The 118,439-nt window shown below is 36.7% G+C and overlaps 6 protein-coding genes and 1 long non-coding RNA gene across 8 annotated transcripts; 2 read left to right on the top strand and 5 right to left on the bottom strand.

Annotated features, from left to right (window-relative positions):
- The first annotated feature begins 2,858 nt into the window (after window positions 1-2,858).
- On the top strand, window positions 2,859-10,165 carry LOC306858382 (bile acid-CoA:amino acid N-acyltransferase-like). The gene is made up of 12 exons (XM_079398895.1): window positions 2,859-2,977; window positions 3,547-3,652; window positions 5,017-5,219; window positions 6,085-6,184; window positions 6,335-6,525; window positions 7,191-7,354; window positions 7,530-7,649; window positions 7,739-7,821; window positions 8,125-8,218; window positions 8,320-8,400; window positions 9,214-9,355; window positions 9,487-10,165. Exons 2-12 carry the CDS (start codon window positions 3,636-3,638, stop codon window positions 9,615-9,617), a joined length of 1,326 nt encoding a protein of 441 aa, XP_079255021.1. The 5' UTR covers window positions 2,859-2,977; window positions 3,547-3,635; the 3' UTR covers window positions 9,618-10,165.
- Window positions 10,166-10,779: 614 nt separating this feature from the next.
- On the top strand, window positions 10,780-36,115 carry lamb1b (laminin, beta 1b). The gene is made up of 33 exons (XM_079399234.1): window positions 10,780-10,873; window positions 11,713-11,885; window positions 13,278-13,413; window positions 15,277-15,350; window positions 15,584-15,772; window positions 15,885-15,948; window positions 16,844-17,043; window positions 17,129-17,249; window positions 17,359-17,547; window positions 18,728-18,904; window positions 19,034-19,146; window positions 19,220-19,299; window positions 19,712-19,847; window positions 20,345-20,503; window positions 20,601-20,722; window positions 20,800-20,920; window positions 21,668-21,857; window positions 22,177-22,320; window positions 22,431-22,662; window positions 23,848-24,011; window positions 24,099-24,323; window positions 25,111-25,325; window positions 25,401-25,497; window positions 28,446-28,815; window positions 29,623-29,807; window positions 29,892-30,133; window positions 31,651-31,851; window positions 32,114-32,258; window positions 32,523-32,727; window positions 34,516-34,657; window positions 34,748-34,924; window positions 35,200-35,359; window positions 35,441-36,115. Exons 1-33 carry the CDS (start codon window positions 10,840-10,842, stop codon window positions 35,575-35,577), a joined length of 5,319 nt encoding a protein of 1,772 aa, XP_079255360.1. The 5' UTR covers window positions 10,780-10,839; the 3' UTR covers window positions 35,578-36,115.
- A 4,108-nt stretch (window positions 36,116-40,223) lies between these two features.
- Window positions 40,224-42,410, bottom strand: LOC306858312. The gene is made up of 3 exons (XR_013783204.1): window positions 42,285-42,410; window positions 41,250-41,335; window positions 40,224-41,098 (listed from the first exon to the last, which is right to left on the bottom strand). It is a non-coding gene; the product is annotated as an uncharacterized lncRNA (long non-coding RNA).
- A 4,112-nt stretch (window positions 42,411-46,522) lies between these two features.
- tmcc3 (transmembrane and coiled-coil domain family 3) lies at window positions 46,523-65,825 on the bottom strand (the record flags this gene model as incomplete). Its single annotated transcript, XM_079398766.1, is given in 5 exon segments — window positions 46,523-48,221; window positions 49,068-49,203; window positions 50,238-51,187; window positions 65,765-65,777; window positions 65,779-65,825. Coding segments are annotated over 5 exon segments (1,449 nt in total). The 3' UTR covers window positions 46,523-47,918.
- An 11,435-nt stretch (window positions 65,826-77,260) lies between these two features.
- ndufa12 (NADH:ubiquinone oxidoreductase subunit A12) lies at window positions 77,261-79,248 on the bottom strand. The gene is made up of 4 exons (XM_079399008.1): window positions 79,104-79,248; window positions 78,545-78,627; window positions 78,360-78,447; window positions 77,261-77,580 (listed from the first exon to the last, which is right to left on the bottom strand). The coding sequence occupies exons 1-4, from the start codon at window positions 79,190-79,192 to the stop codon at window positions 77,400-77,402; spliced, it is 441 nt and encodes a 146-aa protein (XP_079255134.1). The 5' UTR covers window positions 79,193-79,248; the 3' UTR covers window positions 77,261-77,399.
- A 564-nt stretch (window positions 79,249-79,812) lies between these two features.
- Window positions 79,813-89,759, bottom strand: nr2c1 (nuclear receptor subfamily 2, group C, member 1). Its single transcript, XM_079398681.1, has 14 exons — window positions 89,618-89,759; window positions 88,037-88,144; window positions 87,620-87,850; window positions 86,034-86,112; window positions 85,759-85,938; window positions 85,502-85,649; window positions 85,319-85,415; window positions 83,860-84,038; window positions 83,623-83,770; window positions 83,412-83,533; window positions 83,038-83,177; window positions 81,438-81,575; window positions 81,247-81,352; window positions 79,813-80,769 (listed from the first exon to the last, which is right to left on the bottom strand). The coding sequence occupies exons 2-14, from the start codon at window positions 88,088-88,090 to the stop codon at window positions 80,595-80,597; spliced, it is 1,797 nt and encodes a 598-aa protein (XP_079254807.1). The 5' UTR covers window positions 88,091-88,144; window positions 89,618-89,759; the 3' UTR covers window positions 79,813-80,594.
- An 877-nt stretch (window positions 89,760-90,636) lies between these two features.
- fgd6 (FYVE, RhoGEF and PH domain containing 6) lies at window positions 90,637-118,104 on the bottom strand. Of its 2 annotated transcripts, XM_079398679.1 has the most exons (22): window positions 117,873-118,104; window positions 117,291-117,393; window positions 113,818-115,834; window positions 105,378-105,486; window positions 102,981-103,048; window positions 102,839-102,869; window positions 100,608-100,759; window positions 100,212-100,368; window positions 99,135-99,222; window positions 98,794-98,844; window positions 98,255-98,313; window positions 98,099-98,170; window positions 97,938-98,006; window positions 96,887-96,970; window positions 96,717-96,796; window positions 96,435-96,534; window positions 95,801-95,944; window positions 95,614-95,716; window positions 95,233-95,327; window positions 94,960-95,088; window positions 92,848-92,996; window positions 90,637-92,764 (listed from the first exon to the last, which is right to left on the bottom strand). In XM_079398679.1, exons 3-22 carry the CDS (start codon window positions 115,830-115,832, stop codon window positions 92,728-92,730), a joined length of 3,792 nt encoding a protein of 1,263 aa, XP_079254805.1. In that variant the 5' UTR covers window positions 115,833-115,834; window positions 117,291-117,393; window positions 117,873-118,104; the 3' UTR covers window positions 90,637-92,727. The 2 variants fall into 2 exon arrangements, with proteins under 2 accessions (XP_079254805.1, XP_079254806.1); XM_079398680.1 differs by lacking the exons at window positions 117,291-117,393; window positions 117,873-118,104 and having other exon boundaries at window positions 113,818-117,068.
- Window positions 118,105-118,439: the final 335 nt, after the last annotated feature.

The following is a 118,439-nucleotide window of genomic DNA, read 5'->3' as shown; positions in this document are numbered from 1 at the left end:
TTGTTAAAACGTTTCCATTTAAATTTGGTCTTCAATTCCCGTGCTACATGCAAATTTAATGGAGTTCACATCAGCGAAAGAAACAGATAAGCGCTGAATTTGATTAATTATCAGCTCATTTCAAGATCAAAGACCGCAAAAGGAGAGTGCGGCATCAGCACTGGAAAGACAGGTTATTCGCGCTACTTTTAATGAAGAAGGGTATTAAGATATCTTTAAAACTTTGAGTTACAGGCATTAAATTAACAACCAATTAATCGATTAATCGTTAACCTTAATAGACAGGATGGTTTTTAGTCTAAACCAGTGTTCTCAAACTCAATTCCTGGAGGGCCACAGCTCTGCACAGTTTAGCTCCAACTCTAATCAAACACACCTGATCCAGCTTATAAAGGTCTTCAGGATCACTAGGAACTTACAAGCAGGTGTGATTTGGAGCTAAACTCTGCAGAGCTGTTGCCCTCCAGGAATTGAGTTTGAGACCACTGGTCTAAATAAAGCGTGTGGCTTGGGGCTGTGCCATGCGGTCAGTGAACCATTTCCAACCACCGGAAGTGCTATAGCAAAACATTAAATATTTTAATGAGAGTATTATGACAAGTGAGGTACAAAACTTTGTTTATTAGAAAAATAATTGGTTAGCAGGCAAATGTTACATCGTGACCATGCTTTTGGAGTCAAGCCGTTAGAACCCATAAATTTAAAGCCATATGCACCTTTGTGTTCTGTTTTGCCAGTTGGTCACGAATTTCCGCAAACTTAATAATATTTAAAAAAAATTTTCCCAAATCCGCACTGTCTCACCCTCTAATTTCACAGGTTTATTTTCTTGTCATTCACTTTTAATCCCTGTTTTCGCATCTCTTACTGTAAGCATGCTGGTGGGAAAATAAAAGATTTCATGGATATGAATTAAGAATTTGTGGCCACAAATTAAGTCGTAGTAACAAATGAACAAATTGTAAAAATGAATTATAAAAGTCCTACCTGTGTCCCACAGCCCTGTCAAAGCGCAGAGCCCGATATGAAACAATTATCTGGGGAAATTAAAATTCAACATGACTTAGTTACTAAATTTCTATTGCTTTCCATGTCGAATGACTTTGTATTGTTTCTATTTTAATGCACTTTTAAAGTTTCGATCACAATCTTAGTGAATTTTCTCAAAACATCCAGCCCCATCACCGTAATTTACAGCTGCTTGCACATGTTTTGCACATGAGCTGCACACACCCCAAAATGAAACTGCTTAGTCGGCAATTGATAGCTTTTATCGATTACACCTCGTCGATTAATCGTTGACATACCTAATATCAATTATTTTGCCCATCGCTACCAAAAAACATGTGAACGTACACTTATAGGAAGCAGCAGAGGCGGCAGCAGCAACACAACCACAAACCTAGGTGAGACCGAGGGCTCTTGAGACATGCGCCCTGTCCAAATACCCACACCTGCGGCCTTGGCCACTTGAGAGCATGTGCACGCGACAGGAAGCAAGTGCACAAGACTGTCTCAGGTCTTAGGCTTTGTCCAAATACCCACACTTGCAGCCTTTGCACTTGACCACTTGACTACTGACGTATTTCCTGTATTTGGCCCAACTGTTCAAGTGAGGATGAAAACCACAAGTGTGTGTTGAACCATTACCTGATGGGACACACACTTATAGTGTTGTAAAAATGTAAGTGTTTACATAGCTTTATTTTCATTTTAATTTCAAATACTTTGTATTTTAAAACCAGCTTCTAAATATCTGTTCAGTAACATGACAATTCAAATCACCTCTACTCATCTTTGCACCAATAAAAGGAAAAAACCCTGGCTGTGTTCGAAATGCCATACTATCATACTACTCTTACTATTTCTGCAGCATGCAGTATATATGCTGCACATAGTATGCAAATTTTCTGTATGCATGAAATACCCTGATGACCTACTATTTTTGTCAGAATCTGAGATGGTCCTCACTGCAGAACACAAGATCCAGGGGGCGTGGTTGGATCTAGATCCAACTCCTCCCACCTTACATATACCTAAACCTACCCGTCTCCACCCCCTGATCCCTAAACCCTAAACCACCCCTAAACCTACCCACCTCTAGCCCTAAACCTACCATCTCCACCCCCTGAATGTGGATCCAACCCCGCCCCCTGGATCTTTGTTCTGCAGTGGGGGGCTACTGCAGAATCTGCTAAATATAACTCAAGTACACTGAAATCAGTACAGAAGCTGTGTTTTCCGAATGGCATACTATCATACAACTCCTATATTGCAGTATGGTGTGTGAATACTATGTGAATTTTCTGTATGCATGGAATGCCCGGAGTACCTGCTACATTTGCTGAAATTTGATGTATGCATCTGAAGACACTGCGTGGGATACTGTCCCCCCCCCCCCCCCCCCAACACCCACAATAAAAAGCACTTGAAACAAATATGATTCCTAACCTTTTTATTTATACATCATTTAACTTTAAATGCTGTATACTTATACAGTACAAACATTTGGAAAAAATACTATTCTAAATGTTTTTGAAAGTCTCTTAGTCTTATGCTCATCAAGATACAGAAAAAAATAATAATATGGTGAAATATTATTACAATTTAAAATATTGATTTTCTATTTTACTATACTTTAAAATATATTTATGTGATGCTAAACTGATTTTTCATCAACAATTGCTCTCTAAGATGACCCGATCACTTTCATTGTAATGCACAATTTTGCTTTTTCTTAAAGAAAAGAATGGCGAACAAGCTACACTGACCCAGAACTATTCCTTTAAACAATTAACATTTTTCCTATAAATTGCATAAAAAAAAAAAAATCAAAGGCATCACAAATTCGTCCAATTAAGCGGATTTCCAGCCAATCTGGCAACCCTGAATTTATGCATTGAGTCAACACTGGATGGAAATATAGGAAAACAGGACTGGGACATAAAAACACATGGACTGAAATGACATTATTATGGTATGCAACCGATCATTATGTTGTCATTTAATAATGCAATGATATAGACGCGTGTTCTTTAGGCTTTTGCCACATCGTGGTGGTGGAGGAGCTTTTGGGATGTTTCTCCCCTCCAAAATGACATGCTAAAATGCGGTTTTTACACTGTATATAAACATAAAATATTGAAACAGAAAACGTATACTCGAACAGAGTTATAAACGACCTTTGCTGCTGCAAGCACACAAACAAATGTGTCAAAGCTAACATCAGCATTAGCCCATGAGCTGCACTTCAGGCTATTCATTATTACTACGACAATCTGATAGCTAGATGATCTGTCTTCCATCTATATTTCGTATTATTAATCAGAAATGTCTAAAGGCAAGATTTAATATATTTGTAGAGAAGTACAGTTCGTAGTTTTAAAAGCTGGGTCTCAAACACCACCGAGCACAACTTTAGCTTAAGTCTCATGCTAATGTTGTTGTTGGTTTCATCCAGATTTCTTATGTGGTAACATTTTGTTTTTGTAAAATGAAGATAATGCTGCGATTTAAGTCTTTTTCGTTTATGTGGTTGTTTTCCAGACATTTCTGACCCGACGCTGTTTGGATCAGTTTAATATCTGAACCCCATCCCAGAAGAAACACCTGGTCTAATTTTATCGGCCTGTATCATGTTGGCACCTGTTAGGTACAGACATTCACGTCCCTTACAAAAAGTTAACAGAAATACTACCTTTACTACAGTAAATATGTTTCCCTATAGTAGGCTATCATGAGGTACCTGGTATTTAGCCACCACTGTCTGTCTTTTTAAATAAATAAAAAAATAAACTGAACATTTTTACTGTAGTAAAGTGAAAAAATAAACTGAACATTTTTACTCACCTACCATTGTCCCAAAGCCCATTTTTGTCTTTCTTGGAAAATTCTATGACAATGAATGTCAATTTTGACTGAATGTTATAACTTACTTCAAAAAGGACGAGGAGCACCACAGAAGCATCATACATGTGACCCTGGACCACAAAACCAGTCATAAGTGTCAATTTTTCGAAATTAAGATTTATACATCATCTGAAAGCTGAATAAATAACTTTCCATTGATGTATGGTTTGTTATGATCGGACAATATTAGTGAAGTGAAGTGAAGTGAAGTGACATACTGCCAAGTATGGTGACCCATACTCGGAATTCGTGCTCTGCATTTAACCCATCCAACGTGCACACACACAGCAGTGAACACACACACACCGTGAACACACACCCGGAGCAGTGGGCAGCCATTTATGCTGCGGCGCTCGGGGAGCAGTTGGGGGTTCGGTGCCTTGCTCAAGGGCACCTCAGTCGTGGTATTTGGCTGAGATACAACTATTTGAAAATCTGTAATCTGAGGGTGCAACAAAATAAAAATATTGAGAAAATTGCCTTTAAATTTGTCCAAATTAAGTTCTTAGCAATGCATATTACTAATCAAAAATTAAGTTTTGATATATTTACAGGAGGAAATTTACAAAATATCTTCATGGAACATGATCTTTACTTAATGTCCTAATTATTTTTGGCATAAAAGAACGATCAATAATTTTGACCCATACAGTGTATTGTTGGCTATTGCTACAAATATACCCCAGCGACTTAAAATTGGTTTTGTGGTCAGGGTCACAAATGTGGTCAACGTGACTCTTGCCTTGTATTCCAAGTAGTCCGAAGCCATAACAGTTGTGTGAAGGACAATCCCAAATTCTCAAAATAAAAGTCGTTATTGACTGAAAATCCTGACATCCACCTTAGCTCTTCGTGGAGCTCTTCTGAAGAAGATTCATAACCGTTTGTGAGTTGGATCTTTTCAATGAATCAAATCAGAACTGATTCGAATAATTCAGTCAAGTTGGATAATCTTTTGGTTAACTCACCAAAAATACTAACCAAAACTGCTGCCACTACTTTTTTCTTTCAAAAATACTAATTGCTTATATACACAACCATTCTGTTTAATACAAGAATACAAGACATTGGTTATACAGTTTTCAATCTCTCATTTATTTTGTATAGGACTGTGAGCACTGAGAGGGGGACTTGTCCTCTGCTGACTGTTCAGCCCAATCGAGCACTAGTGGATGAGAAATTTCAGATTGTCATAATGAATTTACTGCCAAATCAAAAGGTGACGCTACACTCTCTACATCAATCAGAGGACAAGGACTTCTGGGAGGCATTTGGACACTACATCAGTGATGAATATGGGACAGTGACAGGTGCACAGTCAGTCTAATGCATTGGTCTCAAACTCAATTCCTGGAGGGCCACAGCTCTGCACAGTTTAGCTCCAACCCTAATCAAACACACTTGATCCAGCTAATCAAGCTCTTCAGGATCACTAGGAACTTCCAAGCAGGTGTGATTTGGAGCTAAACTATGCATAGCTGTGGCCTTCCAGGAATTGAGTTTGAGACCAATGGTCTAATGCATGACCCTTAGAGTTATTAAAGTTATTACGGTAATATAGTACCTGCCAAGAACATACAATACCATTCAAAAGTTTGGGATCAGTAAGATTTTTAAAATGTTTTTGAAAGAAGTCTCTTATGCTTACAGGATGCAAAAATAGAGTAAAAAAAGTAATAGCATGAAATATTATTACTATTTTAAAAAACTGTTTACTATTTCAAAATATTTTAAAACGCCAAGGTTTTCAGTGTCACATGATCCTAATATGCTCAAGTAACATTTGTTATTGTTATCAATATTGAAAACATTTGTGCTGCTCAAATTTTTGTGGAAACCATGATACATTTCAGGATTCTTTGAAGAGTAGAAAGTTCAAAAGAGCAACTTTTATTTGAAATATAATTTTTTTGTAATAGTATAAAAGTGTTTATTGTCATCTTGGATCCATTTAGTTCATCCCTATAAAATAAAATCCTCCTGAAGGTGGTGTATAGGCTACAAATATGGCTAATCCCATAACACAGCTATGTTTACTATATGGAGATAGTGAAAGGAAATCCCCAGCGTGGCCAGATGGTAATCCAGTTTATCAACTACCTAAACTAACTTGAATGATGATGAATAACCTACTCCGACCAACATATAAAATTATGTTATTTTTTTTAAATTCAGTGGCCAAAGATGAAAGTTTGGGAGGCACCTATGAAGGCTCAGAGCAGATGGGGTTGCTATGGAGCATGAGGCCCATACCAGGAAGTCGACCTGGACTCAGGTAACTTAGGCTGGCAAAATCAGATGTTTTTTGATCGCTGCCTGTCTCACAAAGTTTAAATTCCCTTTTTTGCCAAATGAATGCAAAATGTGAGATGTAAGTCTGGGAAAAGTCATCAATTTCTTTAGCTTCCTGTCTCTTTTATTCAAGGCTGCGTAAGACAAATATACTCACACCGATGGTAATTCACATCTCAGTATATGGTGGGCATCTATCTCAAGGATTCAGCCAGCAAACACCCCTGGCAACCAGTGTCATAGAGCGCTGGTATGTTGCGCCAGGTGTGCAGAGGGTAAACATCAGAGAGAATGGAGTACGAGGAACTTTATTTCTTCCTCCAGGTAAACACAACCTCACAATGATGTAATGATGCATTAAAATACAATTCATATAAATGTGACATCATGAAACAAAGCCTTAAATAGCATTAAAAAATAATAAAGTTCTTTAAAATATTACTTGAAGTAGTTTCTTTTATTATTATTTCTTAGCATTTGAAATAACTTTTTCAGCATTTGAAAAAAAAAAGTTTTGTCTGCCAAACTTGCCAAATACATGTAGAAACCCTCATAACATGTAAAGGTCTCTATATCTTTTAAAATATATGAGATAATTTAACAATTTTATGACAAGACAAAGTTAGTTCAGGTTGTAAAATGTCAAAATTGTTTATTAGATAAAATTCCAAGATGCTTACAAATACCTTCATATTGAAAAATATATTTGTTCTTTTGTTTTTAAATAATGATTAATGTGTACTCAGATGTAGTCAAGGTGTAAGAAAAAATATCTATTACATTTGATATCTGTTATATCAGTTGCTTGACACATGGTCGGCATGAAATGATTTTTTTGAAATGAGCTTTAAATTAAAACTTCTTGAACAGTTTTTAAAACCACTTTGGCACATTTGGCTGTGATTGTATGCTGACACACAGCGGGTTGTTATTGAGTATATACAGACAATTTTTCTTGTCCTGTAAATAGCTTGCCATGTGTTTTTTAGGTCATGGGCTGTACCCTGGAGTGCTGGACCTGTGGGGAGGAGGTGGTGGTTTGGTTGAGTATCGTTCTGGCTTGCTTGCATCTCATGGCTTTGTATCCATGGCACTTGAGTACCTCGCTCCAGAAGAGCTGAGAACAGCTGATGTTGATGTGTCTTACTTTGAGGTAATGTAATTCAAAACTTTTGACAGTCTCCTAAAGTGTAGCAACTCTGACATGATATCCTTGATGATCTGCAACTGTTACCGACCCGTCATTTCATTTGTTACCCATGCATTTTACATGTTTCCCTCTTCCCATACTTCATATTTGTGTGTATGCATATACATTGTTCTTGTAGAAAGCATACCAGATCCTGCAGAATCATCCAAAGGTACAGAGGGACCGTATGGCAATGCTTGGACTGTGTTTTGGAAGTGCTGTCACACTCAGTATGGCAGCCTACTCCAAAGTCATCAAGGTTTGCTTATCCTACACACACACACACGTACAGTTATCTACAGTTAAATGCAGCTTTTTAGTTTGTAATGTCATATGACTGTTTTGTAGCCCCAGTGCTGTGCATGTATCAGCGGAAGTCATGTGTTTCCTGTTGATAAATCCCTCTTTGAAGTCTTTGAGGAAATGAAAAAGTGAGTGAGCATTAAATATTATTAGTTTACAACCTGATTGGGCCTTGTCTAAAGCTATAGCAATTCATATTTCTTGATAGTGCTTATTATAAAACATAAAACTCTGGAGTTTAAAGAATTTGAAGAAAAGAAAATTTGGCCTTTTATGTACCTTCACATTGAATTGCGAGATTATTTAAATGAGTAGATTTGAGTAGTTTTATCTGCCCAGATATAAACGGTCAATAAATTGTTCCATATGAGACATTTACAGTAAAAGACTGATCCTAATGATAAACAGTAACGAGTCATGTTTTTTTGCAGGTATTTAGATAGGGTACGTGTGAATGAGGAGAACCAGGTAATACACAGAGACATGATCTTACCGATTCCCTCAGACCCAGCACTCAAAGTGGATGCAAGTACAATTTACAGATTATATAGATTTGTTCATACATATTTTTCTTTGTCTGTTGTTGTTTTTAATGTTAGATCTGTTTTTGTTTCACATACACAAAGGTTGGGAGAATAAAGTGTCCTCTTCTGTTGGTGAATGCTGGTGATGATCAGAACTGGGCTTCTGTTGAATCTGCTGAAGATGTGAGTCACATATATTTCAGTTTGGCCAAACTGAACATATTACTAAACGTTTATGATTTCATAAGATACCTGAAAAGGACAGCCCTTGTAAGACTATGGAAGGAATAGTTACCAAAAATGAAAATTCTGTTATCAATTCATTTTTTTTCTCCATGATTTTTTTCCTTTGTATCAATGTTATTGATTACTAAAATTATTAAAAGCTGGAATAAAATATTATTATTAGACAAAAAACTTACACTTAAATGTAAGTTATAAATGTTGCCTTGACTGAAACTGAGCTGAAAGCACTAAAACTAGTAAAAAAATAATTAAAGGAAAAACTTGCTGAAACAAACTGAAATTAAAATAAAAACCTAAAAAACGAATAGACATTCTGAAGAATGTTAGTAACAGTAACAAACAGTTTTGAACAATGAACAATGCATTAAAATGTGCAGTATTACCAAAAATGTGTCATATGAATGATTTGTATGAGGAACCAAGCTAAGCATGTTATTATTTGCTGTTATTCTCCTCCTCCAATGAGCTGTGACTAGGTCATTGACTGGTTTTGTGAAATGGATCAACTGATTCACTTAAAAAAAAAAAAAAAAAAATCTTAAAAGAAAGTTTCTTAAAAAAAAAAAAAGCACTAGTCTACTAATGTCTTTTTCATTTAGAGCCACACAAGGGTGAGTAAATAACTTAATTTTCATTTTTGGGTGAACTGTCCCTTTAAATTATTTACAGCAGTTAATCTTGGTGTAGTGTTATCACCTGCTATGACTGAAATCCTCTGTTGGATCCTTGATATGAGTCTTTTACTCTCAGATGGAGATGATGATGGAGAAAGCAGGAAATCGACACCTGTTGACGGTCTTGACGTATCCTGGCGCGGGCCATCTGATCGAACCTCCATACTCGCCTCACTTTCGAGCATCTAACTTCATCCTGCAGGAGATGAAGGAGAAGAGTAAGCATGCATGAACTACTGTTTCTTTTCCTTTTTTGCCTAGGATCAATATGTTTAGACCTTCTTAAACGTGTGGTTGTATGTGCTTGTACCTGTTTGAATATTCACTGAATGTGTTGTTGTTGCTGCAGTTGTCATGCTGTGGGGTGGACAGACGAAACCGCACGCATACGCACAGGAGGACGCATGGGAGAAGATTTTAGCATTTCTGCGGCAACACCTCTACTTCAGTTCAAACTTTGCAGTAAACGCCAAACTGTAGTTGTGTCATTTACAACAATTAAACTTTATTTAAAAAAAATGTTGATAATGATTGCCAGCACTTGTTAATTTTCACTTTGGAATCTGTAGGAAATAAAAGTGTACAGTAAATTTAACTTTTTCCATGGAATACATTGGTAGTAAAAGTTACACATAAATGCATTATTAAGCTTTGTAATGATGTATATAGGTTATGATGACAATAAGGCATTACAAGCACAGTTTAGGTTGTGTTGGCCAATATTCAAGCAATATTTCTTGATACATTTCATTTTGTACTCACAACCCACCTCTTTATGAGAATGCAAAGTTGGAATGAGATTAATCCATTATCTAATTTAATTATGCTTAAAAAAAAGCGAATATCATGATTATTATATAATTATATTTTGAACGGAAGAATTGATGCAAAAGCACCAGATTCCAGATTTTAACATATTTGGGTATATATATATATATATAGGAATGTAATTCTTTGAATGTAATGTTTGCCATGTTCAATGTTTTTAAATTCACAGATCAGTTGTGGATGAATAAATACACTATTTTAAAAATCCTGTCTTTTTCATTTAAAAGTGAAATTTTTTTTTATTTTATTTTTTTATTATTATTATCGTTTATTGCTTAATGCTTAAGGAATTCCAAATATGCTAATGTTGTTATTTTTTCTTTTTCACCATAAAGTTCAGAAATATCAGTACTGTTGCATTTGGCTTTGGTGTTATGATATCAAATTTAAATGATGTATTGCTGCGGGGGAAAGAGATAAGAAAGAAAGAAATGTTAGTTTTAATGTCTAAAATACAGAACAACTAATTGCGTTAATTGTGTTTTAACGCAGTTCTATCCTGTTAACATTAGGCTTCCAAAGAAGTAGCGGAGAATAATTAAGAAATGTTTGACATTATTCATAATGCCACATAGAATCATAGATTTAAGAAGCTTTTTTTCTTTGTTTTACCCCAGAAAGTGTGTACTGTATGATGCCAAAAAAATGTTGTTCGCGCTTGCGCCATAAAATCACGTTTATTTTAAAATGTGCTGCCCCAAAATACTGTCTTGGTAGGGAACTAACAAGGATTTGAGACTCTGCCAGAGTGTTTGGCGTGATACAGGGTTTGTAGCAGCACTACATGCGTAAATCATGGGCGGGAGCTTCTCTTCTCCCACGCTCCACACAGTTATTCAGCTCTGGAAAACATTACTGGAGAACCAGAGCAACAATGAGGATTCTCCAGATTACAGCTCTTACGATATGTAAGTTTTGTGTTTTTATAGTATTATTCCATTCATAACGTGTATGTAAAAGCCATTGGCTTTCATTTGATACAGTTTATGGTGACCCAGAAATATTATTGTTTTAACACAGATCAGTGTGTTGGGTTTTGTAAGGTAGATTTCGAAAGAAGTAGGGAGTTCCTATCATGATTCAAAACAGTATTAGTTATATTTTGAAACTTTATTTGACTTATGTCTACTTCTTATGTATAAGTAGCCTAGGCTATGGAAAGGTACAGGTATGTAGCGTTTGTGAAATGTTATGTGTAATCCAAAATCAGCATCTAATATAAATGTATTCAATTTTGGTGTTACATAGTGTCTAGAAGTGTGTGTGCATCCCATCTGGTTTCCTGCATGCCACATTCAGCTCTCCATTAAACATTCCCATGTGATATTCATTTCAATAATTAGAAACAGACTCTACTGTAACCAGAAGCCAACATAATTAACCATGTGCATAGTTCACCAATGTTTCAGTGATGTAATATACACATTAAAATGAAATAGAAATCATTTACGAGTTACATAACTAAGGGGTCACAAGAGTGGTATCACAGAAACTATAAGATTTTGAATCAAAATCACAGGTGAGTGTTTGTTTGTTGCATGATGGCTGTGTACAATTGAAAAATTACCTTAAGAAACATTCACTGGAACAATAAGTAGGCCTATAACATCTGGCTCAGGTCTTCCCTATTAATGTACTTTTTTAATGTCTCTGGTTATCTTTTGAGATTCATGACACTTGTTATGCCACTCGTGTTCAAAAATATTAGGATGCTATCTAATCGATACAATCAATGTGATTCCCATAGCTATTGCTTTGCTCACCCTGGCACAATTACCTGATCACAATGACAAGTGTGCAGATGGAAGTTGTTACCCTGCCACAGGTGATTTGCTGATAGGAAGAGCACATCGGCTTACAGCCTCCTCCACCTGCGGAATGGATGGACCAGAGAGATTCAGCATTGTGAGCCATTTGCAGGTAATGCATAGTTAGACATAGTCATGCACTATAAAAGACAGACATGCACTTAAGAATTACTGTCAAATATCCAAAGATGCGTTAAAATTGGTTTAAACACAAAATATTGTATGTATAATGATTTTTATGCACTATATAATATAATGCAAATTGTTGTATACATTTTTTCAGTTATTTTCTCTATCTTTTGTACATGACTTATATACTAAATTTTATTACAAATGACTGTATTGCAATAATGAGAATCTCCATTGAGAATAATTAGAAAAAAACATAAAAGTAAAACACATTGCAGTAATGACAATTTGGGGGTTTTGGCAGATTTGATTGTCATTAAATCAATGTCACAATGCATAAATTTGGCATATACATATATATAATTTTTCAGCAATTTTTTTTCCATCTCTTGTACATTCCATATACAACCTAAAAACATCTGATTTGGTCATAATCTTTCTATGTTGTTGGGTGGGTGGGTTTCTTTCCACACTTGTCTGATAAACAATCAGATCTCTGTGTGGAGAGTATGTGGTGGGAGGATGAAGGTCCCATGTCAGATGTTCCAGACCCCCTTAGGCCACTGTTATGCTCATTATATTATCTGTGTGGCCCAATTTTTGTCTGTATTATATATTGTGAGCCATGAATTGAGCAATGGTGAGAAGCTCAGACTAAAGTCTGACTGTAAATGCCAATGTGTGATATGTGATCTGAACTGTTTTGATATGGAACTTATAGTCCAATGTCTGGATTCACAAATATAAGATGCTATTAAACATTAATGACATTCCAAATCCTTATGACTTTCTTTCTTTGTGGAGATGGAGATGTTTGGTAGATTGCGTTGGTCATTATGGAAATGGCCTGGCTGTGTCTTTGTTCATTAATGTGTGCATTGTCAGTGGATAAACTGCAGAACTCTCCACTCCCATCAGCACTTTTATGGGATTGCGCTCTGACACTAATTTGCCCTGTTTAGTAAATCTGGGCAGATATTGTGCATTATATAGCAAATATAGTCATTTAGACTGCTTTTATAATGCATTTTAGTCCAATTTTGAGCTTTGCAGCACCACCATTTCCTGTTAAATTTAATTGTATGAAAAACATAACCAACCAATCAAATTTTGTACATTTTTCTGACTTGGTCATATATGTAATTTTACTTGACCAAGTCAGTTAGATTTAGTCCATGTGAGTTTTTCTGTGTATACACGTGTTTATGTTAGTGAGTCATGTGTATGAGAGGGTAAGAAAAACAGGTGCACGTCCAGAACATCTGGATTCCTGCTGTCCGCATGAATGTGTTTTTCTTTTCTCTAAACCCCAAAAGACCCTATATGTCTCACATGCTCCACTAACATCTGCATCTCCATCTCTGTCCATCGTCAGAATGCAAAAAACAGTTTTGAATGCGATTCTCGACGGATGTACAATGAGTTCACCAACCCCAACAGCCACACCATTGAGAATGTGGTGACAACCTTCACCCCCAACCGCCTCAAAACCTGGTGGCAGTCCGAGAACGGTAAGTTCTCACACAACAGTAGAACAATCACAAATAATAACAAACAATCTAATGTCTCCTGTAGTGTTTCAGAGGATATCTCAACAAAGCTTCAACCGTAGCTCAGATTTACAAAGATACCAAAGTTGCGATCAAAAGTTGAATCACATATGAACTCAAATATTTAAAATTTGAATTATCTGTGGTTTGCTATGGACATATTTGTAGCTTCGGACTGTATGCCAACAATTGTGTAATTTGTGTGTTTTATTAGTAATATTAATAACACCTGAGACAAAAGTGATATTTAGCCTAATTCACCCCCAAAAAAATTTTTTTGTCATTATTTCCTTTGTGGAACATAAAAGCAGATATTTTGAGATCTGTCTTTTTTTCCATATATGGAAGTCAGTGGTCACCAGAATTACTTTATTACCAACATTCTTCCAAAATATTACCAAAAGCATACCAAAATATATTTCAGTGTGTTCCAAATATGAAAGAAAGTCACGGAGGTTTGGAACGACATAAGGGTGAATAAATCATGGCAGATTTTTATTTTGTGTGAATTATAACTTTAAATGAAACATAAATAAAACTCAGATCACTCAAATATTTTGAAAACTAATGAAAAACATCTTCAAGTCTCACAAAAACACACAATTCTCTTATCATTGGTCCCAAAAGAATATACACTGGAAGAACATACAGTACTATGTATCATTGCAGAAACTTGAGAAAAAGAAAAAGAAATAGTTCAGTTGAGAAGAAGAGCTGACAGGAAGTAGTGGGAATGAGAAAGTAAGAGTTGGGATGAATGCAGCCGCTGGGCGTGGGAAACAGCTGGCCTGGTCTCTCCCTAGCGACTGGCTTCCACAACAGTCACGCTACCGGACTGAATGTAAGGGTGTGTCACGGCATCACTAATTCAGGGAATTTATGACTTTGGATGCTTTTTTTGGCATTGTGCTGCTGTTTTGTTGCACTCTTGTTCTCTTGCAAAAACTTTTCCATTGCTATATTTAAATGCTTTTGCAATCAAACACAAAATTTCTCAGGGGACTGCAATACTTTTGGAAGAGAATGCACGAGTTTTGAGAATGAATGCAACAGCTCTATATCTATGCATGTGAAAATCAGTTATAATATTTACTCATTTGCTGTGGGGTTTCCATCAAGTCTTATATTGTTTAAGCAGCCCAATGCTTCTCTTTGCCAACGTAATTTAAACTGTGGTTCAAAAAACTATCCAATTATGTTGCCATCAACCACTATGTTGACTGTTAAAGTTCAGCATTCCTGAGCATGAGCATGTTTTCCATTTCCCTGTACTTACATTATCCTCTTTTTTGAAATACTGGTATCTATCCTACTTTGTACTTCCTTTGTATTACTTCACTCTGACTGGATGATTATTTATTTATTTGGACACAGGGATCTTTTTAGACTCAAGAGGAAGTTTTGACTTCTGAAACTTACAGTATGTTTACATAAGACAGTGAAGTCTTTTGTTTCAAAAGATCAAGGATTTTTTTTTTTTTCATGAAATAACCCACTGACTTTGATATTTTGAACTGGAAAACTATCCGTACCAGATCCTTTGCAAATATAAACAAATATTTAATATATTACTGTGCTTTTCTAAAACATATAAAATTAAGAGCATTTCAAAATTTAAATGTTTAGAAAATTTGATTGTAATATTAATTTAAAATACATGTAATGTAACAAGTTAAATCACCCAAGGTGCAATATCAACACAAACTTTAATCAAATTAGACGACTGAAACTGTTGCATAAAATATTATTTAGAAAGAGTCCGAGATTATCTCTCTTTCTAACCTCATTTCTTTCGTCACTCATTTATCCATTTCTCTATCTTAGGAGTTGAAAATGTGACCATTCAGCTGGATTTGGAAGCTGAATTCCACTTCACGCACCTCATCATGACCTTTAAGGTGAGAAAGACACTCTCATGCACACATAACCATTGAACTAGAGCAGTCTTGAGGAATGTAGTACATATGTGCAGATATGTTTGAAGTTCTTCTCTTCAAGTCCAGAGCTACGTTTCTGAAAGCATTGCAAGTAGATCATAGAAACTATTGGTTGCTACAGTGCTTTTGAGAAACTTTTGCTTTTTTTAGTATCTGATCCTAAGTAAATTTAAACTTATTGCTTTTTTCCACAGACCTTTCGGCCGGCAGCCATGCTGATTGAGCGTTCCGCAGATTATGGGCGAAGCTGGGAGGTGTACCGTTACTACGCTTTCAACTGTGCTGAATCCTATCCACGCGTCCCTCGGGGGCCAATCAGGAAAGGGGATGATGTAATTTGTGACAGCCGCTATTCAGGCATTGAGCCATCAACAGAAGGAGAAGTGTGTAGTACTCATGCATATAGACAAATATACATATAAGTAGTTATGCATATTATGCAAAAAAAGTAGTATGTAATCTCCTGAGTCACTGTTCTTGTGTACTTGTACACAGGTTATTTTTAGGGCCCTTGATCCTGCATTTAATATTCCTGACCCTTACAGCCCACACATTCAGAGTAAGTAATTAATGGCAGCAACCCTCTTGTTATTTGAAAAGATTTCTACTGAATTTTCACACAGTTGTTTTTTTATTTTGACACCTCAGTCTTAAAGTAAGAGTTAGGGTTAGGATATAAGTACCCTTATAGACATTTAGTGCACCAAAGTATGAAAATAAATATACCAATAAAAATTACTTGCTTAAATACAGAAATACAAAAACAAAAAAAACAAACAAAAAAAAAATCACTTTTATTATGATGTCAGAAAGATTTCTAAAGGTGAAAATGGTGCATTGAACACCAGGTCAGGGACAAAGAAAATCAGCTTTTTTCAGGAAAAATTCTTTAAAGCATATTAAAATGATAAGTATTAAAAAAATAATAATAAATACATAGTAAAAGCATAATATTTGATTTTTAATAAAAGGGACATTTAGATAGAATTTGTTTTTTTATTATTGTAAATCATTAAAATGAGGAAAGGAATGATTAATAAATGAATTTAAGTTAATTAATAAACATATTTATTAATTTTGTTCAATTGATTTAATAATGTGATTATATTTAGCATCCTGATAATATCTTAGGGACACGAATGGGGAACATCATTTTCCAAGAATGACTAAACTACAGTAGGCAACATTTGAAGTGGATCAAAAAAGTTCATCAAAGTTGTCCTAAGACAAGAACGGGTATTAGGACAACTTTGATGAAAGGGTTATTACTGTTTACATTGTTTATACTAAATAAATCAAAAGGGAAATTTAACCTGTACAATGACTAATTTGTGTCAAAAAGCTGAGAAGTGAATTTGAAAAAACAACAAAACTATTTGTTTTCTTTGAGTGTGTGTATATATTATTGGTCTGACTACTGATATTTGTTTTGTATGTGCGTTACCTGCATGTAGACTTGCTGAAGATCACAAACTTGCGCATACGGATGGAAAGGTTGCACACTCTAGGTGATGATCTGTTTGATGACCGAGAGGGGGTGAAAGAGAAATACTATTACGCTCTCTACGATATGGTCGTCCGTGGCAACTGTTTCTGCTACGGCCATGCCTCCAAGTGTGCACCAGTCGGCAATGAGGCAGGGGTCGAGGGCATGGTGAGTAAACACAACAACAACAATCACAATCCAGATTCACTCGCACTACTCACCTGTGCATGTGTGTGCGTGTGTGTGTATGCAGGTTCATGGTCATTGCATGTGTAATCACCACACTACTGGACTGAACTGTGAAGAGTGTAAGGAGTTTTACCAAGATCTGCCCTGGAGACCAGCAGTGGGCCGAGAGACAAATGCATGCAAGAGTATGACAGCCCACAGTTTATTACAAAACATAATAACATTTCTGCATTCTGAATTGAACTTAAATGCTTTAAATGTGCTTAGTTCGCTCATCTTTTTTCTTTCTTTCAGGATGTGAGTGTAACCAACACTCGTATTCCTGTCATTTTGACATGGCGGTGTATCTGTCGTCGGGAAATAGGAGTGGAGGAGTGTGTGATGACTGTCAGCACAACACAGAGGGCCAATGGTGTGAGAACTGCAAACCCTTTTACTACAGGCACCCTAACAGAAACATCAGAGACCCCAGGATCTGCGAGCGTAAGTGTGTTTAACACTTTTAAGTGGATATATTTGGGAAGGGATGCTCTAAAGCTTTTTATGATATGCATTACTTGAAGGCATGTTATGGGTTAAAGGTTTAGTTCACTTCCAGAATAAACATTTCCTGATAATTTACTCACCCCAGTGCCATCTCAAAGATGTATTAATTTTAGTTTTGTTTTTGAATATGGCCAGCGGTTATGAAAACATGAATGATAATTTCTTGTCACGCTCTCTACGTAAAAATCAGCCAAATCATGCAACGTGAATTTCGTACAGTCTCTTGCGCTTACTAAAAAATAAAAATGAGTTGAAAGCGTACCGAGCCGCGGAAGAGATATTGTTTCTCGAGCGCTTTCCTTGAGCGCGATTCGAGACGGAGTGAAACATGGACAAATGCGTTTCAACCATTCTGTCCCCGCAACCCCCCTCAATCTCCCCTCCAATGTTTTGCGTAGGGCCTCCAGAAGTCTAGGTTCGGCACTGCGTGTGATGTAGGCGGAAGTACCGACCCAGTGTTTACGTGCAAAAAAAAGTCAAACGCTCATTACAAAAGAAAATTTAAACAACGATGCCGGATGATTTTGAAGTCGGAGGAGAAAATGAGATGGAGATTTTCGCTCTACCCTACCTTTCTGAACTGAAGTACACAGACTAAAAACTAACCAAGCGTGACCTCTCCAACGTGATTATGTAATGCGTGAAGTTGTGGATGCATATTGCACAGCTAGTGCAAGACGAGAATTTGTGGTTAAAAAGTATACACATTTTTTTATTTTTTTTAGAAAACCACCGATCTTTTCGCTAGATAAGACCTATGATCCTTAGCTAGAGCCCTTCGAAGCTGCACTGAAACTGCAGTTTGGACCTTCAACCCATTGGCCACCATTCAAGTCCACTATATGGAGAAAAATCCTGGAATGTTTTCCTCAAAAAACTTAATTTCTTTGCGACTGAAGAAAGAAAGACATGAACATCTTGGATGACATGGTGACACAATTATCAGGACATTTTTATTCTGGAAGTGAATCAATCCTTTAAATACAATTTAATAACTTAATTCAGTAAAATAATTAAAAAGTAAACTTTCGCTGTGTATTAAACTGAGATGAAGAAATTTAATTCATTTAATTTAATTTTGTTATATTTTCGTATTTAATAATCTGTTTGTGTTTAGCCTGTGATTGTGACCCACGTGGTTCTCTGAACGGAGGCTTATGTGACAGCGCTACAGATGTTCGAAGAGATATGATTGCTGGACAGTGTCGTTGCAAAGCTAATGTGGAAGGACAACGGTGTGACCACTGTAAAAAGGGACATTATGGTCTCAGTGACGACCCATTTGGCTGTCGGTGTGCGTAAACACACATATTCACATACCAGCAGCTTTTTTCATGTTTTTTTCAAGGCGTTGACCCCTGGCTTCCCCTATGACCCTATGTTTGTTTTATTCTTTCTTTTGTGTGTGTTTTTGTAAACCCAGCATGCAGCTGTAATCCTCTAGGCACACTCCCAGCAGGAAGTCCCTGTGATATACAGACAGGAAGCTGTTACTGCAAACGTCTTGTGACTGGACGAAATTGTGACCAATGTCTGGTAAAAGAGCGTTATTACAAGTTTATGTAATCTGTGTATTTGTGCTTGTGCATAACACAGCTTTCCCTTGTAGCCGCAGCACTGGGGTCTAAGTAATTATATGGATGGCTGCAGACCATGTGACTGTGACATAGGAGGGGCTTTGAATAATAAGTAAGTACACACATTAGCTTTGTTAACAATAACTGATTGTCACAACTAGCCTAATTCATTTTTAATTGTTTTATTATAAATAAATTAATGAAAGGGAAGTGACATGTGGCCAAGTATGGTGACCCATACTGGGAATTTGTGCTCTGCATTTAACCCATCCAAGTGCACACACACACCGTGAACACACACCCGGAGCAGTGGGCAGCCTTGCTCAAGGGTCTCACCTCCAAACATGGTGGTACTGAGGGTGGAAAAGAGTGCTGTACATTCACTTCCCCCACCTACAATTCCTGCCGAACCTGAGACTTGAACCTGCGATCTTCGGGTTACAAGTCCGACTCTCTATCCATTAGGCCACGACTGCCCCAGGTCTGCATAAATATTCTTCCTTATGTTTTTGTTCACTCTGTAGTTGTTCTCAGGAGACAGGACAGTGTGCTTGTAAGAAGCATATGTTTGGTAGGCGATGTGACCAAGTGCGTTCTGGGTACTACTTTGCGGCGCTGGACCACTATATTTACGAAGCTGAGGATGCTTCCTTCGGACCGGTAAGTGTAACATCCGCCTTCTTTCATGTAATACAAGCAGAATTTTTTTTCAACATTTAAAAATAAAAAGAATTTAGCATTATAAATCTGTGACACGAATGTATTGAATGTAACAACTAATGTAACAATGATTTTATGAAAAATGCATGTTTCGATCATTTAATTAGATAAATTACATAAGAATGCTTTTATGAACTGAATGTGAAAATGTACAAACTACATGACAATTTACATAAAATTGCCGTCACAAATTAATTGAATGTGATAATTTACATAATGTGACAGTTAAGAATGATTTTATGAATGCAAAACTTTACAAGAAGTTTTAGAAACAAATTAGGTGCAACAATTGACTTAATAGTTTTACGATACAAATAAAATGAAATTCATTTACAATACAAATTAAATGCATTCGTTTTTGTAAGAACGGACAGTAACATGTAACAGAACTAAATTTATTTGTATGAGTAAATTCAGTGTTTATTGATTGCATGCAGGAAGTAAAAGTGCTTCAGAGACCGTTACCTGTGGATCGTAAACCAACCTGGACGGGTAAAGGATTTGTGAATGTACCAGAGGGTGAAACACTGAGGTTCAACATTTACAATTTGCCACGATCAATGGAGTACAACTTAATGATCCGCTATGAACCACTGGTAATAAGCACACATCCCATATTCAATTTAAAACGTACAGTTTTTGCTTCACAGGCAGCATACACAAGTAAACACATGTTTGATGCATTTATTGTAGTTGCCAGATGAATGGGAGCAGGTTGTAATACAGATAGAGCGGCCCAGAGGCACTTACCCAGCAGCACACTGCACTTATACATACAATGATGAGCAGACCGTCTCACTGCACCCTGGATCCAGGTAAGGTTGCATTAGTGTGTGTGCAGAGTTTAGTTCACTGTGTATTTGAGTCCTGAACTTGTGTTTGTGTGTTTCAGATATACAGTTCTGCCTGGTCCAGTGTGTTTGGAGAAGGGTCAGAATTACACAGTGAAAATTAGCTTCCCACAGTACTCATCATACAGCTATCACTCTTCTCCTCACACACTTGTTGATTCAGTAAGTGTATTTAATGTATATATTAATTAAATTCATAGCAGTTTTAGAATAAAACATATTATATACTTTACAAATTATGTACAAATCAAGTGGTCAGATTTAGCTATTTTTTTAAATAAAAAAATACATATTTTTATGTGATGGCGATGGCTTTCCATTTACCTTTAGTGATCACTACACAAACCCTTTTAAAGACAACTTTTAGCATTTTTAAATTTTAATCACATTTTTTATTATGGCTCATCGGGACCATTTATATCCCAATAAAATTTTTTTAAAATAAAATAAAAATCTAAAGTACTTGCTATTATTTTTAGACATTATAGTACCTTTATGAAGCTGTTTAAATGCCTCTACACAGTACATTTGGCAAATTGTACACTGTTTTGAGAACTTTACCATGCTGAAAAAATAATTTGTTTTACTTTACATTTGGTGGATTTAATTTGAAACAATTTCACTTAGAAATTGCTAGTAAATTTAAAAAATAATTACAAAGAAACGACAAGTAGCACTTTAAATTAAATTTTGAAGCAGAAAGACTGATGTAGTATTTTCTTGTAAAGCAAACTTAAATAATCTTTGTTTTATTTGCAATTTTTGAAAAATGTACAGTGCATGAATATAACATAAACCATCTGCAATTACACACATACCCACTAATGCAAATAAATTTTCCAAACTTCACAGTGGTTTATTACAATATTCATGTTTATTGACTTAAACCTTGACCTCTGACTTCTCTAGATAGTGCTTTTGCCAGAGGTGCAAGACCTGGATCTATTTTCTGGTGGACCCCAGCAACAGGAAAACTGGGAGATGTTCCAGAAATACAGATGTAAGGAACGCAGCCAGAGTGTTATTAAAACCCCCCTAACGGATATTTGCAGAGATTACATCTTCAGTGTGTCAGCACTACTGCACAATGGAGCTCTGGGTGAGAAAGACAGCAGAATAACAAATATAGCTTAATGTATTTAATACTACAGATTTTCAAATGAAGTACCTGTTTATGCTTTTTGAGTTTATATCTTTAGCTGCCTTTTGTGGGAAACCTATTTTAAAGCAATCATTATTTTGCTATTTAGTTTGGTGATGTTAATGGTGCAGAAATTGCATACTTTTTTTGCTTTAAAAGTACATTCTTTTTACATTTTCTGCCCTTCAACCAATTTCCAAATTAAAGTAGGCATGGACAGGAAACAATCAGAGTTTTGCTGAATAAAGGCCATTTGTCTCTCTCTTATCACTGGCAGAGTGTAAGTGTGACCCTCAAGGTTCTCTGAGCACGGTGTGTGACAGTGTCAGTGGGCAGTGTCAGTGTCGGCCCAACATTTTAGGAAGGACCTGTGACACCTGTGCCCCGGCTACCTACCTGTTTGGACCCTCGGGATGTAGACGTAAGTGAAAACTACACATATGCACATAAACACAAACCAATGAACACCAACATAATCCATTAGCCTAGAATAACATCAACAATGTTTTTTTCTGATCCCTTCCACATTAGCATGTGACTGTAACCCCCTGGGCTCTCAGAACCTATTCTGCCACCCCACCACGGGCCAGTGTTTATGTGTGCCAGGAGCATATGGGCGGCAATGTGGCAACTGTAAGCCCAACCACTGGGGCTTCCCTCAGTGCCAGCCCTGCTTCTGTAAAGGAAACAGTGAACAGTGCCACCCAGTTACGGGCGAGTGTCTGAACTGCAGGGGTCACACCACAGGCCACAACTGTGAGAGGTAAGAGAGGATAAAATATTGTTTAATAGGTCTGATACTGTACATATGATTTGGTAGTATAAAAATAATTTTCACACTACATTTAAGGAAGAGTTCACCCAAAAATGACTTCATGATTTACTTACCCTCAAGCCATCCTAGGTGTATAACATTTTCTTCTTTCAGGCGAATACAGTCAGAGTTACATTAAAACATGTCCTGGCTTTATAATGGCAATAAATGGGTGTCGACATTTTGAAGCCTAAATAAAATGCATCCATCCATCAAAAAAGTACCCCACAATAATTTTCCTTTACTGTAAACAAAACTTGGATCTTACGCTTATGCTATGTACATCTACGTCATCTGCTGGAATGCCACTCTCTCGTAAATATGGATATTTTTCTTACACAAACGCATCACTTCACTTCAGAAGGCCTTGTGGTGCTATTTGGAACACTTTTTATGATGGATTGATCCACTTTTTGGGGCTTCAAAATCTCGACCCCCATTCACTGCCACTATGAAACTTGGAAGAGCCAGGACAATCAGGAGTAAATCAATAGGGTAATTAAAATTTTTTAGGTGAACTACCCCTTTAACAGAAGTTGAACATCTTTTTTAAACTCTGGGTAAAGACAATTCAGCTCAGTGTCGGGGCTCAATAAACTCTTTTGAGAAGCAAATTATTTAAAATATGCCCCGGTTCTGCATTTAAAGTGGTAAATATTTAATGCTGTTGTACTTGTTTTAAGTTTATAGGTTAGTTGTAATTGTTCATATTGAAAGTTTATTTCAATTAAAAAATATTTCCATTATTAAATGTACATGAAAGGTAAAAAGTCACAATGGTGATTTTTATTTTAAAGATTAATGTTTTGTGTGATGTGTATGTGTGTGTGTGTTTATACTAGAATGTAATTTTTTTGAAGGCATTTATTAATTATAATTATTGTATTTGAAACTTTTAATTAATGAGTAGCTTTACTTGGAAACGCATTACATTATATTAAGTAACATTTGGTTGTGAATGTTGACTTTAATTACATTTATGCATTTTTTAATTCAAATTGCATTTTTATTGGTTAATGCATGCCTTTGGAAATGAATCTGTTACATTGGGGTTGTTAGTGTGATGCTCTACTGTCTGAGCTACACTGAATATTTAATAAAGAAGCCTGTGTTTCTTGAAACCCTCTGTTCCAGGTGTGAAAGTGGTTATCACCGTAACACACTGCTGGGCTCCAGTGAGGCGTGTCGCCCTTGTATGTGTCCTAACGGACCTGGAAGCGGAATGCAGTTCGCTGAGAGCTGTTACCAAAATCCCAGCTCTCTCCAAATGGTGTGTGTCTGCGGCTTAGGCTACAAAGGTGAATGCAGCAGTCTGAGAAATGAACAGAACAATCTATTATTTAAAACTCACATAAAACAAATCTCACTCCCGTTCCATCCTATAGGACCTAAGTGTGAGGACTGTGCCTCTGGTTATTATGGTAACCCTCAGGTACCAGGAGGGCGGTGCCATCCGTGTCAGTGTAACGGAAATATTAACATGCAGAACCCTGAATCATGTGACACCCGCACTGGTGCCTGTCTCAAATGCCTGTTTCACACCGATGGCAATGCGTGCCAGTACTGCAGTCGTGGTTATTATGGAGATGCCCGTACTCAGAACTGCAGGAGTGAGTATACAGTCTAAAAAAAGTGTTTTTGTTTAAAAATCCATCCATTTTTCAGTGCTCTTTTAGTATGTCGTATATGCTAGTTGTTCTATGTTAGATGTCCTATGATAGAGAAAAGAAGTTCTGTCATGACAACTCTCGGAGTGGTTTTCATGGTAATATACATGACAATGTTAATGTATTTGGTCTTGGCGGAATAGATCTGAGAGAAGAAGTACTGAGACTTGCTACTGCCAATATATCCACAACATGCTGCTGTGAGCATGTAAGAAATATTGCTGATGCACATATAACATATATGAATAACCCCCATAGCATACACGATCACTCCGTAGCAGATTTATACAGGTGGTGCTGGGGAAGGTGAGGGGTTTTTAAGTGCGCTTCTAGTGCTACAGCAAACACTAGCCGAGTATTTGAATGTTTAGCAGCGAGCTCATTGGCTACCAATGCAGGAGAGAACCAGTCAGCTGTGCCATGTGATAATAATGTCATTATGTCATATTGAGTTCGATCTATCAGACTGCGCCATCTAGAGTTTCATGCCAAAACTTTGCATATATTTTGAAGAATGTTTCAACTGTCTTTGTCCATGCAATGAAAGTCAATGTGGTCCAAAAGAACAACTGACGTTTCAAAATATTTTAGTTTTTGTTCCACCAAAGAAACATTGGCAGAATCTTTATTTTTGCATGGGCTATGAAAGAGCAACCTCTGAACAACATAGTTTTATCCTTCAAAGCATCTTTTAGCTATTGTAAGGCCTTTTGTTTAATTTTGTCTTTAGGATGCATGTGCCATCTCGTGGGAAGTTCCAGGCAAAGATGTGTTGACGGTTTGTGTGAGTGTGACAGGGTTAGCGGCCAGTGCCCATGTCTGCCCGGTGTGATGGGTCAGCACTGTGACCGCTGTGCCCCCAACACATGGAACATCAACAGTGGCAAAGGATGCCAACCTTGCCAGTGCCACCCCGACCATTCTTACACATCCTCATGTGATCTGGTATGAACACACATACATCTTAATTTAAATCATAAATCAACTGAATCACAAACTGAACACTTATGCTCATCTCAGCTGACCGGTCAGTGTTCCTGCAAGCCTGGTTTTGGAGGCAGGACATGTGAGGAGTGCAGGGAACTGTTCTGGGGGAACCCTGAGGCCCAGTGCCATGGTGAGTCTGCACTGCTTCATTAAACCTGCTCCATTCTGTGCTATCAGTGCAGTTGAGTAGCACATTTACACCCTCAATTTAGTGCTGCACATGTACTTCCCTAATAGCAGAGTTTTCATGAACACATTGGTGTGCAAATTTTGAGACCAAGTTGCAAATAAATATTCCAAAATTCAGAAAAATATAATCCCTTTCATTTTCATTTCTATTTTGAATCAGTTTTTTTTCTTGACACTCCTTTTTTCACAAATATGTTTTTAAAAAAATTATTATTATTCATTTTTTTATTTGATTTATTTTACTTAAATGTCTAATGATTCAGGTATTTCTCATGTTTTTTAGTTTTTTTTAACATAGCTTGGATGCCAAGTGAAGATTTCAGACATACAACATAACCAATTTTGCATGTAACAATGAGAAAGAATCGTGCATTAATATTTTTTGGCACTATTTCATTAGTTTCTTGACAATATAACACGTTCTACACCCAAATTCTCATTACTGTAATGCATTTGAAGGTTTTACTTTTGAGGTATTGTAGTTATCTAGATTTTCATTAAATTATCTCTATTTAAAGATTATTTTTCAACGTAACTACACTGTAAGAAAAAAATTATGAAAAACCAGTTCATAAATAAAGCAGTGTTTTCGTGTTCAAGAAAACTTTTTCAGAGAAACTGATGCAAAATAGAAATGAAAATGAAAGAGATTATATTTTTGGATTTTATTTCGGAATATTTATTCACATCTTTGTGTTTCCATCCATTCATTTTTATGCACTATCCTAAAATTACACATACATACATACATATACAAACTAACACACTCTCACAGAGAAACAACTTTACCATCTCCAGTTAGTTAATACTTTTATCTTATATTGTAGAATTTCAGAAAGTCTTAATCATGCTTGCACCTTATTTCAGAGAAGACAAAACTTTTTCCAGCAGTTGATTTTAATGTGATCTGGTTCTGTTTATGTGAGAATTTCTGAGTAGTCCTTATTCTTGTGTTACTCAAATGCAACATAGCATCCAAAGTCATAATGGATTTCTCTATACACAGTTAAAAAGTTACCAGACAATGTTTCCGTGGTACGCTGACAAAGTTTCCCTTGTGAGGCTTGGCTGCAACAAACAAATCCATCCAGAATGTTTAAACTGGTTGCAAAGTATATGCATATGTGTTTATTTGTGTCAGTGTGATTTATTCTCTTCTCTCTACTATTCTGCAGATAGAGTTCAAGAGACCCAGAGTTTATTTGAATAAGGGTCTGCTGTTACTTTAAGCTTAAGTGTGTATTAGTATTCTTGTTGAACTATAACCAAACAAACAATATCTCTTTTCCTGCTTCTTATCTTTCTGGTACACTTAAGTAAGCACTAATGCAAAACATCTCATGATTTAAGTGGATCATAATGGTTTGGGGCTAATGACTGCGTTTACATGGATAATCTATGATTTGATTGAATGAACCCCTTTAGCAGTTTTCTTTTGTCAGAGACAGATCATGAACCTGATATACAGCTAAAATGTTGTGTTTCAAAGTCAATAGCAAATAAAAAGAGGAGGAATTTCCAGTGGAGATACACAAGCTTAATACCAAAAAAAAGTTTAAATTCATAACAAAAAAAAACGAATATGTTATCATTAAAATCAGATGTCTGTGTTCATACTAGTGCTATTTCAGTATGATTGATCTACTGTGTTAAAATTTTTTAATAAAATTGTATTTTTATATTTTCGGTTTCATTTTGAATTTAGGAAATTGTGTGTTTTTTTTGTTTTTTTTTATTATATATATATAATTTATTAATAAATTTGAGTTAGACTTGTTGGTCTTGGCAGCTAATTTAAATAAAATAAATTAATTTTTTTAAATATTTTAATTGAGTTCATTTTTATTTTAAGTACTGCAAATATTTTTTTTTTAGTTACTAATAACCCTGATCCATACTGTACAATTTATTTATTAGTTGTGTACTTACAGAAGAGGATTCGGGCCAAGCAACATCTCAAGATTAAAGTCATTATAAAGCGAGATTAAACTTGTTAAATTTCGAGAAAAATTCGAAAATAAAATGAAAATTTACTTTTTAATTAAGTTAAATTTTAAAAAAAAAAGTTTATTCTCAACATTTGTTTCATCTTTTTTTCTCGAAACACAATGACTTCGTTCTTTAAATTTAGAGTTTATTCTCAACATTTTATTTTGACATTTTTCTCGAAATTTAACGAGTTTAATCTCGCATTTTATTTTGACACTTTTCTTAAAATTTAACAAGTTTTTTCTTGAAACAATTACTTTATTCTCGAAAATTTTATGAGTTTATTCTCAACATTTTATTTCGACATTTTTCTCGAAATTTAACGAGTGAAATCGCGCATTTTATTTTGACACTTTTCTCGAAATTTAGTGATTTTTTTTCCCGAAACACAGTTACTTTAGTCTCGAAAATTGAGTTTATTCTCAACATTTTATTTTGACATTTTTATTGAAATTTAACGAGTTTAATCTCGCATTATAATGACTTTAATCTCAAAATGTTTTTTATTTTTTTATTATTGCTTGAGCCTAATCCTCTTCCATAGTTTCCCAAATGCCATAATGAGAATATTTTTTTGCATAACAATATTAAATTGTATAAAATTTTGTACTAATAATAAAAAATAATGGCACTAATAATAGGCTTAATTGTTTCATATGTTTGTTTTAGTTTTGGGGTTAAATATGATCCAGACTTCAGATTCACCCAAACACATTTTTCCCAGTTTCTTCACATAGTATATCATGCATGGTAATAAGCAGATGTGTTCTCACACATTCCAGAGCACACACGCATACAAGAATTCACTGTTCCTTCCAGCACTCACATCCAAGATTTTAAATCCTAAGAATTTTGGCATCATTTCATTTTTTTAATTATTTGTGCATGTTTGTGTTCCAGCATGCAACTGTGACCCACGAGGCATTGCTACTCAGCAGTGTAATAAGATGACCGGCGAGTGTGTGTGCATAGAGGGTGTAGCCGGGCGGAGGTGTGACTCATGTGGACGTGGCTACGTTGGGACCTTTCCTGACTGCGAGGCCTGTCATCTGTGTTTCCGCGAATGGGATGTTAATGTGGGAGAGGTGACCAATCACACGCAGAGACTGGTGGATACAGTGGAGGAAATTAAAGAGACTGGCGTGGCTACACCCTATAAAGATATCATATCAAGTCTGGATGATGAAACCAGACAGCTCAGACAGATTCTGGAAGATGACAAGTTTCAGCAAACGCTCACACACATGCAGAGGACGCTGCAGCAAGCCAAGTGTGTATTGCACATTCACACGTATCACTCCATTGTTTTCTTTTTATATACTCTCCTCTCACCTTTAAAACAGAAAAATAATTAATAAAAAAATTAAATTTTAATATATTTACATTTATTTATATAGGGGAATATATTTTTAACTATAACTTACAAACTGTTAAAGCAACAAGCTTCTTGTTTTTCATAAAAGCGGCATAAATGTAGGTCATACAATTTGTGCATTAGTAAAAAAATATCAAATACAAACGTTTATGATGGAAGTCAGATTGGGGTCACGTAAACTCAAAAATAATAAAATTAGGCAACACACCAACTAGTTGATTCTGAAAATACCTTGGCTGCTTGTTTGAGCTGCCTTAAGCTGGTCATGAGCTGGTTTAAACTGGTCATGTGCTGGTACCAAGCTGGTCCTGAGTAGGAGCTAATTGCTTAGGACCAGCACATGACCAGCTAAGAACCAGTTTAAACAAGCTCATGATCAGCAAAGGACCAGTTTAAACCAGCTCATGACCAGCTAAGGACTAGCTTATATCAGCTCAAACCAGCAGCCATGCTTCAAAACATACCTAACCAGCATATGCTGGTTTTTCAACAGGGACATAGTTTTGCTCATGCCTAAAATGAGCATACCATTCATATTTAGTTAATCTGGATGTGTGAAAACAGCAGTGTAAAATCACAGTGACAGAGTCTCAATCACAACAAATATGGACCAAAGAGGTCTGAGTCTGCTTTCAAGATCTGGGTTAGTGTTTTTCACACTGTTCACTCTCTGATATTTCAGTTTCTTTCTTCTGATCTTAGTGAGACAGCATCACACCTGAGAAAGTCTATGGACCGATCTGAAACAGATCTGGAGAAGGTATCTGCTGACCATCAGCAGGCCGTGGAGAACCTAAAAAAACTGACCGAGGAGGCCCAAAACCTACAAGAGATCTCCTCTGACAAACAGCAGCAGGTTCTGAATATTAAACATTCAGACCCCAGAGGTGAGCAGAGCACACAAACATACAAGGTATAAATTTATGACACACGTGGTGTTATCTGAAGTGTGTGCTGATCATCTCCTGTAGGTGCGGGGGACAGCATCAGAGAGTATTACAGGGAATCTGGCGAGGCAGAGTTTCGTGTCAATCAAGCCGTCTCTGTCCCCAGAAGTACAGTTAAAGAGTCTGCCCAGATACGGAGAGCTGCAGAGGACAAATTAGACAGCACGGAGAAAGACTTTAACCTGAAACATCAGCTGCATACACAGAGGCTGGACAAAATTGGATCTGAACTGGACTCCGCAGACCTTTCACGGCTAAGCCATCAGGTAATTAAAAAGAAAATCAGCTAGTTAGTGGATTATATAAATTTGGTAAGTTGGTCTTAAAGGGATAGTTCCCCCAAAAATTAAAATTTTAAATTACCCTCATGTTGTTCCAAATCTCTAAGACCTTTGTTAATTTTTGGAACACAAATTAGGATATTTTTGATGAAATCTGAGAGCTTTCTGTGGTACTGTCATGAACGTGTGTTGAAGGCTGACACAGAAGAGAAGAAATTATTGAATTAGGCCTAAGTCCTTGCTTTCTTTGCCCATAAAAAGTAGCTTCATAAAAATGGTTGAACCACTGATGGACTATTTTAATGATGTCCTTACTACCTTTCTGGGTCTTGAACGTGTCAGTTGTGTTGCTGTTTATGCAGGGTCAGAAAGCTCTCGGAGTTCATCAAAAATATCTTAATTTGTGTTCCAAAGATGAACGAAGGTCTTATGGATTTGGAACGAAATGAGGAGAAGTAATTAATGACAGAATCTTCATTTTTGGGTGAACTATCCCTTTAATCCCTAATTAATAGGGAGGTGTTCACATTGCACACATCATGTTCATCGTGTTTTAAACTTGGCACAAGACACTGAAAAAAAAAGATAGAAATGACACAATGACCAAACACGACCTCTCATAAAGGGAACTTTTAGTATTATTTATAAACTACTATGGTGTTAAAAGTTGCCACTTCAAAAACCGTGCAAAACAAATATGACGATAATCTATATGGCCTCTGTTGATGTATTAATGTCTTCTGAAGTGATACGATTGTCACGGTGCACACAGCAGGGAGGAACACGGAGACGAGGATGTAACTCAAAATAACAGTCTTTAATGAAGACATCACGGCAGGGCAAGGCTGACATGGACAGAAACACCGGGGAGTAACGAGTAGACCAGACAAAATCAAACTGAACAGACAGGACTATAAATACACAGGATAATCATAGATAATGAGACGAACACGGCTGGACAAGAATTAACTAATGATCACATTAAACAAGGACAGGATACAAACCAAATATGGACACAAGAGGCGGGAACACATGACACACACGACAGAGGACTGACAGCTATAGGTGTACGAAAAATACAAATATTTTTAACTTTTAAACTATTAATGGTCATATGAGTTCACACTTGACGTAAACATCAGCACATTTTGAAGATTGATATTTACGTTTCTTGTAAGTTTAAATTTAAGTTTTAGTCATTTTAGTGCTTATTTCAGTTAGTTGCAAATTTGACTTATTCTGAAGTTTTTCATCCTAAATTTTTATAATAATTCGAGTTTTAGTTGTAAGAAAAGACAGTGATCTAGACTCATTATTGGACAACTTTAAAGGAATCAGCATATGTTACTATTTTGGTGCTTGCGCTAATCAGTTCTCAAACATATCCTGAGTACTTCTGAGAAATATTAGTCAAAATCCAAACAATGTGCTGCTCATTACATTAATGTATCAAACCTATGTTTTGATGAGTTATAATATCAGATGTGCAAATGTGTGTGCAGGTGTGCGGAGGGGCGTCAGGTCTAGATGGTTGCAGTAGCTGTGGTGGTCTGGGATGTGTGAGTGAGGATGGCACGTCCCAGTGTGGTGGGGAAGGATGTGAGACTATTGTGACACGATCCCAAAAGGCCTTGAATGAAGCCAAAAACTCAGACCAAGAGGTCCTGCATGCTTTAAGAGAAGTAGACAAGCTAAACAAGATGGTAGGTATTCACAACAATATTCATTATTATAACTTAATTTATTTAAATTAATGTATGTATACACATTACTATTTAAAAGTTTTTGGTTCTTTTCTTTTTCTTTTTTGCAAGAAATTAATACTTTTATTTAGCAGTCACATATTAAATTGATCAAAAGTTTCCACAAAAATGTTAAGCAACACAACTGTTTTCAACATCAAAGTTTTAACAAAACTTCGATAAGTGTGGGCATGCATAAGGACGTGTGTGTGTGTTTTTTTAGGTATCAGATGCTCGAGGACGTGCGGATGAGGCCAAGCTCAATGCTCAGGATGTGTTACTTAGAGCCAATCAGAGCAAAGCACGAGTGGAACAGACCAATGAGGAGCTCAGAGACCTCATTCAGCAAATACGAGACTTCCTCACGAGTATGTATTGTCAAATATAGTAAACACTCACACTTTGGCTGTACTGAGAATAGCATACTAGCAAACTTCAAACACATAGTATGTACAGCGTGCAAGGTATTCAGATCTGCATGAAATGTCACTACATTTGTAAAAAAGTATAAAAGCTTTATATTATACCCATTATGTCTATCAAACTAGACAAACATGATAATAAGATATGTCACAAATGTAGTCAAAATCTAGATATTGATGTTAGAAACTTGAATCTGTTTGTTTGTGTAGATGAAACTGACCCAAAGCGTATAGAGGAAGTAGCTGATGAGGTGATGAAACTGAGTTTGCCAGTGTCGCCCAGTGCGCTAAAGAATGTGACCACAGAGATCCGCCAACATGTGGCCAGACTGACCCAGGTGGATGATATTCTGACCCAGACGGCAGAGAATGCGTATACTGCAGAGAGACTCCTGCAAGAAGCACAGGCTGCCAAGTGAGTAATCACACACACTGTCACTTTTAGACATTACATTTTCAAAATATACTTTTAAAACTCACCAGTTTATGTAATTTGTCTATTGACAATGTCCAACAGTGGGTACAAAACAAGATTTTCAACCTTTTTGACTCTAAGGCCCTTCTTTGTCCAAGACAAAGGCCTGCGAAGGCCCTATTATTTATGTTGATATCTACCTCTGGTAATAAAAATAAATACAAAATATAATGTCAGTTTAACGCTGTACATCTCAATTTTTACCAGTTTTACTAACAGCTTGCGCCAGCGCAAACCGTCTTTTGGCGTTAAAATTGAACTGTCAGTTTTTAATAAAGACGCGCGGTGATCATTAGTGCCAAAAAGGCGTGGACAGTTACTTTTGCGCCTGACCTTATTTAATATATGCATTTGTAGGAGTTTCCCTTTCACACACAAAATTTAGGGGATGAGAGTATTCAAATGAATCACGCAACGTGTTTTACTAACGTTTGCGCTTATCAAATTACTGGCATTTGCACCATTATTTAATGCCCTCAAAAAACGCGCTAAAAAGAACATTATTTTGTGTATTTGGTGTAATGTGTTTATGCGGTTTAAGGTTCAAAAAACACATTATTTTCCACATACTGTACATTATTGTTGCTCCTCTATGCTCCGCCTTTCTGAAACGCATCGATTTTTATAAAGCTCATCGTTCTGAGAAGCAAGGCGTGCTCTGATTGGTCAGCTATCCAGTGCGTTGTGATTGGCCAAATACCTCAAGCGTGAGATGGAAATGTTACGGTATTGTGGTGCCGTGTCCCAGCGCAATGACACAAAAACAATAAAACCCATTATAAACGAGGCATTTGTTGCATCCAGTGGGGACATAATTACTGATTATAATGACTTATACTGTCTTTTTACGCGTCGTGTTACATCGCACCGCGTAAACATTAACATCTCTGCATTTGTGATTGGAGAAACGACAAACAACAAGCTCTACTCTACACAGCTCAAAACTCACGTTTGAATCGTCAGTGGCAAATTCTTTAAATAAGAAAATGTACTTACAGGCTGTGAGTCAGAAGCGCCAGACTGTCCTTGCAAATTTGGAATTGCCCCGCTTTATAGAAACAGCCTTTGTGCAAGCCAGCATTGTAGGCTACTCTTCCAGGTTCAGGAAATAGTCCTCCGTAAAATGCGCTGCACACACTCTAATATTTGGGTTGAACTGTTCTGGAACAGTGTTGTAAATACAACTTAACCACTGATTTCTAGTTGTGTCATCGCTTTCACAATGAAACACAGCGTCTCCAGGACATGGTGCCGGTGGCAGCAACAATACTACAGCGAGAATAATAGTTCCGCCCTCTTTCTTTGCATATACATTTGGGCGGTGTTTTACAAATCTGCGCGTGGTATAAGGGAGAGGATTTTTTCCACATGTATTAATTTATTTGAAATGCCAGAAGAACACATTATGCGAACATATCGTTTTCCAAGCAATGTTATTTTTAAATTGCTTCAGGAAATAAAAGATAACTTTGTGTGGACTTTGAACCCTCAACTAGGAGTCCAGGTCTATCAAAACTTCGAGCAAACCTTCATTTTTTGGCCTCCGGTTCTTCCCAACTTCTTAATTTCTTTATATGGGACAAGGGAAAACTTCAAAACAGTCTAAAGTGACCTTCAAAAAATACATAGAGAAAAGTCTATATCCGTTACATGTACTGTAATAAAATCAACCCCTGCATCATAAAAACATCCTTGATTGCATAACCATGTGTTTTGTGTGTATCACAGTAAGAGAGCTACAACACTGAAACAGGCCACTGATGAGTCGAAGGAAACTCTAGAGGACACTGAGCGCGCTCAGACTGCTGCCGGTGAGAAACTGAAAGAGGTCGAGAGTGACATGAACCAAACAAAACAACAAATCACTGATGTGAGTATTAATACCTTTAAAATCCCTATGCATCCTTTAAACAAAATCAGTGTGTTTTTCTTCTTTTTAACAAAATGTGTGTGTCTACAGGTACAATCAAAAACTGAAGCGACTGAGTTCAAACTAAGTAGCAGCACAGAAAGGTTTCTGGATCTTGAGAGAGAGGTTGACAAACTCCAACAGAAAACTCTAGAAACATCCAGCAGTGCAGATGAAGCTCAGAGACAAACTGAGAACGTCACAGCAGAAGTTGACAACACAGAACAGGTAACTGTCTTTTAACAGTAAAGTTCTGTTAATTTATTCAAAAATGTGATGGAACGCTCCCAAAAATGTATGATATTTTTACCTTGACAAAACTATACTATGTATAGATTTAAACATAATTAAGGTGTAAGGAAAATATTACTTTTTACTTAATGGATACACCACATTCATGCACCACAGGCATTATATTGATACTTTTCTTGAATGCATATGATTATACTCTCTTACATGCTTTTGACCCTCACAGGCTGCATTTGTATATTTGTGTATTTTAGGAGATTGGTTCACTCGTGCAACCTAAGTACCAACTGGCCAGTGAGCTGATAGATCAAAAGGCAGCAGGAATAGTTGATGCACGTCAGAAGGCCGAGCAACTAAGTCAGGAGGCAAAAGATCTATTAGTAGATGCCACAAACAAACTACAGAGACTAAGAGGTAAAACGGCTTACAGATTTGAAGATTAGTTTATAGATTTACCTATAATTCCTCACTTTCTTTCCTCTTTAACTCTTCCAGAGCTGGAGAGATCATTTGAAGTAAATCAGGACAATCTGGCGGCGAAAGCTCGGGAGCTGGATGGGCTGGAGAATGAGGCCAGAGATGTACTGCAAGAACTCAGTCAGAAAATCACCATCTACAGCACTTGCGCTTAACTACTATGACCAAGAACTAATAAATAATGTTATAAACTCAGATTATAATCAGATATATTATCAAAAGATGTTGCCTGAATCCAATTCATTTAAGGTATCACATTGAAAAAGCAATGTAAGACCCTTCAATGTATATCTATACATTTTTGCCTTTTCTATGAAACTATGAAAAAGTTTATCCAGTGTATTGTGTCCTATATGAAGAATACTGCAGTGTGCAATAATACTCAGACATCCCTCTGGGCAGAATAAGAGGAAGCCCCATCCATTGTGAACAACAAATCAGTTTGGATTTGCTTGATAAAACTAATGGTGACAAATGAAATGCCAAAATAAAAATTCCATCGATTAAGCAATGGCTTTTTTTTTTTTATTAATTTCATAAAACTGTGGAAACAGCAAAATGTTGAGAACAACTATTGTAAGATGTTTATTAAATATTTAAACGCATTACAATAATAATTTAATAATAATAAAGCTTGAATCAATTGAATATATACAGGTGCATCTCAATAAATTTGAATGTCATGAAAAAGTTCATTTTTTCTTTCTAAGTTATTTAAAAAAGTGAAACTTTCATATATTTGGGATTCATTGCATGTAAAGTAAAACATTTCAAAAGTTTTTTGTTTTAATTTTGATGATTAGAACTTACAGCTGATGAAAGTCGAAAAACAGTATCTCAAAATATTAGAATATTTACATTTGAGTTTTAATTAATGACCATCCCTACAGTATAAATTCTGGGTATCTCTTGTTCTTTGAAACCACAATAATGGAGAAGACTGCTGACTTGGCAATGATCCAGAAGATGAACATTGACGCCCTCCACAAAGAGGATAAGTCACAGAGGGTCATTACTGAAAGGTGTGGCTGTTTACAGAGTGCTGTATCAAAGCATATTAAATGCAAAGTTGACTGGAAGGAAGAATTTGGGTAGGAAAAGGTGCAGAAGCAACAGGGATGACCGCAAGCTTGAGAATACTGTCAAGCAAAGCTGATTCAAACACTTGTAAGAGCTTCACAAGGAGTAGACTGAAGCTGGAGTCAGTGCACCAAGAGTCACCACGCTCAGACGTCTTCAGGAAAAGGGCTACAAAGCCACTTCTGAACCAGAGACAACGTCAGAAGAGTCTTACCTGGGCTGTGGAGAAAAAGAACTGGACTGTTGCTCAGTGGTCCAAAGTCCTCTTTTCAGATGAAAGTAAATTTTGCATTTAATTTGGAAATCAAGGTCCCAGAGTCTGGAGGAAGAGTGGAGAAGCACAGAATCCATGTTGCTTGAAGTCCAGTGTGAAGTTTCCACAGTCAGTGATGATTTTGGCTGCCATGTCATCTGCTGGTGTTGGTCCACTGTGTTTTCTGAAGTCCACAGTCAACACAGCCATCTTCCAGGAAATTTTAGAGCACTTCATGCTTCCTTCTGCTGACAAGCTTTATGGAGATGCTGATTTCATTTTCCAGCAGGACTTGGCACCTGCCCACACTGCCAAAGGTACCAAAAGCTGGTTCAATGACCATGGTGTTACTGTGATTGATTGGCCAGCAAACTCGCCTGACCTGAACCCCATTGAGAATCTATGGGTTACTGTTAAGAGGAAGATGAGAGACACCAGACCCAACAATGCAGATGACCTGAAGGCCGCTATCAAAGCAACCTGGGCTTCCATACCACCTCAGCAGTGCCACAAACTGATCACCTCCATGCCACGCCGAATTGAGGCAGTAATTAAAGCAAAAGGGGCCCCTACCAAGTATTGAGTACATATACAATAAATGAAAATACTTTCCAGAAGGCCAACAATTCACTAAAAATGTTTTTTATTTATTTATTGGTCTTATGTAGTATTCTAACTTGTTGAGATAGTGAACTGAGGGTTTTTGTTAAATGTGAGCCTAAATCATCACAATTAAAAGAACCAAAGACTTAAACTACTTCAGTCTGTGTGCATTGAATTTATTTAATACACGAGTTTCACAATTTGAGTTGAATTACTGAAATAAATGAACTTTTCCATGACATTCTAATTTATTGAGATGCACCTGTAAATTATGTCGTGACGCAATCTTTTTCATTTTCATTTTATCGATTTCAATGGTGATGTTGCTGTTATAGCCTATACACTATATTGCCAAAGTATTGGGTCACCCCCTTCTAATGAACATGTTTGACTACTTTAGTCATTTCTATGAGTACAAATCTTAATGTTTAAGCATATAATGATATTCTAGGGCAGTGGCTTTCAAAGCTGTCCTGCAAGCACCCCTGCCCTGCACATTTTGTATGTCTCCCTAATCAGACACACCTGATTCAACTCATCAGCTCGTTAGTAGAGACACAAGAGGCTTGTTTGAGATGAGCAAAATCTGCGCAGAACCGATCACCGGTGATCAGCGCGAGATGCATGCCGGTTAGAAATGTGTCCGAGGGCGGTCCGCCTTGCTCTGATGTCATGCTGACGTATGTCAAAAATCTCTCGCGAGCGCAAGACGCACGTGTCGGATTCTGCAGTCGAGCGCAGTTGCTCTCCACTGACTGCGCTGATCAAAAGCATCATGGGAAACGACTTGCTGACGACATAGCTTAATGCTCATTGGCTGCGAATGTCATCTGGGGCCAGTTGCATCAACTTAGTCACCATGTTAAGACTGTGTCTTAAGAACTAGTTTAACCAACTAGTAGCTGCCAAGGGGTAATCAGTCTTACTTTTCCAATACAAATAAGACCAATCTACCATTTCAAAACTGAATTAAAAAAGTTATGACCAGTCTTGAAGAAAAAAAATAGGTGACTAACTTTTTAAGACTAGTCTAAACAGTTTATGCAACCGGCCCCTGATATTTTTTCCCCTTAATCCTAAAAAGTCCATTACCTATAGCCTAATACTATTTACTTTTTCTATAGTAATTTATTAGTAATTAGGACACGTGCTTTATTTATTTGCCCTTTTATTTTATTTTCTTGGTTTGAAGTCCTGTTTGTTGTAATTTTCTCTTTATGTATTGTATGCTGGTGTTAATTTTGTACATTTACATTTTTGTACAACATTATTCCATTAAATAAATTAGTCAATCCATCAATACATGCATGCATAGGCTACATCTAATGTGACGGTTTTGCAATTAGGCTTCATGTTTGTGTGTTTTTATCTGAGATCTTTATCTGGGTATGTCTTATTTCAGGAGTGCAGTAAACAAAGCCCACACATGCATGCTAATTTCCTAATTTAAAATGTGTTTTTGTTTCATATTAATTTTGAATAATAATTTGCTGTACACACTTTTCCTAATCATTAAACATGAAATTCAAATGTACATTAAGGTGACAAACAATTGTGTAATATATTTATATGGAATATGTTTCATGTAAAAAAAGGGGGGGGGGGGGGTAAACTGTCCCTTAAGTAGGATACACATAATTAGGTTAATCAGCTGTGCCATATCTCACTCTGAAATGTTTAAACCATAATTAGGGATAACAGTGATAACACTGCCGCCGCCTACTCTCGACTAAATTACAGGCGAGGCAAGGTGCATCTCAAACAAGCCTAAGACCTGAACTGGGTCTGACAAGGGAGACATACAAAATGTGCAGGGCACGGTTCAAAAAGACATGATTGATTCAGTCAGTGTGGAAGAACTTGACTGGTCTGCAGAAAGTCCTGTTCCCAGCTGAACACCTCTGGTGTGACTTTATATGCAGATCTTGAGCCAAAAACTCATCACCAAACAGCATTGACTTGTACATAAGGGTACTGTCATTTTAAACACGTCCAAAACTGTGGCAACAGAGATAGAAATACAATTTTTAAATACATTCAATATGTTTCCATCTTTGTTGCCACAGTTTTGTTAGTGCCTTTTTCTGTTCTAAAGAATACCCCAACACTTTTGTCCTTATAGTGTCTACAAGTCATTGGTGTTTGGTGATGATTACCTAGAATATCATTATATGCTTAAACATTAAGATTTAGTAGTCAAACATGTTCATTAGAAGGGGGTGACCCAGTACTTGTGGCAATATAGTGTATCTATGATTTTGCTGAAATTGGAGACAAAAAGCCCGTTGGATGACAAACGTAATGAGAGACTACAATTTATTTATTTTCCGAGATGGTCCTCACTGAGTCGGTTCTTCTCAAAAACGGTAAACTATCGGTCTGAGGCTCCGACTGAATCAGTTATAAGTTCACTCAAGTAAATTCGATGTTTTACAGTCTTTTCGGATTAAAGCTTGGACTGTAGCCTACTTTTAGCCCGGAGTGTTGTTAAATATAATGCAGTGATACTGTCATGCTTTTAAGTTTATTATTCCATTGAGTCTGGCAACATGTTACTTGAAGTTTTTTGCCCTGTAGTGTCATACCTGAGTTCTCCTGCGGTGGACATCCAACCCCGCCCACATCTAAGTGTGACGTCACAAGCCACGCCCATACCAATACAGTCACGCCCACGTCCAAACGTTACGTCATAAACCACACCCCTATCGTATACATCACCTCTTGTGATTCCCCATACCGGGAAACCCGGAAGTAACGTTATGTCTAAGCATTGACATTCAATCAGGCCTTGTTCATCAACTAAACTTCATATGAAGTGTGTCCAGGTCCTCCACATATTTAAAGATGAATAAACAGACATCTCTTGCTTCATTGGTATTTATGTATTTATTATTTTACAAAAATAATTAAATTAAAAATTGTACAAAAAATATATGTTCTATAAGAGATATGTTCCAACTATCATAAATGAACAGCTGAACGATCAGATAAACAGTTCTTGAAATGCAGTACACACACATACATAAACTACACAGAGAGATTCCTTGCCTTGTTAGATTATTCACAGAAACATGACATGGACTTTCAAGCCTTGTTCAGCAACACAATTTGATATGAATGTGTCCAGCTCCTCCAGATACTCAAACAATCAGAATATTGTATTGTACAGATGTGCTATATACAAATTATGCAAGGGAATGTGGATAGATGTATGAAATCTACTTGAACTTGAACTTGAAATATTAAAGGTGCTTTGCTCACTCTGGATAAGTACAGCTCTTGGAGAGTGGGGAGGGTTGTACCAATGATTCGCTCAGCAGTCCGGACTACCCTCTGTATTCTTCTGAGGTCAGATTTGGTAGCTGAGCTGAACCAGACAGTTATTGAAGTGCAGAGGATGGATTCAATGATGATGGAGTAGAACTGTTTCAGCAGCTCCTGTGGCAGGTTGAACTTCCTCAGCTGGCGAAGAAAGTACAACCTCTGCTGGGCCTTCCTGAGAATAGAGTCAATGTGAATGTCCCACTTCAGGTCCTGAGAGATGAATAAAAAGACATCTCTTGCTTCATCCGATTTGACCCCAGGTAGTCTTTGATGGCATTTTGTTGATTTTTACTGTCCATCTGGAGTAAGGCAGGCCCTTTCACCTCCCCACAGAATAACTCACGGTAACTCTGTATCCAGCACAACACTGGGCCAATGTCTCTTACAAACTTCCACTTGATGTCCTCTTGGCACTCCTGTTATAATACAGAATAAGTGTGTGTTGGTCCACTAAATATTTGTCATACTAAATAGTATTTACCTCATCATTTTGGATACAAGAATATTTATGATTTTAAACCACAAAAATCAATCACTACAGTATCTAGAGAAATGCTCCCTCCATACCTTTCTTTACTGTTGAAACTGCAGCAGGAACCCCTCATCCCGCAGAACTGCTCCACATCAGGCTAGGACCAAAAACGAGTAGAATGCTGTAAAACATGACAAACAAACACTGACAATAATTATGTGATCTTTCCATTAATATAGAATAATACAAAGATAATTAGTCACAAACACATAGGCAAACACACTGCGCTTGAAAATGGACGGTGGGCAAGTTACACTTCAAGACTGCAGCTTAGGAGAGGAGACAACTAGAGCAGAGAAAATGTACATTTCTATTTAATTTATGTTTCTCACAGTACTACAGTCTTTACGAAATGAATATCGTGTTATCACAAATGGTTAAATATGTTCCCTTTTATTGAATAAATGTTTTGAAATTTTCAACGATGACCACTTAGCGCCACTCTCACCTGAGACAGGTCTCACCTGTATACCCTTCATTTGCATGCAGTGATGATGTTTATACTCCTAAAGGGTCAATTAAGTTAACATTACATGATTTGAATTTTAACATTTTTAGTTTTTAACAAATTAAACATGAAATATAACTCAATTGATTGTGTTATTTCAAAGCCAACTTTTTCATTTAAAAAGTGACGTTACGTTGTCTGTGCACATAAAAACACACATTACACACACACACACAAAAATTGCACATTCGGTCAACATTCATTATATGTTGTAAGAATCAGTGCAATAATAAATATATAGTGCACTGATTTTTATGACATGAACTGCAAATTTTTTAATAACCCTTTTTTTATAATAGCTACATAACACTCTTACCTACTCATACACACTCTATCCCTCTCACATATGTATTTATCTCTCTCCACACACATGATATTTTTAATGACACTGTTCACAGAACCCTTGCACAGTATCTTGGTTGAGGATCCACATGGATAACACACTCACACACACACACATGCATACATACATATTTATATGCTAGTGATATCTAAGTAATAACGTGCCTGTGTGCAGTTGAAAACACAAGCATGCTGAACTGAACTTTTTTTTTTTACTTACCAACACAGCAAACGTTTTCTTTTTAGCGGTTTGCAAACAATTAGACTTATCTTCTTATCTATGCTTTTTCCTGTTTCAAAATAATAAGAATGCGACGTATTGGACACAGGCGTGGCTTGTGACGTCACGCGTGGATGTGGGCGGGGTTGGATGTCCCACCGCAGGCTGCAGCGAGACGCTCCTCGAGTTCATCATGCTCCGTTTCCTTCATCAACCACAAGAGAGCGACAACCATCTGAAAATCACTGAAGCAATAACACTTTAGAATACTGTTTCTTACTTACTGCATAACTAATAAGGAATTATTGAAGAACTAACAGGTAATCATTCATTAACACTACTGTTAACTACTGATGTGTTAACTAATCAGTATGTAATGACAATGATTGTGTTAAGTAACAGTTAGCTAATCAATAATTAATATATTTTGTCATACCTCCTGAAGAACTAGGCTACTATTAATTATCTAATAGTTAAGGTTCAAGAAAAATAACTATGAAATAACTACTACTGAACAGATATACGCAAATAGTCACTATAATAATCAGGTTGTGGCCCACAAATCAAGTACTTGAGTAAAAGTACAGATACCCCAATAAAATATTACTCCAGTCAGCTAAAATGGGCCACGTTTTGATAAATGACTTATAATACCATCAAATAAGCTATGCATGAGATCTAATGATATTCTTATAAATTAGCATGGGTCTCTTAAATATATTTATATTTTTTAAATGTGAAAAAGTATAAAAGTTTTAAAATTATGAGAGTTAGAGTATCAGCAGGTACTTCTTGAGCCACGGCACAACATTCAGGTAAAATGGGCCAGCTGTTCAGTTAAAATGGGCCAATATAAAAAGAGAACAACTCAGGTAATTTCAGTTTAAACCATTTTATTTTTATTAGTAAATTGACACTATTGTCTTTAGTGTGCCATAGCAACACCATAAATGTATTTCATTAAATAGAAAGTTGAATGAATATTTAATTAAACAATGCAATTAAAAATGAACTGATCATGTTGTATAGGTGTGTGTTTCTGTGCATTGGTGTCTTTTGTGTGCATGTATTTGTGTATGCTTGTATTTTTTTAAAGACTGTTAAGATTTTGTATGGATACATATCTACAGTAGGCCTATAAACCTATTTTCACCCTCAATTTTTGTGTAAAAGTATGTGTTTATGGAGCCCATTTTACTGACACCTTCCTTTCTTTCCCGTCTCTCTGTTTCCTTTCTTTGCTTGTCCTCCTGTCTGCAATGCAAATTTTAAAAAAGACTGTTAAGATTTTGTATGGATACATATCTAAGCCTATAAACCTATTTTCACCCTCAATTTCTGTGTAAAAGTGTGTGTGTGAATGCAGCATATTTTAGCTGAAAATTGTGGCCCATTTTAGCTTAACCAGCCATTTCTACCTAAAATGTCCTTTTTCACAAAAATCTAAGTTTCTTTTATATATTAAACTTTTTTGCTTTGTTGGTAAGCTTACTTATAATTGCTTTAGTACCCTTATTAGTGATTAATGAAATTTTCTATGTCAGGCTCAGTTACCTTACAATTTCTCTGACGAGCTTCATGTAACAGTCTGCCCTGCCCGCCTTAAAAAACTCAGACCAATAAAAAATATTTTTACATGTCAACAAGTGTTGAAGCAACAATGCAAGATCCGTTATTATGATTTTCTGTAAAAATTTAACGAGATATAATGCTACAACCTTATTTGGCCCATTTTACCTGATAGCCCATTTTAGCTGACTTCACCCTAGGCCTATTCATTTTTTAAATTACTTGAGTAAAAGGACAAGTTCAAAGTACTACTACAGTAGGAACTTTGTTACAGTCCACTACTACTATTATTAGCCTATAATGGAAATGAAATATGAATTTTGTTTGCTGCACACCCAAAAGGACTCATTACTATAATTGTACATAACGAGGGGTGAGAACCAGAAGGGCGTAAGATACATTTTGGGTGAAATGGAGATATACATATAATGGAGATATTCATATAATGGAGATATATATATATACAGTCCCCTCCATACGTATTGGAACAGTAAAGACAAAATTGCTCTGTTGGCTGTGGAGTCAAGACATTTACAAATATGATTAAAAGATGAATATGAGACAAAACTACAGAATGTCACATTATTAGCCGTTTCAACACATACATGTTTTACCAAATAAAAAGAAGAGCACTTTTAGAGTTCATCCCACTCATTGATGTGAGCATAAGTATTGGGACAGGTGAACTTAAGGCAGATATAAAAGATTAAAAGCTATTATTTAGTTGCAGATCCCTTGAGCACAATCACAGCAGTGAGTCTGTGACCCATAGACATCACCAGACTCTTGGTCTCATCCTTTGAAATACTTTTCCCAGCCTTTAATGCAGCCAATTCCAATTGTTGCTTGTTTTGGGGAGTTTCTCTTCAGCTGGTGAAATTCTTGTTCAATCAGATTTAAATCTGGAGATTGACTTGGGCAATCTAAGACTTTCCATTTCTTTGCCCTTATAAATTCCTTGACTGAACTGGCAGGGTGTTTTGGGTCATTGTCCTGATGCAATATGAAGCACTTCCCAATTAATCTGGAGGCATTTTCTTGAATATTGGTAGGCAAGATGGTTTTGTACCCTTCCAAAATCATTCTGCTACTGTCATCATACATTAAGTCATCAGTAAAGTTGAGAGGGCCTGTTCCAGAGGCAGCCATGCATGCCCATGCCATGACATCACCTCCACCATGCTTTACAGATGAGGCTGTATGCTTGGGATCATTTGCAGTTCCCTTTTTTTCTCCACAGTTTTGCTTTCCCATCACTTAGATAAAGGTTCATCTTTGTGCTTTTTTGCAAACTCTAATCTTGCCTTTCTATTTTTGGTGCTGGTCAGAGGTTTGCATCTTGTTGTGTAGCATCTGTAATTCTGTGTCAAAGTCTCCTGAGGACAGTAGATTGTCAGAGCATCACCCCAGCTTTCTGGAAGTTGTTGGTGATTTTACAGACACATCTTTTAGGGTTCATTTTCACAACTTTTATGATTTGTCTGTCATCAACTACTGTTGTTTTCTCAGCCGATCAGGTCATTGTTGGTTACTGGTGTCGCTGGTGGTTTCCAAACTTCATGCCCTTTGTTTTTGCTATAGCTGTAATTGACTCTTTTTTTAGCATCCAAATTGCTTGCTTTTCTCTCAAAGTCAGCTCCCTCATCTTCTTCCTGGTTTGTGATGGATTGTGATGATTCAAGATTCAGAATGCAAAAGTAATGGATATAACTGATACGACACATTCCCTGCTTTTAATATCTGAAGAATTAATGCAACAGGACACAGCTGATCACTCAGAAAGACCTGTGAGGCAACTGTTACAATACTTATGCTCACAACACTGAAGAAATGACACTTTGCTACAATGTAAAGTAGTGAGTGCACAGCTTGTATAACAGTGTAAATTTGCTGTCCCCTCAAAATAACTCAACACACAGCCATTAATGTCTAAACCGCTGGCCACAAAAGTGAAAATGTCCAAATTGGGCCCAATTAGCCATTTTCTCTCCCCGGTGTCATGTGACTCGTTAGAGTTACAAGGTCTCAGGTGTGAAATGGGAGCAGGTGTGTTAAATTTGGTGTTATCGCTCTCAGTGACTGTGTGTTGACAGCAAATTTACACTGTTATACAAGCTGTACACTCACTACTTTACATTCACAACTCAATGTAATTGTGTATGACTGTTCATTAGTAGTTACTTCATAATTATTTTTCTTGAATCTTAACTAGTAGATAATTAATAGTAGTTCTTCAGGAGGTGTGACAGAATACATTAATTATTGATTATCTTAACTGTCACTTACCACAATCATAAAATTGCACTGATTAGTTAAAGCATCTTCCTTAGTAGTTAACAGTAGTGAGTTAAGTGTTAATGAATGATTACCTGTTAGTTCTTCAATAATTCCTTATTAGTTATGCAGTATGTAAGAAACAGTATTCGAAAGCGTTTCCCAAAAGCTTTATCCGTGATCTTTGAAAATGATGAAAGACATTCAAAGCTTCAGGTCTCGCAAAGGATTATCTTTCAGGTAACTAATGTCAAACAGCACAGGCAGTGTAATATAAAAATGAACTGAACAACTACATAACAAGAAATAGTTAGGAGAAAGAACAAAATGGTCCCATCCACTGAGAAATGCATCTGGTGGTTGAGTAAATAAAGAATCAACAAATAGGCAAATTTCAGTAAAAATAGGGCCGTTTATTTTTAAGTTTAGACCACATTTAAGACCAGACCAGTCTCCTACTACATGGACACTGAAGCATGTATAAAATAAAATCACTTTCCCCATGCTTAAAAGTAAAAGGCCTCTAAAACTAGTTATACACCACATTTTAGTTTAGGTTGATGGGTAAATTCAGATACAATCTTCAGTCAAAACCACAGGTAGGCACACACTCAAAGGGACATTGGAACAATGCTGAGATCAGTTTGCATTGTGGGTATCATTAAAGCATACATTAAACAAAGCAAATTAAAAATGTTTATAAAAATAGTCATTCGAACTTCCATGAGGAACAGTTCAGAATATGTTACATAAACCGGACAGAGACATTTGTTTCCTTCTCATGTTCTAGTTTCTGTACAACCCCCCCCCAAAAAGGCATTTCTATTACACAACAAACAAAAAGACAGTGTTTCCATCTTTTGTGGTCAGTACAGAGCACCACTGCTCAGACTAAAGAATAATAATAATAAAAAAAACACACACAGAATCTCGTAAACCTGGGCGCTGTGTTTAAAGTGCCAGTGAAAAGAACTTCAGGCCATTTCAATAGTACAAATAATGCTAGAAAACAGTCAACGGATGAGACTCACAAAGCATGTCTAAAACGTGCGTATTTGTTTGAATTTCACCCAAAATTTTAAATTAAAAATGGCAAATTTTTGCATTCTAACATTATAATTAAACACATTCCCCAAACATTCTCATTACTGCAATTAAAAAACGTATTAAAATGAGAAAAAAAGTTACTAAAACAATAGTTTTATTTAAAAACTATTGTTTTCAGGTAGAATCAAATATATCACAGTAATAAGAAACTAAAGAGAATAATGAATATTGAGAATAATAATAATGAGAATTACTCAAATGTAAAACACCCATGAGGAAATGTATCATGACAATAATGCCACAGTACAAAAAACTGTAATAATAATAAAATAAACAAAATAATACTAATAAAACTATGACCTCTAAGTCTTCATGTTCTTTATGCAAAATATTTTTTCTTGTGCATGTGGGATGAAATATTACCCAAATGTGTTTTTGTGAGACTATACACACCATCGCCACCTAAAAAAGCACATAAAACGAGTAAAAGGGTGGTTAACCTTTACTTTTAAGACACAGCTAACAAAAGTTATTTGAAATAACACAATATAGTCACAGAGATGGACCCGTTTCTGCTACAGTACATCATGAATACTCTTTCACATACACACAAAAACAATAAAAGAAGAAAAGAAAGAAAGTGTTAAAGCCGTCATCTTGGGACAGTCACATTATGAAGGGAACATCCCAGGAGGAGCACTTTATCTGACGAGAACATCACTGAACATGCATGTTTCATGTCCCTCATCTGGGCAGCAGCATTCGTTCTAATGCACACTGCAAATGCTCCCAGTTGCTCCAGCTATACAACAGTAGACACACGCATACGAAAGTCCCAAACATGTGTAGACGACTCCGCATCAGTGGAGCGGAAAACTTAGCAGCAGTGGAGACGCACACCAAGATCACTGTGACGATTGCCAGCATGATGTTAATGCATTTTCCCAGCAGCACTTTGGCGTCGGCGCTCTCCAACTGCAAGACCTGCTGCTGCTGTTGCTGTAACTCCAACTTACTCACTCGCGTCTGACAAACTTCTAAAGCATCCTGCGGCGAGGAAGAGAAAGAGATACAATTCCAGTTTTCAAATCCCATTGCCCAAGCAGCATTTTAAAAAAATGCTGATATTTAATATAATAGCTCCTAGAACACTGGAGTGATTATAGAGCACTTTTGGAACCTTTTTCGATCTACTGAATATTTGACAAACTAAATTAGTTGTTCTCAAACTTTTTATACCTAGTACCATCTCGGAAAATATTTGGCTCTCCAAGTACCACCATAATGACTTTGTAAATACTCAGTTTGAATATTAACACTGCACAGTGCTTACGAACAGGTATATACAGAAATAATAATAATGATTACATTAAAATGTGCTGTTTCTAAAATTTAAATAAAAACTGTCTTGTACTTAAATGTAAAAAAAAAATCTACTCAAATAACGATTAGGCTAAATTAAAATGTATTATGATTTAACGTTTAACTACTGAACTACTGAAATTAATGACCAAATAATGTCTAAAAAGTAAGTGCTCGATATTAACTTAGTGTTTATTTAACTAAAAGAAATACTTACACTCACAATTGTGAGCATCCCAATCTAAGCTGGGTTTCCCAAGAGCAAAGTTAGCCAACTATTATCTAAGTTCCGTCATTATCAAAATCAGTGAAGTGGAATGAGATTTTACTGTGGGTTGTTGTGGTTGTGGCTGGTTAGGACTAAAGCTCAAATTAACATGGACAAGATAACGTCATTGCTTTATCACGTTGCATCTGGTTAGGACACAGAGTAACCTTAGGCTGGTGTTCCTTTTATTGAGCACTTTACGTAAGTTTAGGATAATTCCTTTAATGTTTGTAGTGTATGTGTGTTTTTGTGGAGGTCTGTACCTGTATATCTCTTGCTCTTTCATTAGCTTGATAGGCCATCTTCTCTTCAATGCTGGCTAACTCCAGTTTAAGGTTTCCGGTCTCGTTTTGATGGAGTTCTGTGAGGTCGTTCAGCTGTTCTTCCAAGCGCTCACACCTTATACAGAAGAACAACAATTAGTGAGAGTGTGTGAGAAATATAGAGAGGAAATGAAGAGTTGAAGAGACCAGCTTATGTTGAGTTTTATATACTGGTCTTTAGCATGAGATGCTGATGTCCCAACATGCCACAAATGGTCACAAGACATGTGGGAGCCTGTGATATTTGATTTTAAGCTGATAATTACTTACATGATATGGCCGATAATGATGTATTGAACGATGATGATGCCGATGAACGATAAATTTTTTCTATATAACTAAATGGTTCTAAATGGTTTATAAATAAATAAATTGTTCTTTTATTGCCTCAATAATTAACTAGAACACTAAAAGTGCTACAAGTGAATTTTAGAAATAAAATTATAATGTACAACAACATTATAAATCCAAAGTTGTATCAATAAACTCTAGATGGCACAGGCCAATAGGGTCCAACTCAATCTGATATAATGACATCATTATTCACATGGCGCAGCTGATTGGGTTTTTTTTCGTATCAGCAGCCAATGAGCTCGCTGCTCAGCATTTAAATACTTGGCCAGTGCTTGTTGTAGCAGTTGCAGTACGCTTCAGAAACCCTCCACCTTCCCCAGCTCCACCTGTATAGATCTGCTACAGGGTGATTCATGTATGTTCTATATGGGGGTTATTTCATATGTTATATGTGGGAATTATATTTCTTACATGCTCACAGCAACATGTCTGTGGTTGTATTGGCAGGAGCAAGTCTCGGTACTTGCTCTGCCGCAGTAGGAGCATAGCAGATCTATTCCGCCAAGACAAAACACATTAACATTGCCATGTTTATTACTATGCTGAACTCCCAGAGAGTTGTCATGACAGAATTACATTATGATTTTTAAAAATTAAACAAGAATTAGATGACGGAAAAGGTCATCTAAAATGAAAAAAAAGATGAATGAGCTTGCATAACTAATCCAATGTTGACCACTGACCATCGATCTATCGATTGATCGTTATCTAGGAAACTAATGTGTTACCAAAATGTAATTACGAAAGACTATTTACCTGAATCGCTCCTCTTGTAGTGTTTGCATAATATTCTCAAATTCACATCTAAACTGGGTTTTCAGAGTGTCAATGTCTTCTGACAGTAGATTCTGCGCTTCCCTCAACTCCCTGATCTCCTCCCATGCTTCCACCAGCCGGCTGCTGTTTTCTCCTTGGCCTCCTTCTCTTCCAGAGCCGCTGTGCTGCCCCGTCACACCTGATCCAGTCACATGACCATTGCTCTCAACTGACACTGATGTCTCTGTCGAGCACTCGTCATCACTTGGGTATTTGGGTTTAGAGGTTATTGTTGCGCTGCCGCTCAGATTTCGGGCTCCTCCTTCCGCCTGCAGCCCACTTCCCGTCTCCATGGTGCTCTTCAGGTGTGCAATGTTGTCCGCGCTACCAAATTTGTTGCGAATGAGGTTTGCAAACTCTCTGGATTTGCTGAAGAAGAACGGTGGTGACAGTGAAACTCCCGGACCAATAGTTTTGACTTTGTCCAAATGTGGGTGGCGCCCACTTCCTGTTACCACACTTTCCTTGAGGTTGTCTTTGAGCATCTCATTTTCTTTGGAGTGTGGTGGCGTGTGTTTGGTCCCATTTGAGATGTCACACTCCTTCATCTTGCGTTGATACTGCTCTAGCTTCTTCTGAAGCTGAGCAATATTGTGAGCCGTTTTCTGGTTCTTTTTCTCAAACACCTGTTTGATGCGGCTGCTCTGCTGCTTGTCGGCGCTGTTAATGAGTTTGAGATACTCAGCCACGTTCTCATCCTGTAAATTTTGCTCAATTCTCAGCTGCTCTTTCACTTTTAGCACTTTCTGCTGAAGGGTGTCCAGACCAGTACGCGATCGTGGGGTGTCCCGTACCACCAGATCAGAATCCAGATCTAAACACGTCTCTGAGCCTCCTCTACGCATGACCACTGGCACACTGAGGGTGTTCACATCACCACCTCTCTCCGCCTGAAAAGAAACAGAGAGAGAATAAAATGAATAACTTTAGGATGGATACAAAAAATGTATTCAAGAAGAGCTTGCACTTAGTACTGGCCAAAATATAACCAATACATTTGATATTACATTGTTGGCCATACAAAATAGTTTTAGTATTTGTTTTTATGTGCTTTTGACATTTTGTTTTATTTTTTTTATTATATATATATATATATATATATATATATATATTAAATAGAAATAAAAAATAAAATAGAAATAATATATATATATATATTTCTATTTTTGCTTTCATTTTTATATTTTAAAAATGTTAGTACTTTTATTTTAGTTAGATGCCAGGGCAACCATTCTCATTTAAGTTGAAGCGTTTAAGTTTTAATTTTTAATTATTTGATTTCAGCTTCATCTAAATGAACAAAAAATATTTGTAATAGTTTTAGTTACTGAAAAAAATGTGAATGAGTGCATATCCTTTTCTGTTAGAAGTGCCTACATCTTGTTTTAATCTGTATGAAAGAGTCCACTAAAGAAAAATAAAGACATGATTTTTAATAAATTAAACCTCAACAAAGATGCAGATAATATTGGTAATCAGATTTCCACAAAGTACAGTAGTTCTTTTGAACTGCACATTACAGTGAATCATTTCAAAATGCTTATTGAGAAAATAATTTCTATCAGCAATTAAAAAATGTGTGTTTTAATTGTTTTTGAAAGTACCATAATACAGGTTCATACAAATAAATCAGTCCTTGATTACTAACTGCATTTTTCTGCTGTTATTTAGTTTTACTTCTTGCTCTAAGTGTTCCTCCAATATTAAAATAAGTATATAATATGTATATGCATATTTATAGGACTTCTAAAATAGATATAACAGGCATATAAAGTTAGACAAGATCCAGAAAACACAACCATTAAACTGCCTTAGCAACAACAGGACAAAAGAAGGCATACTTTATTGGAACAGAAAATAAACCAAGTAGACATTTTTTCAGTCACGCAGTCATATGATGGCACTTTCCAGAACTGAAAACTAGAAAAAGACGTCATAAGCTACATAACGATTCAGGATGCATCCAATGCAGGGCTCGACAAGCCCTGTCATGTGATTATCCTTTGGACAGGTAAGTCTGTCATTCACTAGTATGAGTAATAAAAAGTTTTCTAGTCCAGAATTTTTTTTTTGAACGATATTAGAAAAAAAGACACACTAGGGCCGTTTCCATTAAAAACGATTTTCGTTGGCTCACTTATTTAGAGTCTCTCTCTCACACAGACTTATTACTGTCAACACATTATCCATTATCATTCTCCATTTACACTGAATGTAATAAAATCAGAGAGACATTCTTGCCAAAGTTTTATTGCTTCTGTTACTAGAGAAGCACTTAATGTTTTAAGTTGCCTACTTGTCCAGCAAGTAAAATTCTCTTTCACCTCCCCTTCAAAAAAATCCACTTGTCCTGGACAAAGGGTTAATGTTGAGCCATGCAATATAATGGCTATGGATGAAGAAAATGGTTCTTTTGTACCCAAGTAGTAAATAAAGATTTGGGTCAACAATTTTTAGACTGAAATAAGCCGTGGATCAAATGGAGTGGAAGGAATTCCTCTCAGAATGAGGAAATGAATGAAGCCCTTCATAAGGTCACTTTATGAACCTGTGCAATGGGCTGACAATAATAAGCCATCCCCAGGGTCCTGAAGAACATAAATTCATTCAGGCAAACTAAAAGGGTAATTCGTCCAAAAAAAATCATAATATAGTCAATAAGTGGTTCATTTTAAAGTGGTCCAGTGGACCTCCCATGTTCTGCATACACACTGCGTACTTTGGTACCTACGGAAGTTCTAAGCGGCCATGCATTATTATAATTTTTCTGTCTTGTTTTCTCGTGATCACGACTTAATTTTCTCGTGATCTCGACATAACGAAAGTTGTTTTGTCGTTATCATGACTTAATTTTCTCGTGATCACGACATAACGAGGTGGTGATGGTGCAGTGGATAAGACACATGCCTTTGGTGTGAGAGACCCGGGTTCGAATCCACTGTGAGACACCAATGTGTCCCTGAGCAAGACACTTAACCCCCTAGTTGCTCCAGAGGCGTGCGACCTCTGATATATATAGCAATTGTAAGTCGCTTTGGATAAAAGCGTCAGCTAAATGAATAAATGTAAATGTAAATAACGAAAGTTGTTTTGTCGTTATCACGACTTAATTTTCTCGTGATCTCGACATAACGAAAGTTGTTTTGTCGTTATCACGACTTAATTTTCTCTGTGTATTCGGCATGAGAAAATGCTATAGAAGCAGCATCATCGCAGCATCATGGATGATCGTATTGAAGGTGTTGTGTGTGTGACCGACTACATTGATCCATGATAGAATACTTTTCATGCATATTCATACTTGGCCATTTTAGCTCTGTGTCTGTCAGTGATTGAGGACTTACACATAAGTGTTCTACACTTGAGAAGGAGGCTGTCGGTCTGCAACTTTATCGTCGAAGACAATATAGCGACCCTGATTTTCTCACGATAGCTTCAATTACGTCGTGAGAAAACGGTTTTTAGGTTGAGATCAACAACTTTCGTTATGTCCAGATAACGACAAAACAACTTTCGTTATGTCGAGATCACGAGAAAATTAAGTCGTGATAACGACAAAACAACTTTCGTTATGTCGAGATCACGAGAAAATTAAGTCGTGATAACGACAAAACAACTTTCGTTATGTCGAGATCACGAGAAAATTAAGTCGTGATAACGACAAAACAACTTTCGTTATGTCGAGATCACGAGAAAATTAAGTCGTGATAACGACAAAACAACTTTCGTTATGTCGAGATCACGAGAAAATTAAGTCGTCATAACGACAAAACAACTTTTCGTTATGTCGAGATCACGAGAAAATTAAGTCGTGATCACGAGAAAACAAGACAGAAAAATTATAATAATGCATGGCCGCTTAGAACTTCCGTAGGTACCTATAGGTGCTATATGTAATTTTTTGACTGTACTAAAGCATAAAAATACATTCGCAGATAATTAGGAAACATGCTAAATTCATATAAAAAACACATTCTGTGTGAACGGCTCCAAAGGGGTAGAGATATAGATAAATCATTATAGGAAACTTAAAAATGTTCAAGGATCCAACTTTATGACTTTTTGGCCACTTGAGATAGACTGGCCTTTACTCAGCCATGCCAAACCCACATGAATCTTCCATGCAACACAAAATGAGATATTTACTGTAAGAATGTCCCAGGTGCTAAAACGGATGCAGATTTAAACTGTCAAGCTCTAAAAAGACTATAAAAGTAGTGCATAAAGATTTCATAACTTTTAATGATAGTTTTAGAATTTAAATATTAATTCATTTTCAGTTCTGAAAATCGTTCCTTCTGCGCTGGGTCTAAATATCTTCCCGGCAATTCTTTTCAAATCAGAAATGGTGCTTTGAATTATTTGAAGCAGAAATTTGATTTTTGAGCTAGCGTGCAATGAATTAATAGCTAACAAGATAAAAAATGACAAGAGGATGACTAAATGATGACACTAAGTTCAGTTTTGGTTGAATTATCCCTTTAAATTACCCGGGATGAATCATCTCCTCTACAAGATTGTGAAGATGGTTAGTTTTCGTCAGGCCATTCTCAAGCCTTACTAAGAGCTACATTCAGCATCTCACCACGTACAAACAACACTAACAAGAGACAGATGGAGGCTGCAATTTTCAAACTTATGAGCCATCACTATCGCTTCAGAATAGCTCTTTTCAGAGCAGAATACTTATTATCAGCTCTTAGGGGTGAATTATCTCTGCATGCTTATGTAAAACTTTATTCAGATGTCCAAATGTCAGATATTTGCAATGAAATTAAATTTATCTGTTACCATGGCAGCTAGCCATCAAGTGGTAACAGGCCGACAGAGATCAGGGACACAGGCTTTTATGGCTCGACTGCAGTGGAGGAGAGGGAAGATAAGACAAGCAGATGCAGACCACAGGGAGTGCATCCATATCAACTCAAGCATTACTGGCAAAGTTCATGAATCTGAAATCATTCTATAAAATACATCCAGTGACTCATAATTTGGGATGAAGCATATGAGGACACTACTTTAACAGACATCTTCACATGCAGAACTCTAAAAGCTCTTTAATCTGTTGTGATGATGAAAAAGGACTTCTGCAAACTCAACCAATGCCATTCGTTGGTTTCATTTCACTATTTCTTTGGTCTGAAGGCAGTGTGAGAGTTTCGAAACAGTTGATTGAAGTGTAGATTAACCATGTTTGTCACTAAATCTCAGTGTTGTTTTTAATGCCTCAAAAAACATTTTTTAATGCTCCTAATTTATGTCACCAAGGTAACATTATAAATTGGCGGAGGCGCGAGGTATGGCAAATCTAAAAATATTAATTTGCAGCATGAACTTTCTTTTTTGTAAAGAAATCTTAATATATCTTTTGGTTTGGATATATGCCAACATCATTTGTGACCCTGGACCACAAAACCAGTCTTATGTGTCAATTTTTCGAAATTGAGATTTGTACATCCTCTGGAAGCTGAAATAATAAATAAGCTTTCCATTGATATATGGTTTGCTAAAGTTGTCCAAATTAAGTTCTTAGCAATGCATATTATCAAAAACTAAGTTTTGACATATTTACAGGAGGAAATGTACTAAATATCTTCATGGAACAGGATCTTTACTTAATATCCTAATGATTTTTGGCATAAAAGAAAAATCGATCATTTTGACCCATGCAATGTATTTTTGGCCATTGCTACAAATATAGCCCAGCGACTTGAGACTGGTCCAGGGTCACATTTAATTTAATATAATTAGCACAAGATACATTCATTATTTTATTCAATACGTACATCAATCAAAACATTTATCAAGCTGAATATGTGCACTTAATCTGTCAAGCAAGCACAATTATTATGCTGTTAATATCAAAACAGCTCAATATCATCCACTTAATTGGCCTGTATTGCTTTATCACAAGTGAAAAGAACATGGCTTTTCCTGTCAAATGGCGTTTAATGATTAATGCTTGTTAAAGAGCTCTACTCATGTTTGCGCATGCGTCACTGAAGCAACTCTGAACCTCTTCTAACTTTGACCAGACTGTATCAGTGTCTTCAGGGCAGAAACGGCAGAACTAGGTCAATCAGATCAAACGTGTGAAACAGGCCGTCTGCTCATCTAACCTTCCTTACTTTCTCCTTCCAGTGACATAAACACACACACCTGGCGTCTGATTTGCGCCATCAGTTTTCTCTGCAATCTGAAGTTTGTCCGTTGAAGACCTTCAACCCATTGGTCACCATTGAAGTCCACTATATGGAGAAAAATCCTGGAATGTTTTCCTCAAAAACGGTTTCTTTACTACTAAAGAAAGAAAGACATGAACATCTTGCGTCACTGACATAGAGGTGAGTAAATTATCAAGAAACTTTTATTCTCGAAGTGAACTAATCCTTTAAACTGACCTTAAAACATAACATTGTATCTAAATGAAACCTTTCTAGCACACGTCTGCATCATATTTCTTTCCCCAATTATTTTTAACTTAATAATAACAATTACACATGCACATATACATAACTGAAACTAACAGAATCTCTCTCTGCTCTGTTAGTTTACATTTGAAAAGAATATAATCATTTCTCTGTACAACTAACGCCTGACTGATGTGTGTACTAAGATTGTATAATCCAACCCTGGATTATTACTCGAGAGAGAGAGAAAGTGAGAGAGAGGGTTAAGATAAAAAGATTAGAGTTAGCATGTGGCCAGTGGAAGTGACCTCACAGCGGCCTATCATGTTAAGAGCTCTCAGCCTTTGAGTACAGAACAGCTCTGTACACAGAAGACTTAAAAAACCCTTGTGTGTGATGCTTGTTCACATGCTTTACATAATGCTGATGTCTACAGAAAGAAACACTGTTGAAATGAAACTACATGAAATTGAAATCAAAACTCCAATGGAAATTCCTTTATGACACCCTCAAACAAGCAGACCACAAAAACCATTTATCATTTGCATTTAACATAGTTTGAGTGCCAGATGAAGAAAATGAGGAAATGAAAGAAGACAGCAGACTAAAAATCCCAGACTTATAAAGGGCTGAGATGGCAGTTTCTAACACAATGCTTAAACTACATCCCCAATGCAGCTGCATACACACTTCTCGTATTACACACACAACACAAAGAGTGAGAGTGTCAGCTTTCAGCCCTCATAGGAAAGCCAGTGTTTTGTAAACTCAAATGTAATCTGAAATCAAACGTTCAAAGGCTGGGACTATTGTAGTGGAACATTTTTTTCTATTGGCAATCCCCTAAAGATAAACGATAAGATTGAACTGGTTAAACTCTATACACAGGCCGTGTGACTAAGCATACTTTACAGGGTTTCCAACACAAATCTGCATTTGCATCATCCTACATACTGAACAAAACAATACTGTTTTATTAAAATACAGTTTATTTTAATTGTATTAAAAACTGCTTATTATAAATAACAAAACATGACTAGAAATTCAACTGAAATCACATACTCTATTTAAAAGGTACTTTTGAATAATTATTTACTATGCAACTGTTAAAAAGTATGTTTATAGTACAAATGGACCTCATGATGTCAATGTCACATGACCTGCTTCACCGCCATTTCCAACTCATCTACTATGGCCTCATGGTATAGTAAAGTGTCTATTGAATGCACACTTAAGTATCTTGCTGGAAGTAACAGGTCTTAAGTAGTAGTATTTTAAGAATACTGTGAATTCAGACATACTACTGTTTCTATGTATAGTAGGGAAGTAGGCAAATTCGGTTGCAGCCTCTATTTTTGCATTAAGTCAGTGAAGATAACTCAACAAAGATATGTTGTACATTTATTGTCATAAGTCATTATTATTATTTAGCATTACCCAGTTGCAAGTTGTTGTTGGACTTATTCACATGTGACGTATGGCAGCTAAAAGGATTGTATTCATAGTAGCTAGGCACAAAGTCCATAATATAATTCCCACAAACAAAAGCGCAAAAAGATGTGTTTACTCACTTTCTTCTGACTTCTTTTCCAAATCCCCCGAGTAGATTTATTATCTTTAACTTCATTGGAAGTAAGGCACACACCAGGCGGGAGAGAGTTGTGTAGCTGTGTTTTAGTGTGTGTGTGTGTGTGTGTGTGTGTGTGTTGGCTAAGCACTAATCCAGTCAAAAGAGCCCTGCTTTAGAGGTAAGGTGATAAAACCAATAGCAAAACCGCACACATATAAACAGCCAAATCCTTTTTCCAAGCAAAGGGCACCAAGCATCAACCTGGTTTAATATCTGCTTGTATTATGTACTAGAAGAGTGTAAAATTCAAAAAAGTTCCTAGTTGCAATGTTTATTTGTGTGACCAACAGCATGTCTTGGTTTCTCCGGGGATTTCTTCGCCAACTGTGGAATGTGCTGCGGGAAACAGTTATGCTGTAATAAGGAAGTCACAAAAAAAAGCTGTCTAGAAGTTCACTCTAGTGTAACAGGAAGAAACATTACTGATGGACTAGATGTCTTACAGTTACAGTAAAATCTATTTTGTACTACATCATTCGTCAACTGGATGTTTTTCTCTGTAGTGTTAAGGCTGCTCAATGAATTGAAAGAATAATTAAGATTAATAATATCTTTTCATTTAATTACAGTTTTCCATTGAGATGTTCTCCACTATTTTCAAGTTGTGTATATAATCGCAGAAATTTCTGGCATACACATACAGTAAATGGTGAATTAAAGGACTAATTTCGATATATGCTCGTGCTGTCCGAGAGACTGTTCATAGATCACGGGAGTATTGAACGGAGTCATTTTTGCCGCGCTGTAGGCCTTGAACAGTTAAGTACACAAACTTGTATGTGTTAAAATGCAAGTCTGCATCTTCGCAAGTATGCTTGTAATCACAGTAATTTAGGTCTTAAGTGGAAGCAAGCATGAGAAAACAAACACGTGTAACAGTATAGCTATTGGATCTGGGCAGCTGTGACAGCAGTCTAATATTCCTGTTATCTGTCATTAAAGGGTTACTCCACCCAAAAATGATCATTAATGGTCATTAATCATTTACCCCCATGTTGTTCCAAACCTGTAAAAGCTTTGTTCGTCTTCAGAAAACAATTTAAGATATTTTAGAGGACATATTTTAGAGCCCGGAGGACACAGCGTCCATGATTTCCAACAAGAATGTCAAATTTGGACTCGTCTGACCACAGAACACTTTTCCACTTTGAAACACAGGACACAGGACACGGCGGTGCTTCTGGACCATGTTTACATATGGCTTCCTTTTGGCATGATAGAGCTTTAGTTGGCATCTGCAGATGGCATGACGGATTGTGTTTACCGACAGTGGTTTCTGGAAGTATTCCTGGGCCCATTTAGTAATGTCAATGACAGAATCATGCCGATGAGTGATGCGGTGTCGTCTGAGGGCCCGAAGACCATGGGCATCCAACAAAGGTTTTCGGCCTTGTCCCTTACGCACAGAGATTCCTCCAATTTATCTGAATCTTTTGATGATGTTATGCACTGTAGATGATGAGATTTGCAAAGCCTTTGTAATTTGACGTTGAGGAATGTTGTTTTTAAAATATTCCACAATCTTTTTATGCACTCTTTCACAGATTGGAGAGCCTCTGCCCATCTTTACTTCTGAGAGACTCTGCCTCTCTAAGACATCCCTTTTATAGCTAATCATGTTACAGACCTGATGTCAATTAACTAAATTAGTTGCTAGATGTTCTCCCAGCTGAATCTTTTCAAAATTTCTTGCTTTTTCAGCCCTTTGTTGCCCCCGTGCCAACTTTTTTGAGACCTGTAGCAGGCATCAAATTCGAAATGAGCTCATTTAGTGGATAAGTGGAACATTTCACCATTTAAACATGTGTTATGTTCTATTGTGAATAAAATATTGGCTCATGTGATTTGAAAGTCTTTTAAAGTCTTTTAGTTTTCATTTTATTCAAATAAAAAAATATATATATTTTTCCGGAACATCCCAACGTTGGGATGTTCCAGAAATTATTTATTTTTTTCGTAAAAGCATGATTTTTGCTTTTTAGAATTTTACAATAAAAATTGGAAGCTGCATTGAAGTCACTTACTACTCAGAATTGTGCCCCTTCAATTTAAATGGGCATGACAGATCTAGTTTGTTTTTCTTCAAATATCAAATAAATTTAGATTTTTCAAAATATAACACCTTTAAAACACCATTAAATGTACCAGTTCTTGCACAGTTAAAAATAGAGAAAAGGCATACTTAACAGTAGTATGAAGCCCTCCCACATGCAGCGCAATAAACTATCACACTTGTTAATGAGGTCAGTTCATCTCCTATCAGGCTCATCAGGATCAGACACTGAAACCCACAAGGTTTTTTCAAACTACAGAAAAACAGAGGCATGTGGCACTCTAAATTAACTGTGAATACAAAAAAAGCATTCTGGGACACAAGAAATAACTGTGCCTTAAACTCTTTGTGTAAACACAACAGGTCACAAGCTGTCCATTATCATACTGTTGTCTGCTAACACATATCTGCGTGAAGACGCACATAAATACTCGGGTGTGTCCAGCATGTGGGTCCTGCAGAAACTTGCTCTGTCTGCTTGTCATGTGACTAACTACATAGAAACTCAAGGGCCAGAGGGCAAAGACAAACCTTCAAAACTGACTGTACATCAGTTCTTGTACATCATATTGGCTGTTTATTAGTACTTGCAATGCACATATTCTGCATGACGATATTCTACATCTGCAATCCTACCCAAAACCTAAACTTAACAACTATCTTACTAACTATTAATAAGCAGCCAATTAGGAGTTAACTGAGTCATAGTTAATGCTTTAATAGCGAGAATTGGACCTTAAAATAAAGTGTGACCAAAACCAGTTTAAAGGGGTCATGAACTGCTTCCGTTTTTTTATTTATTTTGTACTGTTCTCTGAGGTCCACTTATAATGTTATCAAGATTTTTACATAAAAAACATAATTCAGAAGTAATAGGCTATTTTCTGTCCTGTTTTTGCCCTCACCTCATCAAAACACTCTGTTTGACTAGATGTGGCGGATTGTAGATTCAGAAGAAAACGCACACGGCTATGATTGGCTAATAATTGTGTATGTTCAACAGTTTATATCCTTCACAGATGGACACTGCTCTGATTTAGGCTAAAATTGAATAAATACTCATATCAAACGATCTGTTTAACAGACAATGCAATAGTGATCATGTAATACAAACAGTTGCTGTCATATCCACTATAGTCAGCACAGCATCGTCTTTTAGTTTCAATCTTTCTGAAAATCCTGTGTTGAATTGTGCCTTGTTTGTAAACAAATCCGCAGTAAAATTAAGTGAACAAAGGACCAAGATCTTACGTGGTCTGGATCTTCATTAAAAATAAAGTTCATCCACTCTTTACTAACTTTGGGATCAGAAGCAAGGTGATGCAAAGACTGTTTTTTTCGACTTGGCACTGCACAGTGTCTTGTTGTCTTCCAAGTGTTCCCTCTCGTAAACATTACATGTGCGAATCAGTGGGCGGAGCTAAACAGGCAGCGATGTAGAAGCAGGCATTGATCATCTTCTGCGGAGGCGGTGTTTAGCCACACTATTACATCTTAAAGTGGTACATTCCACAAGCTGTCATTTTGGCAGACAAGCTGTTTTTAGACTAACGAGAAAGTTTTGAGTTCTGAAACAAGATGTTTTTATAGTACAGTGACCTCTTATATGTCAAAAGATCAAGATAATTTTGATTTCTCAGTTCACAACCTTTTTAAATCTTACTTGCCAAATTTTTAGAGATGTATTCAGGTCGGTTTTGCATTACTTTGGAATAATTAAATAAATAAATAAAAACTTCCATCATTGTCAAGAAAGGTTTCTAAATGTTGACTAAATGTCATGTGGTGTAACCAAGTATGAAAACCATTAACATTTTCTTCCCACATTTGGGAATGCACACCTTAAATCTATTTTTCAAGTATTTTAAAAAAATTTAATGAATTGCTAAATTTCATATATACATATCATAAAATTATTTGGAGTGTCGCACCACAAGACATTTTAATCCTGAACTAACCATATTGTGCAAATTTGTGTGGTCGGTGTCTTTACATGGCCACAATATGAGTTTGCACGTACGAGATTAATAGGCAATTTTACACTCATAAATCAATTCACAAAATACATATTTTAGCATTCCAAAGGAATGTTTTGCCCTGTATGCTTCCATTGCAAGTTCATTATTGTGAGGCCCCCTTTTGTTTGCTTTTACAAACTCTGTGATGCGTCACAATTGCTTTCTATCCTAATCAACAACGTCAGATGCGGTCCACAGAACATTCCTTTAATTTGTTTTCCACCAGTACACACATCGTATATCTCTTCCAATATAGTAGGAAGATAAAATACCAGATCCACCCTCATCCACAAATCTCTGTCTTAGCAGAGAGCATTCTGGGGCACAGCCAGTTCCACAATCTTATTTGTGACACACACACACAATAGTACAGCAGTAAGTTATGGCCACATCGGACAGTGTCACAAGGGACAGAAACACTAATAACTCTGAGCGAGACCGAGAGAGTGTGTCAGCAGCACTGCAAGCATCTGACGTGAACAGCACTGCTGATGGGAGCTTTCTAGTTTTTTTTTAGCGTTGCAATGCAGTGCAATATCCAGACATGTTTCACATGCTGATGAGGGGGGATTCCATGGGTTACCCTGGAAACAACAGGAATGCTGAACACCCATGACCGCCACAACGTCCTCAGAACAACAACTACATTCTCAAGTGTTTGCGTGCAGGTAGTAGCAATATTTTGGGGATTCAATTAAATTAACTGATTTAATTTTTTTAAACAATAAGGATTTTCTCTGCTTACAGATTCAGGTTAGTAGGCCAAATTCCTACAAGCCCTACAAGCCTGCCAACATTTTCACTGGTCCAAAAATATTACATTTCTTATTTTAAAACGTATTTACATTTATTATTGGGCACACTTTATTTTAAGGTCCAATTATTGCTATCGACAAACCATTAACTATGATTTTTGCCTCAAACTCCTATTTGCTGCTTATTAATAGTTAGTAAGGTAGTTGCTATGTTTAGGTATTGGGTAAGATTAGGGATGTAGAATATGGTCATGCAAAATATGTGCTTTATGAGTACTAATAAACAGCCAATATGTTAATAATAGGCATGCTATTATTTTTATTTAATAATTATTATAATACATTATTATTTAATATTTTGTGGATGGTTACATCACTTTCTGTTATCCTCATATAACAATGTATAAAATACAAATGTAAAGTAAATGCATGTAAAACCAACACAGGTTGATGATAGATCTGTAGATGCATTTATGTTTGTTTTTAGGAGCCCCAAAGTGGCAAAATGCAATGCTTATAGCATCACTTAAGCATTAGTCATATGAACTCAACATATGTTTCCGTTTGATCTGTCATTTAATCAATACTCCATTTCATCCAATGGGGAGATCCATAAAGACAGCTTGACTAACGCAACACGTTTATGATACATCAAACCGTATGCGTAAAGCAATTCAATTACGAAAGCCTAATCGAATGTGTTTACATTCTTTCTCTCCATTAACGCCAGGCTTGATAATGCACCGGCAGACACATTCAAAACAATCAATTAAGTCTATCAGAGACCCCCCCTCCATTGTCTAGATCACGCATCTGAGCTAACAGCATGTAAATGTGTTTCCTCCAAGAACCTCATTTAAACTCACAAACTGATGCAGTGCTGCTAATGCATTTTCTTCACTTAAAAGTACACAAACACTCTTTAGGTTTAAGCATGACAAACCCACACGTACTTTTAACAAAGTGGCAACAGCATCAGTTTGGCACACACATTGTCTTAGTGCCAGGGGTCGGGTCTACACACGCACGCACGCACGCACACACACGCGTACAGTGGACACAGAAGCACTTGTTCTGCTTACAACAGCCCAACACAAGACCCAAGCACATGCCCCAGCACACCACCATCACCCTAGTGTTTCCAATGCATTTCAATGTGGTTTAGGCGTGTGTGCAACAGATACTTGGAATTTAGATTTTCATGAATGCTGAAGCATCGCCATTTACTCATTCCGTTACGGCAAACACCAGCGTAGCCGGTCTAACTGGGGTTAAGTATCATTTGATCCAATGACCTCTGAACACACTCACTGGAGAGAGACACAGTTTCAGCATTACTAAAGTACTTCACTACTACTCAGCTTATTTTTATGATGTTTATACCAGACCTAGTTACAAAACAAAACAAAAAAACCTTCAGTTAAAATTTGAAAACCAATTTTGAAGAGATAATAAACAAGGAATTTTGAACAACTAGTAGAATCCCATCTAACGCTTTTTTAGGACTGGTTCCAATTTATGATAGAAATTCCACTGGCATTCCTTTTGGAATATTTTTTCAATATGCATAGATCATGCAAATAACTGAAATGTCTTAGGCATGAACACTACCGTTCAACAATTTGGGGTCGGTAAGGGACGAAAAGTCTCTGCTCTCCAAGTCTGCATTTATTTGATTAAAAATACAGTAAAAGTATTGTGAAATATTATTACAATATTTTTTCTGTTTTTATATATTTTCAAATGTAATTTATTCCTGTAATGGCAAAGATGTCTTTTCAGCAGCCTTTGCTCCATGATCCTTCAGAAATCATGCTAATATGCCGATTTTACATTATTACCAATATTTTGTGTAAGCCATGATACTTTTTTCTGGATTCACCGATGAATAGAAAGTTCAAAAGAAAAAGCCTTTATCTTAAACAGATTTTTTGCAGCAATATAAATGTCTTTACTGCAACTTTTTAATTTATTGCATCCTGGGTATTAATTTCTTTTCCTTTTATAAAATCTTACCGACCCCAAATTTTGAATGGTAATGTACTATACCAGTACAAGATGTCAACTAATCTTGAAGTAAATGTTATTTTTATGAGATATAGAAACTATAATATTTGAATTAAAGCACTATTTTGAAAACATTTAAGCCCTAATGTTTTGGAAAATAGCAGTAAATTATTTTTTTGCGGTATATGTTGCCATTTTTAAGGGTTTAACAGAGATATTAGGCTACTGTAGGTGTATATACACAGCACTATATAAGTTGTAGATGCAATGAACATTAATAAAAGACCCTTACTACATTGTAACACCACGACAACTTTGCAAATAAAACAACACGACAGCAGTACCATATCATGTATGTAAAAGACCATTGTAACAAAACCATTGTTTACATCGAAACAATACTGGTTACTGCAGTATTATTCTAGTAAAATGAAAGATATTTCGGGGAAGCACGAGACTGCTAAACAGGAAAACAACATTTTAGGAGCAGCAGAAACACATTTGATCATAGCCTACGAAATCCACACACATGCACAGTGCCTGGGTTAGATAACATGCTGCATGGATGGATTAAAAAGACTCGAGCATAACTACCATTTCGCAGTGTCAGAGAGTTCCTCTCGAGTTCAGGTAAAGTTCTCTCGGCGCTGGGCATAGTTCAGTTCACTTCGGTCCGGTCAAACTGGACTCTCATGTGCGATTACGGCGGCTCGGTTCGCTACATTGTGTTGCGGATTGCGGGGCGCCGCCGCGCGCTCTCGGTCCGTGGATTCCTCTTTGTAATCTGCGCGACTCACACATTCACTCACTCAGTCACTCAACCCTCGAGCACATTTATCTGGTGAGAGAGAGAGAGAGAGAGAGAGAGAGAGAGGGAGGGAGGGAGGGAGGGAGGGACGCGAGTACATCAAGTCACAGCCATTTACAGGTGGTCAAATATTTCTTTCCATTCATCAAAATAAAAATGTCATTTTAAAGTATAAAGTATAATTGTATTTAAAGTAAATTGTGATTTCACACACATAAATATGTAGATGAGACACCTTACTAAATATGCAGTATATATATATATATAATACTATATTTAAAATTAAGTCCCGACATTTCTGGTATTTTGGTTATACTAAATAATAATAACATACTAACTATAATAATAATATAGTTTAAATACTAAAATTTCCAAAACTAAAATTGAAATAAAAAAAATTCAAGCTAAATAGAGACATAATAAAAGTAATAAAAAAACACATAAATTAAAATAAAAGTGTACATTGTAAAATCATGTACAAATGCTGTAATACTAAAATAACACTGGTTCTGTGTCCATGAAGAATCAAATTAAAGCTTTAAAAAAGTATAATAAAATTAAATACTAAAATCTTGTTAAAATAGAAAATAAGATTCAACATTTGGCTTATGAAACAAACATGTTTTGTAGATCATTTCAATAATATCTGAATATATATTAAGATACAGGCTTGGTGAGCAGAAGAGAATTATATAGATAGATAGATAGATAGATAGATAGATAGATAGATAGATAGATAGATAGATAGATAGATAGATAGATAGATAGATAGATAGATAGATAGATAGAGTTTAATAAACTAATTTTTCCATTGTCGAAATTTATTTCCTATTTTTAACAAGATATACAATTTTTCTTCCACAAACTCGTACAAGTATACGCATCTATTAAAAATCTATTACCCATATCATTTTAACGGTTAATAATAATAGTTTTGCTTAGCAAACTGCACAAATTATAATGAAGTAATGCACCAAAGCTACTTTATTGCCATTAGTTTAATGGGTTTAGTAATGTGTTTCCCAGAGGAACTGTTACAATTATTCTCATCTGCCCTGCTGTGATGCTAAATAATCTCATTTTTATATGCACAAATCCCTGACTGTGAATTGTCACTCATCTAATCCCATTTAAGGGCATAGTTCTGATGGTTGAGGGTCACGGGGGGGTCAGCAGGCTCAGAAATTGTTTTGTTTGGGAGTTCTAGATCCAAAATTGTTTTAACATAGTTTTAGGGCATGAATAAAACAATACAATGTTTGATTCATTACTTATGTGGGTAGAATGATTCAGCTATTGATAAAGTAATGTGTGGTTATGGAAAAAAACTGATGCTTGATATAATCACGTCATTATTCAGCAGTCAATGGGCTTGCTGCTCAACATTCAAATATTCAGCTTCAGAAGCCTCCACCTTCCCCAGCTCCACCTGTATACATCAGCTACAGGTTAATTTCATATATATTATTTACATTGACATGTATACTACCATGCTAAACTCTCAGAGAGTTGTCATAACAGAAATAATGTCATTTGCATGTACAAAAAATGATAAACTATAATTAATTTATATCTTTTCTAACCTATTGGTTATGTTTTGTATGTCATTTATTGAAGTCATAAACACATTATGCTATTCTGCTCTTACACCTACATCATATGTTTTGTCACATGTGAACACAACCTCTTTAAACGCTTTTAGTTTTTGATTTAGTCTGTTGTTCTGCAGCAAATCAACAGCAAAAGACTTTCAGAATGAAAATAGTTATACATCTTGCTGGACTATGGCCAGTTCTAGGACATCTAATCTCTGGCGGATTTCAAAACAAATAGAAAGCATAAAATATTCACTAGTAGAAAATATACTGCTCTCAAGGGCAAATAGCCTTGCTGGTAACAACAGCTATAAACACACTCGCACACAGACACTCAGGCTAATAACTTTTCACTTGATGTTCATCGAACTGAACAGACAATGTAATAAGATCTTCACACACACACACACACACACACACACACACAGAGAGTTCGAGACACACACTCCTGCTTACTCTCCATGCACAAGCACCTTACACAATCACACCGACACTTATGCTACTTGTGAGAGCTTGTAAATACATTCATACCAGAGCGAACTGTGTGTCTGGAGTTTCCTGTCTAAAATGAACGATTGTGTATATGTATAAAAATGCAGACAGATTATTCAGATGTTTTACCGTAAAGTTACATTAGCATTTAGACCCACTGAGAAGGCTATTAACATGTGACATCAACCCAATGAACAGCAGTGACCCCCCAACCGCTGACCCTCAAAACACATTGGTCAATGCGACAGCAATTAGTGATTTTTAAGGGTAGCAAGTTCAAAAACGGTAAGCACATAAAGGGTCAATATTTAGGGCCAGATTTACTAACAGCTTGCGCCAGCGTAAACCGTCTTTTGGCATTAAAATAGTACTGTCAGGATTATTTTTGTGCCTGACATTATTAAATATGCATTTGTAGGGGTTTCCTTTCAGATGCACAGTATGAAAACGAATCACGCAACGCAATTTACTAATGTTTGCGCTCGTCAAATTACTGGTATTTACACCATTATTTAACGCCCAGAAAAAGCACGTCTTAAAACAGGCAGTGTTTGCGCTGGTCATTATGGAGATGATCTGACTGCATCTGTGTTCTTTAATGTGCTCATTGTTTGTAAATCACCCGCAGAATTTTACTGGGGCTGGGAATTGGCCTAAATGTCTTAATTTTTGTGAATCATCTTTAAGATGAAACTATTTTTCTTCATTCCAGCATAAGATGCATGTATGAGAGTTCTGAAGCAGCTGTGTTTCTCGCCCAGCCTCTGCTAGAGCTGCATTTTAATATCATGACCTAAATCACTCATACAGACAGATGGAAATGAAGCTGTTTTAGTGACCTACAGACTGTATCTGCCAAACATAATTAAATGAATGAATCATCGCATCAGCCCTTCCATAAACTCATAACTGCTTCTGAGTCTGTGGATGTTTCTGTGGAACGCCCACCGCGTCAGTTTTAAATAACTGGATGTAGAACAGAACTAAAAGAAAGCATGCATTTAAAGCATAAATATATAGAATATGTTTTATATAATTAGCATATATTTTAAGTCAACTCTTAGGTCCAAGAGTTTGATTTGTATTAACAATTTTAGATGTCAACTTTTTTGTGGTGTAATTTCTATCGCAAACAATCCATAAATATATTAAAATTCTCCTGTGAGACATTTATAATCACTATATAAATATGCAATTACTCTAACCCTACCCCTAAAAGAAAACTTTTAGAGTCGAAATATATATGAATGATATTTATGAATCTTTGATGATGTTCCCAAAGGGAGGTTTATACAGATTTATGTGACTTCACTTTTGTCCCCAAAGTATTGCTAAAAGTAAGCCCATGTACATATTCACGACTAGCTCAGTGTTGCAACAAGTCTGGTTTGTTCCCTTCTACTCTCGAAGACACTTTTGTTTCTGTTCCTAAATTACGTGTTCCCACCCGCACCCCGTGTGACAATAGGTGTTGAAAAGGTCATGACTTCTATTTTTAACAATCAGTGGAAAACCTAATCCATGAGAATGGCCACAGGCTGTTTCTGTCTAGCTGAAAGCTTTTCTACTAAAAACAAGCCAAAACAGAGTCTAACAGATTGGTTGGCACTGATCATGCAGAAACCACATTAAATGAACACAATAAAATCAGGTTTGGCAACAAGATAAAATGGAAAAAGGGGGAAAAAAAGTGGGGTTCATTGTTCTGGAATAAACACTTCCATCTATTTCCATGTCACGCTATGCAAATTGTCCAGAATCACAGAAGCATTCTACTTTCTTAAAGGGACAGTTCACCCAAAAACAAAGGAAATCTTGTCATAATTTACTCGCCCTAATTTCGTTCTAAACGTTTTCTGATCTCAGCATGCCAAGTTTCAACATGTATAAGCGGAAATTAGATTAGAAACTTGAGGAAGGGAAGACTTTAAGTGAATAATGCCTTGACTACAATCCATTTTTGAGCTTTAGATGACTTGAAATATAGTGTGGGCTACTTATATGGTGCTTTTATGTCCTTTGAGATGACAGTAAAGGGGGAATGTCCCCATTCACTTTCATTTACTGAAAAGAGCAGGATGAACATTCTTCAAAATGTCTTCTTTTGTGTTCCACAGTGGAAATAAAATTGTGTTTAGATGCTAAATGTTAACCTTTCAACCATTTCGACATGCCAAGTTTGTGTTAGTGTAAATTAGATTTAATTTAAATATTCCTTTAGCAACAACTACAACAGGTCAAGCTTATTAGTTACCTATCCTGAAATATCACTCTGTTAACTTTTATCAAACCGCTCCCTTTCTCTCCCCCTCTATCGCTATCCCTCTTTTATTGTCCTTAGTTCATCCGCTAGTACTGTTCGTTAGTCTCTCTAACACACACACTTAGGTCTCTTTTGTCCTTTCCCTTGTTCTTGTCAGTGAATTAGTGCTGTGAACTGCAAAAAAAACAGAAGAGACTGAGAACTGAATGATAAAAGAAAGAAAAATGACCTTTGCCCTTTCAATGCACTCAGCCCCCCTGCAGGACATGACATCACTACGGTGTAGTTTTGATCCTCTAAGGGTGAGATGAAAAGAGCTGGTATACACATTCACACGGGAATGCATCAGTTGGTCATCCTTTCATCTCAGGCAATAACTGCTTTTTCTTTCATGACACATGCCAGAGTTACCGTCAAAAAGCTTATCCCTTATGACCAAGATGCAGAGAAACGGTTTTACTTTCCACCGACAGCTATCATTAAATCCTCCCTTATTTATTTATAAAGAATAGACACAGCAACAAGCATCCACTTTAAAGGGACAGTACACTTAAAAATGAAAATTCTGCCACCATTTACCTTCTCTGCTGGAACACAAGAAGGAATTTGAAGAATCTTCACAGAGCTCTTTTCCATATGACTGCAGCTGTGAAACCATAACTTTGTTTTGGAATAATATGGGTTTAGAACAGAAGGTAAATAAATGATTTTTCATTTCAAAATGTTAATTTTGGGGTGAACTAAAGTCCTAAAGGCACATGATGATGAACATATTTCAATGCTTTTGCGTTTCCCTGAATTTTGTCAAATTCAAATAAGCTTTACTGGAAAGCGTTTAAACAATGTTTTTAACGGTTTATAGACGGCAGACAATTGACACTTCGCAAAGAGCTTAACTGACAGGTGATCTGACCAATTATAATGCCAAATCTGCCATTTTGTCTAACAAACAAATCAGACAGGAGAGTATTAACTTCGGTGGACGTAAACTTGACAGATTGGTTTGTATACAAATGGTTTGTATTGACGTCTTTCTGCGGTTGAAATAAAATACGTTCTGATGTTCATTCATGTTTATTTTGTGCTTTAAGTACATATGAAAAGCCAATCGGTTCACATGCCGCTTGAACTGAGGTTTTACACTGATCTTTTATGACTCATTAAAGAGCCATAAAACGGTATTTATTGTTTGAATTTCTTAAAAAAAAATTACACAATTTGAAAGATGAGACTTGTTTGACAGATGCTCTGTCTTGTCTGTTGGTGTGTTGTCAGTTTCCTCTTTGCGCCGCGATGTATTTTTCAGTGCGTGAGAACATGATGTGTAGCATGAGAGTGGCATATCTTGTCGGACATAGCAACAGCAACTAAGGTCTACTGTTGATTCTAAGTGTGCCATTTGCATTTGGAAGCTGTTGCTGTGAACCCACATCATGCGGTCAAAGGATCTCTCCATACAAGTGAAGCTTCAAAAACAAAACAAATCCTTCAGAGAGAGAGAGCAGGAACATTAGAAGTGGCCAAATCAACAGTTTGGTGCATTCTGAGAAACAAGAACGCACTGGTAAACTCAGCAACATAAAAAGGCCTGGACATCCACAGAGGACAACAGTGGTGGATGATTGGAGAATCCTCTCCATGGTAAAGAAAAACCCTTTCACAACATCCAGCCAAGAGAAGAACACTCTCCAGGAGGTAGATGTGTCACTGTCAAAGTCTGCAATCAAGAGAAGACTTCACCAGAGCAAATACAGAGGCTTCACCACAAGGTGCAAACAAGGCCAGATTAGACTTTGCCAAAAAACATCTAAAAAAAGCCAGACCACCTCTGGAAAAGCATTCTTTGGACGGTAACCCAGGAGGTTTTGAAGGTAAATAAGTGGAATATTCTTCAATGGCTGAGTCAATCTTCTGATCTCAACTCGATTGAGCTTGCATTTCACTTGCTGAAGATAAAACTAAATGCAGAAAGACCCACAAACAAACAACAACTGAAGTCAGCTCCAGTAAAGGCCTGGCAAAGCATCAGAAAGGAGGAAACCCAGGCTTTGGTGATATCCATGAGTTCCAGACTTAAGGCAAGCATTGCCTGCAAAGGATTCTCAACAAAATATAAAAAATGAACATTTTATTTATGATTTTATGTATTTGTCCAATTACATTTGAGCCCTTGAAAGTCCCCTTAAAGTCTGCACTTCAATCACATATTGATTGTTTTATTCCAAATTCATTGTAGTGGTGTATAAAAGCAAAAGCACAAACATTCACTCAGTGTCCGAATACTTCCTGACCTGACTGAATGTGAAGATGCTACAGTCCTGCTGCATAGAGACATAAGGACTACAGATGTGGCCAGAGCAAAACAACTTCAATATCCATAATGTAACAGGCCTGAGACAGTGCTACAGGGATGAGATGCACTATAAAGCAGCTAGAGGCCGTATCAGATCGTCTGCTGCTATTGAACCCCATTTTGTCTGTTGCCTGTGAAAATGGTTTAGTTCCGTTTGTCTCAGTTGTTGAACTTATGTTTACACAAACATTTAAACATATTAAGAAATTTGTTGGAAATAAAAGAAGTTGAATGTGGGAGGATGTTTCTTTTTTTTTAGTTTATTTCAGTACTTTTGGGAGCGAAAACATTGCATTTATTTTTGTGTTTACTTGTAAAACTTTTGTGATGGAAATGATATGAGGTGGGAGAAAATATATTTCAGTGCTATTGCAAGCGAATGCTAAGTTTCTTGGGAGAACACAATAGTTTTGCGAGAAAACGCAAATGAGAGCAAAGGTTCTTGGGGGAATGCAATACTTTAGCAAGAGAACACAAATGAGGGCAAAGATTCTCAGGGTTACCACAATGCTTTTGCAAGAGAATGCAAAAGCATTGAAATATCATTTATTTATACTTTATCAAGTATACTTCGATTGTCCACATTCTGCTCTGTTTTGCGAATGCATTTCCTATTTTGAAGGAATGAACTATTCATCCAATAAAGCACTGCAGATGACAAATTTAATGCAAACTATTTATATTTTTAAGTTGCTTATGAGTACAGATCTACTTAATTTCAGTGATTTCAGTTTCCATGTTAACAGTGATGCCTCTGTGGGATCAGATCTATCTTCAGCATTATGCAATAGGTAGTGAATTTATGTCTTCCATGAAAAAATTAACTGAATGTCTTGAAAGGCTTATTTGTTATTTAGTTCTGGAACCCTACTGTTGCACTCCATTGTCTTTAAGATCAAGAGAACTAGAATAAAACTGACGATCTTTCTCTCAATAACTCTAATACACACACATAAACATCACACACAGTCTCCAGAGGAGCTTTCATTGGAAGTCTTGCTGTCACATTATTAATGATTCATCTTCCTGACTCAGAAGTGAATTATTGATGAATACAGTCTGTGTGTGTGAAATGACCAAAGACTCGACTCTAAATATAGCTCCTCTTTAATTGATGAAATTAACTTTCACAAGTCAGTGGCACTGCGATTCTTTGAATATAGATCGACAACATGATTGATTTGTTGTCATTTTAGTGCTGACAATGAGTCTAGTCTCAGTTTACATGATATTTACAGCAGAAAAAAAAATAACAGGAAGTTTCCACCTATGTTGCCCTGAAGAATTCCCATAAAAATCACAGCATGAATCTGTCTCCTCCTTTCATCTATGCTATGTCTGTGAGAAGCTGTCCTTTCTCAGTTTGTACAAAACAAGCAACAATCCACTTACAATGGAAGTCTATGGGAAAGGCATTCTGGACAGTTTAAGAGCAGAATTATAAAGCATATATATTTGGTTTCTGACCCCTCATGTAATGCCAAACCTGACATTCTTTCTTTTGCATAACACAAACAGATTGATTTTAACAGATTCATTTATTTTCAACATTTTTTTAAGCCACTGAGGTCCAAAACAATTAACACTGACATTCATTTTACATGCATAAAAAAACCAGACATTTTGTCAAAACACTTTTGTAATAACACTGAGTCATACAGGTTTGGAACAAAATTACATTTATTTTTTCCATGAACTGTCACTTCACTGCCATTTTCTAGTATGCTGTATTGTGTGAAAGTTACCTGGTTTGGTATTTTTCTAATGAATAAATAACTTTGCACTCTCTATTCTATACTTGTCTTGTGTTAGCATATACAGTATTATATTCAATTCCTGTGACTATACTTGCAAAACTCTGTATTTTATTATATTTCTCTCGAAAACAAAACCTTGCCCCATAGACTTCCATTTTAAGTGTATTACTGAAAACACAATTGTAGTTTGTTGTTATAAGGAACGAGTCATAATTATTTTCTGTGACAACATAGATACCGTTAATAGGACTTAACCTGAAATGTGAATTTTGGTACATTATGTACCAACAACACAAAACAGCATGCAATCTAAACAGATCGTAAACAGACTTGACATTGTGTTCCTTTCAGTGTACAGTTTGCATCTAAAACCAGTCTTTTTGTCACACTGACGACAGTATAAAACTTTACTATATAATAATAGATCTTTCAGATGTGTTCAAAGACTGTTAAGTGCATAGCGTCCATCAGTCTATTTCATTGGGGGAGTGGCCGGATTGGAAAAGCTATTTGTTTTGTACTTCTTCCTGTTGATAAAATCTCAACCCTATCCTACAGGCTTTGTCTCTCCTCTCTTTACGCCTTCAGTGCAGAAAAAAATAGAGATGTGCTTTTAACGACTATCTGGGCCAGCGCTAAATTTATCACATTAGGTGCCTCAAAATAAGGACATATGGAAACTCTCATAACATGATCCAGCCTTACAGTGAGTTTCAAAATACAGCATAATTACTACTGTTCTGTAAAACTGATACCATTCTGACCGCTAATTACCAGACCCACCACATTTTAAAAATGGTAGAGTTTTCCATTTATGAATATGAGAGGTCACAATGATGCTTGGATGTTCTGGGGGGCTACCAGAGTGTGGATATGAGGTGGTGTTATGACACAGCATAATCCAATAGCGAAACCTAACCACTAATTGCAGACTGCTAATAAAGAAAAATGATTATGCATGGTAATAATTAAATATTCACCAACGACAATGGTAAATGCATATGTAAAGCATGGCACATTGTAACCGAGAGCCATATGAATACACCCTATCCTACACTACTCTAACAGCCGCTTATTCATGGGGATATGAAAATTTAAACCACTTGGCGGTGTGAAATGACACCATGCTAATGTGCGTATCCATAATTCATTAGCTCAATCTGTTTTGCAATGCACTTGTGTGTGTGTGTGAGAGAGAGAGAGAGCAATGGAAAACAAATCTAGACATTGTAAATGACTAGTCTGCCTGTTTTACACAGATGAGTTAAACAACTCTGACCTATTAGTGTGTGAACCATAAGCTGCTGGTGTCATGCTGACAGCACAATTTGCTCTTGTGTTTTTCTCATGTGAACATTAAGCGTTTACAATGTACTACATTTTTATTTGACATTTATCTGCAAGCACGGATGTATTAAAACTATTTGTGTGAAACTGAAACTAGAAATTGTGGCTGGCACTATTTACATTGTCACATTACACTATCAGGTGATAGTACTTAGACCTATTGATTCCCATATTCATGCACCATGGTATTTAAACAATTTTCCAAGGTACTCCAAACAATACAAAACTATCACCATGGTACATGTTTAAAAAATAAATATTTTTTTTTTTAAACCATTATAGTAACGATACATTTGGTTAGACGAGCAATAACATTTTCAATCGACCCCGTTAGACGCCCTGTGTTTCTTGATAGGAAACAGCTGTTATAGTTTGCTCACTGGTTTCAGTTTTCAGGGTGAACTATGAGTGGGCTTTACTTTAGTCGATTGTTCCCTCATAAAACCATCGCCCTCTGCTGGAGTCCTCTAACGTGAACTCACTCACTCTTCTCATTGGACTACAGGCACCTAGAGAGACTTCACATGAGATTTCATCACCTACTGTATCTAATTATGAACAAGAAACCATGCATGTTTTCTTGACCATTGCTTTACCTGAGTTCGACTGTTATTGGTATTAGCCATTTATTGTATGAAGACCCTGTCAGACTGTTCGACCGGTGAGAAGTTTATACTAAAATTGCTTTAAAAACTGATCCCTCATCATTGAGCCACACAGGAAATAAAGCAACTCGGGTATGGTGCCATACTGAACTGCGTCGAGCTGCGGTTTACTTGTTTTCAAAGGTTATTAAACATTCGTACATAAACAGTTCCTAAAAAAACAAAAACAAAAAAAACACTTCACTTTCTTGTGCACGGTCTTTTTGTTCACTACTGATAGTGCATGTTTTTCAAAATGTATTTGAAAAATAAAAGTCAGTAATCTTTAACAACTTTGTATGTTTGAGTTATATTCAAAACGTTTTGTCAATAATGTTACAAAATATTTATATTTTAAATAAATGCTGTTCTTTTGAAGTTTCTATCATCAAATAAAAATGTGATCACATAAAAAGAAATAGTTTACATTAATAAATAAATAAGCAGCACAACTGTTTTAAACATTATATAAAAAAATGATTATAAAAATATTATATAAATATTTTTAATTATATAAATAATTATTATAAAAATATAATTATATATAAAAAAAAAATATATATATATATAAAATTTTCCTGATCAGTGATCAGCAAATCAACATATTAGAATGATTTCTGAAGGACCATGTGACTACTGAAAATGCAGCTTTGCCATCACAGGAACAAATTACATTTTAAAACACACTAAAAATGTAATAATATTTCATAATATTAGTGTTTTACTGTATTTAATAAATGCAGAGGAGCTCTTATTGCTCACCAAGGCTGCAAGGTGATCGAACCTCTGACTCCATCGCATATATGATGCTCATTTTTCCAAGTGTTTTATGAACATGAATTTTGAAGTCACTCAGGAATAAAGACATTAGTTTTAATTTATTGATGATTATAAAGCTACAATTTATAGAATGCTCCAAACGGCAGAACTGGTCAAAGGTGGTAAAGGGAACACGAACAGGATGAGGGGATTATTTCTCCTCAGCTTTTGGTGGCACCCACTCGTGGATCTTCTTGCGAGTGGTTGAATAGGGTACGTAGCAGTTAAGCGTGCCACTTTTGTTGAACTGATGAACTTTGGCCAGGAACTTCTTGGGCTCTGGAGGGTGAGTGGTGGGAGGGTCATCAGTCATGCAGTGCAGCCAACGGTGCCTGAGAAAAACATCAATGAGAGAAAAACAGAAGATATATAATTGCACATTGGCAAATAAAGCCTGTGTTTGTCTGCTAATAATATTGAGCCAAAGCAGTGTGAATTTCTGTATAAAATATTATGCAATTCTATAATTAAAAATAATAACATATATATATATATACACACATACATACAAAAGTGCCTCTCAAACGTTTGGGATCAGTAAGATTTTTATTTTTTAAGGGAGTCTTTTCTGCTCAACAAGGCTGTATTTATTCGATTGATTTCTGAAGGATCATGTGACACTGAAGACTGGAGAAATGATGCTGAAAATCCAGCTTTGATCACAGGAATAAATTATAATTTAAAGTATATTCAAATAGAAAACTGTTATTTTAAATTGCAACAATATTTCACAAAATAACATTATTTTTTGTATTTTTGAACAAATAGACACAGCCTTGATGACCAGAAGAAACGTCTTTAAAAAAACATTAAAAAACTGACCCTAACTTTTGAGCAACAGTGTATATATAATAAAACTAATTATTTTATTTTTAAAATCTATTTTCCTGACCATTTCCAATGATTACCAAGAGAAATGTACCATATGGATGTCTTTTTACAATTCTCCTCTAAAAGTATTGTAAGATGTATTTTCAGGGCTAAATTCATTTTTCAGTTGCACTGTAAAAATTACCCAATGATTTACTCCAATGATTGCGTAATATTAAGTGCAAAAGATATAAAAGTAAATCCATAAAAGCACCATGCTAAGCACATCCAGATATATTACCATTCGGCAGGGACCATGCTGCCATCAATTTCCCACAGAGTGTTCTTGCCGTTCATCTCCATGGTGTAAATCACCCACCGATGACGGCCTGAAAGTCACAAAAATACACATTAAATGCACATTGAAAAATGCACATTAATAAGGCTTAAAACACAGTAAATTTGCTAAAGTATGCATACTCATACCGAAAAAGTATCTGTTGTCCTCATAGTATTTGTTGCCGTATTTGTCAATACCCACCAAGGCTCCTGTCTTTATATCATTCACCCTGAGAAAGACACATTTTTTGATCAATTATTAATATATTAAGCCTAATATTTAATGTAATAAGTAAATTATGTGAATAATACACAAATATCAAGAATAAATCCCCTAAAATATTTAGTGCAGGTCCAAAACTAGTAGTGCTCAATTCCTAATAATAATAAATAAAATGATTATATCATAATCATTTTGACACGTTTTATTAGTTCTAATTTGAATATAATTAAATATATTGTTTGTATGTACACGCACATAAAGATCTCACTGTATAAATAAAATATTTTACTGTAATATGCCTTGTTGTATTGTGACACCAGATGCAACATAATTACAAGAATTAAAATAATTACTCTGGTAAACACTGTCGCATTCATAACTTATGTGACAGAGGTCATTGCTTTGGCTTCAGTCTCTCACACTCTATGTTACAGCACTGTTTACCTATAAAGCTATAAAAACATATTTACACGAGTGACCCACCTGAGAAGCTGCAGCAGGAAGCCTCTAACACCGCCGTGACCGGTGAGCTGAGCCACGGCCCGCCGCACTATACTCCCGTACTCCGCCATAGCCTCCGGACTCTAAACACGGACGGACCGCCGCGCGCCTCTACCGCTCCCCCTCCACACGACCGCGCGCGACGGGTTCCGCCAGCACTCTTAAATTCATGCCAAGTCCTTCACACTGAGATGTATATTATATGTGACCACGGACCACAAAACCAGTCATAAGTAGCACGGGTATATTTGTAGCTATAGCCAACTTACAATGCATTGCATGGGTCAAAATGATCGATTTTACTTTTATGCCAAAAATTATTTTTGCACCCTCAGATTTTCAAATAGTTGTATCTCAGACAAATATTGTCCTATCCTAACATACATCTATGCAGAGCTTATTCAATTCACTCAATTTTAAATTGACTAGTTTTGTGTCCCAGGGTCAAATATACAAATTCTTCAAATTATAATCAGACCGAAAATAAAACATAATTTACCTGAAGCAATGAAACGAGCAGCAGTTCATGTTTGTTAGCCGGTACATATTCACCTCCCCATTATATAACAGCTTTTAAAGATGGAAATCATATTTTCCTTTTGCCACAATATCACAATTGCATTGACGCAAATTCTAACGATTAAATCTAGCAATGTTTTTAGCTTGGTTTGAGCAGATCACGTCTCTGGGTGATGTGTGTTAGCAGACATTAGCAGTTTATTAAGAAATATTCCAGGTGTTTCAGTGATAGTAATAATGATTTATAGTGCAAGCTTGTCCAGAGCATGTTTCTGAAGGTCTGGTTTACCCTTTAATAAAAATGCAACACAACACAAACATATTCATTATTTAAACGTTACAGAGTTCAATCACTGACTATACTCCCACACATTGAAGATTGCACTCAGATGGATATTTTGCCAATTAAATATAATAGAACATAAACATTTACATGCATTACATAATTTCCCATGACTTTTCCAGGGATGAAAATAAGATTTTTCTTGACTGTGGGAACCCTGTATATCACATTTAATGTGTTCATAAAAAAAGGAACAGTCTCCAACAAATACCAAAATACAGACATTTTCCCCCTTGATTGGACATTTATTATTCCTATATATATAATTCATATACATACAGAGAAAGTCAGTGCTTGGGGCAGGGGGCAAAGTTCTCTTTGGAACAAGTTCTTAAGAACAGGTTCCTTGCACTTCTTGTATCTTTATAGACACTTTTTCTAAACAAAGTACACTAGTACAATAAAAGCCAAATGATCCATCCGCAACAGTTGCGGTAAACCACTTTATCCATACTACATAACCCATAGACACAACCACTGACCAAATGAAAAACAAAAAGTCAGAACAAAATGATTTCCTCATTCAAAATTCACATGATTATATCATATGTTTCGGCTCAAAGGGTCTGAGCGAGCAAAGCTGATGGGTGTGGTTGCGGGCAGGGTTTCTGTCACTCAGCAGTGCTGATTGGCTGGCTGTTGTAGTCGGTAGACTCCATTTTGAGGATGTAGGGAATGATGCTGTCGATCTGAACGTTCCCGATTAGACCGGTGAAAAAGAGCTCTTCGGTCACCGCCGCGCTCATGAGCCGCAGAGCGGGCAGACGAACTAACAGTTTTGAAAGACTGAAAGAGAATTTATATTTTAGTTTAAGGCCCATTCACACAAGGACGATAACCATAAAGATAACGATAGTTCTAAAAATCGTTCTCAATATTAAAGAATAGCAGAGTCCACACCGCAGCTGTAACGATAAAGGCACAGAGAAACCATATCGTTGGAATCAATTTCAGAACGATTTTTTTCCAGCTGACGAACGATAAAAACATTGACAGCCAATCAGAATCCATCCTGCTATAACGAGCGCGAGAGCGGCATGCACTTAGAATAAATGGATGATATCGTCCGCTGGTGTGGACGCTAATATCGTTATCGTTCTTGGTGTGAACAGGGCTTTATAGTCAACTAGTGTATCTCAAATAAAACTAAATTTAAATTTTTTTTCCTAAATATTCAAAATGAATTAGACCATAACTAGGCATTTTATAATTGAGAATCTATGATGATTGGTTGGACAAACGCAAGCTAATATAGTCACTCACCGATATGTGTCCTCTGGATACACTTTGCTCACATAGTCCTGCAGTTCCATGTAGGCTTTCTCCTGAAAGCGTTCGATCTGAAGGGTGCCGTCCACACCAGAGTGATCTATGACAAACACACACAATCAACTCCATTCTTACTTACTCTCCATTTCTTTCATATTTTTCAGATAAACTCCAGTTGTGCTCACCTGGGCTGAAGAGAACCACAGCTTTGAGGTAAGCATATTCATATGCATCAGGACTCATGCGACTCATACTGTTACAAAATTCCTGCATACGCCAGATATGCTCCATGACTAGCTTCACGCGCTCCGGGGACAGTTTTTCTGTTGAACACACACACACATACACATCTCATCAAGTTAACTTCAATAATAATATTTATAACAATTTGCTTTAGTACAAAGGCAATATAAAAGCCAACAGTTTAGTTTTCTCTATACAAGAATGCTGCATTGATGGCATATTTTTGTAGGCCAACCCCAAAGTTAGTATCACCCTGGGTCCCTCGACGAATTTTTCCATTCGCTTTTGGATTATTGTAGAAAATAAGCTCTGTGACCAACAAAGGTTTATGATGAATATTGCACATTTTGCTCATTGTGATGAGTTTTGAAGGCTAAACACCCATTAAAAAAAAATTGATTTTGGGATGATGGAACTGAAAGTGATAAAATACTCAATTGTTTCTGGACCTACAAAGTAGTGATGGGAGAAACGAACCTTTTCGAAGCTTCGAATCAATTGAACCAATCGCTTTGCAAAATGATTCACTGTTTCGACGCGCTCAAAACACCACACGCTAGTAACGCCTGCTCATCAAAAGTACGTAAATGCAACAAAAACAGTTTTTAATACATTAAATACAATAAAATAATACAATACCATTAAATATGAAGTGTCTGTATAATTATGTTTTTTTAAAATATTTTATATTAATTCGCAGGGCTTTTTTTTGTTTGTTTTATGGAGAGCTTGCATATAGAGGCCAGTAAGAGACTATTAACTACTTCTCATCCTTTTAATTACACAAATGTCTTGTTAAAAATGTCTACAAATTGATGAAACTGATCCGAGATCAAGAAAAACCATAGATCCTGGTTCAATGGTTCACCGCTGGGGGGCAATCTCAATGAACTCGCATGATTCACGGTTTTAGCCCCCCAACGGCAAACCATTGAAATTTTCTGAAATCACATGACTTTGGCAGTTTGATATGCGCTCCGAACAACCGTTTCGAAAAAATTAATTCACAGACGTTTCGAAGCTTCAAAAAGCAGTGCTTCAAAAGCGCCCATCACTACTAAAAACATACGTCATCCCTACAGCACTCTATATCAATACGTAATATTTTTCTCACACAGTATAAACGAGAATAAGAAACAATTTTGAAAAATGAGAAACATTTAAAAAAAAAAAAAAAATGTGTAAAAACAAAACACTACCATTATGTAAAAATTACTTTCAAATTGATATAATATTGTAATTTCGCATTATAAATATTTTCGACATTGGTAATGAAAACTGGGTGGAATGTGTTTAACTTTCATAAAAATAATGTAAACAAAGTAGACATTCTTGACAGTCCTAAAATAGGCTTCATTTTCTTTATGCAAATTATATATATATATATATATATATATATATATCACAAATATAAATAAATAAAGTTTGCCTGAATTAAACAACTGACAAAAATCATCTGAATTAATCAACTGACCTAAAGTTGATTAGCTAACATAAATTAAACAGGACACAGAAAAACTCATGAGCAACAGATCCACATACCTTCATCCAGGCTGGTCTGTAAGTGGTTAATTATGGCTGTGAGGATGGTTTCTACATTCATAATGTGTGAACACTGAGCCAGACCTAAAGCAAACAACTCATTCCAGCAGGCTTTCATCAGCGTGATGCTGTTCTCTGAGCTAAACACCAAAAATACAGAAAATAAAATGAGAACACAGCCACAAGCTCACATATCAAATTATTACACAGTGCACTGTACACAGGAAAAAAATACCATTTGTTTCACTGCATAAGGGGCAACATATACTTTAAAATATATTAAAATGTATTGTTAGCTTATTTACATCTGTATTTAGAGCTATCTAGTTGTGATTGCCTAAACCTGGTGTAAACGGGATCATTAATACACTCACCCAAGGGCCTGGAAAGCTGGAATAGAGCGTGCCCAGTGCATCGAGAGGAAAAGCAGACGAGAAGCTGATTCACAGATGTAATTCAGATTCAGGAAGTCTGGCATGGGCAGCGGCATCATCAGCTACACACAATATTCAATACAGATTGTTATTGGTCCATCATTTTTGGAGTTGTAACTGCAGTGTGTGCAAGTCAACAGTGACGCCTGACCTTAAAGGGCACATGCATATCTGAGAGCAGAGGTCCTTCCAGTTCCAGTAGAGCAGTGGTCTGTTCATCAACCCTGGCAGCCCCCTCAGCCACCTCTTCCCCACAACCCTCCTCTGACTGAAGCACTTTTGTGAGCGTGTCAAAGGCCCTGGACACAAACAATCAGAAATTTATGCATAGACATTTACCTCACATCTTCCAGGCTTGATATTAGGTCTACAAAGTTGCTTTCCGCACCGTGTGACATCATTCGACTCATCCCTTTGAATGTCCGTCATAACGCTGTCATCGTTACTCATGGTCTCTATCCCTGACAGGTCGGCACTGCTGTCCATCATCTCACGACTTTTGCTGAGGTGACCGAGTGATGTGACCACGTTGGCCAAGGTACCCAGATCTCCTTGACTAGAATCATTCTACAGTGAACATCAATATACATTAATGAACATGTTGTATGTGTCCAGGTCAAAATGTGTCAGGCCAAAATCTGTCATAAAAAAAAAATAAAAGTACAAAAAAAATTCACAAATTTAATGCCGTTAAAAACAAAAACAAACACTAACTTTATGTAAAAATTACTTTGGTAATGAATATGCATTGGTAATGAAAACGCCGTGGAATGTGTTTAACTTTCATAAAAATAAATGTAAACAAAGGAAAAATTATTTTTCTTTATGCAAATTATATATATGTAAACTAAAATATAATAATATATAACTTTAGAGACAAAAATGCCAATCATTTACCGCTAATTACTTATCATATTCATATTATATGACTTATAATTCATATAATATATTCAAATAATAATTATATAAACTGGCAATTAATATTAAACTTTCCATTTAAATTAATTTAAATAAATACACAAGTTTTAATATATAAAGCTTTTAATTACTAAATTGCGTGTTTTCTTTTGAGCAGTCCATGTGACGTCAGGGGTTCAACTGTAATTTTACAAAGCTACAAGAATACTTTTTGTGCGCAAAGAAAACAAAAATAACTTTATTCAACAATCCTTCTCGATTTTTGATAATGGCGAAAGATGTGATTTGGAGGAAAATAATTGTTGAATAAAGTTGTTATTTTTGTTTTCTTTGCGCACAAAAAGTATTCTTGTAGCTTTGTAAAATTACCGTTGAACCCCTGATGTCAAATGGACTATTTTACTGATGTCCTTGCTACCTTTCTGGGTCTGGGAACATTTCAGTTGCATTGAGTCAGAAAGCTCTCGGATTTCATCAAAAATATCTTAATTTGTGCTCCGAAGATGAACAAAGGCCTTGCAGGTTTGGAACGACATGAGGAAGAGTAATTAATGACAGAATTTTCACTTTTGAGTGTACTATCCCTTTAAGATTTAAAGTTAGGCCCTACGTATTCTGTAGTATGCGGAAGTCTTTTTGTCAGGTGCTGATGCTATGGTGAATCGTAATATCAGAGCTCCACTGATCATGGCTTTTCATAGTCGTGGTGCACACGGTTAACTCAGAGTCAACCTACTCAGAGTGGACTGAACTAACTCAGTTCAGCTGTTCTGAGCCCCAAAACTCAGAGTTTCCCATCTCAGGGTAAGTCAACTCAGAGTTCAAGCTTTAACTCAGAGTTGGTTGAACCTCCTTATTGACCAGACTTAACAATAATAATTATATTTAATTTCAATAATTACAAAAAAAACAAAAAAAAAACATTTGACCTGATCTGGTGAAGAAGGAATTAAAATGGTGTTGTCAAGTTTGGAAAGAGACTGCTGGATGTTCAAGAGCATGTTGGAGTCCAGTAAACTGGTGGACCTGTGATCAAACACAGAGTGAGCGTTAAAAACAAACGAACAAAAAAAGAGATTCTATTTGACTCAAACACACATTCACATCCGTACCTGGCAGTCTCTTTTTCACTAACAAACGTTGGCATGGCGGCGAGAGGGCTGCAGAGGTTTTTACGGATGTAGATCTTTTCGATGGAGGGCGCACAGTTTGCTGGCTTCTCTCTCGACACCTCCACCGGCTTCCTCTCACACTGAACAGCTGTTGGAGGAATTTCAGCAGGTGAAAATCACAAGTCTAATGACAGCACAACCCTCCTCAACAAGCCGCATGCTTTGAGTCATCAGTCATGAATCTGATTTGGACTCACAGTCTTGTTTCATGCCGAATGCCATGCAGCGCTGCAGTCTGCAGTACTGACACCGGTTCCGATGGTGTTTGTTGATGACACATTCTCCAGACCCGCGGCACGTGTACACCAGATTCTTCCTGATGCTACGCTTGAAGAAGCCCTTACAGCCCTCACAGCTCACTGCTCCGTAATGACGACCTGAACACACGCACAATAACAGTACAGAAACATCTGTTTACAAAAATAACATAATCGAATTCTATTTAAAACACGACTGTGTGTGTGTGATTTACCTGAGGCCTTGTCTCCACAAACTACACAATACTCCACTGGAGGCTTCGTAGTACCCTGTTCTGAGCCTTCCGTCACAAACTGAAAAACAAAACATTCTAAACTATAAATATGAACAATAATACTGTGTAAATTACAAAAGGAAATACTGTATATATAAACGCACAAGAAATACAGATGATCACAATTCAAACTTCCATGAGATGACTACAATTATAGGGTCATTGCATACGGAGTCTGAAAATTTCGCACGTTAAAAAATAAATACGACCTCATGTTGTGTCAATCACGTCAATCACACTGCCTCCAAAACCTTCGTCTGTCATAAAAATAATAAAAAAATCGGATCAGGTTCGATTTTCTGTGTTTTCGCATCCGTAGCATGCATTTTGATAGGAAAAGATGATGAAAACGGAAAAACGCATGCGAAAATTTTGGAGTCAGTGTGCAAGGACCTTTAGTCTTACTCAAAAAAGTAATGTGGTGATACCATGGTACAGTGATGCATCAGAAGAACAACACCATGGTGCTTTGATTATTGAATAATGTTTTTGTACTGTAGTATTTATATGGTGTTGGAGACTTGACTTGCCATAGATTTCAATAGTTTGACATTAGCATGTTGCTAAGCTAACAGCACAACTCTCTAATGAGCCTAAAAGACAAACAGCACACACAAATGTTGAGTAAAACATTCCATTTAAATTACACCAAACAGAAATCGGTCACGCTTTATTTTAAGGTCTAATTCTCATTATTAACAAACCATTAACTACAACTTTTGCCTCAATAAACTCCTGATTGGCTGCTTATTAATAGTTAGTAAGGTAGTTGTTAAGTTTAGGTATTGAGAACAATTAGGGATGTAGAATATGGTCATGTAGAATATGTGCTTTATAAGTACTAATAAACAGCCAATATGTTAATAATAGGCATGCTAATAAGCAACGCATTAATAGTGAGAATTGGTCCCAATACTAAAGTCAGTGTTGGCTAGAATTCAAATTTCTCTTGCTTTGTCCGCTATACTTCGTACCGCTTTTTTTAAGAACAAAAACACAAGTAAAGGCCAGAGTATATTTAGTCTTTGATCGAATACTTTATTTGATAGCGTGCGTGAACACAGGCGATCCACACATGCGCGCTAGAAACTTTCATCTTCGTCCAGCGTCCACACAATTTCTCTATAAAGTAATGATGACCAATAAAAATGTCTTTGTACACTTTTAAATGAAAGTTGCAGTTGTCTATCGTTGTTGCAGTCTCCAGTAGTCATAGTACTGTTCTGGGCTGCGTTTCCCAAAAGCATCGTAAGCTTAAGTTAATCGTAGGATCTACAATCGACTTACGATGCTTTTGGAAAACACAGCCCTGTTTGTTTTTTGACAGCGAATCAATAGTCCAGTGTCGCCAACTTGTAGACTAATTCAAGATGCATACATGAGCTGATCATAAACAGTATATGCATTTAGAAAACTCAGGCTGGTGTGTGTATTTTGTGCGCACTATACACTCACTGAATGCAAAGTGTAGCGTACACATAAAAACCAAACTATACTTTGGGTTTAAACGAGTGGTGCCTGTTTACCTGGATCTGTTGTCCTGTCAGCTCAGGTGATGCAAAAAGCAGTTGATTGACAGCAGACCCATCAGCAGATGTTAAGATCACCTTGGCTGGTGAGTTCTCTTGTTTGATGAACAGTTTCTCCTGGTTGGGGTAATCCAGGTTAGCTAATATAAACTGCTGCTTGCCGGCTCCAGCCTGATCAATGGCTGTAAGTATCTGCACCTTCTGAGCCAACTGCTGCTCCGTCACAATCTGATACAACACATGACAACAAAGACCATCAGACTGAAACTTAATTACATTTACAGTAAGTTGCACTGATGGCATGAAAGTTTGTGTTGGTCTGAAAACATGCAACGCAGTTCAGTAAAATTAAATGTATTTATCATGGCAATTTTTTTTTAAACCTTTACTGTGTAAACATGCAGTGTAAGTCACCTGTAGGCCTCCATCTGCAGACACCAGCTGAATTCTGGGACTTTCTCCTTCCATGATACCGTTCTGTCAGAACCGAGGCTCAGCAACGCCCCATCAGCCACACGCCCACTGAGGAAAAATAACACACAACTCAAGATACTCTCAAGGATCCACATCAACCATTTGCAATAAGATCTTGTACAAGTCAGGGGGAAACTAAATATTACCAAATAATATTTCATGCATATCTATATTAATTTTTCAGAGTGTAAATTGGGGGTTTATACATATAACTGACTTTTAGAATGAGGGTCCCGTGCCAAAGTCTGTGGAATGTAAAAAATTGAAAACCCCTGGTACAAGTGAACAATATTTTTGGTGTGGTGTCTTTTGAGGGTTGCAAAATTTGCTGCCAAGATGCTAGATGCTTGTTGTGGATGATTACTGAGGCACTGCTACACAGTTGCACATCGCTGGAGACTTACAAGCCTAATTCTCCATGAAATTCTGATCTTTCTTTAAAGTCTGAGATCCAGTTTTATTGTTCCCCCCAGGTAAACATCCCAAGTTTGATCTCTTAGAAAAGTCCTGAGCATAAAGAGTCTGGGATGAATTACATGCCTAAACTTAATATTATGGTTTAGGGGTTTGTTCATATAATTACACAATGAGGTTTGCTTCAATGCTGAAATGTTTTAACCTATTTATTATAAATCAATTTGTTCATGACTTTGCAGTTCTTTCCATTCCATCATCTGTCTCACCTTAACCAATTATTTAAATCAGGTCTTTTATTATTAATGATCCATCTTATATGCTCTACACGTTTAAGTTTTCTGTTTAGTGTTGTCAATCAGCTCAGACTGATATAGAAATAGTGAAATCACAGTCATACGGTTAGCAGTAACGTTAGCCACATTAGCACACAAGCCAGCATCGCGTATTGATTTGAGCGTTTTTCAAGGAACTAAATGGCTTAATGATTAAATAAATGCGATCTAGCGTGAATGACAGCTGGGGGTCAGTAACTCATGTGGAATGTGTGGCTGTTGATCCGGGAAGATAAAGTTAGATCTGTTCCTGTAGGTTAAAGGTCATGATTGAAGGGTTAAAGCTCCCCATACATAACATACACAGAGGGATCTTCACTGCAGCAGCGCTTCACACACGGATTATAGGACACATCTAGTATCTTTAAAAATGTTGATCTTCAAATGACAAATTTATAAGTCCGAATGATAGTCTTTGTGTTATTTTGTGATCGGATCCGTTGTGTTTATCAGCGCACTGATAACAGATTAGCCAACTGATAGCGTTAGCCTGGTAAATAACCTAATGTCTGCATCCGATTTGTTATGATGTCCATTAGCTGCTTTATGTATATATTTATTGTTCTTAAATAACAAAAAAAGCTCTTACGGTTAGTTTAATCGCAGGCGTTTGCCGGTAATGATCGATATTTTCTGTTATGCTAGCGGCTACTATGCTAACGCGTGTTAGCAGGCCAGCTATCAACAATGCTAATATTCTTCTGAATTATTAATCCGAAACAATTACTGCAAACACAGCGGGCGTGAACAATATAGAAAGGGTTATTCTTACCCTGAACGCGTGAGAAATTATCCAACTACTGTGATGTTTTGATAAATTATCGTAAACTGACGGCTCACTGCAGCTACAGGAGGTCAGAGTTCGCGACCTGCTCAAAGCAGACCTGCACGTCTGCGCATGCGCAAATGCGCTCGCGAGACAGCTTTGATTTTAGTGAAAGTTGAGCGGTAGTGCATTTACGACGTTAGCCAGCATGATTAACTAGAGATCCTCATATCTTATAGTGCTTCTGGAAGACAAAATGATACATTGAAGAACTGGATGCACATTTGACAATAACTGTCCCACTTTAACCGATTGTTACATGTACAGTAGGGTACTACCAACATATATGTGACCACAAAACCTGTGTCAAGTTTTTGAAAGTGAGACTTATACATCAGCCGAAAGCTGAATAATTATGTTATGATAGGATATTTGGCGTAGATGCAGCTATCTGGAATCTGAGGGTGCAAAAAAAATCTAAATATTGAGAAAATCGCCTTTAAAGTTGTCCAAATGAAGTTCTTAGCAATGCATATTGCTAATCAAAAATTAAGTTTTGATATATTTATGGTAGGGAATTTACAAAACATCTTCATGGGACATGATGTTTACTTATTATCCTAATGATTTTTGGCATAAAAGAAAAATTGATAATTTTGACCCATACAGTGTATTTTTGGCTATTGCTACAAATATACCCCAGCGACTTGAGACTGGTTTTGTGGTCCATTACATATGGTAATGAATAATGCCGTTTGCTATCTGCTACTCCACTTTCTAGTTATATTTGTACCAGCCAAGAAAACATCTAATTAACTGCATAGAAACAATAGGAATGCAAATTGTGTAATTTACATTTATATTTATATTCAGCAAACCCTTATGAAAATAAACCATGGTTTTACTACAGATAAAAAAAAAACATGCTAACCACAAATTAACCATGGATTTGCTGCACAAACCATAGTTTAACCATGGTATTTCCAGTAAAACTGTGGTTATACAAATGATACTATACCAAAAAACATGGTTACTACACTTTTACTTTAATAAAACCATGGGGGAACATACCCCAAGTCATTATGAAACCAAATTTAACCAGACATACATACATGTTTTCATATTACATTACATTATTAAAAATTATTTGTACTTTACATTTATGTTGGGGCATAGCCTACTCCCTTGAAATCCTCAAGATATTAAATTACTTCAGGATGAAAAACCTTCCTTTGGGATGCAACGGTGAACTAGTGCCAATATGACAAGAAGCATCAGGAATAGCAATTATATTTTTCTTAAAAGTGGATCACATGAAGGAAAAAAAAACAACAGTGGTGTATCTAATTTTTCCCCAAATGCAAAACAATCGTACAAAATGTAAACAAACATTCAACACACAAATGTGATCAATATCGAACATATTACCGTAAGACAAATAAAATCCATTCCTTGGACTTGTTGCACTTCAAACAGTGAAAGATCAGTGGCTTTCTGTGGCTGGAGCTGACGAAGGACCTTAGTGAAAACTGTAGAGAATATAATCAGGTCATACTCATTGTCAAAGTGTTAAGAGAGGGGTCCTGAACAAGGTGCATTAGAGTATTTAATGTGTGTTACATCTTTCCCTGATAAGAGCACTAGTTTTTCTCTGTATTCACAGCCGGTGTGCTATAATGTCTAATATAGTTAGTTAAAACAGTGCTGAGTTAGCCAGCCTGGCACTGTGTCTTTACAACCCATAATTCATTGAGGCCATTAAACATCCGGAACTATTTTAAATACACCTGCATTATATTACCATTTACAAAATATGTACACTTCCAGTTCTGTCCAGTATAAGGTTTAGAAGTCAAAACACCTACTTTGTACAAAAAAATGCTTAAGATTATTGAAACATTTTTGTAACAGTAACAGGCTGAAAGCCAAATAAAAAGGGCCTTTTTTTCAGGGAATACAAGCAGAATAAATATGTATAAATTGTTCATAAAACCACAAATTGCTGCATATAATGCATGAATTGTTCATAAAAAGAACATGCTTGCATGAAATGTTTCATGTAATGCATCAATCTTTGTAAAAAAAAAAAATTACGGAAAAGCTCACATTCCATGCATGAACTGTTTGTAAAATCAACATGTAATTTTTTAACATAAAAATGCATGATTTGTTACATTCAATATGTCGGTCATTCATAAAATCATTTTTACGTAAATCATTGCCGGTAACGCATGCGCTGTTCGGGTTTGGGTAAACTGTCACAACCACAGTGTAAAATTTTAGTTTAAAAAAAAAAAAAAACTACATTTTTGCCTAAATGGTCAAGTTCAATGCATCAATCATTTGTAACAAACTTTCACCATCAATGTCCAACACAATGGTTTTATGAACAATTTTTACATGAAGTCGCTCTGTGCTTCACGATTAAGGCCCAGTCATTTTTTAAGCCCTCTTTTCCCAGCTTTCACAGTTGAATCCAAAATCTCCCATAATGCACCATGCCAGACTGCACGGACTGCGCCGCATGACCGTGCCAAAGGTGCGACCTGGCATCAGACATTCCTTTGTCATACTTGCTCATGCACATTCAGACTTGACTATGAATCACACCCCTGACCAACTCTTTTTAAACCCTCTTCAGGCAACAAGTTATACTGCAATTAGATTCAAACTTCCCCATTACATCATAATGGAGTGTTTCAGAAAAGTGGGCAGGATTAATTCATACTTAAATATGATTCATAGGCAAACCTAATGGTCAGGAGTTAATGGAAACTGTATCTAGAGCTCATGACGTTTTTGACCCTGAATGCTTTGTGGGCAGGATTCATGTTAATGTTAAGCACCAAAAGGAACTGGCACAGACAGGCAGTGTTTCCTAAAAATGACATTAGGAACCAAATGATGGATTAATGCCTCACAATGGAGGCAGACTGAAGCAATTTACCTTCATTAGGGTGCTTAAAACAGATTAATGCATAAACTACATCTACCAGCATCCTTTGCTTCAAAACTGGGTTTTGATTTATGCATCTTTAAACTCACTGCCTGTGTACACGGTGCAGAGACGCAAACAAGCGACATTTATTCATTCTATTTAGTCCAATCCAGACCAGTCAAAGGATCATGGCCTCTTGAAACGCTTCAATCCATCTGAAAAAAGAAGCACAGATTACGAATCTTAGACTAGACTCATAAAACAAACTCTATACAACTCCATACAAGTGCCCGTGTACCTCTGAGCAGTGGGGATGTCCTCTGCTCTGAAGATGTAGTAGAGTGTGTTTTTATGATACAGTTTAAACTGCATTTTTTGAGCCGGTCCTGTCTTCTCCTCTCGGAGGAAGAAGCCCAGCAGCGGCTGACTCTCCAATGCCGCAACATCCTGAAAACAACGCATCATCATCGCATGACAGCTTGTATTACGTCATACACATCTGCACACTCTCATGATACTATGAATCAAAAAAATGCCAAAAAGCAGTGTAGGGGAACAATCGACTAAAACAGTGATGCTACTAACGTAATTATGGTTTTCAGTATTGCAAAAATAGCCGTTTACATAACAGTTTTTCTGATAAGCTAAATGTTTCCAACAAATAATCCTATAGCTTTGCACAAAACTATAATTCAAAGGTCATCTCAAAACTGTCCATGCTGCTTGTATATGCTTTAGGAAAGGAATGTGACATGTTTAGTCATTTATCGCAATGTTTACGATGTTGGTTTCTTGTATCGTAGATAGTTTTGCTAACCATGAGAGGATTCTAGTTTTGTGGACATTGATTAGGATCCTTTTAGTTTTACTAAAAAGTGTGACTTTATATGTTCAAATTGGATGCTGAAATCTTTATTATTTATGTATCATTTAATGTAACTTTTACAGTAACCAGTTATCTTTACTAACAAGTTGCACGGTAGCATGACAAAGCGCTACATTGTTGATTTTGGTCACATTGTGAAACCATTTTTTAAGTAATTATTGTAAAATCATTGTTACTTAAAATTTCAGTGTAAAAATTCTTATAAAACAGTTTAGTGTTGGACATTTTGATTCATTTTAGTACATCACTGTTCAAACTAATTTCATGAATGAAGTGGTTAAAAAAAAACATTCATAGAGACTGAACTAAAGTTCCTGTGTGGATTTTTACGTCTTTTTTTTATAGCGATATACTGACAATTGGCAACATTTAACTAAATGTGTTTACCGCTTAAAGTATATTTATATAAATCTGTTCATTCATATGTCTTGTGCCAAACAGATACTGCTGCTTTCATTCCAAAAATTATATATATTCTGTTGGCGCCGATAGCCTTGTAGGCAGCGTGTCGACGTACAGCGCCGTTGCGCTACAGGCGTCCCGAGTTCGAATCCAAACTCGAGAACCTTTCCTGATCCCGCCCCCCTATCTCTCTCCCACTTTGCTTCCTGTCAGTTCTCATCTGTCCTGTCATAAAAGAGGCGAAAATACACAAAAAAGAAAGATATAATCTGATAATGGTTGTATAATTAGAAACATATACCTGCTTTAAATAGTTGTAATAGTAGCTAGTAGCAAATCAGTAAAAAGTATTTCAATAGTTGGCTACTTTTGGCGCTTTTCCACTGCATGGTACAGCTCACTTTTGTTTTCCACTGTGTCCAGTACTTAGTACTTTTTTTTTTTAGTACCACTTCGGCTAAGCAACTGTACCTTTACCAAAATGTGATGTGTAAATCCTGCTGACCACTGATTGGCCGGGGAGAATTGTCACTGCCTGCGTCATTGAACTTGCGAAACGAGACACAACAGACCTGCTAGATTTAAATCAGCACAGCCAGCGAAGGATCGAACGCAACTTTTTTTTTTTTAAAAACGCAACTGTTTTGAACGAGTGAACCTTTATTTAACAACCAAAAAAATGGCTGTTTTGTGGTCTGTAGAGGAAGTACAGACACTTTTTGTCAGCCCCAATTGCCTCGTGGCTGTTGCGCTTTGGGCGTCCCGAGTTCGAATCCCGGCTCGCAGACATTTCCTGATCCCATCCCCCTCTTTTTCTCCCACTTCACTTCCTGTCTAAATACTGTCCTGTCATAATAAAGGCAATCTCCCCCCCCCCAAAAAAAAAAAAAAAAAAAAAAAAAAAAAAAACTTAACTACTTTTTGTTAGTAGTGTACCTTGACCAACAATAGTAATGCTGCCAAAAATTATGTCTTTTTTAGGTAGCTTCAATGTAATTAGCTGTGTGTTAAATAGTTTGTATTGTAGTGTAGCTACTTAGATAATCATCAGTCAAGCTTCTATTGATAAATTATGAGTAGCTTCCAAAATACAAATTTATTACATAAGTAAAGGTTGCATACTTCACTAGCGGCGTACGTGTAGAGGACTTTGTTCTTAATGACGAACCACAGCCTCTTCCACGGTTTTTTATGGGCTTTGGATCTTTGCAGATATCCACTCATGGAGGAATTCTCAGTGTTGGCAGACACCTGTGAGCGAGATATCATTTAAATAGTAACGTATTAATATGATGTCAGTGTTGTGGTAGAAACAGAAACCTTCATTACAGTGACATTACATAACACAAATGCTGCATGCCGTTGCATTATGGGTAATGTACAACTTCAAGTCACCTCTTTGAGGGCAGAAGGAATCTTCTTCTGTTTTCTAGAAAAAGCAAATGTTGAACTCCGCCCACTAGGGGAAACGGTCACATTGGATTGGTCACCTATGAGACGAAAGCAAAACAACATATTAGGGAAAAAAATATGTAGTGTTTGCCTGTGCAACCCCACAGCTAGTGTTGTGCTTTCTAATTTCAAATTGCTAAGATTGCGTCTTATATTTTTCCTATTGATAGCTTTTAGTTTTAGTTAACAATGCAACACTGTTGCTTATGTTAAGTATGAGCAAATACCATTAAAAACAAGCAAAAAACTACTAGCGAAGAAGTGGGAGTAAGAGAATATGAAAGAAGAGTAGAAAAAGTGGGTTTCTCAGCAGAAATCTCATACCCTTGTGCTGTAGTTTGATATAACAGTGGTCACACACTCGTGCCAGCTGATTCTTTAGGTATTCCAGGTAGTATTTATTGGACGAACATGCCTGACACACCACCTGTTGCCACATCAAATGCACATCAGGCCTATTTGTTCATTCCAAAAAATGAAAAAGAAACAAATCTTAGAACTTATTTCTAACCTTTCCGCAGGCACGACAGTGATGGCGTCTCCAGGTGAGCGTGAACTCACACGTGCAGATCATACACATGGTCGTTCTCAAATCTGGAATCCAGATAGGAGCTTTAGAGCCCAGCGGTAGACCATCATCAGAGATTCCCTCCAACTACATAGGAATAAAATAAACCATTAAATAAATATTGAGTGCATCTTTAGGAGCTCCATCAAAAAGTGTCTAAAATATCGTCCTGCAATCTGTTGCTTTTTCATTTGGAAGATCTGCTATTTATTTTTTATTTTTTTATAGTATGTCAACATGTTAATCAACATGAACATGTTTTGTCTCATATTCATCTTTTAATCATATTTGCAAATGTCTTGACTCCACAGCCAACAGAGCAATTTTGTCTTTACTGTTCCAATACTTACGGAGGGGACTGTATGTATGTAGGTATATATACATTTATTGGTGCATATTTTACACTTTTTGCACAGCTCTTAAAGCATTAAATCATAAATCAGTATTATTGTATTTTATGTCATTTTGCATCTTAAGGAAACGTTTTAGCAGTGCACACGCATGTCAATGAAGACCCTATAAATTTGATGAAAACAGAAAGATACACCTAAAATCAATCACACTTAAATGCACCCACCTCTTGGCTTCGACTGGAAAAGAAAGATATCTTCTTTCTAGTGTAGTCATCTATTGCTTTAGCGATGGCTTCCAGCCATTCGTCTCTTTCTGTGGCTGAACTGCAAACATCATTTAAGTCTGTGATTTCAATTTAATTAAACATAAGTACAAAAAATTGTTTTGGCACAAGTGATCAAAGGATCATTATGGTGTATAATTATTCTGTCCACTGCTGATATCTCTTTTATGCAGACCCCACAAATAAATCATTACATGATGTGTGTGTGTGGGTATTTCTTACTTGGCAGACAGTATGAAGGAGCGTTCCACACTCTCAATGTTTAACTCATTCTGATAGGCCTCCTGACTTGGTTTGCTCACCTATCGAAGACGTGGGACACACACACGTTACATTTCTTGTGTGTGTGTGTGTGTGTGTGTAAGGGAGTATTATGATGGTGGATATCTTACCTTCATGCCAGCCAGAGAGAGCATGCTGTTGACTTTATACTGGCCAGACTGAACGGGTGTTGTGTACAGCAGAATATCATTAAACTGTTACGAGAAAGACAATTTACTGGATGTCCAAAAATAGCGTTACACCATCCACATTTTCCTGTCATATGTAGCAATTTCCTGTATTGTAAATGACCACGTTAATGCACATAATAATACTGTTTTTTGGTCACAGTTCTGTTTTTTTTTTAGTTTCACTACCTTGAATATGATTAGATTTCAGAGTCGGAAATATCAATTTTCCGGGTTATTATCATTGACTAAAACTAACAACTAAAAACTGGAAAAAAGCTGAAAAACAAATATCATGATGCAAAATTATAGATACTATATAACCAGTGGTGAAATGTAAATCAGGTCCACTCCATAGACTGTGCAATTATTTATAAAGCATATAAAAACAAATAAACAGAGATCATAAGATAGGGACAAAGATGAAAAACTTAATCTAAATGAATGATGAAAATTAGAAATGTTGCTTTGGCAAATAATAACTTAAGTTAAAGTTGTTGCACTAACTTGAAATAAATATAAACTAAACTGAATGAAAAATACATGTAACCTAAATATCAATATTTAAAGCAAAGTAATAATTAAAATGACAAACACAAAGAGAAAATGTAAAATAAAAGCAAAAAAGAAAAAGTATAAAAGAATATAAAATATACTAAAATAACACTGTCCATTTTATAATAAACTAGTGCTGTCAAACGATTAATCGCATCCAAAATGAAAGTTTTTGTTTACATAATATATGTGTGTGTACTGTGTATATTTAAATACACACACATACAGTATATATTTTGAAAATATTTCCATGTATATATTTATATTACACAAATATTTAATATATAAACATAACATTTTTCTTAAATATATACACGCATGTGTATACACACATATATTATGTAAACAAAAACTTTTATTTTGGATGTGATTAATCACGATTAATTGTTTGACAGCACTATAATAAACATTTGATCAGCATTTAGATCAAGTTTCTTACCAGGAAGAACATTCTGGGCTGCATAACTTTCCTGGAGAGTTTCATCAGAGTGCCCTCCTTTAAGAAAACCTGCATATGCAACAAGAGCATGTTAGGTTAGCAGCGCAGAGACCTCAGGCACTGCTCGGACACGATTAATTAGTGGTAATTAAGTGTCTTACCCTGCCAGGCTGGACGATTTCATGGTGACCGTTCAGACTGTACTGAACCTGCATCAGCTTCTGAAAGTTATCCTAGAAAAATGAGATGCGTGTTATAAGTCAAAGTCATTCATATTTATGGTCTTAATGGTGGTTTGGCTGTGTTTGTTGAGTTACCCCTTGCTTCATGATGTCGTTCGCGTGGTTCGCCACTTCTTTCACCACACTGAGAGCAGCTGGGGAAACCAAACAAACAGAAGTTCAATAAACATCACTTTTTTCGTACAAAAAATAGTCAAAAGCTTCACAGATTTTTTTTAATTACAGATAAATTATTGTAAATTTGATTAAAAAAAATTTTATTTAGTGTCTGATCTTTTCTTCCTTATTATGACAGACGTCTGAGTGAAATGCCAATGTCAATAAGATCAATAACATGCATTTAGAAAATAGAAAGGGTGAATTAAAAAAACATTTACAGATATTTTGGAAGCATCTATGAAAATTAAGAATGTCTGTCAGCAGCATTTATGATTTTGATGAACGAGGATGAGGCTAGTCTAAGACAATGGCCCTAGCTGTAATTGTTGGTTAATGTGATTTTATTTTATTTATTTACTGGGTCTTGCTCATTTACTAAAAGTGGCACCTTAGCTGCATAGTATGAGTCCCTACTCTAGTGTGTATCATTTCTAGGGAAAATGGTGTGATCTTACTTTGTGTGTCCTTATAGTCGGATGAATCCTCAGGAAGGTTCTTCAAATAATCTGAAAGAGACATGAATATTAATTGGAAGATTCAAAATTGGTTACACATTTATTGTATTCATTAAATTACTTGAATTACTTTAAGTTTAAGCATAAGTTTGTCCAATGCAAGAAAACCTTTGAAAATCAAATTCACTTTAATTTAATCAAACGGTTCCTCCTCAGCCAAATCTAGCCAAAACTCAAAAAGTCCACTAGCTAAAACAAATGATGTATCTGGTGTATTTGGCTTCCTGATATCCACTTGTTCTACTGTTGATTGCCATGTGTACTCATCTGATGGTGTGTACCTGTGAGCAGGAGCTGGTATTGAGGTATCCGCTGCACCGGTTTCAGCAGGTAATGCTTCAAAGCAAGACTAGCACAGCGAGGGCTCATCTAAAAATAAAAAAGCTAAATCTTAAATGTGAAGCATTGCCAAATGGTAAAATACTGGCCTGGTTTCCATTACAGATTTGTGCAAAATGTTTGCGATATTTTATAAATGTTGATTTAAAAATTTTAATAAATTCCAATTGCAATAATGGAAATGGAAATGCAGTAAATGACTGTTTTCAAACAGGTTTCTCTGTTCTAAAGTACACATATCCCCGTTAACAAAAGAGCACTCAGCATTGATTAATCAGTGTAATAGTATATTATGCACTGTGTGTTATGTAGTATGTTATACAGCTTAGATTACAGATACATTAGAAATATTTTTATTTTATCTACTAAATACAATGTGATTGGAGAAAGCTTATTTTCGGCTTTCTTACCATAATTTGTTTTATTAATGATAATAACATTAATAATAAAGTTAAACAAATACAAACAATTAAACAACAACTACTGAAACAGTGTCCAGTGTTTCCCATACAATATCAACACTGACCGCCATAAATCGATTTTCCAAAAGACTTTAACTTCGTTGAATAAACATGAGCACTGCACATTACAAAATCAAAACGCGGTGCATGTGTTTTATATGAATTAATTTTTGAATGGAACCGACTGTTTTCCGAAAAGTTTCGATATAATTTTTACTCCATCTTTCCTGTATGGTCTGATAAAATAGCATTCATGAGCACAGCAATGCTTTATTTTACAGCTGTTACCAGGGAAACCACTATTTCTGCCACTCCAAAATGACCGTCTGCTGTACTGTATATATTTTCACATAGAGTGCAAGTCTGTGGGAAACACTGGTGCCTCACACACAAACATATGTTTTTATATCATGGTTTCATATACATATAGAAATCAAACAGAGTATTTATTTAATTAACTTGTTATTCTGTTTATTAATCCCTTTTCATCATGGAAAGAGTGTATTTTTTACATCATTATAAGGATATTTATTCCCATAAAGATGGACATGCACAAACCTCAAACTGACGCACAACGTTAGCAAAAGGAGGATTTTTGCGACATTGTTCATCCAGCAGAGCCACATTACGGTCAAACTCTCGTATGTAGGTAGAGTACATCTTCAGATACGGACCTTTCTGAACAAAGATATCAGCCAATCTCTGATGATCAGACCTGCAGTAGTCAGAGAGATGCCCAGAAACAAAACTGAGAAATGTAGGAATTTTTATTAGAATTTAGACTTCTTAAAAGATCAATAAATGCCATCCAGCTTCAAAATACTCTCATTCTTTTGCATGCTTTTTTGAACCCTCTCTGCTGCTATCCACAAAACATACATGCTACTCAAACACAAAATTGACATGAAATTCATTCACTACACATTTAGCTTTCATATTGATTATGTGTGTTACCAGTGAGCTACTCGCTCCTCCAGCTCTTTCAGCAGGTCTTTATTGAGTTCGTAGAGTTGGGGCAGATAGTATAAGATCTGATTCAACACTTTCTCCTCCACCAGCAGCTTCCCGCTCGCACGAGCCGCTTTGGCAACCGCATCCCGGAAATCCTGACACAGAAATGGAGATGTTAGCTACTGCCAACAAAACAGAGACAGCTAGACAAGAGGAGTAATAGCAAAAAAACATGCGTCAACATCCGTGAATTCAAACCATGACTTTATTTACTAGCATTTAAACTAAAATAAAACCACAAACAATGCAAATCTGAAGTTTTCGCGATAAATCTTTCAAGATACAATTAACAGCGCTCATCTAAACATTTCCAAACACAATCAGGGTAAAAACAAACAAACTGAAGCGCATAAACTGACAGCCCAGTCCATCTACAGCTTTAACAGGAAGTAGAGAGAACATTTTCTCTCACAAACACACATGTCTTTAGGACAGCTGTTTGGGGTCACGGTCAAACAAGTGGGCTAAAGGGAGGGTGGGTGTAATTTCTTTCCGAAACTCTCTCTGCCGTTGATCTCTTATTCGTCTACCACAGTCTCTCTGGACAAGCTCTTCCTCCCGTCTTTCCTCTGCCGTCTCTTTCCTGTCTATTTTCATTTTCTTTACATCTCTCTGAATAGGGATGGGTTAGGATTAGTGCTGTCAAGCGATTAATCGCATCAAAAATAAAAGTTTTTGTTTACATGGTATGTGTGTGTGCGCAATGTGTGTATTTATTATGTATATAAATACACACCCATGCATGTACATATTTAAGAAAAATATGTTGTTTATATATTAAATATTTATATATATATATATATATATATATATATATATATATATATATATATATATATATATATAATATAAATTATATGAATATAAATATTTACATGTAAATACATGCAAATATTTTCAAAATATATACTTTTGTATTTATACACACACACATTATAAATATACACCGTACACAGATATATTATGTAAATAAAACCTTTATTTTGAATGTGATTAATCGCGATTAATCGTTTGACAGCACTAGTTAGGATGCACCACTACTTGTCTAACTAGGTGGCTATTAAAGTCGGCTGGAATGTTTTAAATTTTTCTTAGAAATGGTGCTTTAAATTAGATAAATGAAGAGTGGCAATGTCTTGGCAGCGTTGTTATTGTTAACTAAAAATAAAACTAATTTCTGCACCGGCAGCCTTGTGGCATACAGCACAGGCATCCCGAGTTCGAATCCCAGCTCGATGATGTTTCCCGAGCCCGCCCCTAAAAAAACTAATACAAATTGTTTGATATTTTAAATAAAGCTAAACTACAATATAAATATTAGATGAAAAACTTATTTAAACTTATAGAAATTTTGGACCAAGTAATAGTTAAATAGAAAATTTGCTAAAACTATACCATTTAAATAATAAAAAAAAGGTAAACGGAAATTAAAAACATGCATACAACATATGTTATAAAACATACACATAACAAAATTACTAAAACCTAAACTAAAGATAAAATTAAAACTTAAAATATAAAAATAAAAAAGTTAGTTCAATATTATAATACTATAATGACACTGCTGCTTAGAGGGTTTAGTGTGTTGACAACATTCTGTGCTTCAGAAACAGTCTACTTTTAGCATGCAAACGATCTGTGCTCAATAATACATTTCTGACAACTACTGTCAGACTTGAAGTTTATTGACCGATGTATTTATAGTAATGACAACTTAGCCTCAAATAACATAAGAAATACCTTGCCCTATAGACTTCCATTGTATTCCATTCATTTGTCCTTTTTGTTTCTTAAAAATATAAGAGACGATTCTAAATATTATTTTGTGGCAATCAACATAATGCATCAAACGCTGTTGACAGATGAACTTGTATTGAACCCAGAACATTTCAACACCATCGGATGGTATTGAATGCATGTAGTCTTGTAATCATTTGTCCTGATAATACACTTACACAGAGCATACAGCTGCTCATTAAATCCAAAACAAAACTGAGAAACATGTGTCTGTGTGTGTATTTTCCTCTATGATCCTACTGTGACCATGAAAATCAAACACTATTCCAGAACACATTCATATGAAATTAATAAAACAAACAAATGACTGAACCCACACTTCCACTATAAACATAACTCTTGATTAAATCTGGATCCAGTGAAAACCGATGACTTACAATGTGAAGTAACTTCAGAACGTCCACAAATCTGCAAAGACACAAACACACATCCAAAATATAAACTCAACAAATATTTCACCGTCAATGTGTTCATATAAAACTATTAAATATGAATATGCATTAATAAAAGACTACATACACTTTCTCTGAGCTCATGATCTCCATTGCGATGTGGACCACCTTGTTTCTCTTCGCCCTCTCTACCTCCTGAAGACATACACATTAAAATGCTGTTATAATATTAGACCAATTTAGAATCTATTATATAATTTTAAGTGCCATTAACTTACACAGTTGCTACATCCAACCATTATTACCAACAGCATACAGCCTCATAGCAAAACAAATGCACTGCTCCATGTAAGCGTGTGTGTGTGTGTGTGTGTGTTGTTATGGGCTGGTGAGAGGCTGCCGTCTTTATTTGGATCACGGTCTGTCTAAATACAAGGACAAAGTTTGACTGAAAGCACCCCCTGTTTCTCAGATCGGGGTGTGTCTGGGGGTCTCTCTGGATTATCTCGAGACAGAAAGTCTGCTGGACACACCTTCCCAAATCTGATTTATCCACAAGTGATTGGAGTTCCTACTTCTTCTAAAGTTTTTCTCTTAAATACAAGATGAATAACAACATTCTCAATGCATTTAAAGGGATAGTTCTAAATTCTCACATTGATTTCTATCCCTCCTTTGAAAGCCCATTCCACCAAACCTTTCACGCTTCAAAAAGTTCATAAAGAAATTGTAAAAGTAATCCACTTGAATGTAGCGGTTTAATCCAAATCACTTTATATGATAAACAGATTTAATTTAGGCTTTATTGACATATGAACATTGATCAACGCACATACATCCACACATCAAATATGGTAAACTGAAGCTCAACTGTACTTGTGCGACATGAACCTCATTGGTTCTTGGTGAAACTAAAACATGTTTGCACTGGAGCTTCCAGTTACCTTAATTGATGTGCTCTACGAATGTGCGTTAATCAATGTGAATAATAGCCTACATTAAATCTTTGCGCCAAAGTTTCGGCAAATTGCTTGATTATTGAAACTTCAATTTTTAGTGAACATGACTTACAATGGAGGGATAGAAATGTCTCAGGTTTCATTAAAAATATTTTCATTTGTGTTTTAAAAATGAACGAAAGTCTTTAGTTCCGAGTTTGGAATTTACATTTTTTGATGAACGGTTACTTGAAATTCATGATTTCGTAATTTGTGAAAACACAATATTCAGAAGTAAATAATGTAGGATGGGACTTAATTTTAGGGATTTAAAGGTGAGGCATGCATTTTTTTAAAACACGCTTTAGAAAACCGAGTCGGGCCAGTACCAAAACACACTTGTAGCCAATCAGCAGTAAGGGGCGTGTCTACTCATGATGCGAGGAGAGAGCGCCCAGTGCACATGACGGACATTAGCTGAGCGACAACAGAAAGATAGAGATTTGGCGGATAAAAAAAAATAAGAGGAAAATGTCTGCAGAACAAAAGAAGGCTTTCACCATGTCTACACCGGATGCAACATCTATGCTGTCTACACTGGACGTGACAAGGTTGAAAATCATTTGAAATTTGTGTCAATATGTCACAAATCTGTCGCGGCAGCAGTTTACTGTCGGTGATTTGTCATGTCCCATCCAGTGTAGACAGCATTACTGATTATAATGAGTTCTATTGTGCGGCTTGCGTCCGGTGTAGACACGGTGTTATCCTAAGGCAAGAAGTAGGACCCGTGTAAATATCGGGTCAGCTTTCCTGCGCTGGAGAGAACTCAAGGAGTGGGAAGGCCTGCGATCGGGCACAGAGGTTGCTTTGTTTCTTCTCAATAGGTGGGTAAACATGCTTTGTTTCACAGAACTAATCGTTGCCGCAAGTATGTGTGGGGCAGATCTATCAAAATAGGGGCAAGACCCCTTTGGGGTAGGGACGTGTTTGTTTTGGTGATTTCAAATGTCAACATTGGGTACCAGAAATCACTTACCCCACCTTTAATAGATATTTGTGGTTTACATTTTTCCTCGCCCACATGGCCTGTTAAATCAGCAGTTGTTTTGAAGATGGATGTTGTAAAACGATTGTTAAGATTTAATCAACAGTATGCGTCATACCACTGTATATTTGATTGTAATTTTTTTTAACTTTACAACCATGTTGATCCATGCTAAAATTACACAAACTTAAAAAATCGTTATTCAATAAAGTTTGTCAACTTTGCTGAGGCCAGTATGCAATTTTGTCACAATAATCTGCCGCGTAATATTCAAGTCCTGTGGCTATACTGTGTATTTCAATGTTTATCCCAGTGCAGTGTCCTGCCTCATAAACTTCCATTGTAGGTGGATTTAATTTTTTTGTTTGCATTAACTCTAAGAGAGGAGTTGAAATTATTTCCTGTGGTATCGGAAGAAACAATCACAGATGTTGTCACTATAGCTTAACTTGTGCAGAACCAGGAACATTCCTTTAACGGCATGTCAAAAATGACCAACAGTGATGTGGTCTTGTGTGTCTGTGTAAAGGTGTAGTACCTCTTTGTCTTTTGAATGGCTCATGTCTTCTTTGCTGGAGTCAGAACTGTCGCCATCTTCCTCATTAGAGCTCAATCCATCCTCTGACAGATCACCACTCACAGAACATCTGTCATCCAACAGAAAGTACACTCATTCAGTCCAAAGTAAAAGCAATCAAACGTGTTTTTCACTGATAGATGGTAATTGGCTCACAAATATGTGCAAAAATAATACATTAAAATGATGCAAAAATATGTTAAATACATCAAAATTTTAAACTTTACCCTATTTATTTATTTGCTTTCATTGTATGGAAAAGAGCAGCATGAACAATCTCCTAAATTTCTGCTTTTTTGCTCCACATAAGAAATGATGTTATACATGTCTGGAGTGAAATTTGGGGTGAGAAAAGCCATTTGAATTTTTGGGTGAACGGTTCCTTTAGCATCCAGCACCAAATAGCACAAGCAAACTCTCACGCACACTCATGCATTCACACACTTTCTCCCCTCTTTCTGGTTCCCCTCGCTCTCATTCTTTCTCCTGCAGCAGGACAGAGCTGCTCTTGTTTACAGCTTATATAAACTCACTCTGCAAAGAGACACATGCACACACACACACACACATCCATACACAAGCTCTCAAGTGCACAACCTCTCTCACACACAGAGATACCCAGACAGGAGTTTGGAGTTTCTGTCGTGCCTGGGCAATTAGTGTGAATGTTATTTACAATATGAGCTATCTATCTATTAAGGGCACTCAAATTCAGAAGCTGGAATGTCCCGAATCTGAATATCACCAAATAAATTATAGATTTTTACCTCAGTGATGGCTCAAAAATGACAATAATTATAATTATAACAAACTAACTCAAAATCTACACCATAAATGAATGAATAAATAAATAATTGAATACTTTTTATATGAATTTTTTTTATTTGAGCTCATTTGAAACCTACAAAAAATTATTTTGTAGATATTCAGGATCCTCAATTTTAAAAACAATGGTTCCAAAACTATAAATAGTACACAAACACACTCTCTTAAGCTGGGTGCACAGATAAGAGTCCTTTATGATTGTTGCATGTCAGACTGTACAAACATATTCCCAGCTATAAGCCAAGTCGCACTGTGGGATCTCAGTTGTCATTAATGTGACTCGTTAAAAATGGACATCATTACTCTGTGACTTGTTCAGTGATGGTGAGGCGCATTCACATGCAGAACTATAATGGTGGCTAGCAAACAAAAACAATCTCTAAATGTTAATTTTGGTAATGACTTGCATTGGAAAAAAAAAATGGAAGCAAGTGGTGCAAGTAGTGATTTGCTGTTGTCACACTAATTGCATCATTAAGTTTTGTGCTCGTAATGGATTTTGATTTGATGGTCATCATAAGAGAAGCCATACTGCAGGACTGTGCCTCAAAACTTCTGACACTGGCAGAATTTGATCAAAGATTATTGGTCATTAATCAGCTGTCAGTAAACATGTCAAACTACTATTCAAAGACTACAGATTTTGGTCTAGGATCAGAGGAATCTTTAAGGATTTGCGAAATTTGTACAGTGTGCAAAATCATACAATGGGGACACTGCATAGACTTCTGTTGTTTTTATATACAGTACTGTGCAAAAGTCTTAGGCCATTAGTATTTAAAAAAAAGATTTTAAGAGTTATTTCTATATTTTGCTGTTGTGTAATGTCTCCAAGACACTTGAAGAAACATGCCAACAAACCTACCTGAAAAACAATGTAAGTGTACCTAGGACAAAAGCTGTTTTAAAGGAGACATATTATGCCCTCAGGTGTGACACACCGGTGTCCCCAAAATACCCCACAGATCATTTATTATATCATTTAGAAAATGCCTATTTTGAGTGGAAGCAGAAATGCACTGTTTTCATGCATGTCTCTTTAAATGCAAATTAGCTGCTGCTCCTTTTCCATAAGAGGGCTGTGCCTTTACAGCTGTTACCTCAGATACTCTTAAAAAAACATCTGTTTGGTTTTGATTATGTCTATCGCGCTGAAATCACGAGTTTTAAAGCCATATCCGTTTAAACTTCTGATATACGGTTTTCCGAAACACAAGCACAGAAAGCGGCTGTCACTTAGCATGTGAGGACTAAACTAAGTTCTCTTTCATGTCTTATTGCACTTAAACAAATCCACTGCCGTCCACAATTCTCGTCTCCTCTGAGACTGGTGCTCTAAATAGTGTTCTGTAGGGCTGGGAAAATAAATCGATGCATCGCGAATCGAGAAATGATTCAGCATTCTTTCTCGAGTCGATTCTGAGCTTAGTTGTGAACAGCAGATGACACGGCGTGCTTTAGTCATGTCATCTGCTGTAACAGTCGTACTCTTCTTGTTTCCAAATCCTTACACACACTGGAACCTAAAACAATCATTCATAAAATTGGAAAAGGTTGAAGTGAATTACAAGGGTGTTCACAGTGGGCTGTGTTTACATTAATCTCGCGTCATAAAAGCATTCTGAGCCGAGGTGTATTTACATGACTCAGCCGAACGCACAAGCGCTCTACAGCACTCTTCCTCACGAGCATTTGAGTGTGCAGATAAAACCTAGATTAGTGTGCCATCTGCTGTTAAAATCTAAGCTTACAGTCGATTTCACAGCGAATCGCAATGCATTCGGAAGCCTTAAGGTCATTGCACACTGAGTCTGAAATTTTCGCACGATAAAAATAAACACGACCTCACGATTATAGCACAGAAAAACTCAGATTTTCATGATAAGTCACCTTTAAACGCAAAGGGTGGTCACATTTAATGTTGATTTGATTTAGTTAATAGACGTTAATTGATAAATAAAATCTATGTATTGCATTATTTTTGAAAGGATCCTCACTTTACAGTATTTTTACTACAAGTGCCCAAAACTTTTAACAGTACTGTTGCTTTGCAGGTAGGATTCTTGAAGCGTCTTAGAGACATTGCCAAATTTCTTCTAGATTCAGTCTGTCTCATTTCTTTTTGTTTCAGACGGACTGGAAGATGGTGAGATCAGATCTCTGTGTGGAGCTCTGGCTGTTGTCAAACTCCATGTCCATACAAAAATCTCACTGCATTATTACAATTAATGGCAAAAGGAATGTTTGGAAATGTAAACTGATATTTCCTACTGACACACTACAACAAAAGATAGAAAAGCTTAAAACCATTTTTTTTCTTGGTTTGTTGGTGAATACTAATGGCCTTTTTGAACAATACTGTACTGTATAGCTAGTTATAAGTAACATCACATAACTCTAACCCACTCATTGCTAACCCAAAAGCAGGTTTTAGGAGATTTTGTCAGGTTTAGCTCACTTCTGGGTACAAATTTGTCCCCAAAATATGGTTAAGTAGGTACATAGATGCACATGTTTCACTCTAAGTGCTTCAGCATGACTCCCATTAACTAACAGAGTCCAGTGGCCAAATCAATTTAAGAGAAAGAGAAAGTGGTTATGTTTTCAGAATGCAACACTAGCATGCTTCCTACAGCATACTGTGCATCTGAAACAGTATGCAAAAATTAATTTCAGAGAACTATATATAGTACACATTTATAAATAAAAAGTTTTTAAAATCTAAACACAAGATTTCAAAGATTTTTGCAGTTCAAACAAGTGAGTCAGGAAAGAAAGAAACAGATTTGCATTGTGAAACAGTATTAAACAAAGTGTATTCTGCACTGTGTTACTGAGAGATTAAACATGATCATGTATTATTACTGGGATCAAGGGCTGCAGCCCACATGACTGTAACATATTTGTTGGTAACAACTTGCTGACAACTCTAAACACACGACCACAAACTAGATTCAACGTCCTGTGCATCTGGAAAACAACTGCGAAATCAGCAAAATGCTGTAAGTTTTCACCGTCACGGAGACCCCCTCACTGACAAGCCGATGTGTGATGGAGGTCAAGAATGGGTTTATAAAGTCCAGAGTCATCACAGTAAACACACATCACATGTTTCCAAATTTATGATTCTTTTTGAGCTACAGGCTTGAAATTAGTTTAGTAGACAAAAATAAACCGTGCTTACGTATGACTTTCTATGATAAAAAAAATGATGTTTTCGAATGATGTCAGTAATACAGTCAGCAGTTGGGATATTTTGCAATCAGAATGAGACGATTCACGGTTTACTGATATGACATGATTTTGCTACTTTGCTGGAAATGCTGTAATGACAAAGCATGACTGTGAGCCAGAAGATCTCAGTTGAAAATTCTGAGGATGAGAGTGTGAGAGAAAGAGTGTGGGAGAAACAGAGAGAGGGAAAGGTTATTTTCCAGTGGCTCAGCTCTCTTCTCTGAAGACATTTCCTGCTCTGGCCACTGAAAATAACCCACAGGAAAGCGGCCCAACCTGGACTAAAAGAGTGGACTGTAACCCTCACGCACACTTCCATGATCACACAGATCAAACCAATATAGTGGACACATTAAAATATATAGCAAAATATATAAAAATGTGATCCGGATTCTATAGTTTTGTGACTACTGTCATAATTCCATGACAACACAGAGGAACAATACTGTTGGAATCACTTGCAGCAATCACGTTTTTCCAGCTGATGAATGATAAAAACATTCACAGCCAATCAGAATCCACCTGGCTTTAAAGCGCTCAAGCATTTAAAGCAGCAGATGACATAACTGCAACACACGCTGATAAAAAAAACAAACAAAAAAAAACATTGTCCATTGGTGTGGACGTTAATATTGTTATTGTTATCTTTATAGTTATTGCTCTTGTTGAGACCAGGTTAATGTTGCGCAGGCATTCAATCAGGAAAGATGTGACTGTATATTATCATTTACAGACATGACTTGGACCTGTCTGTGAATGTTTTTTTGGGGTATTCTACTGACTGCCTGATTAGAAATCCTAAAATATAGCTTGTCTATCTATGAAGCCTTTTTGCCAGTGCAGTAGTGTAGTTATGGCATCTACTGGCAGAGGCTAACTGTGTCAGGGTTGGGTGCAGGGATAGAGCGAGGACTCAAATGCAGGAGGAAAATCGGGCTTTATTAATTATAAAATAAAATAAACAAACAAACAAAAACTACCCCGTAGGGGAAAACACACTGGCAAGGCAGGGCAGGGCAAGACAAGGCAAGGCAGGACAGGACTTCATGAGGGTAGGGTCGACGACGAACCAGCACGGGACTGCAAACACAAGGAGATTATAAAGGGAGCCAATGAGGAGGGTAATGAGGTAAACACAGGTGGGGAAATTTAACCAATAATTAGGAAACAAGGTGGGTGGGGTCAAGACAATTGACATGAGCACATGGCACATAGAACCAAACAAGACAAGCCATGTGCTCACCCAAAACAAAAACACAAGCACATGGCCAGCAAAACAAATCACTAGCCATGTGCAAGACAGGACACGAACACGCAGCTAACGAGGACTCATAAGCTGCATGTTCACAAAACATGACAAACATGAAAGCACAGATCAAAACAAAACAAGAAAAAGCACGCGGCCGAAACCGAACCGCGTGCCGAACAAAACACACACACACACACAGACAGAGGACAGAGGAGCGCACGACCCGAGCAAACTCGAAATCGCACGCTCCCCAGCAAGAACAAACCTGGAGCGTGAGTGTCCGAACCCCGACACGAAACCAGAACAGTGTCTGAACAAGACAGGAGTGCCGGGATCCGAACACCACGCCCCAACATGAAACAGAGCACGCAGACAAGAGAGCGCGCAGCTCGAGCACACTCGAAGCCACGCGCTCACCAGAAAACAAGACAAGAAGGGAGTGTCAGGGCTCCGTCACAAAACCATGAATAAACTAGACCGAAGTGACAGAACCCTGACAAACTGCACCATGCAACCATCCAAACAGTGATCCCTTGTTCATAACCACCAAAATATGTTGGTTATTATGCCTAGTCATTTTTATTATATAGCTTATAAGCAAGTTATAAGTAATTACACATAACCATAGCAAACCATTGTAGAATATTTTAATGGATTCTCAATGTTAAACACCCTGCTAATCTAGCACTGTGCTATTCTATTAGCCTGTTAAGCTAAAATAGTACCTGCAAGTTAGTACCAGTGTTTGGGGTAACTCATTACAAGTAACGCAAGTTATGTTATCAGATTAATTTTTCAAGTAACTAAAGAGGTTATATAATACGATTTCACCTTTTTAACTTTTGTTAGTGTGTAATGTAGCTGTGTGAGCATAAATAACATCTGCAAAGTTACGAAGCTCAAAGTTCAATGCAAAGGGAGAAATTGTCTTTTACAGTATTAGCATAGCATCGACTACAGCGAACGGCTGGTAAGGCACTACAACAAAATTATTCCGGGTTAGTGACATCATAAACCTAGATAAACCCCGCCCCCATGAACATGCAACGCTGCTTTAGAGAAGAGGAAGAAAACTAGGGTGCACGTAAAAATCTATTCATACAATGTATGAATTGCGATTCTGTCTTTTAACAATTCTAATGGATTCACAAGTTTCAGAATTTTCCATTTATACACTTATTTTCAAATAGCTATGACAAGCGTTAAACGCGCATGCGGTTGCCATACTGTATTAAAGCTTTAATCATGATAAAAGCGTATATTAAAATCTAACTCTAACTGGAATATAAGCAGTGAAATAATAAACAGAGTATCTAAAAGTATGAGACAACAACAAGCAAAAAACATAGGCCTACTATTAAAAGCCGTAGTTGCACAGGTTCTGCGCGATCCTCTTCACTAATATCCTCTGCGTCTCAATCAGGCTCAAATTGATAAGCAATATAGACGACGTCATTGTTTACAATACAACCGGAGCACATGCCGCTGAGCTGAGGGGCGGGACGTTTAGACGCGCACTAGAGGCGGTTTAGCCAATCACAACACACTGGGCCAGCTAACCAATCGGAGCCCATCGTGTATTTCTGAGGGAGGGGCTTCATAAAAGCAGGAAATGATCAGAGCATTTATCAGAGAAGGGACATAGTGGTGTGAAATAAAGGTAAATTATTTGAAAAATAATGCATTTTTTAACAAATGAAGCATTAACACACGTTAGATTGGACCCCATAAACACAATCAAGCCTAGAAAAAAACAGTCAACCACCCCTTTAAGTAACAAATTCCTTTTAAATTTACAACAAAATATCTAACAACCTTTTTCAAATAAATAACGCAATTTACTTTGTTTTCAAATTTATTTATTGGCAGCTCTTCTGTCCCTGTGTTGAGAGGTGTCAGGGGCACTTCCTTCAGCCTGAGCCTTATTAATTTCACTTTTGGTGTAATAGGGCCTTTACAGTTCCCAAAAATATAACCTTTGGTGTAACACATTACTTTCTATAAAAAAGTAAGTAATGCAATTAGTTGTTATGGAGTAACGCTATATTGTAATGCATTACTATTAGAAGTTATTTTCCCAAACACTAGAATTCGTCAATGTATTTTCAATGAAATATACTGTAATACCCAATTTTCCCCTAAATTGTTCAAAGGATATGTGATATATATTTCTAATTTAGGCATCAGGGTTGACTTGGCACAAAGCTGTAACCATATCTGTAACCTCAATCAATCAGATTGAAAAGTGATAAACTGTAACAATCCTAAAGTATTTTTTCATTAAGTGCATCCCTTAAATCAAAACAATTAAACAAGACAACTGTAGTTCAGGATGGTGATATGAATAATGGCACTTCTGTATAAATACACATATGTGCATATGTATATGAGCTTCCCTCCCTCCAGGACATCTACACCAGGCGGTGTATAAAGAAAGCCCGGAGGATCATCAGTGACTCCAGCCACCCGTCCCACAGACTGCTCTCTCTGCTGCCCTCAGGAAGACGTCTCCGCAGCATCCGATCCCGCACTAGCCGACTGAGGGATAGCTTTTTTCCTCAGGCTATCAGGCTAATGAACAGTCAAAACTAATATACCTACAGCATAATCCCACTTTACAGTATACGCACTGCACTTTAATCCCATACAGTTCAAACTGGACTACCAGTACACTACTGCACAAATACAACAATCTTTTTGCCAGCACCGGATACCATCCAATGCACATCCATGACATTTGCACATCCGGTTTATATATAATCTGCTGCATCTTCGCATATTACTGTGTGTATATAACGTAGAATGTGTACTACATACTGTGTATAATGTGTATCGGTAACTGTATGTCTGTCTAATAGTACACTGTGTGTACTGAGTATATGTATGTGTATATTACACATTGTCATCTGTATAAGTCTGTACGTATGTATGGTAATGTCTATATGTAAATTGTTTATATGTTAATTGTCTATATGTAAATTGTTTTTGCAGTGTCTGGAGCACGCTCTCAAGAATTTCACTCACGAAGGCACACGTGCTGTGGTGATGTGACAATAAAAGTGATTTGATTTGATTTGATTTGTACAAACTGACCTGTTCACATCACATGGTTCCTGAACTTCATACACGCCTGTGTCCACATCCTGGCTGGAATAAACCCAGGGCAGGTTCATGTACTCTGGAATCTCCTTGTATAATGGGATGTTCTCGTATTCCACCCCACAGTCAGCCTCACTGTCACCTTGAGCTTCTTCATCATCGCCAGGTGCGACCTGATTAGTGGGTGTGGTTTTATGCTCCTCGTATTCTGCATCAGTACGAGTGCAATCCAAGGACTGTCCACTGCGAAGCAACCTCGGAAGCAACCGTGCATACACCCGTAGCTCTAGAAGTTTCCGCAAGCTACGGCGTGTTTGATCGGAGCGCACCAACGGCTCAGAAGATTCGGATCCGGTTTCCACTCGCTGAAGATCTGCAGAGGAAAACGACTTCGCCCTCTGTTTAACGAAAATAGGTCCCACACCTCCAGCCTGTGGCTGGCTGTTACTGCGAGTCGGCTGGTTTCTACCGAAGAGAGGGATGTTAGGAAGAGCCACTCGCCATGAAGGTTTCTCCTGAGGAGGTGCCGGAAGTTCTCTGAATACGGGAGGACTGGAGTTAGGAAGCGGAGGGGGGGTTTGCGTTAGCGGAGGCGTGTTTTGCTTACGCAACACGACGGATGCAGGAAGACTGTTTCGTTGGGGCTTTTTAGGCATGACTTTCGGTGACTTTTCCTCCCCGTCCAGAGACGGCTTGGTTATAGCTGCCACTTGTGATCCACAGCTGAGCTTAATCTGTTTAGGAAGACTCTGAGTTATTGGGTATCGAGCAAAATCTCCATATGTGCCATCATCATCATCGCTTTGCACCTCCTCATCTTTACACTTAACCTCTTGAAGATCTGAGTGGCAATGCAAAAGCAAGTTGTCCACTGATGCTGAGACCTTGCATGAGGATTCAACCATTTGTGGGAGGGATTTCTGTCGAGGTGGCGGAGCTGGAGGTTGCGACCCCTCCTCTGCAGCTGTGTTCATGGAAGCTAAAGTTACACCATTTGTCGGAACTGAATAATGGGTGGAGTCTAGATCAGGAGGCAAGTCTTCAGCATGTGCACTGTGAAAAGAGTCTACTTTGTGCAAAGAATCAGTGTTGGTTGAGGAGTCAGTGTCCGTGTTTTCCATGTTCTCTTTAGGGGAACATAAATTTAGAGGTGTGTCCATGTAGGCGTGACAGCTTTTCAAAGTATTTTTGGGATTTTCTAGTAATGTGTCTGTCTGAACGCGTTCAGGAGTCTCTGTAGGTGCATCTGCTTGAGTGTCCGAAGGTGCAATTTCCACAACATTCTGCCTACGAAGTGCCCTCCGAGGGCGTCGTGGATGGGGTACAGGCAGTGGCTTGCTGGGTGGTGCAGGAACACCATCATTGTCATTGGTGCAAGAGCTAAAAATGGAGTTTCCGGTGTGTTTCTGCTCTGCAGACCATTCCTGTAGAGGTTCCGTAGGACTGTGTCTTGGGATCTGCACAGAAGTTTGTTTTTGTGTACCTGACTGGTCCTTTTCTAGTGTGGCAGAGTTTGGTTCTTCCTGTGCCTCTGTGGAAGTATGGCATGAGTCCGTGGGAGCATGCATTTGCTCCCGTTCAGATCGGAAAACATGTTCCAATGTGTCATTGTAAAACAACTGTTCTTTTGGGCTGTCCCCCTCTTTGAAAACCCCTACCTCTGCTGTTCCACATACTTCCTTAGAGTCCTCTGATTTGCTGTTACCTAGTTGATGACCTTGAGTACTGGGTGGTATAATGTAATGTGACAGGTGTGAGGATAATAGAGCAGGACCCCCATTTTTGGAGACAGGGGGAAGTTGGGGTTTGCAGGGATCTTGTCTGGGCTGGAGAGGTTTCTGAGGGGCTTTGGGCAAGCATGGTTTGGGGGCAACAGCAGGTTTTCCTCTCTTGTGCACAGTGGGTGAAGGTGAAGGCAGCAGGATCTCTGGTTTGGGGGCAATGGGGGGAGGTGATGGTTTCTGCGACTGAACCAGCTTGGGTTTGGGGGCAACTGGTGGTTTCTTCATTCCTACATAAACTCACACAGAGAAGAAAGAGAGGGAGTATGAATAGACTAGCATACCACATACACACAGCTGAACACGATGGGTCACGACTTGAGCTCAAGACAGAAATGCAGCTCTGAAACATACATCGGTATCTACACATAGAAACTTTTGATTTATTTGATTCTCTGCTATTAGAATTGGATGAGTTTCTGTAAATGAAGCTCTAGTACGAGTTACTATCAGGTCAAGATTTTGTCATCATTCACAATAATGCTTAATAGCATATTCTAAGCAGTGGCTTCTAATATCCAGAATCTAAGGTCAGACTTTTCCTTTTATAGCCCTTACAAAAAGCACTGATTATTGAGACAAAATAGGCTACAGGTATGCGGAAATAAGAGTTCATGTACCAAGAAATTATGTTAGATAAATGAGTTTAACATTTTTAGAGGCATTCACCAATGTTTTGATTTTGAAGAGCATTCAACTTTAAGAATGAATGGATAACAGGAAATTCTAATTAAGTGCCAGCTCCATTTATTGAACCGTATATGACAGCTACAATGTTGATGAAATAAGCATGTTTTACAAACAACACAGGTATCAAATGTTGTAGGCATTGGTATTATATCCCAAACTATTCTGTTACGGTTTAATTGGAATAATTGAGTTGACATACACTTCCAGTCAAAGGTTTTTCATGGTTTTTAAAGAAGTGTCTTCTGCTCACCAAGCCTGCATATATTTGATAATAAATGCTTTTTGAGCAGCAAATCAGAATCAGATTTCTGAAGGATCATGTGATGATGCTAAAAATTCAGCTTTAAAATCACAGGAATAAATTAGATTTTAAAACATATTCAAATAGAAAACAGTTCATTTAAATAGTAAAAATATTTCACAAAATTACTGCTTTTCCTGTATTTTCTTGCTGAGAAGAGACTCAGCCAATGTAATATTGTTGAGCTGATGAAATTACAGGTGAAGGATGGTTTTGATGTTGCCTGATTTATAAATGTTCTTATAAACATATTAAAGTCTCAGATATCAAACAGGGACACAGCTGCTTTTTTTATATACATAAACATTTTTAGATTTTCTCTTGTAATCTATATGAATTACTAAATTATGGAAATAGTGCTATGCTCAGAACTGATAGCAGGCATGGGATATATGCTAATTTCTCAAGAATCAGTGTGTAGTAAACCCCCTTATTTCCTACAAAATGCAGTTACTACAATTATTGTTCCCTTTACTTCCATTAAAAAATATAAGTAAAATAAAGATCACAAAGATGTTTACATGGTTTGAAGCAGATCCGGTTAGTTTTAAAGTAACTAACTTACAGTTATCATTGAAGATCCTAATAGTGCAAGATTTTGATTTCAGACCTCTCCTTTAATAGATGTCACAATTAATGATAAAAGAAGAAAACAACTGTGCTGAATTCACTGAATTCGGGAGAGAAAAAACAACTTTGGTTTGTCGATGCTCTCTTGAGGAAATGTGGTCTTCCCAATCCAAGACTAATCCTGGAGGCGCCCTCCTCCTCCTCCTCATTCTTCTCCCGGAGCTCCTGCTTCAGTCCAGGATCGATTCAAGAGAACAAAGGAAAAAGTCAACTCTAACCAAAATGGTTATTTGTGTGTAAAAACCGGAAAGGAAATAAGAAAGGTTAAAACAAAAAGTCAAATCAAAGTATTCCGTGGGGTTTCCATATATATATATATATATATGTGTGTGTGTGTTTTACATACATTTATGGAATATATATATGTATGTATATATATAGTGCCTGGGGGGGAAAAAACTGGATAAGGCTGAAAATAGAATTTCAGGGGAAACATGCCAAAATAAATCCTTACCTTCTTCATCCAGGAACGTGTTTAAGCAGTTAGCACAATATTAGCCTCTAACAGAGAATGGGCTGCTACTTCAAGAAAGTTGCAATATTTTAATGAAACCGTTAGATATCGCAACATCCCTAGGTTTCTGACTTCCCTGCCTGGAGGCTTGTTCAACAGAAGTAGCTGATGTTTATTCATCCAGGAAACTAACCTGTACTCATGATCCCCAAACGACTCACTTTACTCCATGAATGAGCTGCATTCAGCACAGTTCCTTTAGATTCACCGCTTTTCTTCTGGAGGGACACATTGCAAGGATATATCTTCAAAAGATCCCCCAAAGGCGTTGTATTTCTAAGTTGTAACGTATTCCATGGTTTTTGCCACCGCTTTGAGTAGCAGTACTTGACCGCTTTTGACGAAGTCCAGTCAAAGAGTTTAATAAACACTTCCATGAGCCGCCGCTAGAGGCGCTCTTACGGTGCATTTAGTGAATCGGTTCGCTGAACAGATCGTTTCAATGAATCTTTTCAGCAAACCGATTCAGTTATTCGTTTCTTCACCCACAAAGAAAAAAATAAAGCTGATGTGTCTGATTATGTCACCTAAATAATGCTTTCTTCAAGACGTGATATACGAATACACATTGTTTGGACTCCCTCATAATTTCATCTTAAAGTGCTCCTTACAAACAAGGGATACACGGCGCACAACCACAACAATTAAATATGATATGTGTTTCAGCAACGTGTCCGACTTTATTTACAGTATGTCATTA

The sequence above is a fragment of the Barbus barbus genome (genome assembly GCF_936440315.1).
Source record: "Barbus barbus genome assembly, chromosome: 39".
NCBI lineage: Eukaryota > Metazoa > Chordata > Actinopteri > Cypriniformes > Cyprinidae > Barbus > Barbus barbus.
This window is presented reverse-complemented; position numbering and strand designations above follow the sequence as displayed.

Bases quoted from the DNA above. Each gene is read 5' to 3' on its own strand.
- ndufa12 (XM_079399008.1), bottom strand. From the start codon at position 79,192: ATGGCGGAGTACGGGAGTATAGTGCGGCGGGCCGTGGCTCAGCTCACC. The intron at 78,628-79,103 runs GTGGGTCACTCG...TGTCTTTCTCAG, and splicing joins TTCCTGCTGCAGCTTCTCAG to GGTGAATGATATAAAGACAG. The intron at 78,448-78,544 runs GTATGAGTATGC...TGTGACTTTCAG, and splicing joins GGACAACAGATACTTTTTCG to GCCGTCATCGGTGGGTGATT.
- nr2c1 (XM_079398681.1), bottom strand. From the start codon at position 88,090: ATGGAAGGAGAAAGTCCCAGAATTCAGCTGGTGTCTGCAGATGGAGGC. The intron at 86,113-87,619 runs GTAAACAGGCAC...TTTGTTTTTCAG, and splicing joins TGACAGGACAACAGATCCAG to TTTGTGACGGAAGGCTCAGA. The intron at 84,039-85,318 runs GTCAAATGTTTT...TGTTCACTGTAG, and splicing joins TTCCTTCTTCACCAGATCAG to AATGATTCTAGTCAAGGAGA.
- LOC306858382 (XM_079398895.1), top strand. The intron at 7,822-8,124 runs GTGAGTGAGCAT...GTTTTTTTGCAG, and splicing joins GTCTTTGAGGAAATGAAAAA to GTATTTAGATAGGGTACGTG. The intron at 9,356-9,486 runs GTAAGCATGCAT...TTGTTGCTGCAG, and splicing joins GCAGGAGATGAAGGAGAAGA to TTGTCATGCTGTGGGGTGGA.
- lamb1b (XM_079399234.1), top strand. From the start codon at position 10,840: ATGAGGATTCTCCAGATTACAGCTCTTACGATAT. The intron at 17,548-18,727 runs GTAAGTGTGTTT...GTTTGTGTTTAG, and splicing joins AGACCCCAGGATCTGCGAGC to CCTGTGATTGTGACCCACGT. The intron at 19,848-20,344 runs GTAAGTGTAACA...GATTGCATGCAG, and splicing joins AGGATGCTTCCTTCGGACCG to GAAGTAAAAGTGCTTCAGAG.
- fgd6 (XM_079398679.1), bottom strand. From the start codon at position 115,832: ATGAAGAAACCACCAGTTGCCCCCAAACCCAAGCTGGTTCAGTCGCAG. The intron at 95,717-95,800 runs GTTAGAAATAAG...ATGTGGCAACAG, and splicing joins ACTGTCGTGCCTGCGGAAAG to GTGGTGTGTCAGGCATGTTC. The intron at 92,997-94,959 runs GTATGCAACCTT...CGTTGTTTTCAG, and splicing joins ACACGTACGCCGCTAGTGAA to GATGTTGCGGCATTGGAGAG.